General features: G+C 40.3%; 1 protein-coding gene and 1 long non-coding RNA gene across 2 annotated transcripts; one reads left to right on the top strand and one right to left on the bottom strand.

The window, feature by feature from the left end:
- Window positions 1–58,363: 58,363 nt before the first annotated feature.
- On the bottom strand, window positions 58,364–67,673 carry LOC142067780 (uncharacterized). Its single transcript, XR_012664150.1, has 4 exons — window positions 67,374–67,673; window positions 67,040–67,134; window positions 62,679–62,889; window positions 58,364–59,199 (listed from the first exon to the last, which is right to left on the bottom strand). It is a non-coding gene; the product is annotated as an uncharacterized LOC142067780 (long non-coding RNA).
- Window positions 67,674–68,250: 577 nt separating this feature from the next.
- On the top strand, window positions 68,251–111,882 carry PKP2 (plakophilin 2). The gene is made up of 13 exons (XM_075116730.1): window positions 68,251–68,631; window positions 74,643–74,755; window positions 77,393–78,087; window positions 83,782–83,920; window positions 86,086–86,293; window positions 91,492–91,669; window positions 100,648–100,765; window positions 102,240–102,401; window positions 103,239–103,412; window positions 104,027–104,180; window positions 106,467–106,656; window positions 107,636–107,723; window positions 109,263–111,882. Exons 1-13 carry the CDS (start codon window positions 68,418–68,420, stop codon window positions 109,329–109,331), a joined length of 2,502 nt encoding a protein of 833 aa, XP_074972831.1. The 5' UTR covers window positions 68,251–68,417; the 3' UTR covers window positions 109,332–111,882.
- The last annotated feature ends 32,297 nt before the right edge of the window (window positions 111,883–144,179 follow it).

Here is a 144,179-nt window from a genome sequence, read left to right as displayed (position 1 = left end):
TGTTCAAGCTCACTTAAAAAAATTTCCCTAGTCAACTTAAATAAGATTAATATCTAAATTACTTTGGTAAAAACAAGGTTTCCCCTTCTAATATGAGTTCAGATTGTTTACAGTTGGGTCTTCAAAGATAAATATTTTCATTAATAAAATTATCAGATAAAGGTCAGAATAACACCAGAAGAAAATTGATGAGTAAATTAATCAGTTTAATGGAGGAAAAATCCTTTTTTTAATCAAGGCTATAAAAAATTAATTTCACAAATTTATTTGTATGACCTGTCAAGAATAGATCATTACTTTCCTGTTCTATACTATTGCTGTTAAAATGCAGTTACAAGTGCAGTAGCTTATGTTGACAAATTCAGACCATGTGAGTAAACATTTTAACTTCAGAATTGTTGGCCCAGATAATGTCACATAAATGCTGTACCACAAATGCTACTAGTTTACCTAATTCTCCTTGTTTGACTAGACTGCTCATCAACCAAAAAGAAATCAGATCAATTTAGAGGGAATGATTCTTTTTGCTGATTTTGTTCTGTTCATCAGGGAAAAACCCACACGTTCCTGGATAAAAAGCAGAAGATTTTTATATAGATTCTACAAAATTAGAAATTGGTTCTTTACAAAAAGGCTGTAAAAAACACCCCACAAACTGGTTATTAACAAGAAATTGTCAAAAAAAGTATCTTTAAAAAGATTTCATAACAGAATTCTGACACAATGTAGAAGGCTTGATCTTGTGGAACTAAACTGACAAAATAAAAAAATATATTTTGCCTTTACAATGTTTTTTTTTTATTTTCTGGCTTTTCATTAAATACTATTTTTTTGAAGGTCTTAAACTGAAACACTGAATGACAAAAAGACCTTTTCAATTAAATTTTGCCTTACCCATGAAAAGGGATATGAACGTGTTTATGTAGTTATCTGAAGACAAATGTGCATGTTTAGACATGTTCTCTTTTTTCCTGTTGAAAGAAAAATGAGCAAATTAGCTTTTAAGTTTTTTCTTTAGGAAGCAATACTTGATTCTCCGCTTGGAGCTGGCAGTTGCAGAAAAAAAAAAAAAGATCTGTTCCTTAAGCTTTGTGTCTATTTGTTTCAATACAGTGTAGTCAAAGATTGCACTTTTTTAATTGAAGAAAACAGATCCATTCTAAAATCATAGAAGTTAATATCGTAAATGATTTTATTTTTAATCCAAAAAAGCAAGAAAGACTTAAATACAGTCCATTATATCCTTATAACAGTCATTAGCAAAAAAATCTGACTATATTTGCCATGACTCTTAGCCATAGCTAGTCCAGTATGGATGAGTCCTAGACTGTGATCTAGACTGTAACTTGTATTAAAAAAATCTAAAGAAATGAGGGGAAGAGCTGTTTTACTACCAATAATTTTTCCAACCTGGTTCTTTCATGCTATATATACCTAGAGATAGAATTTTCCAGGAAAAACATGTTTTATAATGGACCAGAGTTTTCACCATTCCGTGTCGAGCAAGCTAAAACTGTTAATGAAACCCATGAACAAGGTCTATCTCAAGACAAAATGTCTGCCAAATAGTTATATAATTAGCTGCATTTCAGAACATTTTTGATTCCCAAGCTTCAGCTGTGTACAGAAACAAATCTGTGTGATTCTGAACAAGACTTGAAATGGGTTTGAGAAAGACGGTTCAATTAAAAGCAGATTTTCTTATCTACTCCATCATTATGTCTCATGAATCCTTAAAAGAAATACACAAAAGTCATCCCTGTTTTTTCATAGCAGACTTATAGAAGTACGCTTATAACCCAGTTATATATACCCTTTGCTTGCCTAGGTACAGCTTGATTAGAAAAAACATATTTTTATTTGCTTTATTAATAAACACCTCCGGTTTAACATCATTAATGGGCTGGATGATGGTGCAGAACATACCCTCAACAAGTTTGCAGATGACACAAAACTGGGAGGAGTGGCTGGTATGCCAGATTGTTGTGTTGCCATCCAGAGGGACCTCAACAGACTGGAGAAATGGGCTGACTGGAGCCTCATGAAGTTCAACAAGGGGAGTGCCAGGTCCTGCACCTGGGGAGGAGCAACGCCATGTGCCAATATTTGCTAGGGGTTGACCAGCTGAAAAGCAGCTTGGCAGAAAAGGACCTGGGGGTCCTGGAGGAAATCAAGTTTAACATAAGCCAGTACCCAGTGATAGACAAGAGGCAATGGGCACAAACTGAAACACAGGAGGCTCCTACTGAACATCAAGAAACATTTTTTTACTGTGAGGGTGATTAAGCACTGCCACAGGTTGCCCAGGGAAGTTGTGGAGTCTCCATCCTTGGAGATATTCAAAAGCCATCTGGACATGGTCCTGGACAACCTGGTCTAGGTGGCCCCTGCCTGAGGAGGGGTTTGGAGAAGGTGACCTCCAAAGTTCCCTTCCAACCTCAGCCTTTCTGTGATTCTGTGAAAACTGAGAAAACTGAGGAAATTATTCAAAGGAACAGTACAAGTAAAGGCATTCAAAGAAGTGCAGTCCTGTTAGACACTTTAGAGGGAACGTCTGGAGAAAAACCTGAACAAAGACGGGAGAATGCTGATACACAGCCCCACCTCTGGGTACAGCAGGAAAAGAAAGAAAACCAAGGCTTCTTTCTTCCCACTTCCAATCCCTATCTATAGATCTTGCAACTTCTCACAACTTTTATTCAAATCTGAAGTAAACCTATTGAAGATGAAAGTGGAAAACTCTCACAATCTCTGTAGCATCTGGGTGCTTTTGAATGTGGAAATTTTGAGGAAAATATACTGTATGATCTAATATAGTATCACTTTCAAACTAATGTCTCCCAGGACATTGCCTTGATTTAAATATATTTTTAAAATATTTTCACTGTTTTACTTGCCTGAGGGTTATTAACAATATTAATTCTTTGATATTTCTCAGGTTCCTTGCAAACCTGATCAGTTGATAAAGTTTGGAGTCATGCAGGTGAGTTGGTTCTAACTTTTTAATATTTAAACATATTATATCTTTACTGTATTTATACATGGCACCGCAGGTACCTTGGAAATATAACTTCTCATAATAAAAAGACTGACGTATTGTGACTAGAAAAGCTTTTGATTCAAATTCATAGGTAACTATACTGAAGTTAATGGAAAAATTACATTTCATAGATAAAATTAAATTGTTAGGCTCAATGAGAACATAAGGACTATTTCAGCATATTTTAAGAATTTGAACCTGTAAAATATATCAGACAGAAGGCTTTATTTTTATTTAATTGGTCAGTAAAGCAACTACACTCAGAATTATTCTCTCAGAATCAAGAAATGTATTTAATTAAAATTACTTGCTCATACTTACTGTTTCCTTGCAAAAACTCTTTTTTCCAGAGCAAAAGAGATTCCAAAGAACTTAAAACTAGAAGGTAATTTAGTTGGATATAGGCACACAATGTAACTAATACAAAACTGAGGACACATTCATATAGGCTCTTGCTTTTTTCAGTAGCAAATCCAGCAGGAATATCCTCTGTGGAAGGCAGATCCTGAGCAACTCTCCCAGCTGAGTCAACCTGATTTCACCCAAGGAGAGCAAACTAGAGGACAGAACACTACAGGCAATTATTTTATCTTCTTTTTCAGTGTGAGAAACGTTTCCTCTCTCATGTTTCATTGTGTTAGGAGGCTGAGTCTACGAACTCACAGAAGTCACTGCTCTACTGAAAGCATTCTTCCTACAAATATCCAATGTAAATAACATCAGTATATAACTATGGAGGTAGCCAGTAAAGACTCCACAAACCATAAGCCACGCCGAAGTTGGAAAAGGGACAAGACTCAGCTTGTACTAATCAAGTGAGAGAACTGCCAGGATTCAGGACCTAAGCATTTTCACGGCATAAAATGAGTGATGGAAAGGGTAAGAATATACAGTGTCAGTCACAAGCTGTTCATTTTCACCAAATAAAAGAGCTAATTTTGCCAGGCTGCAGAGTGCTTTCAAGAGGAACTAATGTTTTAAGGATTATTGTTGTTTCTAAGACATTATTTCAGAACTTGACCTCTACCCAGTTACTTCCTCCAGTATTTGCTGGAATCTGGACTTTCACTCCCCATATCAGGACGCAGCCAAAGTGCATATGCAATCAAGACTGATGTTACTGTTGTGGTTTAGCCCCAGTCAGCAACCAAGCACCACACAGCCACTCACTCACTCCCCCCTGGTGGGATGGGGGAAAGAATTGGAAGAGTAAAAGTGAGGAAACTCCTGGGTTGAGATAGACAGGTTAATAGGTAAAGCAAAAGCTGTGTGCACAAGCAAAGCAAAACAAGGAATTTATTCACTATTTCCCACCAGCAGGCAGGTGTTCAGCCATCTCCAGGGCTCCATCATGCATGATGATGGTTACTTGGGAAGACAAACGCCATCACTCCGAACACCCACCCCTTCCTTCTTCTTCCCCCAGCTTTATATACTGAGCATGACGTCATATGGTGTGGAACATCCCTTTGGTCTGTTGGGGTCAGCTGTCCTGACTGTGTCCTCTCCCAGCTTCTTATGCACCTGGCAGACCATGGGAAGCTGGAAAAGTCCTTGACCTGTGTAAGCACTACTTAGCAACAACTAAAACATCTCCACATTATCAACACTGTTTTCAGCACAAATCAAAAATGTAGCCCCATACTAGCTACTAGGAAGAAAATTAACTCTATCCCAGCCAAAACCAGGACAGGTCTTCAGGAGCAAGATTCATGTAAATACTTGATGTTCTTGCTTAAATTGGGCAGGATGCAAATTAAACCCATTGGTTATAAAATGATGCAAGAATGAAATGGAGGTTGGATAGATTTTTAGGTACTGCATGTAACACCTCTTTGGACAAGGACAAGAAAGGCAGATCACTTTTGATGCTGCTTCTACTGCACAGGCTCTATTCCGCAGATTGCCCTTTAGTGCTAACATCTCCTCAAGCCAAGGGTAAGTCTGATGTCCAGTTATCAACTATTCCCTCTCCCCATGGAGAGGGTAATGGAGGAGTGTGGTGTGAGGCCTTTGCCATCTGAGACATTCCCTTCTTCACTGGGTTGATGTTGCCGAGGTCTCTTTCTATCACCAGTGGCAACATAGGCAAGCAGTATAGTGGATAATGAGATCCTTGGACTTTAACTTAATTCTTCTCCATTAGGAATCCATATCCTAATTGCAGACAAATATCCCAACCACCTTTTCACTTTTAAGCCTGCATTCATTCTGTTCATTAATACATGACTACCTTAAAGGAACCAACACTTCAATTGCTCTTAAAAATTCTTCTAAATGGAACTTCTTTGTGCACAGATCTCTTCAGTGCCTGAAATCCTATTTAAAGCATGGATATATTTTCCCAAGTCTTACCTAGTAATTACTGCTGACCATCTCTGTAACCTTTCCAGTGGCATTACTTGTCTCTTCACTAACAGTGACTTCACACAGTTTTAAGTCCCTTCCATTCAGCTGGCAAAATTTCTTTCCTATGGATGTCATATACCCCTCTTCAGGCTGTAACTGATTATAAGGCCTGAAGCATTAACATAGAAAATATTCAAAACTTTCCATCTTCAAAAAGTACTCTGTGTTCAAAGGAAAGACCTACGTAGATGTGCCAGCTCACTACAACCAACTGTGAAACATGGAATTTTGATTTAGTTTTCAAGTGAGATTTCCTCATATCAGCTTCTTGGAACAAATCATATGGAAAAAATTATACAAATAACTTTTAGAAGTTCTATGAAGCAAATTTCTCCTTCTGTATCTAAAGGAAGAATGCAAGTATTTTTCTAATGCTAATAGTCTCTACAAATGGGTACAGTCAGTAAGAACAGTATGATGACAAAGGCAATACAAATATTAGTCTAATACATCTCACGAAGAAGTCCAAAAAGAATAGTCAACATGGAATCTGCTGATGGCATTCTCTACAAAATTTGACTTTTTAGTCAGTGATGCATATCTTCTTGATGTTTTTTTTTTATTTGAAGAAGCAGTTTAATTAAAAAGTTTAAACAAAGATCCTGGCTTTTCAGATCACATGGTAGCCTTTTATTTCTATTACAGTATTATTATGCAAGTTAGCCAAACTGATTTAAAGAAGGCTTTAGTGTTTTGACAACACATTAGGGTGCTTGGACATAATCTGAAGCTCTATGCCAAAATCACAAATCTCAAGCAAAGGAATATAGTGCAGAACTGATTCTTTTTCCTGATGTTCCCAGCATCTTTCTCAGCTGTACCACATAGACATTTTCTTCAGCTTGTGCTATGGATTCCCAGACACAGCTAGCCAGCCTTTGAGAGTCAGTAGTGCCATCTGGAAATTATCAGTGTAAACAAGACGTGCAGATGTGCCTGTTTTTAACAGAAATGGACTTCAGTCTCTGCATTGTCACCTATGACCAAAAAACATTGTGTTTTGGAGGAAGACTTAATTTTCAATGTGTTTCTATGTTCCTTGTCCAAACTGTAAAGCAAAGGAAAAGATTCATACAAAAAGTTGTGTGTACAATTTAAAGGCAATGGAATTTATTTATGTCTAAGGATATCTGAATTAAATGTTGGATTTGAAACATTTTCAGCTCCCCCTTCTTTGTGAAAAAGGAACAAAACTCTAAAAGGAAAACTAACAGTAGATCAGCAAGACTTTCCTCTATAGATCACTAGTTTAAATCCAGTTCAAGTTACTGTAAAGCAGAATTTCATGTCTGATAATTGTTTAGCAACCTTCACAAACTGAGTTTAGCTGAGCTCAGAGCCACAGAGAATGTGGTATTATGTTTTGAAAAAAAGTTTCCACTACAATTGCCACTTCGTAAGTCTTATCAGTGAAGCAAAAAACAAGAGGAGCTTTGAAGAGATCAATTTGATAAATAATTTTCCAGTTATTTTCACTTTTAAGAAGAAACTTCCTGTCCATGTTCTAGGGACTGTTAACGTATTAACTGTGTAAAACAGACACATGTCACTCTGGTTTTTGTCTGGGCACAACTTAGCTAGCAAAAGCACATTGTGCATGCTTCCTGGCTCAAGCACCTTGGGACAGAGAGGGGAACAACTCTGTTGTATGCCAGGGTGGCACAGCCACAAGCTCTGTGCAACAGACTGCTGAGGTACTGAGGTATTTTAGAAACTAAGCAGAAGTTGACCTTTATGTGCATGGGGAATTTTAACATGGAAAGTCACATCCAAGTCAGATTCCAGTTTTGAAATGCAATTCACAAAGCAATTAGCTGGTATCCCAAATAGGGATGTCTTTATGATCTGGAGATGGTATAAGGACATTACTGTTTGCCTTGGGGAGTTCAAGAAAATACCTGAATGGTTTGGAAATGAGATGGCTGATCCTGGAAGTGAGAAGAGCTGGGGAAGCAGCTATCAACAAGTATTTTCTCTGTGACTGACATAAACACCAGGTGGCTTTACTGAGAAGCAAAATTAATTTTTTTCACCATCTCCTTTTTCCTTTCCTCCGATGCCTTTGCAATCAGAAAGAAAACTCCATACATTTTAGCTAGCATTTATTCAATTTGTGATTCATAATCATATTAGGACAGAAGAGATGATTTATTTCCACTCTCTGAGAGAAATACTGATAACAATTTTAAATGGCCTATTTAAAGTGATTTACTCCTTTTCCCCAGGTCATATTATCATCAGTCCACATTCTCTTGGGACTCCAAGGATATAGGTTGTCTTTCCTCTATCCTACTGTTTAAGGCCAAGCTTTCCTAGTCAATGTTGATCACAATGTTGTTATCTTTTATGTTAGCATCTCCTGAGCTATCCTGAGAATCACTGGAAGATGCCTCTTGCTCATCAGATGCCCTAGAGAAATGTGCAGCATCCTGGCCACTGAAAGTCTGGTCCAGGAACCTAGTTTAAAAATGAGATGCCATACAGATGAGCAGATGAACTAGTGGGTTGTTAATCAACTAACTTAAAATTAACATAGCCAAAGCAGAAAAAAGATTAAAGCAAATTAAAGCGGTTAGATTATATAGATTTATATAGATTTATAGAGTCAAGTGAGAAAGGTATAGAAGTAACACTCTATTCAATTTAGTTTAAGACCAATTTTTAACAGTGTCTCCCTCTCTGTGTCCATCCAACAAGCTATTTGGAACATGTGGAGTGAGACATCTGATCTGTGTGCATATACTGTGTCCTCAGATTTAATTCAAAGCAGTAAAGTTCAGTATGGAGAAGCAGACTTGCTTCTGTACCAGATTTCCTATTCAGAATTTCCCTGCTGTGTAATTAAATTGTCAACCAATCATTAGCCCATTGTAAGTAAAAGGCTTTTTTCTTCCTGGCTGGAGAATTTGACAATCCACATTCAGACTTTCACAAAGCATATAACTTGACAGCCAAAGATTTTTCAATCATATAAATTGAATTAATACATTCAGCTCATTGCTGCTTTTTCATTTGTGACCAAACAGAACAGTAGCTTGTGATTTGGGGTTCTAATATAGGGTAAATTGTCTTCCTCTTTCTTCTCTATCACCCAGTCCCTCTGAACCTGAATTATCACTGCTAGAAATTAAGTAAATTATTCCAACTTCTAGAAAATTACCACATCAGAATCTAATGTGTACAATCATAATAAAAGGCTAAAAAGGATTGTTTTCAGAGCTTTTTAATGGAATACCCCAAATATTCTTGCTTTTAAAAAATCAAAATAAAAACATAATAACCCCTAGTTCTGTAACAGTTTTTAAAGATTTCAAAATTATTTCATGACAGGAAGTGGCAAGGATCAATAAGTTCTGAATGCTGCATTGTTTCACATTAAAAGCAGATCATTGTGCTCCTTCATAAAACAATGTGAGTCCACACTGCAAAAGCTCATATTCTTGTCCTCAGACTGACTTCTTTTATCTCTCCTCTAGCATTGGTTTTACCAGATGAGTAACAATGAATCCTCTCTAAGCCTTTTTCGTACATTGTTATTTGTTGTTAGACTGAAAGAGTACCCCGGAGATTATCTTAAGTAACGTCCCCACCAAAACAAGATGATGTAGGCCTTGGCCATCCCTCAGGTCTTCCTGTAGCCTGATCTTAAAAATTTCTGATGGGAGAGGTTTCTCAGTATCTTCAGGTTATCCAGTCTTGTGTTCCACCATCCAACCCAAGTTTTCTAATCTTTTTCACCCAAAATTGCCTATGCTGAAAAATGAATTGATTTATTCTGGCCTTGGAAAAGAACTGGTGATCATCAATATTGTAACTACATAAAATCCAGTCAACCTCGAACACCTCTCAGCAAGCCAGTTCCCTCACTTTCTAAATCCTTCATCATTCACACTGCTGGATTCTCTTTACTTTGTCTTCACCTTAAAAACATAGCTCCCAGAATAGAGATAATGTACCTTCCAAGGCTCCTCTGGAGTTAAGTGAGGAATGTTACTAGATGTTTTGTGTACAAACTTCTTCTTCATGAATCCAAAATAAAAACTACCTTCCTACTACCTCTTTTTCCACTGCACTGCTTTCTTATTTTGTGTAAAAGTATCCAGTTTAAATTTCAGTTTGCTTTCTTTTTTTCTCAGGTACAGAACTTTGGTTCATAAATTACTTAAATGCAACCTTTTGGGTTTCTGACCAACTCTCCAAACTGCTGGTAGCATTTTTCCCAAAATGCTTAAAACTCCTTTCAACTTCATACAAACCACAAATTAAAAGATATAGTCTCCATTCTGTTATGCACATTTTTCATGAAGTTACCAAGTAGAGTTTGACCAAACACAAGTTCTTAAGGGAATTTACTCAGGATGTCCTCCATGTTTGATACGGTTCCATTGGTAATCATATTTTCAACTAGTTTCATAATTACCTGAAGGCAATTACATGCATGCCATTTTTCCTCAAGTTATGAGATTCTAACGTAGGAAAACTTTATGTCTAAAAATGTCTAAAAACTTTGTAAGGGTTAATTTACATCTATATCTTCTGCTTTTCCTTTCTATGCTAGGCTGCCACCCTTCTCAAATAAGGTAATCAGATAAATTTGATCTAATCTGTTCTTGACAGTTCCTTGTTGGCTGTTCTTACAACCTTTATATTTTGCAGGTACTTCCAATTACTTCAATAATTTGTTCCCTATTGTTTCCAGGAACTGAAAACAGACTGCTTGATCTATGATTCCTCAGCTCCTCTTAAAAAAAAAAATTTTAAAAAAGATTTGTTTTTCTCTGGTCTTCTAGGATCTTCCCTGTCTGCAGCTTCCCAGAGATAATCACTAATCATTCAGAGATTACTTGACCTCATTTCTGGGGGTGAATTTCACCAAACCCTGAGAATCTGGATTTACCAATCTTAAATAAATATTCCTCGAACTGTTCTCTTCTCTACTCCAGCCTGCATTCCAAACACCTTGTTAAAATTAATTTATTAAAGGATCCAGCACAAATTACCTTTTCAATGAAGACGAAAGCAAAAAATTCTGCTTTCTCCTATGAAAGTAAACAATTCTTTTTTCTCCATACAACCTCTTGTTCAATCTCTTTTCTCATTTTCCCTCTTATTGTATTCACTGAAACTTTTGTTGCTTGTCATATCCCTTGCTACTTGGAACTCATTTAGCGTTTAAGTTTTCTTATTTTATCCCTATATGCTTGTGTAATTCCTTTGTATTCACCCTTACTTATGAACCAGCTTGACTTTATTAATTGAAATAGCAGGCATTTCCTTACCTAGCTGGCTAGGAATGCTTATTTGAGCAGCGCCATGAACAGGGGCTGGGGAGAGTGGCATTTCTGATGACAAAGTAACAGAGCAACTGGTGAAAGTCCATGAGTAACCTCTTATTCTGAACAGCTATTAGCAGAGCCTGTGCTTCTCCATGTCCTGAGACCCTCATAGAGCAACGTAGGCTGCAGGGCACCCTGACAGTGTGGTGGAAATCGTGGAAATAGAAACAGGGGGCCCAACATGTAGATTTTACTGGTTCCATGCTTTTAAGCTTTTAAGCTATTGTGCACCTGCTATATGCCCTCTGACTTCAACAGGGATTTTTGAGTTTTCTTTCTTCTCTGCCCCCCCTCCACCTCCCATTTCCTTAGTCTCCACAAGGGTTTTCCCATGGCAGTGGCATTCTGGCTATTGCTGGAAGGACCTGGTCACAGAAATCAGCACTGACATCTTCCCACTGTCCTCAGTGGGCAAAGCTTTATGCCTTCAGGTTGTAAAGGGGCAACAGGCCTTCAGGCAGTAGAGGAAGGAAAGCAGGTGCCACATACATGTCAGACATGAACTATTATTCTTGTAATTTGGTTTTACTTTGGAATAGTAATAGTGGGATCTATAAAATCTGGAATTGCTGATATTGATTCAGATGAATAATTGTGTTTGCTTTGCAGTGGGAGATACGCACTCTCCTCTTTCACAGAGTGTAATTCTTAGAAAGAGCCCACTGCCTCCCTTTACTATGGCTATAACTATCTAAATCCACTGATCCATAAATTGACAATATGGGCTTATACTAGACCATTTTTCCTGCAAGTGTTATGAAAAGCTTTGCATTAGACATTGAAAGTTACCAATGGTAAATGGCAGCAATCATGAACAATGTACAATACCATGCTCACTATGTCTTATCAGAGATATCTAGAGTTATATTCAGCTCTTTTTGTAAAGTAACATTAAGTCTTTAACTGATGTCTGTATAATCTTTTCACAAAGACATTTCTTAATTTTTACTTAGCTTTTAGCTTCTGTAAGTTACTTAAACCCACATAGCTGTTATAAAGCTGACTGCCTGAAAAAAACCCCATGTCTTTTAAACCTATACTTTAGAATTTGGGGGAGGGAAAGTCTTTAACAAAAAAAAGCCCCTGAGAAGGTAAAGATGAAATCAAGAATTCAGTTTCATTTTCAGTATTACATTTTTTTCCCTTTCTCCATAAGCAGAACAGCCACATTTTATGCCTCAGAGTGGATTCCAGCAGAGCATGTCTGTACAATGCAGCCAGACAGCATGTCAAAACTAAATTAGCAATAATTATTTGTGCACATTCACTCTTCTGGAGGTGATAGTTAAGGCATCGAACTAAGGTAGGAAGTTTAGGTCCAATTTTTAGCTCTGCTAAAGGTCTGCTTTTTGCATTTTATTAGAAATCACTTTCCCACTTTTATCTTTTGGTTTTGCTTTAGAGTTAAGACTGTGCAGGGAGGCAACTGCCTGGGCATGTGCATAGCAAGGCAGCCTAAGAAAATAGGATCCTGAAACCATCTGGGGCCTTTACTTATTCTTGCAGTATCACACAAAAAAATAATCTGTGATAAATTTCACATACTCTCTACAAAACCTTTGCTGCGACAGATTTTGTTATGTATTATAAATGCAATGCAGGCTTCACCGCAGACTCTGCCAGTAGTTCTTTATTCTTCTGGGGTTTGAATGCCACGCTGAGCTGCCTAGAGTCACTAGCATTGCTTTGTCCGACCGTTAGCTGAAAATACGGCTTCCCGGAGCTGGCTTAATCTAATCTGATCCTGATTATGTACCAAAATAAGAGAGGAAGAATCATAACAAATGTTGGTCACATACTCATTCAAGCCACTTAAGAAAACAGGGAATGATTTATGTGGTCATATACATTCATCCCATCAAGGGGAAGCATTTTCACATCAATTTGACCATCATCTAGCCAAGGAGAACAGGTTGTTCTCAATGCAGTGCTAATTCTGGCAAAAGCCATAAATTCTGAGCAACATTCATGGAAAAACAGTCTCATCAATGAAATGTATGTCTTATGAGAGAAAGAAAGTAATAAACCTTTAAGTCCTGCAAAAACAAGCTTTTAGAAATGGGGAGGGAAGAGAATTTGATGAGTTTTCGCAGTCATCTATCCACATTTTTTTGGAATTGATATACCAGAAAGCTATACAAAAGGAAGGTTTCAGATACACTTATATACATGGAACAGTTTAAAAGTAGAAAGAAAGAGAAAAAGAAAAAGGAGAGGAACTAAAGAGCTAGGGGACCTAAACAGCTATAAAAGCACAGTTGCATCACAGGGGTGGTTCTTCTCAGCAGGGCAGACTCTTCTCCAGGGCAACAACTCAGAAAGCATTTGACTGCTTGGGGAACTAGAAGAGATTATCTTGACAGAGTTTTTTTCCCTTCTATGGCTTTTACCCTAGAGATTTTACCTGAAGATTAGGTGGGTCAGTTAACATTGAAGTTATTCTGTTAAAGGAAAGTAGATTAATGTATATGTTATGTCAAATTCATTCCAAGTGTTCTGATGTTGGGCATAAATTGGGAGGAACTTAATGAAACTAAAAAAATTACTCAGGTTATCTGCCAGGATACAAAGGAGTAGCATCTAGACCAGAGAGTCCGACATGTGCTCCTTTTTTTCTCTATGGCATAAGGGCTGTTTTTGATATAGATGATAATGTTTGTTCTCTTTTATAACTTACTGGGGCTTGATTAAATATTTTTTGCAGGCACCACTTGAAATATGTAAATTACTTTTCTTCTTCGGGAATATTGCTTTAATGGGTACCTGCAAAATCTCTGTCCCCTAGCAACAGCTCTCTGCAAGCTCTACTTATAAATCAATGCCAGATAGGTGGTACACATAGAAGGGACAGAGATATTAAATGGGGTTTATTGGTCAAGGCCACTTCTTTGTCCATGCAAAATCCAACTTGATTCATTAATTGATTCAGAAAAACAAACCAAAGCAAAACAACATTTGCCATCTTCCTTTTGGTCTAATACCTACTGATTATCTACCAGTTGTCTCAGAAGGCCTGCACAGTTTTGTAATAATGAAATGCTATACAATATTATATTAAATGGCTACTTTGAAGACTTAATGAGATCTGTGTGTTTCATTAGCAACAAAAATAATGATAGATGATGCAATAACTGTAAAATTTGCTTATCATAAAGAATTTATGTCTATATGGTTTTCAAGGACTAGTTCTGCCTAGTCTGGCTCATCTGTGTTTAGTTTCCAGAAGCATTTGAGCAAATAATACATTTCAACCTGAACCCCAACTGTAAGTGTAAGGATAGGTACACTTATTGTGCAAAATTTTTACTTAATTTAAATATGACAGATACAAATGTTATATTCATGATGTGAGAATAATACATTTTCTCCTTGTCTTCCACACAATGCTCCTTCCTTAGGGTAAAAATAATTCTGATAAGGAAAAACAGGTAGTGTAAAAGGAAAACCCATTTTGCCATTATTCAGATGAAAGAATTAAAAGATGGTTCAATAGACTAAGCAAGAGCAAGGAATACATATAATACAGTTGTGTTATATCTCTGCAAACAGTGATTATCAACAACTTTGGATGGATTTGCATAGTGAGAATGAAAGAAGCTGCTTAGCTTGACCCTGTTAAATTTCACATTCCTTATCTGAATACCTGAAGCACTACTGCTGTTCAAAATATTTGGGAAAAACAACTACTTTTACTTTTCATTCTTAAAAGCAAACAAATCTTTTTTGATCAAACTCTTCAGAAAACATCTAAGAAACATGCCAAAACCAGAAAGTTTCAGCCCCCAAATGGTTAGAAAAAATTGCTATAAATTCAAAGATGACAGATAGAAAGCATTGAATAATATGCCTCAGTGCAGCACTGGATGTAATTCAACTCAGAATTTGTTTGGCCATCCATAAGTCATTTACACTTTGGAAATGTGAAAGAACACAAAGATGGAAGAAGTCTGCCATGAAGGAAGGCAAAGTCCTGCTTCAGAAAGTGGCAGGAAATTTTCTAGCACCATAAAGTATCCCATTAACATCTCTATAATTTGATCTTGTACCCAATACTGGCAGAAAGCTGATTACCTATTCTGCACTCCCTTCAGCTGCAAATATTTCAAACCTGACTGTTTTATGTCCCTTCCCCATAACAAAGTTACAATCTCTAAAATGTTTGTAACCTATACAGCTTGTTGTAAGGGCTTAATGTCCTTGGCCTGAGAAAGAAATTGTACTCAAGAAATCAGCTTTGCTCCATTTTGGCAGATTAAATTCAAAAGAAATACAGTATGAGTATCCAAGCAAGGCAGTCTCTCAAAATAAAAGGAAGGCAAGAACTATTAGGTCTGAAGTAATGGATAATAAAAGCCAAGGGCCCAACTGGAAAGTAGCTGTGCTTAATATGAACAACTTAGAGTCAGAAATGTCTTTCTGAGCTAGGAAAAGCAAGTCTGAGACGGCCTTCATACTCAGTCAGTGCCAAACAGTCACTTTTATGCCCCATCTTGTTCATGGCACCAGTAACAGGGACATTTTTCTGATGTAAAGTAGAGCAACAATAGTGTTTTTGAGTGTTGTAGAAGCTCTGAACAGCCTCGGTGCTTCCACTCTGACAATCACAAGAAATCTTGTAGCCTTTTCACTGGCATCACACACGATGACACAATCCTTCACAGAGTGCTTTCATCTTGTTACGATAGAAAGTATTTCTCAAGGCATTAAAAAGAATCCAGGAAAGTGTAAATTTGGTGACAGATTCATTCCTATTTCTGATAAATCTGTCTGTGGTTGTGCATATATCATAGAGCTTTCTTATAAACGCAAGGCAAAATCCTGCTCTGTAATATCAACGCAACCAGGCTGGGTTTTCCAACCAAAAACTGGAACAAGAACACAAAAAGCAGACAGGAAATGCAAAAAAAGTGAAGCTAAAGTACAGTTTTCTGCAGAAAGAAGCATTGAACTTCAAGCATAGCCATCAACTACAGTTGTGCAGTGGTATTCTGAAATCCTTCAAGGACAGAGATCCCACAGGCTTCCTGGGCAACCTGTTCCTGTGGTTAACTATCCTCAAGGTGAAAAAATATTTACTTTCAATCTAGCCAGAGCTTCCCCTGCTTCCTCCATTCTCCTGCTGTGCAGCACCGCAAGGAGCCTGGCTTGGTCTTCTCACTAACACCTCGTAGGCATTGGGGGGATCCTGACCTTCTTTTTAAACCTCTTCACTTTGTGTTTGCTTTGTATTCACTTGGAGAACTGGTGAACTATTCAGCTGGTTCAGAGATGGAGCACTTTGTTATACTTTCGAAGAAAGTAGCGGACTACTGTTTGTGGTGAGTACTTACAGCCCTGCTCAGGCCTCTCAGGACTGGGAACTTTACATATCAAAGCTGATTCCTGTCCCTGACAGTCCAAAGTCTACAAAGAAGAGCTGGAGAAAAAGGAACAGTAAACTGCTAAGGAAGCACAAGGTTAGCAGTGATCGGTTCAAATTATCATGAAGGTCTTTCAGCTGTTTTCATTCTGCTCATGGAAGAGTACAAATGTTCTGCTACTGCTTGAGAAACAGTGATATTTCTCCTCATTTTTACCCTTTTAACAGTAAGTAAATTCAGGATGGATGGCTGATAGTTTTCCACATCCTTTCAATATATACAGTAGCAGCAAATCCGAGATAGTCTCCTGCATTTCCCACATTCATGTGCCCTTCCTTTTAGAGATTATTTTTAACCACAAGGAAGGTGATCAGTGCCAAAGTCAATCAATCCCTGCCCTCTCTGTAACAACAACTTTTTCCTTAAGCCACCCAGTTTTCATTTATTCTAGTTTAAGTGACATCCCCATGTCCACTAATAGCCTGCAGTGAGATTTAAAGCATGTTATATAGATTAAGAGATTAAAGTTCAAATAAACCTCTGCCTGCAGGACATTAGCTTTGTCATTTACATTTGCCTAGAACGGTCTCTAAAATGCTGGTATTAAGCAAGTCTTGACTCAAAGAGCAACTAACCTGTTGGACATCTTTTCTTCCACAGTCACCCTGACCTCAGGCAGGGTACAGTCCCCTTCTTGACAGTATGAGTTGAGTAAAGACATCTTAGGTGGGTTGTTTTTCTACTACCTGCCACTAATGCCAGCAAGACTTACCATACACTTCCAGAAAAAAAACAGGCTTTGGAAATTTCTTTTCTGCCCCTAGGCAGGAATCCAGCAGTGATTTTGTGGCAAGACCTATGGGCATCCAGTTAGAAGTGAGCTACAGTTATCACATTCAACTCTGCCCTGTAGTTATAATTTGGTGTAGCTGGGTATCAGGGCTGTGCCTGTGTGTATGTCCAGGGCACTTAATTCATTTATTCCCTGGGTGGTCTAGGAACTCCCAAATAGTCGCCTGCATAGATGAGAAAATGGACTGGTTTGTGACAATGGACCAGGTTAAAACTGGATGAATGACTAAACTCCCAACTACCTTCATAATTCAGTATTTCTTTGTTCCCAGAGCCCTCCAGACACAATTTCAGGCAGTTCTTGTTATTCCCCCAGGCAAGTCCTGCTGTATCAGTTCAAATTTATGCTTGTATGGATCATGAATATGAAAGTAATTGCAATGTAATTTCAATTGCAAGTCAGGAAGTCAAGACAGTTTTCCTAAAAAAACAGAGCACCATTACCTTCTGGAGAAAATGGAGAAGTGGTTTTGCCCAGAGCACTAAATATAGCAAAAATTTTACTATAAGACTATACTGTATGTGAAGAAAGACTTTCAATTCTTGTGAATTGTCAAATGTTAGGTTTCAAACAGAGCATCTCATAAAATAATGTTAACATTACTTCTAGGAACAAAAATCTTAAGATTTCTTTTTGCTATCAAATTTTGACATAAAGAAAATACATTGCCCTCTACATAAGAAAAAAATAGTATATAATCCTTCATATAGGACTCTTTGACAGCAAGTTAAATAGTTCTGTTTTCAGAAATTCACCCTCAGCTGAGATGATACATTCCAGCAAGACAAAACCTTCATGTTTTTCCAATAATACACTAGCTCCTGTTACAAAAAAAAAAAAAAACTTGGATAAAAAGAGCCTTTCTTGTGCCTTCTGATGCTTCAAAGCATAACAATTTCAAAATGTTCCCAAGAATTTTGTTCACTATATAACGCAAGGTAGGAAACCCATTATCTGCTTGATTACCTGTAACATGGGAGTTAATCTGCATTAGGGCTATTTGAAAGTGAAAAAAGTGAAAATGGCTTGAAAATCAACAATTTAGCATCACTTACAGCTGCTAATGTAAATGTTAACATTAAAAAACAGCCATGTGATTTAAAGAAAAAATAAAATTAATATTTTCTTCCTGATAATTGCCAATCTGTTGTGTTACATAAGGTGAAGTGAACTGTAGCTGAATTTCCAGTTTATCCTGAAGACTGTATTTTAAAATTTGCAATAATTTTTCCTCATTTGCCACAAGAAGTTCAGAATGACCAGAAATAATGTTTTCTGCCAGCACTGGTATACGGAATGTAGAGACACATCCTTACAAGTGGGTTATCTCCTTTCCTTGATATTGTAAGTATTTTAAAGTGCTCACTAGTTGCTACAAGTTACTTTCATTTTTAGGGTGAAGATTCCCCAGCTGTAATTTTTCAATTCTCTATGGACAGTCATGATAAGGAAGACAAAAATGTTTTGGGTAACTGAATAGCATTGGAATCAATGAAGATATATTTAAGTAGCTAGAAAATTAAAACAAACATTTTGTGTGTGCTCAGGCTCATGACAATGCATTCACTGGAGGGCTGCTGTTTGACCAGAAGTCTAACTTACACAGAAAACACATAGCCATCCCAGCAGAAGGAAAGGAATTTAATTATCTAGTACATATTACCTCTTAAATGACTTAACATTTTTATTTCAACACATGAAACCCCTTTAACTTGAAATCTCACTAAACTCTTCACTTTCAGTGTCTCAAAAGATACGTTGATTATTCAAGAATGTAAACATCATTAAAAGATTGAAATTAGATAAGCTGGATACAGAATGTTTGTATGAGCAAGAATAGTGTCAGATGAACTGTGTAGTAGTCTCATGCTGTCTTAAAATCCTGATTCTCCCAATTTCTTAAAAAGTGCGACACTTGTTACATCTGACCCCATCTCAACAACAGCAGTTGAAAGAATGTAGTTTGTAATGTAATAGACTTGGCTATGTTGCAGAAACTTCTTAAATATTGTTTCTGTATAGGCAGAATTTTAAATTAAAATTTATTACAATTACACACAATAAAGACTTTATGAATAGGTTTTTTTAAAGAAACATATAGTAAAGTAAAGTAATGCTTTATAACTGAATTGTACGTTAAGGGTAGTAAAAGGATGCATTTAAGAGATAGATATACATATACATATACATATACACATACACATACACACACACACACATACACATACACACATACACATACACATACACATACATATACATATACATATATATGAAATACCAAAGGAAATAGTGCTTCCCCAAAATGTCACTTAAAATTGTGGGGGTTTGTGATTTCAAGAATGATTCTCATTCTAACACTGAACACTGTACGACAGTATTTGCATACTCTTGAAAAGTGATCAAATTCTTGCTACTTTTCCACATACAGTTGGTTTCTGTGGGTTTTCTTCTGACATTTGTGTTGTACTGTTTGTTGTTCTGTGTGCTGTTTTTGATGGACTTTGATTTTCCTTTGTTGGGAATTAGTGTAGGGTTTTCTGAAAGCCTGAGTGGTTTTGGTTTTAATGTCAGTTCAGTTAACTCCACCAGACATTTTCTGCCTTAGATCAATCAGAAACTTTTACTCAACCCCACTTCCTTTTCTCTACCTTATATACGTTCCTTTTCAGTAGAAAGTTCAGAATTCCTCAAATACCTGCATTAAAAGTTCAGTCCTCCACTGATCCAAGTTGACTGAAATCATTCACTAATCTGTTGTTAGAAATTAAACCTCTTCCTAGCACCTATAGCCCACAGAGTGTTTGCCACATTTCCAGAGACTTTTAGCTCCCCTTGAAAGCTGAGTTGTTCCCTTTGCATGCTCAGAACACTATTTCAGTCTCTTTTTAATCTCTCTACTGTGTGGTGTGAAGCAGAGACCACAGTGCTTGGGTGCATAATTAACCTCAGTATTACCTGCTGGTCACTCTGTGCATCAGCAGATGACAGATTGACTCTGCCCTGTAGAATGGCTTTGCCTCAGAAAGCAGGTTCCAAATATTAATTGAGCTGCACAGGATACCCTTGAGCTTAGGAATATTGTATATGGGATTGTGAATAGGACTTCTTTGCAGAAAATATTTGTTGATTCTTTATAGAGATAACAGTTTGAATTCCCCTTGCAGATACATGCACTTAACCTGCTGCAGATGTCAAAAAGGATACACCAAAGAATCACAGAATCACAGGTTGGAAGGGACCTCAGGGATCATCTAGTCCAACCTTTCTAAGAAAAGCACAGTCTAGACAAGATGGCCCAGCACACACACATATATATATATTCACAATATTTCCCTAAAACAGCTGAAAGTAAGATAATACTACTGGCTTCATCTACAGCTCCTTCAGAAGAGCCCTTCTGGAACCATTACTGCATTTGTCCAGCATGCCCCTGATGGCTCCAGAGGGTGTCACGTCCTCACTGGGGTGAGCTGCCAGGTCCACTGGCAGTTACTCCATAAAGCAATATAGTGGAAGGTGCACCTCAGCCCCTTATTCCACCCTTCTGCATCCCAGTATATGAGGATCCCCTTTGAGAACTCATCAGCTGAGTGTACCTAGCCTTCTTGTGTGCTGGGCTATTCTCATGACCTTGACAGCAACTAAGTACCCCATCAGAAAGGGCACTCATGCTGTTCCCTTGCTACATGCGCAACCATAACCAGACGTCAAGCTACATGCTGATGAGTAGAAGTTGCCTGAGCACCCTGCACAGCAAAAGGATCTCCTCAGGCAGAAAAATACCCAACTTTGTGTCCTAGCCCTCAGGAGCCAGAAGCCTGGCACCGTGGCTAAGGTGCAAATCTGCTGAGTGATGGGGCTTCTCAAAGCTGGGTGCTGACAGTGCGTTTGTGTGTCCTGTCACTCAGCTGCTACCAGGCACAGTCACACCTCAGTGGCTGTGCAGGCACCATCACCCCCTCTTCTTCTCCACCAACCAGTTTGGGGTACTTACTGGGAAAGTTACGGGCCATGACAATACTGCCTTACCTCAATGGTTCAGAGCCGTGAAGAAGAGTAGATTCCCAGTAACAAATTCCCAATAACTGGATGAGTAACAAAAAGACTTTGCTAGCAGTGCCCTGAGGGGTTGTTGCTTCTGGTTGTCCACAGGCAGTGTAAGTCAGGGTGATAGGCAGAGAAACCCAGCTGTGTCCTGCGGTATGCTGAGGTCCTTCAGTAAAGATGGAGCCACCCAGCACAGCTGCTATACCCTCAGCCATCTCTCCCTGTTTCTCTAAACAACATTTTCCACTCACTTCTGGTCTCCTGAGCCTTATGGAGGTCTTACTGTACACAGTTCCAGGGCAACCTTACAGAAAAAGGTCAAAAGGGGAGCTATGAAATAGGTCCACAGGTTTATGACCATAGCGGAGATCTACACTGACTTGTCCTGAGATGGAACAGCCTTTCAAAGCCAAGAAAAGGAACAAAACTTCACAATGCAGCAGAGGTACAAGGCATTGGAAAGGTCATTTCCAGCAGCGACTCAGAAAGCCGCAGTGTGGGATTACAAAGTCCTTTGTCTTTTCTAGACATGGGGCAAATGCCACTTCCAATAGGAACACGTTTGATAGGGGGCTGGTTCAGGTTTTTTGTTTGCCTTTTTTTTCAAGTGGCAGTAAACAAACCAAATTAAATGCAGTCCTTAATTAAACTTGGATCCCATTAGCCTTGCCTACAGTAGTAGTGCTAAACTATTGATAAGACCTTTGACTCTCACACAAGTGTAAATAAATCCTTGGGCTGCAGCTTCTGGAGGAAGAGGAAAGAATGATAGATATTTTTTTCCTCTTTACCTTAAATAAACACATCCTTTCACCTTCCCGAGCATGTTGGGGCCAGGAGGGGATTTCTACATGCAAGGATGCCCTCCGCGGGAAGAGGGGTACAGCCAGTCCCCTCGCCCTCCACAGCTGCCGGCCCCACAGGCAGTGGGTGGGCTGGGGCTTCAGGCCTGTGCCCTTACCCAAGTGCCGGCCAGGGACAGAGTTTCTGCCCCTTCCTTGATCTGTGTAAAGCAGAAACTTGTTTGTGAGAATATTGAACAGAGTCACAACAGTGAAGTTGTCTTGCTTTCTTAGTAGCTATACTTTTGTAATTTAAATTATTAGAAAAACATTGACTGGGATTATACTGAGCGCTGATATCGCAGGATATTGGTGCATTATTCAATTACTACATAATTAGGTATTCATCAGTTGTTGAGCTGTCTGTATTGCTAACCTGACCCAGGAATTATACAAATGTCCTGTTTGATTCAATATGCCTAGGGTAACAGAACTCAGGCTGGAAGGAAGAAGGCTGGGTTCACACAGTTGGCAAGACACTTGTGCAAATGTTACTGGCTTTATGCTTTTGACTTTTCTTCTGGGGCTCCTCTCCCACAATGGTGCTCTGTGTTGACACAGATTTACAAATTATATATAGCATGAAAAAGGAGATCCTGAAACGTCACAAAAATCCAGTGTGACGTTCAATAAATGGACTAAATTCTGATAGAAGAGCTGCACTAGAAACTTTTTTTTTTCACTGGTCTGCTTCATGCTTCATTTGATCATCTTGTGGAAGCTTTGGTGTATGTTGTTCAGCATGTTTCAGCAGTAGCTTGACCCATCGTCTGGCAGAGACTGTGCTCCTCAAATACAGGTACACGAAGATCATCATCTCATACCACTTATGGGACTGATTGCTTCCACAAAACTTTTTTCAGATTTTGGTGGCTTATATAAAAATTCTGTCTACATGGATGCCAAGACGCAAATGGCTCCATTATCCTTTATATCTGTAGCCTGTATTACACTACCTTAAGTGGCCAACAAATTGAAAAATAAGCCATAAATCATTTGGGCAGAAGTTTTATTCAGTGTTTATTGACAGAACATTTTAAAATGTGGCATACTACTGATTCGAAACTGAAATTCAAAACAAGAAAATACATTATCAAGCAACACTTTCCATTGTTGCCTTTTTTTTACTTGGATTATTTCCTTTAGAATCCTTTTCTTTGGAAAAGTAATTATAAGGAAATTATATACAAATGTTATCTAGAAAATGTTGGAAGAAGACTTTTTTAAATTATCACAATTTTTCTGTTCCAAAATGAAAATTGGAAAATTTTTACATTTTGGTGGAGCAAACTATTCTGTTAGAATGTAGTTTCTAGGGCCTTTTTTTCAGATTACTGTAATGTCCACCGTGTATCAGGGAATAAGAAATTTTTTTTGGCCGATCTTAAGTCTTTGCCTAAATAATGTAACAGATTCAGTCCCCCTTAATGACATAAAACACTTTCATACCTTTTTGTGTAGTGACATTATTCCCACTGAGACTGCACTGAAATACTGTATTTCAAGTGAGCAGAAATAACTGAATCTGCTCAAAGTGAATGTTTCTTTTAAAAAAGTGCACCAGAATAATCTTTTTACAAAGTGATTAAAACATTAAGGAAATCTTTTGATAGATATATTAACATCTTCTATTACCTTTACATAGGGTAGCACATCTAAAATTTTCATTTAATGTTACTTCTATTTAATGGATGTTTTATGAGCAATCACTAAGCCAAGTCTGTCACAGCTCTTCTAAAGGGCTGCAGCAAAGCACCTTTGATAGCAGAGATTAAATCTAAAAATTAGCTCAATTTTTATCATTATAATCTCAAAATTACAGATGATTTGGACAAAAAAGTCAAACACTTCTACAGTGCACATAGTTTTCTTAAACAGTACTAACTAGACTAATAGCATTTCATACATGGGGAAACTGAGAAAGAGGCAGAGAACCAAAAAAGCATCCTCCAGGTCACCTGGAAGACCAGAGGTAATTTCTGCAGAGTAAAACCCTGATGTGCTTAATCCTACTGAAGTAATCCATCTGTTTGGCCATAATAAAACTTCTTATCTGAAGAAATAAAACAGAAAATTTAAAACACAATCTGGCAATGAAATCTCTGCAGAGAGACCCCAATGCCCCAGAACACACCCACTGGCATAAGTGAATTTGCATATGCATAGAGGAGATCTCATTGCAATACCAGGGCTTAAATCATAAATCACAATCTTAAACCAAGATATTTTAGCATCTTCTCTCATAATCCTGCTACCAGGTAGACATATGGAGAGGACATATCACTTCCTTCTCCTTTTTCAGGTGGGGCTGCAGAACTCTGAAATTCGAAGAGGTCTGTGTCTTATAACTTTGGGTTAGCCTGTAGCCATAAACAGACCATGAGCCTTAGTTCAGTCACCTGTCCTGGTTCAGAACTGCCAAATTCAGTCCAACTGTCAAATATATAATTCTCCAAGCTTGAGCAATGCGTGATAATGAGGAGAAGGTGTATTCAACTTAAGCTGCACTGTTCCAATTTTTCCTTTGAGAATTCACAGCTCATTACAGAATGTCAGAAGTGTCTTGACTGCTTATTTCATCAATCCAGACATTTGTGAATGAGGAAGGTTTTATAGATTATTTATTCAAGGTATGTTCCTCTAATGAGTGGAATCTGTTCTGAGTCAACTAAGAGCCACAGTCCAGAAGAACAAGTGTTCATTAGGATGAACAGCTCCCAGAATGAAGAGAGAAGAATGAGAAGAATGAGAAGAGTGAGAAGAGAAGAATACTGGACTGGTATTTCTTAATGCTTATTTATGTTTTCATGAGATACTCATTAAGAACATCATTTTTTGGAAGAATCTGACAGAAATATTTCTAAAGCTTAAGGCTCTCTTATGCCCACACTTTCCACAAGAGAATATAAGCAAGGTCAACTCTGCTACCTCTGACCAGTTTTCCTGCAATTTCATCTGTGCTTGTTTTGTACTTGTTTTTCCTAATCCACCTACATGATCAGACATATCTTTGCCCTAAGTTCCCAGCATGGTCAGGTCACTCTTCTGTTTAAATTGAATATGTGTGGGCAGGAAAAAGAAAGTAGTGCTGATGTATTGGCTGCCCTGGATCTACTGCAGAAGAAGCAGAGGATGATGAGTTCTTGGGAAGGCAAGGAAAGGTAAAAGGTCCTGTAACATCCCTGTATGCACATAGCTCAGGCCCTAAACTTCCACCTACCCCTCCCTCTGGCACTTGGCAGCACGTGAGTGGATGCAGCAGACATATCTCAACCCTAATATAACCTCTCAGGCAAAGCTGGTAGCAATGACGTTTTTGCCAAAGTATCTTTGAAGGAATATTTTGTAACTTCTAAAAAAATAGTTCTTGCAAAGCATTCTGTAAACATGGTGCCTCTGAAGCTGCACTGGTGCCACATCTGCAGACAGAAACAGTTCTGGAGCACTAACTTCTGGAATCCCTCCTGCCTTGTCTTTCTCCTGGGGAGTTCAGTTCAAAGTAGATGAGATCTGCTTCTGAGAGCCGCTGACAGCACGCTGAGCTCAGGAGGTGAAGATGCTTAATTGTTGTCTGATGACAATCCATTACCCTCTACGATTTCACTCCAAAGAACAAACACTGGTTCTCCCAACCACTTGCTTAAACATTTATCCTTGTAAACCCCTCTCTTTCACTGTAGCTCTAAAACCTGTCTTTTTTCTATGGTGTAGAAGGAAAAAACTGTTGTGTACTTTTGTGAATGTAAACACATCAGTTGCCATGGGAGCAGGTGCTGGAGCTATGATTACTGCCTGCAGCTGCCACATTTGCTGGGTGCCCAATTACCTTACCTGGTTATTCTAACGGAAGGGGGAATGAACAAAATGCACATTATTTAAGCAAAATGCTTCTTGACTGGCAAGTGCAAGATGAGTGGTCCAAAGGGTTCATGATCTGTTGCTTGCAGCAGCCTGTGTCATGTATTTGCATTACAGTATATGTTACGTAAGAGGCAGCTGATTAACAGACATGAGAGCAAAAGGCAAAACAACGAAGAAGAAATGTGTTTATAGAATATGAGGTAGCTTCAAGCTTGAGATAAAAAGCACTGCAAGTGGTAAGTGCAACAGCCAATTATACTTTTGACTGTTAAAAAAAGAAAAAAAAAGTTCTTTTTCTAGAACTAAGTAGCTTCAGAGGCAGTTCAAAACAGGACAAGTAAGCATCAGTGTAGGATGGTTGCAGGTGTTAGACCATCCCCTTCCTTCTTCTAACCCTTCTGCTCACTTTCCTCCTTTTGAAATCCACTTTGTTTCTACTATAAAACTTTTTGCACAAGGCTGAGCCTGCTTTCATTAGCTGAAACAATAACAGCCAAAATCCAAAATAGAGACCTGTGAAGGGTTTATCTGAGTAGAGAGATTTCCCTGTATGTGTCAGTCAGTGCGAGAGCTAAGAGAGACAGCAAAGAGGCAACAAGAAAGCCTGGGCTGTACTTACAGCAAACAAAATAAGAGAGGAATATCTTTTGAACCAAATTGTTGGCAAAGCCTTGAAAGTGTAAGCATGTAAACAGTTTTGTTTTGTCTGAACACAGCAGGAAGCAGGACTCCATGTCTGCTCTTTGTAAAAGTGCAGAGCTGCACACAGTACTTGACTCCACCAAATAATCCCTCTTCTATACAGAATTAATCCCTCTAGACTCCAACTTCTGACTGACAACAGGTCTATAGTGACAGTGTAAATGAATGCTAACTGGATTAGTGTGTAAGGACTGAAAGTCTGGAATTTTTTCCTATTTATCTATGAAAAGCAAAGGACCACTTCTGAGGTGCTGCACTCCAGCTGTCATGCTATTACTCATGGCAGGACACCAGTCCCAGCAAGTCACATCCCAGAGGTTTAGTCCTTTCCAGCACGTCTTGCCCCTGCAGGTTCTTTGCTGACTTGTTATCATAAACACACATGAACAAATTAGATGAGACAGAATGCAGGATGGATGTAAGTGGTCTAGGCTCTTACAGCATGTGCAGCATTGCCCTCAGGGCAGATCTCCTTTCTCTCCTGCCTCAGGAGCAAGCCCAGTGTGCTGGAAAAGCACCTGAGCTGGGAAACCAATGGAGAAGCCCGTGAAGAGAAGATCCTTAGGATATCCTTTGTGGACAATCTCAGGTGGTCCAGGAGACCAGGACCACTGCTTTCAGCTGCCTCAGTCTCCCAAAACCTCTCCCACAAGGCATCCCAGACACGCCCCAGCACCAGACATCCCACATCCTCTCCCCTTGTGTAATGCCATAGGACAGTCAGCTCAGAGGTGGTCTCCTCACAGAGGACCACCAGCCAGGACTCTGATTAGGAAAGACCATATATGCAGTGCCACAGTCATAGCCAGGGCCAGTCCCCACCCTGTTGGTGCCAAGCAGAGTGTCACTGATGTTCCAGCGTGACTTCTCACTCGTGAGCTCAAGCTCCCTTGGGATCCATCAGCTTTGCCCTTGCTCTCCCATGTGGCACCTTATTCCCATGCAGCTGGCCAGATGCTATGGGTAATCTGTGTGGCATTTACCTTTTCCCTTCTTGTGGTGCCGTGGGGAAAATCCTTGCAGGGTCAGTCCTTTTCTCCATCTTGAAACATGAACACAAAAGTCCAGAAAGGAACTAATTTCTGGCCACCTGGTATTTAGCACTTTTGAGTGGTATTTCTTCCAGGTCTGACCTAGGAATAGGTCCTCTAAGAAAGAGGTTGCTCAGCAGGGAGATGGTGGCAGGCATTGCCAGTAAGCCCAGGTCTGGAAGTCTCCTTGAGGAGTAACGAGACTTTGTTACACACTCCAAAGAAGTAGATAGTGCCTGTGGCTTGCCAGATTTGGGAATAAAACAGACTCTAGGGAACACCAAGGTCCCCTAGGCTTATCTTTCCTTCTCCTTGAGCCTTTCTTATCAGTCTAATTATACAGTGTATCTCAGTGTCCTAGGCTGGGTCATTCGCCTGAGTACTGTGGACAAGTTGAAGGGAAGATGCAAGCTAGAAGCATTTTGCCAGATATATCATAAGGGTTAAGTGACAAGGTCAAGGATGTGTTATCCCAAGTTTGATGCAGATGTACGCAAAGTGCCCTGGAATCATTTCAGTGGCCCAACATAGAGATGCTGATAAGGGGTTTTAAACATGCTTAAGTGCTTTGCCAGATTGGGATAGCAGCATCTATATATTTCTGAGGTGCAAGCAAAGTATAAATTAAAATAACAAAAATATGAATGTCATTTTATGGATTTGTCTATTTTAAGATAAATTAGGTAATAAATTATTCCTTCCTGTTCTAGGACACTTCTTTTCCAACTTACTTCTTGTTGTATTTATTGTTTCATAAAAGTCTATAGCATACAAAATTGAACAGGACCAATTGAAGTTAAACTGTGGATATGCATTGCAGAAAAAGTATTTAAATTTTCTAATATTAATATGTACATCTATAAAGCTGCAGTATCCATCAGGATTTTTAAAGAATACTCAGAAAAGTTAGGGAAGTAAAATAACTAAGCACTTTTGTGAAACTCACTGGGTGTGAATCCAACTCTAATACCTAAATATCTCTCAAAGTTTGGCCCCTGGATCTAAGACAATTAATTCTAAATCATAAAGTGCAATACAGCTTCCTAAGGCCAATGTATAAGGACTGTTAGTGATATAATGTGTATCTCTGTGCTAGGAAATAAGGTCTCATATGAATGGAGGTAGAAGCCTTACTACAATTAATCGTCCATGTTTTATGACGATTTGAAGTAAATCAGCTCACAAATAATTTTTTAAAGACAACAATGCATATTTTATTCTTCTTAATAAAATGAAATAGTTACAGTATAGCCAAAACAATACTTCAGAAAAAAAAAAAAGGTAAGAAATTCTCTCATACACTTCCTTCTAATTTAATTAGTTTACCAGGTACAGTACATAAATAATTAATTCAGCAGGGAGCTGTGATAATTTAATCTGAGATGGATCTAATACAATTTAAGTTTTCCCTAATTGCTTTATCAGAGAACTGGAATTAGTTATAAAACAAATCTGAGAAAGTTCTTTGCCAAGAAAATATTTTGAATATGTATAACTTTTAAAGTTGTGCAAACCACATTGCACGACAGTTATAGTGTGGGGTCTATAGTCTTATTCAAACCAAAATTACTCATTTAAAACTAGAACTCTGCTCTGTTTTATCTTCTATCACTAATAAATCATTCAGATATTTTTGTGGGCAAGGGAGAGAGATCTGTGTTCCAAGTTTAGGACTGGACTTTGATGTGTTAGCCATTTATGTTTGTTGTAAATATGAAATAAGGTTGTTATTTTCCATTGTTGTTGCCACAGTTTCCTCCTTGGTCCTCAGTTTTTTCCCTTATTCTTGTGGAATTTTGTAAACTGAAGAGTGTTACTGTGCTTTCCCTGGAATTCAGCTTGTATGCATCTTAAACTAATTTCTATTTTCTATTTTTATTTATATTTTATTTCTGAATCTTTGCATTTAGAAGGTGAGTTATCACAAGGGGAAAAACTCTTCTACTTACATGATTTAATGAAAGAGTTTTTATTTATTGACAACAAAATAATAACCAGCAGTGAGTAATCTATATATTCAATACTAATACCAGCAGTACAACAGATAAACAACAATGCTGGACACTTCAATAATGTCACTAAACGCCTTAAATGTTCTACACAACCTCCTAGAATTAGTCTCAGAAAATTATAAAACCACACACACCCATATTCACACAGCTAAGCTCTCCTGTGGTCCCCAGCCTCCCTCTCAGAACATGTGGTTATGGGCACCCATACCCTTTTCTGTGAGCAGGCCTGCTCAAGTGTTACACATGCCCAAGCTGCTCCCTACAACCTACTCATCCTCACTGCAGCAAGAAAACACCCCACAAGGTCACATACACATACTCCAATTGTGGGTCCCTACCTGCTGCACCCCATACCATCAGTCCAGTAGTTGGGTGCAGGCTACTTGCAGCCCCTGAGAGGGAGGATGCTCCACCAGGTGCAGACAGAAGTCAAGGTGCTGCTGGGGCAATTTCTGACAGTGCCAAACCTGGTTTTGATTTGACTCATGATTTGGTACCACTTCTCACACCAAGGTCTGTCCCACTTAGTACAAATTTCCATGCTTCTGTTCCAATTTAACCTGTCTTCTCAAAAATGTCTCAGCAGTCCCCTCGTCACTGTTTAATCCTACAAAGTGTCATTTTAGGCAAACTTCATCATTGTTGCTTCCTTCTCAGCATTACCAGTTTTGGGGCAGCTGCCCTCCCAGAACAGACAGTGTGGAGTATTGCATTCCCATGCAGGGTTTGTATGCCCTCTGCTTTCCTACCCCGCCTGGTTACCCACAGTGTCTTACCATGAGAAGCTACACACATATTCTCACTGTGGATCATTTCAGGTAGAAAAAGGCTCAATGGGGTTGACATACAGCACTCCACTGACAAGAGTATGACAGTAGGGAAACTAATTTAATTCAATTAGCTACCCAAGGTCAGTTTACAACAGTTGGTTTATAATCTCAACTTCCACAGCCCTGTACCTATATATGGAGCAAATATGCCCTGTTCACAGCAGAACAGCCACTATATCTGTTCATTAACCTCTGGAGATGAGCACACAGCTTGTTTGTTCCCTTTTCTATTACCGAAGGCTTCTGGGTACGTTCGTTGCCTAGATGCTCAGGATCATTTAGACAGTGCAAAGCCTACTGGGGGCAAACTAGCCAGCCTCACATTCGCTGTTTTGTTGCAGGTTAGCTACTGGCTATTTCTTCTTTCTCAGAGAGTTATGCAGATCTAGCAGGTATAGCATTTCATTTTACTGTTGAAATTCAAAAAGAAAACATGAGCAAGATCCCTCCTAATATATCCCCAAATAAACTTGAACTCCAGACATAGCACATAGAGCATTTCTACAGAATATTCAGCAGCTTCTCTTTCCTTCTTGTCACCCAGTGGCAGATTTCATATTGTGCTGATTACAACCAAAGGGAAGATTGTCTCAAATTATTTAATCAGAGGCATACATAGGGTGTCCTTTCGCAGGCTTACATTAAGTGATATCAACTATTTTCACATTCAGCTGTGTAGTCACAAAGCAGATTTTAAATCATACTATCAGCAGCAACCCAGCAATGGGAACAAACTGAAAACTAAGGAGTCTTTTAACTGGCTAAAAGCAACTGAGAGCTACCTGTTACCAAGGCAATGCAAACCCTCCATGCCTGAAAAATTGTATGGTATTGTGATGCTTTGATCACCAATAAACTCTAACATATCTCTTGTCCAACAACAGTGAGGACAGGTTAAATCAATATTTTTTAAAAGTATCTTAAATTCCTGGCTATAACAGTACATATGTACTGCAAATCTGCTTGTATTAAAGGAGAAGAGGTTGTTAGAGCACTAGCCTGTAATAAAAGGAAAGTGAGATTTGGTACCTTATGTTTTTCCCATGTTATCTTGGGCAGTTCACTGACAACCACATTTACAACAGTATCTGACGTTTAAAGATGCAGGTAGATGCATAGTGAGATTTGTAAAAGCTCCTAAATTGGGAGCATAGCTTCCACAGCTTTTTAATTCAACACATGCTGGAATCAATGAGCAGCACACTTCCAACCTCAGTGCATTTTAAGTCTGTGCAGAAAAATAAAGAAGTCTTCATTTGGGCTAGTTTTTCCCACTTCAGTATTACAAATGAACAACCATGATTCACATTAAATGTATTACTTCAGTGATCCCAAACAATTAAAGGCAATTGCAGGCAGTCAGCAAGAGGGAATAGCATGTTATATTATACCCTGTAATTCACAGTGAAGAGAGTGGGCCCCTGATATACTGTGGTTGAAATTACTCATACTTGGCCAGAAGCAGGTATTAAAAATCCTTTGGTACATGTCTCACCATTAAGTGTACACTAGAAGTTACTTATTTAAGTATGTGCGGTCCTGGTAGTTCCTTTTGCCGTATCTTCATTAATTAAATCTCTTTGTACTGTATGTGTTTACTTCTGAATTATACTTTGTTTGACCAGTGTCAGACAGGGGAATTCAAAGTGGAAGGAGTTCACTGCTGGTGGAAAGAGTAACTATGAAAAATATCTTTTACATGCAAGTCCTAACCACAGTGCTTTGGCTCCCAGGCTCTAAACCAGGCACAAAAATCCTTATAAAAGCTATATTTAATTTTGGAAGCCTTCAGTTCTGGATCAATTTATCTTGGTTTAAACCATGCTGGTATAATAAAGATCTGCACACCAAGGTACCCGTTGAATCAAATCCTTCTCCCTTCATAGATTTGGAAATCAGAATCTACTTTTATTTAAAACTGGCCTTATGTTCCCCCACATTTTTTACATTTTTCTCTTCACCTTTTTGTTTCTTCATTCACTAGATATAAAAGGAAGAAATGTGCATTCTTCTCAATTTCCCTGATTTGTTACAGTGTCAGGTCTTGAATTAGGTACTTATACTGAATGTAGGTAAAGCAAATGAAGTTCTGTAATCTGGTTACTAAAAAGAAGCAGAAGCAAGAAAAAGTCACCATAAAATCCTTTTTCTTTTTTTTTTCAAGTATCTACTAAAGTGTATTTTCTCAGTGATCTGGTATGTTCTTGAGTCAAAATCCTGTCTTTTCTATCATCCTCCACAGTCCCCAGGAGATCAGCCAGAAGCGTTCCTTCTAGCACAAGCTCACCTAGACCGTGTCCCATGAAGTAAGAGGAACATAATTTGCTGCCCTGCTTCCTACAGTGTACCCCAGCTGGCTGGGAAAGAAAGAAGCCCGAAGAAGTTACATCCACCTGGTTTCCCTTGGCAATTAAACCAGGTCAGGGGAAGAAGGTGGAAGGATGGTCAAGCACATACCCAAAGAAGGTCCAAGTCTATGGTCCACTGCTTATGCCATGATTTAGACAAAGACACTATGTCCTTCAAGCAAGGTTCTGAAGCTCTCAGTGTTGTTTCTGAACATGGGTCTCCTACACAATAACGCAACTTGCTGCCCCTGCCCCATACTGCAATTTGATGTGCCAGTTCATGTATTTCCAGGGGTTTTATTCCCTAAGAAATTAAGGAAAGAAAAGAGCAGTGGAAGAGCTCTTGTAATGAAGCTGGTGACTTTCCTCCCTTGGGTGAAGTTTTGCTGGTGTATATCTAGCTTTACAACTGGATCATAAGTGAACAAAGGCATTTTTAAATAAAAATATCCTTTTTTGATTTTTTCAGACTTTTTAATAGAAGTTTAAAAATACTTTGTTTGGGATTTAAAATACCTTCCATTTACTGAGCAATCACATCTTCATGGTCCTTTCCTTAGAAAACTAGAAGCATTTTGGTGATTATCTAAGGACAAACTCTGGTAGATGACTCAGCCATCTTCTGCTTTTCCTCATCTGACATCTCGCAACCTGCCTCCTCGTGTTTTTTCCAGACCTATCTATGCAAGACAAAATTTTCTTTAAAATAAAAAAACAACAAACAAAAAGCCTCCTACCATTACTAACACAAGGTCATCTGAAAAATCATAGAAAGTTAAGAGTAAGGGGCTGCCCATTTGATTTTCAGTACTGCTAAGAATTTTTTTTTGCAACTGAAGTTACTTTACATGGTACTACGCAAATGATCTGGGAAACTGAAATCCTCTCTATACCATGGTTTCTAACATAAATAAAATCTTTTCATTTTCAGATATGTTGGTACCACTGTGAAATTCTGCTTCTGTTTCCAGGAATGGACAATGTCTCTGTGTGCCACACTACAGTAAAAGCCACCCAGTATAGCTGATGCTGCCTCCATCCCCTTCAGGTACACAAACTCCCCTGAGTAGCAGCTTCCAAACCAACTCTACATTACTGATCAGCTGTGATGGGCCACAGTTCCCTAGAAACTTTGCATTAGGAGAGCTGTATTAGCAGAAACCCATTTCACCCCATACCAGACTCTGTAGGTCTGGAACAGAAAGCCTTTTTTTCCCTTCTGCTTTCATTTGTCTTAGCCCTCTCAGCCCTCTTGGGGAAACTTTTTTTGAAGATCTTCAAGTGAATCCTTTGTACCACTACATGGACACGATTATTCATGGCAAATGCAAGGATTAAACTTTTCTCTTGCTCTCTTTCTGATTTGAAAGAAGAAAGGGGAATATTTTGAAGGCCTAAATTGCACCTACGTAGGTGGACAAAGCAATTCACAGGGTGAAAGGCATTGAATTAGGAGCTTTCAAGATCCAGCCTGTCAGAAACACTAGATTATAAGGCTAAAGTGGAACTTAGGCTGACTGAATATGGTCAGTAATCTTCAGCAACTCAAAGCAATTCTTGGAAGTTAACTGAGCCCTTAATCACCAGCAGTGTGTTCTCACTGATAAAAGAGTAATATTAAATGTTTCTAGCGTACCAGTAAAATTCAGCTGACTTTTTAAACATAAACTTTAATTGAAGATTAAATCTACAAGACTTGAAAGCCAGATTACCTGTACAGACATATTACTCTATGCACAACCAAAGCTTTGATGATGATTTTTGTACATTGTGACTTTGAATGTCTCGCCTGCGCTCAGTCCATTAATCCAGCTTCATCCAGACTATTTCTAGCACTGCAGCCCCTGAACAGCTTTTAGAAACGGCCTCAAAACAACATCTGACCTCCAGATAAACTCTCCAAAACAAATGTTGGTTTGAGGCATGGGACTGAGTATCGTTTAGTTCTTCTGTAGTTAAACAGGGCTGGAAAGATCTTTAGACTACTGTAAAAGGGGATGAGTCAGCTTTACACTGAGACACAGAGCACTGGAGCTTCTAGTTTGAACAGTTTTAAAATGTGACATAGGGTGACTAAAGAAAGAACAGCTCCTCTGGGGAGTTCCCAAACACCTTGAAAACCTATTTCACGCTTTGTGGTGCCTGTGCAACTATAACGGCGGGACCAACAACAAAGATGCCTTTACCATAAAGATGATTGATAGTACTGTCAAAAAAATGTTTACTGGAAAACATACATCGGGTAGTAAACATATGATGCAATAATATAGCTACCTTCTGGGGTGCCTGATTTTATATTCCTCACTGATAATGAAACTATCCATACATAGGCTAGTTAAACTTTAACAGGACACTGTCATACAATATTAGCAGCAGTGACAGATGAGAGGAACAATCATAAAAGGGCTAACAAGCCATTCATGTTACTTGACTGTTTGAGGTGGGCTTTAAAAGGGAAGAACAAGAAGTGGGATCAAAGTGAAATGAAGAACAAACACACGACCTCTCCCATCTGGGCTGGTTACAGCAGAGAAACAATCCCTTGGTTATTCCAAAGATTTATTTTCTGGATGGTGAACACAAAAATAAGCCCTAATGAAAAGCCTTGAAAATAAATGCCTGAATCTGGATTTTGCTTTGGCAGTTATTTAACCTCTCGCTAGCTTACCGTATGTATTTTCCTTTCCCTGGTAGTGGCGTGAGGCCAAAGTGTTGCTTAGTATCTGCAGCGGGCCCAGGCAAATGGGGCTGCAGGAAAAGGAAAGATAAGAAAAGCTTCACTGACCGACAGCTGACCTGGCTGCCCAGGAGGATGAGCTGCTGGAGGTATTGAGGCTGCTGTCCAGCTATACAGTGTCTCTGGAAAAAAAAAAGAACAAACGCTGAAAGTAATTTAAAACTGGATATTTAAGGCAAGAACCAGGAAGAACATGCCCACCTTTACACTTCAGTAAACACCATCAGACTTGTTTTAAATGATTTTACACATGCTTGCTAGGGTGTATCGTGTATAAAGCAGTGTTTTTGTTCTATTTGCATTGTCATTGCCTGGGTTTAATAGTGTTCACTGTATTTTCTTACACTGAGAGAAAACTCAGTTTAGCTCAGGCACACCCCTTATGACCTTACTTAGAAATTTATGTTTATGGTACCCCTTCAATGTTAATACTGATGGTAATATTGAGAAGGTCAAAACCAACTTTATCACAAAATTGACACAGTAATATGCCTTTTCAGTTAGTCAAAAGTTACCCTCCTTCTTTTCTAACAAATAACACTTACATTACAGAAATTAGTATTTGAGTGGACTAAGTAAGATAGAAAGAAATCTACTTAGTCTCTGATAGAGTTTTTCATTAATCTTCTTGTCATTTATTGCTCAGAAATATTTATGAGATACAACTTTATGCTGTGTTACTGTTGCAGTCATTGACAATCCGCCCATGGGCTTCAGCAAGGTCAATACATCTTCTTTACCATATGATGAATGGTTAACCTAGTGGTAATGGGACAAGAGACAAAAGTCTCATCTATTTAACTAGCTCCTTATGCTTTACTTGCCTTTTAATAACATCTCTTCTCTAACTATACCACCATTTAAAAAGTGGGTGTGACAGTGTCTTACTGTGTCCAACTGTAGGCTACTCATGCACTTCTATATAGCAACCAGACAAAATTGTTACCTGGATTTTCTGTGGGGTTAAGTTTTGGGTTTGTTCTGAAAAGATCTTTTTTCCTGGAAGCAGGGAAACTGATTAGCTGCCCTTTTACAGGAATTCCATTGTGGGATGATATAATACTGCAGCACTAAGTGCTTTGTTATTATTTTTTTTTATTATTTAATTGTCTTTTGTGCCCTTAGAACTCCATTATGGAGGCCAGAAAAGCTATTAGCAGCACAGTATGTAAAGTGGGAATTGCCTCTTGCCCTGTGGCCATGATTTAGAAAAGTACTTAGGCCACTTACCTAACTTCATGTAAATTGTCTTAAAGTGCACTGGCCAGTGCTGATGTTACTGGTAAATGCGTGCGTCGGTATGTTGCTAAAGAGGAATCTAATTATTCATCTATTTAAAACTGAGCACGCCATGAGTTCTTTCAGTGTAACAGGTCCTCCTCTTAACTGTCATAGATGTCTTAGTTATTCTTTTCTTTCTGTTACTGCTTTCTAAGCAGCTACAATCATACTCTCTAAGAAGCCAAATATTTTAACATACCAGGGAGCCTGGGCCTTCAGGGGTTTTGAGTGTGGCTCTCCAGTGTACCTGGTTGCTGGTTGTACTTTGCTATGAAATCACCACCCAGTATAGATTTCATCTTGCTAACTTCAGCCATCTTCAAGGCTTATGTCTTCATTTTTACTGATGTCCCTTATAGTCAGCAAAGAAAAACAGGAACATCTAAACAATGACTCAAGTGCCTCATTTTAGACAGGTACCTGAGAATGTGTGGAAGTATCTGTTTCTTTCCAGTGATCATAAAGTCAGTCTTGGGGATCAGTTCATATGGTAGATACTACAATTCCCATCATGACCACTCTGGCCAAGGAAGCTGTCATATCAGAAGGAACATAACCAGAAATGCAGGCACCCACAAATGTCATAGTTGGGCAGACAATCATTTTAGGAGTCTTAGGCACCTTGAAATGTCCAGAACTCCCACTGTGTTACCATGGATGTTGCCCCACAGTCCATATGCCTACGTTTTGCTCCAGGCAAACAAGTTCCTGCAACCACAAATCCAGAGGGCTTCAGTATACTCTGCATGGAGTCCCTTCCATGGATTGAATCTGAGTGAGCAAGGTAGTTAGAAGAACGTTGGACAGATTAAATCTAGATTCAGCACAGGTACAAGATTTGTGTGTTCAGTCACTGGATCCATAAATAGTAGGTACACAGCCCTAGGCTGCTGCCCTTTTGAAACAAAGACATTTAATGAGTACGTACAGTTAACTTCTGCACCACACATATAAATATCTAAAACGGGAAATAAATCACAGCTACTAAAGATTTCCTTCCTCATAAATCAGTGTATTCCTAGTAAGCAGCTTACACATCATGGGTTCTTCACACCCACCCACTTGTATTTCATTTCTATTTAAGCTGAAATAAGAATCTGAGATCCCAGAATGCTTTCTTCTGCTGTCATATAAATAATGAAACAGAGCCAAAAAGTCTGTTTTTAAAAATTGTTATTAGAGCACAAATCTCCATTCCATTCACATGATGCTCGTAATCCACATTAGAAAGGTCCAGGCCCATGGGTAGCACTGCAAAGATCTCATCACTGTTGGTACTCATCATAACCAAAGTAGGAAGAAAACCAAAATGTTTTGGATTGGACAGATCAACAGTGTTAAGGGGGCACTGGCCAAGGGAGTTGGGCATCTAGATAGCATTTGAGCCTTTAATACTTCTTCTGTAAATGTAACCTATTGTCTTAATATCAGAACATGTGGCTTTATGTATGACTATGTTGTTTGAATGGACTCAGATTACGAAGTGGCTGAAACTGCTTTGTATTGGAGACTTACTTGCTTTATTTTTAAAAAACTCCCTGGAATTTTTAATTGCCAAAGAATAAGGCAACAAAGTTTCCAGATTTCCTTGAAAAAATTGTAATTCCAAGGACTCACTGGAGATGCCTATGAGAGAAAATTCTCCATTAACAATTACAGTTTGGTATCTCTGACTTGGGCAGTCACTTGGTTTGTGCTATACAGATTTTGTATTATTCATGTTCCTGATTTAACCCAGTCAAACAACCCTGCAGAAGCCCAGGTATAGGACACGGACACAGTTATTTCTATGAAATAAGTCATCATAAAAGATACAAAGTTAAATGAGTCACATGAGATCAGTTCATAAATCCATATCGATCGACCTTAATTATACTGCTTTCTCTTAAATTTGTTATGAGACCATTCCCTTACTTTTCACTGACGCTATATCAGATTTACTATAACGAACCACTTATCCCCTTTACTGGTCTTAGATTTTGACATTGGTTTCAAAACCTCTAGAACATCCCCTGTATTTCAATGTAGTTAAACTGGTGCTCTCTGTCATCGTTTAACCCCGGTAGACAGCTAAGGACCACTCTGTTCTTGTGCCTACTCACTGGCGGGGCAGTGTGAGGAGCAAAAAAGGCCTTGATGCCATGCAAGCACTGCTCAGCAATAACTAAAACATAATCAGAAATAGGTTTGTACTTCAGAGCAGCAAGTTTATGTTCCTTTCATAAGTTCTGATCTGTGGTAGACTTTAGTTTCATTTTGATCATTCCATGTGTATTTAGCTTTTGAGAGATAGATGTGGTGACAGTACAGAGACTGAATTTTGTTTATCTTTTGTTATATAGTACACACAGAAAAGCTGAAATTTGAGTTACGGTTGTTGTTATAAAATAGCATACGAAATCAGAACTTGTGTGCGCTTAAGCCTCTGCTTTACAAACACCTCTGCAAGTGAACACATTTAGTTCAAAAGTAAGACTAATAATTGTATCAAGATAATCAGTATGCAAAATATGATTCCATTAAATAAAACGGGAAGTGTGGGGGAAATCACTTTTGCTTTGGTTTTGTTATAATTTTGGAACTAAATATGTTGCAACTAAACTGATTATCTATTCACTTATTAACACATTTCTGTGTTAAAAAAAATCAAATCAACATGAAAACAGAAAGAAGAGTTTCCTATATTGGCTGGCTTCACTGCGTTGCTCTTTACACAGTTAATAATAAAATTTGTTTCAGATCTCTAAATAATTGTGGTTGTTCCCCACATTGGCCTTTCACATTTTCAAAACCACCTATAAATTACAGAAGATGATGTTATCGATTCATCTGACTGATGAATGCGGCCAGCCCATGAATCTGTTAATAACATAATTTATTTCCGTTGAAACCAGGATATAATTACTTCAGTTTCAATAGCAGTAATTTTTTTTTCATTTTTAAAAGTATAACACCTCAGTTTTCCTAATGATCTGTTAAAAATAAAATAGAAATTATCTGGTTTTGAGGTATAAATTGGGCCTTTAAGTACTTCTATTTCAAGCAGATCCTGTTGCTGTTTGCAATAAATCTGTCCCTTTCAGGAGCAATGCTGATCGGTCCCCTGACTTATTCTCATTAACTCATTTTAGGGTCTCTCCTAATGTTATGCGAAATGTTAGAAAACAAATTAAGGGATAATATATGGCACAGGCTTGTTAATAGCAAATGCAAGACTATAAAACAGTCTCATTCAAATTCTTAGTTTGCTATAAATATAACAAATTTGAGCTTAGGTAAGAACAGAGGTCTATGGAAAAGATTCGGTCCGCTTTTACTATTAAGGAAGTATGGGAGGTTATTTTGCAGAATGAAACTAAAAAGGTAAGGAGAAGAGAGGAATAGTCGATGATATCAAATGGAGTTAGAGAAAGAGATAACTTAATCAGAGGTATTTGTATTCTAAAAACTCTGTCCATTGGGTTTTCCCCTGCTCTCTACAACTACCTGAAAGGAGGTTGTAGCGAGGCGGGGGTCCATCTCTTCTCCCTAGTAACAAGTGACAGGACAAAAGGAAATGGCCTCAAGCTGCGCCAGGGGAAGTTTAGGTTGGATATTAGGAAAAACTTCTTCACCGAAAGGGTTGTCAGGCATTGGAACAGGCTGCCCAGGGAGGTGGTTGAGTCTCCATCCCTGGAGGTATTTAAAAGAAGGGTAGATGTGGTGCTGGAGGATATGGTTTAGTGGTGGACTTGGCAGTGATAGGTTAGCGGTTGGACTTGATGATTTTAAGGGTCTTTTCCAACCTTAACGATTCTGTGATTCTATGTAAAGAACTTTTATTTTGATGTATCTCTCACCTTTATTTTCAACTGAGGAAGGTAGGAGCACTTGGCTAAAATATTTCGGTTTGATCCAATCTTTAAAGAATGAAAAGAAAACAATGGAACAGTAAAAATAATAGGTCTTAGTGTGTGCTCAGATATTATTGCCTAATATATATGTTTTAAGCATAAACTGTTAAATTTCTGCCTGGAGTTAACATGCAAAAATATAAAGGGTTAAAACCCTTCTACACATGGCCCTCCTGGGAAATTTCTAATTAGAAGCAAACAGTATTTGGTTGCTTCCCCACATTATTAAAAGTATCCTGAGTCTAAGATTGCTGTAAAACAATTATTGTGTCAGTGATTCTAGGAAAAAAAAGATGAAATAACATTTACAATTTTATTGCTGTGGTTGAAAAACATCTCATCAAATATGCAGCAGCATCTCTGACACTTTCAATATTTAGATGGTTTCTGAAAGACCTTATTAAATCTTTACAAGACTTGTGAGATAGTGACTTTGGCTGAAACAGCTTAGAGGAATGTGCATAATCATCCACATTCCAGCACTGATCTGCCTTACAATCTCTAGTAAGAGAGTGCCAGGGCACTTAACCTCTTTGTGTTACTTCCTCCCCACCCTCGATGCATAGATGACATATGCGAGAAATCCAGAGGAGAAAGGCAGAGTTTTTACCAGACTGTTCCTTATTAAGGTGGAGATCTGCTTCATTCTTGGGGAAATCTGAGTGCTCTGGGGACAAAAGCCATCTACTCCTTATTCTGTAGGGAATGCAGGGAAGTAGCTGAGCTCCACAGCAATTTACAGGCTTTTGTACAACAGGTATTTCACCTCAAACCCACAGCACAGAATTCCATAAAAATGAGCTGACCATGTCGAAGTGAGACAGAGGCAAGCTGTGGTGCTCCTGTATCATTCACGCTGAGAGTTGAGGAACAATCACATCGCCTTCATTAGTACAACAGTGGACTTAGGTCTGTATTTATGTATCAACGGAGACCTTTCTAAAGATAACTCATAAGCATCTTCATATTCTCCAGTTTTTGCCCTGTATGGCTCCACTCTTGTCTCTGTCCCACAGTTTCCATTTTGAGGTGTTGCGTACTGCCACACAGAACAGGCTCTCCACAATCCACCATACCATCTAGCCAAAACATTTGGAACAATTTAGATTGTTTTGGATCTGGTGCTTGATTACTGGTTTGTCTTAAATGGTTTATATATCCCAAAGTTTACTGGAATTAAAAAAAAAATTATTGTAATATACCCAGAAAATAATGTGGCTTTTCACTTATTGTTTATCAGGTGTTAGATTTTCTCCCTTAGGGCTTTCTGCTCCAGTGAGACATTTTAAGTAATCCCTTTAAGGATTATTTTGTGTATTTCAGCCAGAAAGAAACTGTGACCTCATTAAAGTCCACAGACGTCTGAAAATGTGTAAAGTTTCCAAAGTATCATAATTTAATACATGGTATTTGTGTGCACAATATAAAAAGTAAGTATTTTGAGTCTGCAAGAGTTAAATTTATGACAGGATTATCATCACAAAAAGCACTTTTCAACTTCTTCATAGATTGTGAGAGACATTTCCTTTTCAATTCATTTTTTCCTGGGAAATAGCCTTTCAAAGGAAACATGAAACAAATAGTTTCCAAAGTCTTACTATTGTCTTTGTTATGGTTGTTATTACAATAATAATTGTTCTTGTAATCATAATATTATTAGTATGGATAGGAGGGGTAGTAGTGGTAACAATAGCAATAATAAGGATTTACCCTCCCCAATGATTTTTGCTGCCCCATCACGTGAAAAAAGCAACCCTTTACATTTTGGCCAACACTTGTGCTACTGTGAGGATGTGCTTAGCACTGAGAATACCCACGTTATGCAAAAAGTGAGCAGATTTCATTACCTTTCTGTAAGATTTCATATACAATAAACCTACAAAGATACTAGATGACAAGACATTTAAAACAAAGCAGTTTGAGACCTTAAGATGCAGATGTCTAGTCATGTAGACTTCTCTTTCATTGCATAGTGTCTGCATGTGCTAAGAAGGCCTGAGAAAGTTGTCTTTTTCTTTCAGTGGGAACACCTGAGAAGACCTAGAGTCCTCCAGTGCTCCTGGTGGGAACAGAGTTGCACAGCACTGCAACAGGGACTGGGAAGAATTTCTTGAACATAGTTCTGGCGAGAACAGGATCTCAGGTTAAGACAGGCCATGCCACAGAGACACTGGCCATAACTGTATGAAAAGAAGCAAGAAAAGGACTCCTTTGAGAATGGTTTTGGCATCGGTCTCAGATGGTTTTGGTGGTGCTATCAATTAAGTCCCAGCAGACAGAGGAGCAGAGCAGATTACTAAGAAATGGGGCATGCAAGGCAGTACTTATGCAGCTGAGGAACACATTTGTGGCCATGCCGGCACAAGTATTTGGGCATACTGATAAGACAGGCACAGCCCTCATGTTTTACAGGAACAGATGGCTTCCAGACCACTCTTTCTTCTCTAGACCTGAGCCCATGGTCTGTGTCTGTCTCAGGTTACAATAGTGTGGCATGGTTGATCTCCATACTGTTACAGCTGATCTGGGTGGATCAGCTCCCTGATGGGTCCTTGGAGTTTCAGAAAGACTCGGCAAGCTGTGGTTATCCAGACTGCATTTGAAGTACTGATATCAAGTCAATCCTTTAAGGAAGGACGTTTTGCATTTAGCTCAACATCACATTATGCCAGAAACAGAGTACCCAGCTAGGTCAGCCAGTAATCCATAATCGTTCTGGTAAAATACATGACTCAGAACAGCAGGGAATATGTAGCATCCCTCACCATTTAGATTAGCATGATGACACTGATATTCCTGTCAGCTGGAGGAAGGATGTTTGTTGGCTGTGCTTAAACTGTCTAGCATTGCAGAAGATGAGGGCGTCATACATTTGGCTACTGAGGTCAGTGATGGTGTTCATGAACTTGCATTTGTGATCAGCAAAAACTGACATAATCAGAGATTGCTATTTCTTTCACAAATACCTTCTTACATAGCCAAGGACTCGTTCAGGTGGGTACCAGGTAGGGATATGAGTCCTATTTACCATGCTGCTGTGCTGTGCTGAGATCACCTGCAAACAGATAGCAGGTCCCAGAAGCTTCAATATGTAAAAAAGAAAGGGGGAAATGACTGGAGACAACAGCAGTCCAATCTACTCTTAAAAACTCACAAGTCTATCAGAATCCTGAAGCACCTCCAAGGGGTAATCCAAAATATGTTTGCTGCATTCAAATGTCTCTAGACGTTTATTGGTTGAGGAAATGCAAAGCACTGGAGAATGTTCAAATAAATGCCCCTGCACTGGAAATGAAGTGCTCGAGTTGGGGTTGCCAGAACAAGTCATCTGAAGTGTAGTGTCCTGTCTTCTGGGAAGAACTGAGCACAGCTTGCAGTTTGGTGGGGAGGCTGCTGCCACCTGTCTTTATTAAGAATTAATTTAATCTTCTCCCTGTTTCCTGAAAGCCCTAACTAGTTAAGCTCCCTCCTTTGTAAGTTTAATTTCCTGCTTCAGAACAGCCTGCAGGACAAGAAGTCCATTTAGATTCATCCATCTAAATGCACGTGAGCTTTCCAGGGCTGCCACAGTCTCCACCAGTATAATAAACATATCCCATGCACTTGTATAATGCTTAGCTCAGACAGTACTACTTTAATGTGTACAACTCAAAATCTACCCTTTACAGCAAGGTTGGCTAATGAATTTCAAAACTGTTCTATAAATCCACGCATGAAGAATTTTGAAGTCCCTTCCATTTTGCAGGGTTCCAAAACTACTTCTTGTTTCTGAAAATGTGTATTTTAAAATCTATTTCAACTCCTTATCAAACTATTAGTTTATCCAAAAATACCCAGTTTTCAGTCTAAAATTGAGAGGGAGATTAACATTTGGATGGTATCTTTGAAAATTACTTCAGTGTTTTCTTACAGATATCTCAAATATTTCAATGGTATAAGTTTTGATTATCCCAAAGTTTCATTTACAATGAAAAGGGGGCAGGGTCCCTTTTTTTTGTTTTTTGTAGAGTTACTCCAACATGCTTTGACTTTCTGTACAGGGCACTGTCTTTTTATACAGATTTCAAAAGAGAAAAAGATCCTATAATAAAGTCCTGCTCCAAGCTCAGCGGGAGAGAGGCTCCCTCCTGTGGAATGTAAGGTCTCCATAACTTTTCACTTACACATTAAAAATCCCCAACGGAAGTAAGCCATGTTTTATTTAGTTATAAATTAGCTACATTTTTGAGGCAATCAAGAAAATAAGATAGTTAGACAAAAAGCTGTTGTCAATATGTTTGAGATTAAAAAATCTGAGCGTTAAACTCTCAGTGAATTTTCAACAGAACTCCTTGCTGAATTTATTTCCATGGAGCTGAAATTTCTCCCTTTATTTGAAAACATTGGTCTAGAAACTTTACTAAAGGAGACTTTTTTTTCAAATTTTCTAAGAGAAGGTCAAGCAGATTTTAAGAAACTCATGAAAAAACAGAGTGGTGCAGGAATCTTCAGTTCAGAATATTTCCCATTTAAGAAGGGCATCATTCAATAGCTATGAAGTCAAATAGCTCAAGAAGAATAAATCAGAAAGCTCCCCTGATGGCATCCTCTCCTTGTTCTTCCTTCCTGTTTAAAAAAAGCAAACAGACTTTGTGTATTTGGAGATCTGCAAAAAGTATTTGCAAATGGATGATGCTGACTTTAGTTAATTTTTTCCCATTTTTTCTTCAGGGGAAGGAACACAATCCTCTTACTTAAATATCAAATAAGTAGTAGCTCTTAGGTATATATCTAAAGCATGATATTAAAGACTTGTTTACCTTATTATCAAAATTCTATAGATCAAAATGCTTGTTCATCATAGTCTCTCGCTTAATTTTCTCTTTTTGCCCTCACATGTTTTAAAAATACTTGGAGAATCCTTAGGAGTAGTAGAACATTCATTGAAGAAAAGAAAATTCTGTTGGTTTAATACCATTAAAGAAATTTTAAAACAATTCTGCATTTTAAATTACATTTTGCTTTTGGGTCCTTTTTAATGAATGGTATATACGCAATATAATTGCTACATTTCCAATGCTCCACTTCTTGCTGTGCATCACATTTTTAAAGAGTCTAGTTGAACAATATACAATCTAGTTCTGGTTGTATAAGATAATCAGAATATTCAGTCAAGGAGAAGTATTTATCTGAGTTTTTTATTCGTCTTGTTAGATTTTCTTTTTATGTTGCATTGCTACATAAAATATTAAAAAAAAAACAACAAATAAACAATATGGTACATCCATTATATTGTTTCAACTTTTAACAACCTATTTCAGCTTACCTGAGTAAATTGCTGTGCATTTTATCCTAGATATACAGGAGCTACTACAATGAGGGTAAGCAAAACACTCCTTTAACTTTAGCATGCATATGTATTAGGCTTGTAGGAAAATAATTTATAAATAATTATAGACAATGGGTATTTCAGTAACGGAACTCTCGTAAAGAATTGGTTTAGCAATTTGAAACGGATACACTATACTGGATCTCGCTTTTGAAAGTTGATAATTTGCTTTCATTCTCAGGCCAATTGCTGTTTCCGAATACGTTAGTCCTATTCAGAAGTTACTGGTTTATAGAGCCAATACTCCCCCCGATAATAAAGATAGAGTTCAGGTTTTGTTCTCAGTAGCTATGTTCCATTAATTTAATCACTGGTGCACCGTAGACACCAGCCAATTTGTTCTTTAAATTATTGTATTACTTCTTAATATAGTAATCATAGTGTACATTTTGTCTCTTAACTGGAATGAAAAAGAAATATATGGGGAGAAAACGATACCCTCAGCTCTTTTCTTCCCCTGAGCACTGCTGTGCTGCTAGCTGCTGATCAGCTGATCCAACATTTACGTTGTTCTTTTCCTTTTTCCTGGAACAATTTTTAAAAACACAACTCCATCCACCCAGACATCAACTTTGATGTAAGTCTCATATTGCAGGTTGAGGTTGATGTTTATATTAGCAGATATTTTTACAGTTCTTTAGAGCTTTTAATTCCCATGTATCACCTCTGATTGTAAGATGAAAATTTATATTTTACTGAGATAGAAACACCTATTTTTATTTTCTAGATAAAGTGCTGAACCTGTTTCATTTAGGCAAGCCAAACCACGTTTTTAAACAGCTAACATTTTTAATGAAGTATGTAATATGCATTTCTAAAGAGACATAAACAAACAGTTGTATTAATATGAGAGAACATTTTCCTTACATGGAAGCGACTGAACACATGCCTGCTGATTTCAATATGCTTGTACCCTGTTCAAATGATAAATGTCTTATTTCTCAACTGAACAGATATTTCTGTATATGCCCAGCATAAGCCAGTGGTACATACATGTTTATAAAATGATTATTCTAATACTATTCAAAGAAAGGACAGTAACATAAGCTAAGTGTGTATTTACAACACAGCTAGCTCCTTAGCATAAACTCCATCTTGCCATGGTAAAGTTGCAAATTATCTCACTCTTGATCAAAATGGCTCTCAAAAGTCTCAGTAATTACACACAATGTAAGTAATTTCGTTTTAGAAACAATGCAAGAAAGAAGATGAGCATCCACATATTAAAATCCAATAATGCAAAATCAGATGCAGCTGTAAAATTAGAGCTTAAGTAAACAATCTGCTCAGTGTAGCAGCTCTGACTGCAAGCATAATTACTCCTCTTGTAACTAATTTTAATTAGGTGAGAAGAAAGTAGGTAGACGAGTTTAGTAAACAAATCTTAAATATAATCAGGAATGGCGTTGCATAGAAATCACCTGGAAACACTTTCTTTTCTGCTATTAGTTACTTACATTCATCTATTTTATCGTAAAATATGTATATTTAATTGAGTTTTTGCAAGAATAAGAGTGTTTGTGTTATACGGTTTGTGTTACAGGCATAACTTTTTTCCATTATAATTACTTTATGCTTTGCCAATGCCTTGAACAGGTGGGTCAGAAATTAAATTGCAGGCAAATTATATATTGAGATTAGACAATATTATACCAATTACATTTTGGAATGTGATTTGGGCACGCAGGTTCCTGGACTGTCAGAATCACAGACTCACAGAATAGTTGAGGTTGGAAGGGTCCTCGGGAGAATATCTAGTCCAGCCCCCTGCTCAGAGCAAGGTCAGCTGGAGAAGGTTGCTCAGGGCTGTGTCAAGACAGGTTTTGCTTATCTCCAAGGATGACAGCCCCACAACATCTCTGAGCAACCTGTTCCAGCGGACGATCCCCCTCACAGTATTATGAGATACCATTGAGTGATAAAAGTGGCAGCGTCAGCATCTGTATCAGAGACTCTCGGCACAAGCTCAGTGAAAACCATCAGGATCTGTGATGCCACCTTTTCACCACTCATCCAGAGCGCGTGGGGAGGATTTCGCTGCATTTGGGGCTGGAGCAGGGGCGTTGCTCTTTGCCAGTGTCTCTTGGCTTCCAGACCCTCAGCTGTGCTCAAGGCAGGGTGGGTGCCACACATTTTTCCACTCCTTGCTGCACAGTTGAGAAAGGACACCAAAGCTGAAGTCCCTCTAAGCTGTATATGGCAACCTTCATTGAGCAAAGTGATTCTGTCTCCCATGCCCCTTTTGTGGTGCCGAAGGTTACGACCTGGGGCGCAGTCCCAGCCTGTTACTTTAGTATAAAGGACATTTTGGCAAGGTGTGCAACACCTACATGCCTTTGCCACATTACTGTCACGCCTGGGCTCTGGCATCACTGTAGTCTCCTCAGCTCTGGCCACACGTGGAAGCATTGCTTGAACGTAAACACACCCATGCCATATTCCTCTGAGAGCACCTTCCAATACTGTAATGCACTCAGCTGGGGGATATTCCTTCTGTCAAGGGCTGAAGAAGGTATTTCTGCTGCTCCATGGACATCTGAAACCAGCACTTCCAAGTGTGCAGGGTGAGGATGCCCCACCCTCAATACTCCCAGCTGGAGGAGTGTGTTGTGAGGGTGAGCAACCCTTCTTGCCTTACTTTACATTAGTTGGCATCTTATTGACGGAACAGATGGTTACTTGCGCTCTAACAGTAGGTCACTCTTGGAAAATAAAATCCATAGTGAAATGAAGAACAGAAGTAGTTCAGGCATACGCTGAAAGGCCATATTCATACTGACTTGGCACAAACCAAAGGAAGGCTTCATAAAATGAAAATGTCTGTCCCAGACTGTACTTTGTTTGGTAACAAATGTGTACTAGGCCAGTTCACAAGTTGTACTTCTGAACTCCAAGGAGGTTTTTTCACCTCTGTTTTTCTTACTCAGTTGAGGATAAGTGCATTTGAGAAAATTTATCACTCCTGGTATTAGCTAATACTTTGAGGGAACATGAAGCTGGATTTATTTTATCATTGAAATTTTACATTTTGAATTTTTCTAATTACTCAGGACAGTGACACAATTAGGTGCTTTTAAGATCAGGACCCCTGCTTTATCACAGAAATGGTGTGGCAGATGGAACTGAACTGTAAGATAGTCCAACATGAAAATTTTATCATCTGTCTTAACAGAGGTTTAGAGGATTTTGGTTCCAAAGAAAAGAGTGTAAACAAAGCTGTGACGGTCCATTGCATTTTTGGTCTCTGCTGAGGCTGAGAATAAAGGTAACTTACAATGATTTGTGAAAATTACCCTGGCCAATTAAAAATTGGCCTCGTGCCTCATCTTATCTCACACAAACAGCCTAATGCAACAGAGCAATAAATTCCAGTCCCTGAGAGGCCAGTACTGGAATTTGAACTGGTATTATAAATTCCTTAAACTGTCAGCCCTGAACAGTTTTGATTTCACCCTTCTCTTGCCTCACGAATGTCACCACAGCTTGGAGGACACATGAACGAACAGATCTCTGACTCCTCAGTCAGCATCTATAACAACAAAAATGAAAGGCCTTTCCTCATCCTTGGCCATCTCCCCATTTTACCCCAGATACAAGGTGTAGATTCTTTGCAGTGTCCTTTTCTGGAAGCCTATGGTAGATTTGTGGCTGACTTTTGAACCTCAACAATATCTATATCACCTTTCCTAACCGTGCTTTATCTTTTTCACCATACCCTTGGATAGCACATGGCAATATTTAACTGATCTCCAAACTTCCATGGAAAAAAAGACTAAAAATGGTTGTACAGAGGGGTCATGACCCATGACCATAAACCACTTCTCCCAGAGCATTTTTTGTGCCATGCTCACTATACAGACCAGTATTGACCTGAAAAGCTATTTTCCTTTGCTTAGGAGTGCACTGATTTTTCTTCTATATGATGCATGTTGAACTATATTTTTGACATAAGCATTTGCAAGTCTAGTGACGTCAGTTATCCACCCAGCAATCTTAACCTCATCTCTCTCTCGCCACAGGCTCCTCCAGGATCCTCCCTTTGAGTTCCTTCTAATTTTAGTCTTTCATTTTTTAACTACAGTTTTGTTGACAACCATAGCAGTACCCGTGTGAGCCAAAGTCTGTTACAGCTAATTGAGATTTTTCATTGGCATGATTTTGGATTGTACACTTCACATCTTTTTACTTGACAATTACAAAGTTAATTAAATAATGCTGAACACAATTAAAAATTATAACTAGACAACATATGAATTGATATTAGCTTGTACATCCCACATAATACTTGTAAAATGCCTTTTTATTTGTCAGCTGCAGGGCAATTAGTGTATCTGTGATTGTCAGATGATAGTTTAATAATCTTTGAGCATGAGATTAAATTGGTGTTTAAATCAGCCTCATGCTTTGGTTTCTTTTTTTAATACAGCACAATTTAGCTTTCTCAACAGAAATTTTCCTGTGTAGGTTTGAAATACCAAGAACAAGAAACTAAACAAAAAAAAATAATATGAAGATGGCTTCAGAAAGACCTAATTTAACCTAGGAAATGAGATTTAGAGTTAATTCCACCAAAAAAAAAAAAGCATATGGGAGGAAGAGCCTAACTTTATAAGGTATCTGTTTTTCTGCCTTCTCAAATTTCTTTACACTCATCACTTAGGTATGTAACTCAGCACTGGAACAAAAAAACATTCCCTGTTTTATGGATATAATAGCCTTGACAGAGTATGCACCACTGTTCATATTCAAAGCAGCTTTAAAAGAAAAGAAAACAATGCGCTGCTGCAGTCCCTTCGTTTTTTAGTTCATTCCCCGTGAAGAGCCACCTTTCTATGCCTTTATGAGCAAAATGAATTGGAAAGAGAGATAAAGTATTTCTCTTGCTGTCTTTAAAAAACTATAGGATTCAACTATTATTCAAAATGATAGGCCGTCTTGTTGAAAGAGTGAGCAAGCAATTGTTTGTCTGATATCAAAAGAAAGTGCTAAGTAATCAATCTTTTAAGCCCTATGAATCTTCAGAAATTAAATATGCTGATGGCTTCTCTCTCACCAAGTAACTGAAGTACTCTGCCTTCCCTCTTTATCTGCAAAAAATATTGATTCCTTCAGACACTCCTGATGTTACTGTGGGTTACACTACTGAAAAATCAGCTAAAGCAGACATCAGGCAGCAGAGAGTCTAAAGCACTATAAATCAGAACATGAAAGCATAGCTGACAATAGAAGAGTGGCTGGAGATAAGTGTTATTTCAGCTAATATTACTATGCAGCCAAAGTAGAACTATGCAGAACAGCAAAATGAAAAGGTTGTTTTAAGAATGCTGCTAGCATGCATTAAGACAGAAAGAACATAATAAAATGACCTCCTTTTAGCACTGCTTCTTGTAAACGCTACATACAATATCGAGGTTTTTATGCACACTGTTCTGAAATAGCTTCTTTAAGATTTCACACATGTAAGAATACAGAATTGTGTCTCCATTTTATATTTCATTCCCCAAAAATGTTGTGAGATTACAAAGAAATACTACAGGTCAATTATTATCCATAGGAATAAAATCAGTTTTCTGATTCATACTTTCCAGCTGATGGCCAAGGTAAATACTGAGAGCAGCCCCTTGGGCACTCTATTGCCTCCAGGTAACATGGAAAATGCACACAGAACACTCATACATTTTTTGGCAAAGCCATTTTAATTTTTCAATTCCAATTTCTTCATATAGTAATTTCTTTTCCTTCTCTCCTGTTTTATTTGGGAAATAAAGATGTACTTGCAAGATTAATGGCACAGCATTAAAGTCTTACTTCCTAAAGAAGCTGGAGTTTATTGCTGAGATTGGAGAATCCTTCGAGTCTTTTTGAAAATTCAGCTTAATGCAGTCAGGTTCATATAAGGTTCCTTCAGGTATATGTACTGATCAAAATCTAAAGTTCTTATCATATCAACAGACATTTAAGCAACAGATGAGTCATCCTGCAGTATTTTGGAAGAGCCATTCATGGTCCTATGCTGTTTCTCCTTCCATTGTTTGCTCTCTTGCCTCTTACAGCTGAAAAGGACCTCTGCCCTTAAATGTTTACTCTGACTCTTCCCATTGCAAATTTTCCTTTAAATTATCCTTTACCAGATTTGTGTTGGCCAGTCTAGAACTGTACATATTTTACTTGTGTCTTAGTTCTCACCTTTCCTTAACTCAAAATCCTTGAGTTTATAACCTTGGTGTTCCTTTCCTGTATCCCTTTTAATTTAATCTGCAAGCTCTAATTTACACCACCTGACAATGACTTGAGAACTTTTATGCCAGGTACTAATTCCCAAGGCAAAGGACCTTTCAATGATGTTAACTGTCTCCTGTGATTAGATGCAGTGATTTCAGGTCCTCTCTCCTCTGACAGTTTCAGAGAACAGTCTCAAGGAAGGGCAGAAGCAAAATCCAGTGAGTGGTGCCTCCGATCCCAATATTGTGTGCACTCTTGCCTCATTTCAGCAAGCAGTCCTCAGTAACAAAGTCAGAAAAAAACAAACACCAGAAGCTGACAAGTATTTTTGTGTTCACAGAGCCCGGTTGCTGCCTCCTCCTCTCCCTTTGCACTTCCATCCTGATTGTCTCTCTCCTCTTCAGCTGAGCCATCAAGGCCAACCACAGCACTGCTCTCACATCTTTTCCACTCAGCATGCCTGGTCCCCTGTTGCTTCTTTTCCTTCAGCAGATGGCATATGCACGGCTAATAAGCACTAACACATGTGCCCAACCAGCCGTTCCTCACGGTCTCAGTCACTCTGCTGCTCCCTTTGGAGCTTCTCATCCCTGACAGTCGTCTTCTTACAAAATAAACCCACCAAAATTGCTGCTTCCTACCCTTGTGGTTTAATACAGACCTGCAAAAATGAAGGAGTCATGTGCAAACTATGCAATATTCTTGTGACCCATGTTGTACACACAAAGCAGAGGATTGAACACTCAACAATCAGCAAGAACTTGCTTTCCTAAGTTGCTTTTCTGGGAAGCTCAGGGGAATGCCACCCTGTTGTAGATTTTGTACAGACTGGAGAGGGGTAAAATCTGATACAAGCTGGCTAGTCAACAACTCCCAGAGAAGAAATCCCATGTTTCATAAAGACCAAAGAGTGGGGAAAACAGGCGCTGTGCAGCAGCACAGGGAGAGCAAAGAGCAGCAGACCAGAAAGTCCTGAGGGAGAACTGTGTGTACAACGCTACTGGCATGGATTTGAAATCTCTGTGAGATGGCTTAGCCTGATTCTCTTTAAATGTGCTTGACAATAATGAAGTAGTTCCTCTGATTTCAAGGACTACAGTTTCATTTTTACTTCAGTGACTCCTAACCTAAACTGATTTAAAGAAAGAATGAAGCCTGATCCCCCACTCTCTACATTGCTATCACTTTAGCTTGCCTCCAACACTGTAACACAAGCAGTTGGTAATAATAATGTTGCTAATTTCTACATATCTTCTTTACTATCTAGTGGTTGCATCAAATAGAAGCCTACTTGAGGGTTATATTTAAGGATTTTTTCAGTTATTTGAATTGGGGGTTTCCATATTTCCCATCAATATTTCAAGCAAGATAGTACCTTTCAATCTTGAAAGGTACCATTGACTTAGCTCAATTTGGCTTGCTCTGACACAGCACAGTCTATTTCTGTGAACTGAAGCATCTCTGATAGATAAATGACCAAAGTGACCTTTTCATTTTTCTCTGTAGAAGCCACCTACCTTTGTGAGATATTTTTAAACCATTCATGATTACCTCATCTCAGATGCCTCTCATGGAGGCTAAGTTTAAAGGTGAAAGCTCTCCTGATGGTCACAATTAAAGCTCACATCTTTCAACCCATCATTTTGTTTGACATGCAAGAAATGTCTTTATTTCAGCCATGACTCATCACTGCTACTTCAATGTAACAAAAAAAAAAAAGGGTATTGCTGCTTAAAATACATCATGCGGCAATCTTTCCACCTTCAGTGGCCTCCAGATCACACTACCCAGTCATTACTTAATAGCCATCATATTTTATCCTTGTTTTTCCTGAAGTGGTGTGCTTATGCAAAAATCCTTTTCTAGAGCTATAAGCTCCTGGATGGCTTATAATACCTCTGAGTGTAAATGTCTTTTTTTACTTCCATGTCATATTGAAAGGATACTGCGATCTATATGTTCTTCAGGCCTCAACTCCATAGTATATATCAACAGGCAAACCTGCAATTCCTTATCAAAATTGTGTCTGTATCAGCTTGGTCTCAGCAGGAGAGGAGACCCCACAATGTAACCTTCTGTTTCTGGAGAATATAATACAGGGGATATGAAACATATAAATCCATTGGTACTTTATGTATCTCTATTTCAGTTTATAGTGTGATAGCTTCAAACCACCCTTCATTCTTTCTTCTATAAAATAACATCCTTAAAAATTTAGTGGCCTGTGTGACCAACCAGAAATTGTCATTTTTCTTTATTTTTCTCATTACAAAAATATGGAAGTAGAAATCTGAAAATAAAGTATCCAAATTTTTAATGAGACATTTTATGATATCCCAACATATTTCTGCTTTCAGAAACTTATTTTACATTTTCAGATTTATGCTAAGAACAACAATTTAGTATATTTATAGTCTCATTACTATGCTTATTGTAACATGTAACTTGCCTATATTTCCAAACTTCTTTTTTTTTCCATTAAAGAGGTACTAACAATACAGAGGCACAATTCAAAGTTCATTAAAGTTTGGAGCAGACTGACTCAACCCCAAGTTCAAATATTTTCTTGCTATTATTACACAGTATGTGAAGGTTCTGTTTTCAGCACAAATAAAACCTAGCACCCCTTCCCATATCTTTTTATTATTCTTTCTTCTTTCTTTCCTAGCTTCTTTCCTCTTGATGAGAACAGAAAATGTCACTCTTTCCCCTCTATATGCTGGAAGCCAATCCCACCTTGCTCAAGGTAAGCCATAGCTCCTCTTCTCCTTACCTCCTGGTCTTTGGTCCTGCCTAACACTGACTGTTTGAATTCAAGAAGCTGACATGTTTCTCAGCTAAAAAAATGACATTGAAGTAAAACTGTCTGCTTCCAGAACATATGGAACTGCAAAATCCCTTGAACCCTGACCATAACTGATAGTGCCAATGATGCTATCTTTTTTCTTTCTGAGAAAATCTGAGTCCTTTCTGAGGACTACTTCAATAGCTCTTGTCTTTAGTTCTTGGTGGGCATCCCCTAAGACATCCCTAAATATACAGAACCTTTCTTTGTTCCGAATGGCTATTTCTATGTGGGTTCTATCCAGTAGTTTGAAAGCTATCCCTTGCACTTACCTGGCTCTTACTTTTATTCTGGAAGCCCTATAACACCTCCTGCATTTATTTCAGCTGGACTTCAGATGTCATGAAACATACTCCTCACAAGAAAGCAATAAATTCCTATTGACTCATCTCTTGGTGATAACTTTTAACCCTCAACTGTGCTCTTCTCAGTCTGATCCTCTTCTCTTTCATCAAAAGCATGACCGCTGCCATTGATATAAAGAATAGACAGTCCCAACCATGAGTCAGTTCTTCTCATGTCTGCTGTTTCTGACAATTGATTCTGCTGGTGTCCTTCCAGCAGAATTTTACTTTGTCGTCAGCAGAAATTTCACCAGCTATTCAGTCTCCACTTGCATTTTGCTGCTGTTTCTTTTGACAACAGTATTATAGCAGTGCAGCTCCAAATGCCTGAGTGGAATTATATACAAGTGGAGAGGGAGAATAAGGTCTCTAATCTGGATATAAAGAAACATAATGAACTAAAGTGTATAGTGAGTCTCACAGAACCTAATTGCAATGTTTCCATGTGATTTTGAAGTATTACATAAGCACATTTTCTCATAACTCCATCAAAAATGTCATTAGCCATATTCTAAGTAGTCTTTTTCTAAGTTTGTAAAAGCAAAATAAACAATACTTTGAGCAATTGTAACTTTAATTGGAGATTCAATTCAGGGAATAAATCTCAGTGCTTTTTAATTTACTTCTCAGTAGGCTACAAGGTTGTATAATTTCTGAAAAGGAATATGACTGTGTAGTAAAAGTGGCTGACAAGTGCAGTCACACTTTTCTTCTCTGTACAGTAATCACCAGGAAATAATGTCATCAATTATAAACCAGTTTTTGAAAAAGAACACAGACAAGACCTTCTGTTTGACAATTGTAGTTGTGTTTAAGCAAAATACTGTGTTTGATGCATAGATTCTTTCTTTTTGTTAATCACATTTATTTCACACTGAAGCGTCTAATAATATATAGTTACCTTTTATAAAACAGAAGCTACTGTTTATCTTCTCAAGTACTTCTTTTTCTGAAAAAGCCAAAAGTAAGGATAGAAGATTCTCTTATGTAGCTGAACAGCGTTATTGCTACAAGATAAGGAGCCATTTGATGATAAATACAACAGAAGTGGCTCAAAGATTCAAGGAAATTAATAATTATAACAAATTAATTGCTGGCAGAAGAGTAAAAGTCCTGAACTGGAGCTCAGGATTCAAGACTTGTATGACTTTAAGCGAAGTGAAGTAGGAGATCTGGAGATTTCTATTCTCTCCATTTTCTAACTGGCAAGTTTAGAGCTGTCATACGGCTTTTCACTGCCCTGTCTGCTGGACTGAATTGTTGTGGCTATTTCTGAACTGAGGCACTCCAGAGTGTTTCTGGGATGGACACAGACTGTGCCCTGGCCAAATCCCAGCTCATACAAGAATGCAATGCACAGTAACCCCACCTTTTCACTCCCCCTACTCACGCCTTGTCTTTCAGAGGAAGGGAGTCTGTCCACACAGAGCTAAACATTATACTGTGCAGCCATGTTATTTTGTGGCTAAATTCCCTGTCAAAAGATCAGGACACCAGGAGTTCAGGCAGCAACCCAAGACATTTTTGTCCCCCACCCCCAGTGCAAACAGCAGTCCGTGAGAAGATACAACAGTGAGTTCTATACTGCTGCAGTTTTGGGAATATGTTAATAAAAAAGGTTAAATTTCTATGCTGCTTTGGATACAACATGCATTCCTTGGCCCCACATACAACCAATGAATGCATAAATCTATGCTTTTCACCTCATAAATTATTTGCTCTTTGTTCTTTTGTCTATGTCGAATTGCAACTGATTAAAAGCTCAACATCTCTGGAAAACTATTTGCAGACCTGTTCTGTAGCTATCAGTAGACAAGAAATCCAGAGTTTCTTCCTCTCCAGAGAACTGCCCTGGATGGAAGAATGAGAGCATTAGTCTGTGCTTGTCTGTGCATACCTGAGTGTGCCCATACACATAAAAGAAGGGTCACATCACCCGTTACAACATACTGCTATACCTCATAGCAGAACACAGCCCAGCACTGAACAGCAGTTCAAAGACCTCCGAGCAGCTTGCACAATGAGCCAAGAGAGGAAGCAGAGGGAAAAAAAAACAATCCTAGAAAGCTGATATAGCACCAGAGATCTATATAAACAGTATTCAACTTTCTTGATCTGAAATATTGCCAAGATCTTGTTTCAGAGCTGTGGAATATAGTGTATGTCCTGCGAAAACAGAGCCTTTTTTTCAAACATCTCCCTATGATGGAGAAAAGAGGAGCTAAATTAATCAGGGAAGGAGGGAATAAACAAGCTGTGGGTGATGGATCCCGATAGTGAGAGGAAAGCTAATGGAAAGTAACTTATGTATGTTTTCCTACTGTCCGCAGTTTCTACACAGACCACTAGTTTTCATCTTCTTTTTCATCTAAAACGCATACAATTACACGTATGCATTTTACATACATGTATGCCTATACATTTTTGATGAAACTACTTAATTTGCTTCCAATACTGTGTATTCTCTTATGTTTGGCATCTTGCAAGAGAGCAAGGTCCGTCTCATCTGGGTTACTGCACTCAGAGTTATACTGAACTCTTTGGAGAGAGGTAGAAAGGAGAAAAAGGCAAGAAGCAGCAACAGGGACTGAGAAACTCCCAAGAGAAGTGAGGGGCAGCCTGCAAGAGGGAGCAGACCCATAGGCATGCAGTTTCAAGTTACCTGCCTGCTACTGCCAGAAGATTTCATCTTGTTCCTTCATCTGCCAATCTCACAGAAAACCAACCCAACAAAAAAGAAATTTCCAGTTTTTCAGCAGCAGCAAGGTAAGCCTTCTTACCCTGTGGCCAAATTACTGTTACACTCAACACAAAGGAGAAGCATTTAATTCAAAGTGCGAGGGAAGAAGTGGGAACTACCATTTCAGCAACAACCCATATGAGAGGTGGCATGAAAAGGTACGCTGAGACAGACACTTCCTTAGCAACCCAGAAGAGGCTGTATGGTTTTTTTCAATGCCAGTTAATAGACGAAAGGAAACAACCAGACCTGCAAGGATCAGAGTGTGCAGGAGGGAGATTTATATTTCATCTGTTTTAACTATAAAAACATCTTAAATATTTGTCATGCCCTGATTTATTATTTTATCTTCAAAATGAAACATTGATTTAATAACTCCAAGCCTTTAGTGTCATTTCCATGTTAAAAAAAAAATAGAGTTGAGAGAAGAAATTCCAATCCTTGGCTGCACATGATTCCAGGTCTAGTGAGGAAAAACTTCAGCAGGGCTTTTAGAGAGGCTGGCAGGTGGCCCGTCAGTAATAAAAGATGCCCACAGTGATCGTTCCAGTTAAAGTACTGGCCACTGTATTCCCAAAAACTGGCAGGCACAGCTTAACTTTGTGCAGTCCCTTCTTCCAGCTAAGACCTAGACAAAAAAATGTCCTTGTCTACTTAGACTGCTCTTCAGCTGAATATTCCATTTTAAATTGCCTATTGAGATACAGGCTTTTTGCAGCAGCAGGAAATAAGTTATCATCAACAGCACATCTAGGGATCAATTAAGTTTCATCAATGCTGGAAAAAGTACAGCTTCAATAAGAATAGCCAGCCTGGATTCAGATTATGGAGAGACTGACTGATTCATTTTAAAGAAATTCATAAGGGTGTTGCCAAAACCAAATGAAACAGATATAGTGGACATCAAGGCAATATTAATTTTTGCAGTATCTCCATTACCACCAGTGGCTTCACATCAGGGGGATATTTGGCTGGATTTCTTCAGGTTTTCAGGAAGTGCTTTACAAAGCTCCCATATCCCATTCAGAGTTATTGTCTGGAGTTGACGAAGAAGAGTGAAATCCAGTGGCTACCGGCACAGTATGTCAGAATAATCTAAAGTGTACAAGGGAAGGAAATTCCTATAGTTACAATTTTCATTAAGCTAAAAATAAAACAGAGGCAAAAATGGGACCGCATACATTTCTATAATTTATCTAAAAGACTGGCAAAGGAACCAACAACATCCAAATTGCCTGTTAATACTAAAATGATACTTAACTTCAGAGACATAGCACATAGCAAGGAACAGTCCACTGGCACAGAGAACTTGTACTGCTTAGATCTAGCACCTGGATTAACAGATGGCAGATGCTGTGGTACTGATAAATATACATGAATGTATTATGCAACAAAGGAGCAAAGAGTAGGGAGGACATTGAGTATATGGAGTATATTGATCAAGCCACAGCTAGAGCACGTTGGTAGAAAAATCCCCAAAGTTTCATTTCATTTTGCAGATGGCTGTAGGTAGGGAACTATTTGCCAAATATTCTGGTTTTGTGATGTTGTCAAGTTTACTTCATGAATACATGCAAAATATTTTGCAGTCTTTGGAACAAAGCAAACAATTCAGCTTTGGATTTCTTCCATTGTTTACTCTCTTCAGGTAAGGACTAGGTTTCTCTTTAAACATTTTGGTTTAGTTCCTTTTGACCGATGGCTCTTTTTCACAAATGAACTATGTTTAGTGTTTACTAACAGTAACTGTACTTAATGGAGTGTCCTGTCAATAGCGATGTGCATTTACACCCTTGACCTTCCTTTTTAAAGCTGATGTGTATTCTACAGCACCATGAACAACTTGTGAGACCGCAAAAACTACAGTAGTGGTTGGATGTCCAATTGCAAACCTCAGTTCTCATACAGAAGTGTCAGGCAAAATATTTAAAAGCACTCTCAAGGCAAAGTATATACATTACCACCAACAGGGTCAAGATAACGACAGTTAACAATAGTGAAAATCTGGGGGAAAATCAGATTCAGAGAGTCTGCCAGGACTGGAAATGCCATAATGATAGGAGAATCTAATTACTCTTATGTAGACTTAAATGTCACACTGGGGTATTTTTAGACAGTGTACATGAATGTTTCATGGCTAAGCAAGTCAGGTAACTCAAAGGGGAGAGTCCGGTTTTGACTCGCTTCCCAGTGGTATTTTTGGCTTGTGTCACAGTGTTCCTATCAAGGACTAACTCTGTAACAGTAACTAAAATGTTCTTATATTCAACATCTTTGCAGGATGCGTGAAGACCAAACAAAGAAACCTCTGCACTAGCGTTTGACATCAAAATGTCAGCTTAGAAGCAGTCAAAAAAAGCTAACTGAACATAAAGGAAATATGGGGTGCAGAATAAGGAGGAAAACAGGAAATAATGACTATATCACTGTATAAATCCAAAGTGTCCCAGCACCTCAAATATTGCATGCAGTTCTGGTGTCCTGTCTTAAAAATGGTAGAGCTGAGCTAGAAAAGTGAAGGTTGATAAAGATGACCTACAGTCTGAAACAATTTGCAAGCAAAGAGTGATAAAAAGGTTAGGACTTTTCAGCCTAGTAAACCAACTGCAGAGGAACATAATAGTGAACTGTATAAGAGCAGCACGGAGAGGATGAATAAGAAACTCTTACTCACTTTTTTTCATAATACCAAAAATAGATTACATCAAGCAAAATTATCATCTAGCATATTCAAAAAACACAAAAGGGAATCTATATTCTCATACCCTATAATTAAGCTGTATATCCCATTACAAAAGGGCAATAGTGATGCAAAAATACATTGAATCATGGGGAAAATCATTAAAGACAATTAAATACAAAGGTACTACCTCTGACTAAAGATATCCCTGAGCTGCACATTGCTGTAAGCTGCAGAAGTATACTAAGGGAATACTATTACACCTTTGCACTGTTTTTATTCTAGGCATCCAGTGTTGGCCACCATGACAGCATGGTAGGCTACCTAGATCTTTGGTCTGATCCAGGACAGACATCTTTCTGTTCTTATGCCACTCCCTAAACTGTGCTGGAGATGCCTAGAATATGAACTTTCTTCTTTGTATTATACCCACTGCTGTCTATGCTAACAACAAACCGTAAAAAAGAGAAAGAGTTAGAAAAATCAAAAAGTATAGGAAACGAGGCAGCTATTTATTCTGCAGAACTGGTTGCATTTATTTTTGAGCCAAGATCAGGTTGGACTGTACTTTTCCTGACCTGGCTTACCTATGGCAAATTAATACCAAAAAATGTGCCTATAAAAATTTAATCAGTCTGACTTACACCCCCCCCCCCAAAAAAAAAAAAAAAGGAAAGGAAAAAAAAGAGAGAGAAAAAAAAGAAGAGCCCATTGGGAAATCATTGTGTTCATAGAGCAGCTCTCAACAGCAGTTCTTGCTGGCCAGCTGGACCTGCTGGTCTTACACACAGATTGCTTATAAACTATTCTGGCAACTGGAGCCTATCTGAAATTTTGTCTTTCCCAAGGAAACAGGCCAGCCAGCTTTGTGACTGCTTTGTGCACAAAGCTGCTAAAGAAAAGTTAAGGATCCAACCCAAAATGAATATGCACATACACTTCAGGTTTTTTCCAACTTAATCTCTATGTTTTAGTGCATTCTGTAATTTTCTTATAGTGTCTGGTTTGGATGCATTAATCTGGCATTATGTGGATGAGTGTCTATTATAACAGATCTTTCATGTGTGCATCCTCAGGTTGTGGAAAACCAGTATGATATAGAAATAGCCTTCCATCATGTATTAAATAACATATTAGAAGCAGATTAGTTAGATATCGGTGATATTTTAGATATAGGTGATCCTACTTTACAGCAGGAAATGAGTAGATGTCCTCCTCAGGTCCCTTTAGTCCTGTTTTCTACTTCACTAAATATAATAGGAAAAGAAATTAGGACATTTTAATGAAACCAATAATTTTATTTTTGCCTGGAGGAGGAGTGTTGACAGCTCTTATTTAAAAAGAAAAATGTTAGTTTTATCTCAAAAGATGCCTTGATGGGGAAATTATGATCAATAAAAACCTTTCTACTAATACTAGAAAAAAAGTGTTTCAAAATGTTGCTCTACCATTGTCCTCAATAACCACATCTCATATATTTAAAAATTAGGAGCCAAAAAACCAAAAAATGCTTTTCAGTTTCTGGGTTACCACATTTCTTCAGGAATAGCATTTAATTCCTCCAACCCTGACTTTTATATAAAGAGGATACATCAGTCATTTGGATGTATTGGTTACTTGTACCATAAGGCAAAGGCAAAAATCGCTCACGTGCAGCCCCTAACAAAAGAGGGCACTGATAAAATATAGAGCCTCTAGATAACACTGCATGCAGTAACAACTCAATAAACACTGGTGGTGTGCTCCTGTGTCAACAGTTTAAGAGTATTTATACCTCCACCTACATATACAACATGTTCTTTTACTACAGTGACCAAACGCTAATGCATGGCAAAACAACTATGCCTGATACAACTGAACAAGCGTGTTACTCAAAGCAGTGATAACAGCTTACTGAAATTAGCTCTGCTTCATTCCTTTCATTCCAAGCCTTGCAAACAAGTCACATTACATTGTTGCGCTTTTTAGCATAGCATCTGATAAGACCATTCGAATATGTCTTCCTAGATCTTTCTTGGCTGTCTCCTCAGTGCCCAGATGACTCAAGAACTGGCACATGCAGAGCACAACCTTTGTTCCAATAACTGGTTACGGGCACCTCTGAACTAGAAAGAAGAAGAAAGAAAAAAAAAAATCACACTTTTAAAATATTACACTTGATTACCAAAGAGAAAGACTAGGAATGGTAGGATAAAACAGAGCACAGGGGGCTGGAAAGAAAAAAATAAGGACAAGAGAGGTACCTTAGGCACAGGCAATGGCCTAGGGTAGCAGGTACTCAGACAGCAAACAGTCCAATACATGGACAGGCCATGCTGTTACTTTATCAATGCTTAAATGCAGCATTACAAACTTTGCCCATGCTCCCCTGCTGTTCAGTTTTGCCTGCTTTGCTAGCAAGCCTTGAGCCAGCTGTGATAAGCTGCATTAAAAAAGCAGTCAAGGGAATGTTATCCACAAAACACTGACTGGCTAGGACAGAATGGGCTTTACCATCATCCCCCAGAACTTGCTGCCCACCCACCCCCTCCCCCCCCAGTTCACAGTGTGCAGCTGGTCCTGCTGAACACAAAGGATCTGTCGGGAGACGGAAAATCTAGGCTAACCCTGTCTCCTCTGCTCTTGATCACTGAAGAGTATCTTCCTAATGGAGCTGTGCAACCAGGCTCTCCCCTGCTCGCAGGGGAAAGAGGAGCCCACTAACAAGCAAAAGAGACCTGGTACCGGCTGGGGAATCTCCACAAAGGTAGTTCGCAGTCACACCTTTTAAAAACCTTATCTCAATTCTCTCTGTTCCTGCCATCTTGTTCACGGCGTCAAAACCTCTTTGTAGCATCACAAAGGACAGAGGACATCGTACACAAGGGCAGCCACACACACACCCCTTCCTCTTGGAGACTGCTCTACTTCATGTATCAGAGCATGATCCAACCCCACAACTTGTGCTGGAGACAGCATCCAAAAATATCCCCTGGTTGAATGCATCCCTATATCAGTCTCTAGCAGATCTCTAGCAGTAGCACACCATTCCCACCAGATTGAGCTCTGTGTGGCAATGACAGCAAGCAAAACTGCTCAACGGTCTGTGACTCAAGCAGGGATTTTACCTGAGGGCCACAACGTTGGCCAACATCAGCTGCCACCCTGGTACAGGCAGGCTAGATAACCAACACCTCCAGCTGCAGGAAGAAACAAATTGCAGCAAGACTGATGAAATGAACATTGCTTTCTCAACCCAGGTCAGGGTGCAAGTTAGTCCTGTCCTACTACACAACCAAAAAGCTGTATGCCTGAGGAGCCACTGTTATCTGCAGCTTCAGGACCATCCTGAATTCCTGCAGCCCTTGGCTCTCTTTGAGAGATAAAGCAAAGCTCACGGCTATATGGCAGTTTTGATAAGACGTTTCTCAAGTCAGGGTGTTTAGTCAGCTCTAGGCTATGGCCTGGATTTCCAAAGCAGCAGCTGCACACTCTCATCATCAAAGTGAAAGAAGGTTTGTGATGTTCGAATAAGGATCATTGTCATCTTGTGTGTGTGTGTGTGTGTGTGTGTGTGTGTGTGTGTGTGTGTGTGTGTGTGTGTGTGTTTTCTTTCCTTAGGCAATTTGCTGCTCCCTTGAACTCTAAGTCAGGTAGGGAGTCTCAGTCATAGCTCTTACTACTCTTATTGCCACATCTCTGTCAGGCAGAGAACTGCTATCACACCCATTTTACGAATGGAAAAGTAGCACTTTTGCCCTAGTTGTCTTGAAAAAAAATCTATGCTTTAAATTATCCTACAGGACAAAATAGATGATCTTCTATTTCTCTGCTTCCAGAAATGATGCTAGGCTGAAAGAAATGTATATGTTACTGTGGAAAATGCAGATACCAGTTCTTGGTGCAAAAGACAGATGGTTTGAACTTCAGTTCTATCTCCTATGACAAAAAACAGTTGCAATAAAATACCGATTTCAGATTGTTAAGCCTGGAGTTAACTCCTTCCTGGGGGGTACTCTCCAAGTCTGCTTTGCAAGTTTTACCCTCCTCGGAGCCGCGGCAGCGAGCAGGCTTGGTCGTGCCGTTCCAGCAAGGGAACACGCGGTGGCAGTGTGGCCTCTCGCTCCTCGCTGGGGTTTTACTCACGGGGAAGAATTGCTTTCCTTTCCCTCGGCGGGGTGACTCAAACGAAACCAGAAGGAAGAGGACAGATGCAGAAACAGTCCGGCTATTCCTGACTAACCTGCACTTGTATATAACACCTTCAACCATGGGATCAAAAATAAAAAATAAAAAACAAAAAAACAAACCTGAGTGAACGGCACTTCATTTTCATGTGGTCCTAGAGATACACATAGGGATAATTTGTGTGTATTTAAGATTAAGCCCTTGTTGTTGAGCTGTTTCACATTTAAACTTAATGCCTCCATGTTCATGCTTACACCCATTTCCTCCTAAGGTTCCTGCAGCTGAAAATAACCTGTTTCCAGGTTACAAATCCAGCTTGTTCCGTAAGCCCGAACACAGAAAGAGGGGTGGGGGAAAGGAAGGAAGAGTGAAAGGACCAACTACCACAATTTTCATATAAATATTACTTGTGGTGAACTTCTGATGGGGAAAGGTTGCATGATTTAGGCTGAGAATATCTGGCCAAATAAGAAATCAGTCTTATAAAGAAATACCTGATTTACTGATCTGCTTAACTCCATCAGGCACTGGACAGAAAGAAGATTTTTTGCATGTGATTCCTCATCCCTTAGTCACTACATGCATCATAATTAAATCTCTTTTTCAAAAATCTAATGAGCAATCATTCATCGCTAGTTGCAATTCTTTCAGGGATAATCCCAGCTATGTTGCTTTGCATCTGCAAATGGCGCTAGTGAGGTATTTCCCTCTCAAAAGACTCGGGTTGGTTTGTTTTTTGGGGATTTTTTTCTTTGTTTTTTGTGGGTTTTTTTTCAGTTCAGTCGAGAAGAGGTGTTAATCCGACATAAGTCAACTGCAAGGAATTGCTATTGATGGGGCAATCAGTTATATGATATTTTCTTATTTTCTTCAGGTAAGAAAAAGCCTTAATTCATTTCTATTTCAGATCTTGGCTAAGCATTGTCTGAATTGCTGTGCAGGCAAAATTCTTTCTCTCTCCCTTCCCCCCCTCCCCCCCAAACTTTCCAGTCAACATTCCTAGTCACAAGGAGAGAAATCTATCTCAGAAATCTCATTAAAGAATTTAAAGCCCAGAGCAAACTGCCATTTCTTTTGCCACGAATCTCACAAGCACAAATAAATGAACATACTTGCAAAATAAAGTTAATAACAATTCAACAGTTCTTCCAACAGAGACAATGCCAATGTGCCAAGAGCTTGTAAACCTGCATGTGCTGTCAGTGGCATCTGAGGACACCCTCTATGAGAGTATTTTCTAAATGCTGAATCCATTTCAGGTGTATTTTGTGTGTGAAACCAAACTGGTTTCAACTATAAAAGCTATCCAGCATTCATGTTTGTACTGGAGCTCGGGAATGGAGAAGAGGGCAGGGAAAAGGAGGAGGGGAGGAAATGTTTCACATTTTTTTGACTATTTTCTAATCTCCTCAGTAGTCCTCGCTCATACATGCAGAGAATGTAGTATCTATTGTTTACTGGAAATGCTTTTGTGACTGTCTGTATGTCAGCAAAAGGGTCTAACATAGTTTCTAACACTGTTTACATTCCTTCCTAGCTGTGATGTGTCTTCCCCTTTGTTTTGCTGCTTTATCCTGCCAGTTTGGTGTTTGGTTTTTTTTGATCCTTCCACTTTTCTGTTATATTTTTCCCCTGCCCATTGTAGTTCTGCCACATACCTCTAACTTTCTGCTTTCCACAGATTCCTGCTCCTCTTTCCCAGCTGGTACCCCCACAGCTTATCTCCAACCTTTCTGCTCCCATACATAACCTTTCCCCGTGTATAAGGAAGGAGTGTGTCACTCCATTTCTCTTAAGCAGTGAAACTATTCTCACGTATCATTTACGTGACCTCTCCTGTGATATGCCACGTTACAACAAAAGGGGATGACATTAGCCAGACCAAGTGACCAGAAAGGCCAGAGCTCCCTCCCCCTAGTAAAGAAAAAAATAGAAGAGAGACAAAGAGTAAAGCAGGAGCAAAAGGATTCTGGACTCCTCCGCGTGGAGCCCCATTCTTCCCTCACCCTGGGTTTTCTGAGAGTAAAGAAGGTGCCCCAGTTTCTTACGTTACTGTATATATACGGTATACGCTAAGACAAGGATTACCTCAGTTTCTCCCCAGCCAGCCTGTACCCTCACCGTTGTCTGAAGTGTTTGTAAAAAACAAGATACACCAGCTCCTTTTGAGTCCCAGCGTGTCTCTGAAATAGCAATACATGAAGTTAAAAGCCTCGTTAATTTCCATTTGCTTTTAAGAAACATTAGTTTTTCTGTTAAAATACCTACATTTAGTTTGCTGGGGATTTTTTTTTTAATCATGCCACCCTGGATCATCTATTTTTTCTTGTGCCTGCACTCTTCTATCCCCAACACGTTGCATGTTCCTTTTTTTCCTCCTCCTTTCAACCCACCGTGAGTAGAGTGCTTGTTTAAACAGTACCTCCAAGCTGTGTCCTGAGATAGCGTGAGAACTTCAGCCTTCCTCCGGCTCAGCTTCACCGAGCCGTATTTCAGCGTGTGAGAAGCCACTTCGGATCTCAGAAGCAGGCAGGCGGTCGGGGGGCGATTTCAGCCTTTAACCACGCAATTCCCTTGCCACCTCTTTACAACTAAAGGGAGAGAAGGCGGCTTCAATCACCCTTTCTGCAAATCCTCGGGACAGCCTGAAAAACCCCAGAGAGCAGGAAAAGCTCCCAAACCAGCAGCCCTACAGCCCCCTAACACAGTCCTGCTGAGAACCATCTTCACGCACAGGGACCACTACATTTAAAGCAGTTTCACGTCTTACATTTTACGTCGGAACTTACGTACACGTGCACAAAATGCAGCGATGTGCAAATTACAGAAGTACCTTAAATCTATCACCTAATGCAAAGGCTCTGTAAGGGACAATGCAAGAGGACACTATATATTGATGTGTTTAAAACGTGCATGTGTCCGTTCCCGCGGGCGGCAGGGGTGCCGCAGCAACACGGTCTCCTGGCGGGTGCGGGACAAGGCGGCACAGCCCCCCCCCGCCACCCCGCCACCACGGGAGTCCCACCAGCCCCTGCAGCCCCGGGATGCCCCGGCGGGTCAGGCCGGGCGCCGCGGCCGCTCAGGGAGGACCGGGACGGGAGAACGGGGGGGGCGGCGGCTGCCTGCGGCGGCGGCCGCGCCCCGCTGGGGAGGGCCAGGCCGGACCGGGCCGCTGCGCCGGACCCTTCACCCCGCCGGGAGGGGAGCGGAGCGGAGGGGAGGGAAGGGGAAGGGGCGGCCCGGCCCCGGGCGGCGGGGCGGGCCGGGCCGGGCCGGGCTTGGGCGGGGGCTCGGGCCGTGCCTGGCACCTGGGCGGCGGGCGGGGCAGAGCCTGGGGCCGGGCCCGAGGCGGCGCTGGGCGCGGCCCGGCCCAGCCCGGCCCTCGGCGGCTGAGCCCCGGCGCTGGCTCGGCGGCGGCGGCGCAACAGGTTGTCGGCGCTGCGCGGAGCGGCGCCCGGCTGTGCCCATGGCCGTCCGCGGCCCCGCCGCCGAGCAGGGCTACATCCGCACCGTGCTGGGCCAGCAGATCCTGGGGGAGCTGGACAGCTCCAGCCTGGCGCTGCCCTCCGAGGCCCGGCTCAAGCTCTCGGGCGGCCGGGCGGAAGAGGAGAAGGCGCTGCGGATCCACCGGCAGGTCCAGCAGACGCTGTCCAGGAGGAGCCGGGGCTCGCTGCCCAGCGGTGAGTGCCCGCCCCGGCCCGGGGCCTGCGCCCCTCGGTGCCGTCTGGTGGCGGCCGGTGGCCGTTTCGGCGGCGGCGGGAGCACGGGAAGGGGCTCCGGGGCGGCGGCCCCGGGGTGAGGCCCGAGGTGGCCCCGGGGTGAGACCCGAGCCGCCTCGGCGGCTTCCCCGCCCCGGGGTGGTACCGGCTGCTCGGGGCAGCCGCGGTGCCCGGCATTGGCCTGTATCGGGTTTGGCAGAAAATCGTGGCTCTGTCGCGTCTTCTCTTTCTTTTTTCCCGCCCAAGTGAGTCAGAAGTTTCTCCCTCCCAACCGCCGTGACTCGGGCGAGTGGCGGGGGCTGCTCCCCGGCCGCCGCTGCCCGGGGGATGAGCCGAGCCTAAGTTCTCCTAATCCAGCAACCGCTTATTGTGCTTATTTTAATACCTTGGCTTCGCATACCCGCCTGTTTGCGAAATAAAATGGGAAGAAACATAGGAAATGTCTTTCCTTGTTTCACCTGGAAGCAACAAAAAAAAAAAAATTAACCAAAAGGAAGTTTGGAAAAGTAACTGTAGGAAAGGCTTGAATGGGAAACATGGAGCGATAACGCTACCGGACATATTTACCCTGTTGCTTGACGTGCGTGATACAAATTGACATCGACCAATCCTTGCTTCCAAGATCTTGTAGGGCAGATCCATCCGTAAGGTCCGCGCAGCCGTGCCTTCTGCCCCAACGAGGGTCCGGCTGCGGCGTCAGGCACCCACAGAGCGCCTTTGTCAGGTGCCGAGGGGTACAGGCAAGCCGCCCAGTCTTAACTATTAATGGTGAAGAGATGTGTTGTTTTCAAATTAAATTTTAAAAAGAGCAATGCTTACCGTGAAAACTCCAATGTTGTTTTTTAAATAGGAAGATATGACTGACTTACAGGCTATATACCCTGTTGCTCAGTTGTCATTAAAGAAGCTGTTCATTTGCAAAAAGCTGTGAGCCAAAGGGCTGTAAATTTATAACTAGACTTCACTTGTCTATCTTGTCAGGCAGAGGAGTGTTTGCTTGTACTTCATCTGGCTTCTATCTAAAAAATGCCTCATGGCGAACACTGCATACGATGCAGACACAGACATACTCTGCTCAGAAAAATCCGGTACACACACCGCATAAACAGGTACACACAGCTGTGCGATGTACAGCTGCACGTGCAAGTCCTTAGCTTGCTAGTCTAAGTAAGGTTTCTAAACATTTTTAGAGGAACTTAAATTCCTTTTTCTCTCACCTAGAGAGCCCAGGAAAAGCTTTTTAAGCAACAGTTAATAAATTATATGGAGTCATAAACCTGAGATGACATCTCTAAACCATGCATAAAACACCATGAAGACAAAGTTCCCATCCTCCTAACTCAACTTCTCTGGAATACATTAACAGACCCAATGAATTTGGGGATAGTTGTCTTGGTTCACTTTGTTTTTCTAAACGTCAAGTATTTGAGCTCTTTGCATTTCTGAGACACCAAAACTTTTAAGCTTCAGGATCAGGAGTGGCAAATGACATGTCTGTTACATGTATTGTTCATGCATAAAATGAACTTTTCTTCTTTCAAATGTGTCCTTGTGCCCAACTCACCGTACATTTTTAGTCCCACTGCAAAACTCAGAAAAAATAAATGGAACTGGAATGTAATCCATGTAATTATACATACATATATATATATATAAAAAATATAGATGTATATCTATCTATATCTTAAATATATAATGTGAATCAAATGCCAATCACGCATTTAACCTGTTGATTTTCCTGAAAAATATACGTATATATACATGTGTATCCCAACATGCTTTCTATATAGACTTGCTCAAAATTTAGCTATGCTTTGAGAAACACGTAAATTCTTATATGTAGGGTACTTTTTAAAAATATGCACTCTTCTACATGCAAAACATTCACTTTCTCTGAATTGTAACAGTTTTCTAGATACATTCACCACGGGTCCCTTACTGCTTGCAGGTGCGGGGAAGAGGATACAAAAGTTTCGAAGGAGCAGGAGCAGGCCCCTGTGATATAACTGTTCTATCTGTAGGAGTATTTCAGACTCTGTTCAGCAAGGTACTTAGCGCATACCTAACCAGAGTATTCACATACATGCCTAAAATTAGCCAAGCACATAACCACTGGGTATGAAAAATCAGTGGTAGTAAAGGTCTGTCATGGTAACCGTTCAAATACAAATGCAGTGAAAAAGACTCAGGACTGAGGGTTAACACCGTTCATGATTAAAGGGGAATTTGATAAACCTAACTCCTTAATGGAGGATGATTGTCTTTTTCATACATTGTATGTCTTAGAAATGCCTCCTGTTGTTCTCAGTTTTGAAAGCCAAGCAAATAGGAAATTGATCTGCCTGCAGTCATTGGCAGTGATTGCTGGGGAGGAACTTCCAAGGCCTTTGGAGATGTTGGACCTGTCACGTCCAGGGGAGCAAAGGGGCATCTGTGAAGGCAGATGGGATTTTTGCTCAGTCATCTATAGTCTCTCTCCTGATAGTGTAATTATTTTTTCAGGTCTCAAAGTTTTGTTATAACTGATACCAGGTGATTTTTGTACAGCTTTTATTTTAGGCATGGAGAGAGTGAAGGGGTTCAGTTTTCCTCCTCCACTGACCACATCCAAAGCTTTCCTGAGCTGCTTTAGTTCATACTGACAGGGGAGAGGGGAGACTGTGATAAACGGTTCCGCTCAGTTGCCCACACATGGGTGTCTGCTGCTGTGTGAGATGCCTGAGTTTTCCAAAATATCCTCATGGGTTGACAGACAAGACACAGGGCCTGTAGAACACCCATCCTTTTCTTCACTGGCTGCTGGAAATCAAGTGTGGCATCCTAAGGCCTCTCAAATAACATTTGTCCCCTGTGGATAAGTAACTGAATCGTGTGCATACTTTCTGAAAAGAGTTTTTGTGAGACTTAAAACACTGAGTCTCACAGTTAGAAAATATTAATCCTAACAGTAAATGAACCCATAATATATTTAAAGAAAAAATTAATGCCTTTTTTTTTCCTTTCTTTTTTTTAAACCAGTGCACTGAGTGTAGAAGGACTGCCTAATGATTTCTGAATATATGTAATACTGAGCAAATCTGAGAGGTGGGAAAGACATGTAGGTTTTTGTAATATGGTGAAAATAAGCTGAAGAGAGCTTCACGGGCAGAGGCAAGTTTTGATCAGATCACCTATTCTGCATCTCTTAACTAATGGAAAGACACAGCATTTGAGTTACCGCTTTTTCCTTTTAACACTCTGGCTTTTGGCACAAGTAAACAGCACACAGGAAAAGACATATATTTTATGTCTACCTAATAAATCTACAGGTAAATTGCTGACAAAATAATTTACTGATGTGGTAAAAGCAGGCAGGAGATAGTGTAAATGCAAAGTGGAATTCCATAAGCTAACATATACTGTGTTTATCTCAGAAAGAGAAAAATGTTTACTGACAGATAGTTTCACAGGGAGACTGAAGGTTAAAAAAAGAGGACTGCTTGAAGATAACTGAGTGTTACAATTTCTGATTGACTATATTTTGCTTTTGCAGAGAGGGAACTGTTAGATATGTAGTTCATTCTCAACTAGTTCATGGACAGCCTTGTTATTTTTAATTTATCCTCATTTTTAAAAATTTGTTTAGTAAAGGCAGGGAGTTTAGAGTTACCTAAAACATGCACAAAGTACTTGGTCAAAGGAACTTTATGGCCTAGGCAGATAAATAACTGAGAGTAACTTCTCACTAAGTAAATTGGACGAAAAATACTAACTATAAAGAAACAAATGTATATGCATTTGTATTTAAAGACGTTAGATGAAAGTAATATGCAGCAGTGAATAAAGTGAATCTTTAAAAAGCAGGCACAGGCGATAGGCTAAGATAGTCTTATTGGGCACCTGAAATAGTGCACTGATGTGGGAATTATATCACACAAATTAGAGATTTATATGAATTTGTAGATCTTGGATGTTGGCGTACATTGGCAGGAATTTTTTGCAGTACAAAGCAACAGTTTCCTCTTACTGCTTTCTCATGCACTTGGGTGACCCTTGGGCTATGGTAACCTTGTAATGTCACGAAGGAATTATTACAATCCAAATCATGAGTTTGACCAAGCTGCATCATTCCACTCTCATGATGCAAAGTTACCGTGAATGTGTCTTAACAAATCACCTAATAGATGTTTAAATCTGTCTCGCGTGGCCAAAATGAAAGAATTGGGAAGTATGATTAAGTAAGCAAAATAACTGCAAAGTATGATTAAATAGGCCTCAAATTATTGCAGTCCGCTGTTAGATTGTTTTGTATTATACTATATTATATTATACACAAATTTGGACTTATCCAGGTAGCTACGTGCTAGTAAGAATCATTCATAAATTGTTCTTACATGAGTCTTTTGTTTATTTTAATACTTGTCAAGCCCTTTACTAACTACAGACGCTAAGAACCAAGGATACAGGAGTACTGAAGTTCGTAGGGATACCCACATGCACCTGATGAAGCCCAGAGTCTAACTACACGAACTGAAAGCCTCAGCTATTTAGGACACATACACTAGGTGCTTCAAAAATCCCAGCAGGCACTCGCCTGCTTATTTTTGGCACCTGAATTCCCATGGGCATATGACTCCTGCTGTTTTTTAAAAGTGGAGACTTCATGAGCTTGTCCAAGGTAATGATTGATTCTGTAGATTTCTTTTCTATAGTGCCTCAGGTAATGCCTGCTATTTTAAAAATTCATGTCCAATTAACTTCTTTATTGACAACTGTTTTCTGTTCAGCCTAAACTTCTGCAGCACACACTGGCCCCATCTATGACCAATTTGCGGCATATCTTGCTTTCAACTTCTGTTTCACCTCTTTAAACCGGTCTGTGTTATAACCTGTGGTATTTGTATTCCTATATGCAGATTCTTGTAGTAACACAAGAATCTCATGAACAATTATTTCAGCAGTATTTGTTGCTTCAAAAAAATATTAATAGAAGCACTTTTTCTTTGAAAATGCATTGTGTCACTGAAAGAGAAAAAGCCTGAAGTTTTTGGTTGGTTTGTTTGTTTTTAATTAAAAGAAGAATGCAGTTTTAATGAAAGAAGTGATCTATTTTCAAAGCTGGGTTTTTGAAAAAAATTATTAGAACAGATACGCTGTGGATCTTCTGTAGGCTTAGCAAACCTTTCAGGTGCAGATCTGCAGTGTCATTAAACAACCCTGCTTTACAGCATCATATGCCACATGCCTCCAAAACCATGGAATTTGTTTGTGGACTCTTCAAGCTCTTTGGGTGAAGCACTGAGAAGATTAGTGAAGCGTTCCTTGCTCCAATATATTATCATTAAACTAGCACCTAAGGGAGAAGAAACACCAGCAGTTGAGGTAGACAACTATGAAATAAACAGTCTCTACTCAGTGTATGCTATTTATTTACAGTGGTACGTTGTGAAAATTGCATCCGTAGGGTGCACAGTAACAGAGGTATACACATCAACCCATGCTTCTCATCTACAATCTACAGCTGCAATATTTTAATTTCCTGTGTACTGTGCATGTTATATTCAGCCTGTAATGTAAACCATGCATATATACTCAAAGTGGTTACAGTGGAAAATAAGTGTTCTTAAGAGCTGTTCAGTGATACCATTTCTCAATGCTTAAGGATCTGTCATTATCTGGGATATTTAAAATATCAGCTTGCTATGTTAAAATATTTTTCACTAAATAGCTACATGAACAATAAGACTTCTAAAAGTTAAAAATATGTCTTAAGTATAATAAACAGGAAACTGAAAAAATGGCTTGTGTCCTCAGAAAGTTTTGCTTAGCCATGTTTTGAATGCAAACCTCTTTCCATCATTTACCTGTCTGATTTTCAGCTTCTATATATTAGTGGCAGTGCAGACTGGGACATTTCCCTAGTACTGTAAATCATTCTTTATAACAATATCATGTTTTGTTAAAATCTTACTAATATTAGTCTTTGGTTCCAGGCATTTTGCAGCGTGCATCCAGTGTTCCAGAGCGTGTCTATAACATGGGGATTACTGAAAATGATTTTGCACCAAGAACTCCCTATGGTTTCTCATATTATCAGTCAAACCAGGTGAGGAAAAGACAACAAATAGAAATAAATAGAATACTTCATGCATAGTTTATCCATTTTGTTACCACAAATAATATCACGTAGATGATGTTTCAAGGCTTGCTTCCTTGCTTGTTTGCTTTTTAAAGCCTTTTTTAGAAAAAGCGGTTTTTACAGCTGAGATTTGTTAACGTTTTTTCCCCCTTCTGGTGACTTCTGAGCCCAATGGCTAAATTCAGCTTAGTCGTACAGATGGGCTTTCTGCAATCCTATTGATTTTGTGAGAATTGGCGTCAGGGTAGAAACTAAAAAACTGTATTAACACTCCACTAAGGCAAAGGCTGTGACAAGTTAAAGGTTGGACTAGATGTCCCCTGAGGTCCCTTCCAACCTGTGATTCTGTGAAGTCAGGTCTTTATCCATCCCACCAGGCAGCAGGTCAGTCACACATCGGTAGCTCAAAGTGGCCAGAGGCCATGCTGCCACTCTCCCAGCCGAAGAGTTGGAGGTTCCTAGAGGAAGTCCAGCGATCCTGCAGGGTAACGAATGACATGGGTAGGAGCTGGGAATGTAGTGAAAGAGGTTAGGGAATTAAGCATCCAAAACCACAGGAAAGCAGATTGCTTTAGATTCATGATGACAGGTAGAGCATTCCTTATAATTTAAAATAATTCTGTTGTAAGCTGCTTTAGCATTACAAGAATTTCAGCAGTATAGTCTTTGCAATACAATGATGTTTCTAAACTGTCTCATCGTAAATACACTTGTTATTTTGACTATTTTTTCTTGGGTTCATGGCCTGAATGCTAAGATAAATAATCGCTTTTCTGCAGGGTTTGTCACATAGCTCACAACTGGTATGAACCTATTTGAGGGAGCAACCATATGACTTGGAAATCAATGCATAGCTCAATAGCAACACTGCTACATGATCAATATTAGTAAACTGAAACCAATTTAGCTTGGGAACAGAAATGTTTATATAATAAAGAGCTATATACATAGGGGCCAATTCTTCCTTGATTTTAGATTATTCAAGAATGGCTTATTCTCATTAAAGAAAATAGCCCAGCTTCTGGCCAGTTAATGAAGCAGCTCCAGCTCTTTATGGGTAGAGTTAGAGCCATTTACTTAAATACATTTTCTACTCTGTCCTCCTGTCTTCTCGTCTCACCTATCATACAGTCCGTAATATTTGGTGTGAATCTCTTCTTTCTAGAAGAGAACAACAAGATGGAAAACTGGAGAGGACACAGAACCTACAAGAAAATGCTACAGTTTTCCATGCTGGGGGGGGTGGGGGTGGGAAATACTAAAAAAAGAATAATGAGAGAGACTCTTTGTTCTGTGTGAAAGCCAGAAAAAGCCACAAGGTCTAGTATTTCACAAAAGTATTAACTTCCTTAACCCCAAACAAAAGATAAAGATATCCTTGCATAGCTTCTGTAGAACAAACAGATATATCAAATGATCCTTGCCTCAGCAACTTTTACTCCTTTTCTGAGTTGATTATCACCCTCAGTAACGCCTCAACAGTGAAATGAAGAGATTTCAGTCTGGCCACTATCTGCTAAGCTCTGTCCCTTCAATTAATAACTTCTGTAAGCTTCTCAGTTTATCTTAAAAAATGCCTTTAATATTACAAAACTTTAATACAACATGGAAATAGAATACATGGGGCATTGATTTATGGCTGGATGACACTATGCTTACTGGTTTTAAAAAATTGGGCCATGACTCCTTTATTTCAAGGCCAGATAGTCTCCCAAGTTGATTTAGTTCTGGAAGGTCTCAAACAGAGTATGATGTCCAATTTGGAGCATAAGAAAAAGGTAGCAAAATTGGAGAGGCTTTAAATGGCACCTAAGCAGTAAGAATCTTTAAGACATATCCTACAACAACAGGTTGAAGGAAGTGGGTTTGTTGAGTTTAGAAAAGAGAAGCTTATAAAACAAGATGATGATCCATTATTCTCCATGACCATTAGGGACAGGAAAAGAAAAAGCATGTTAAATTGCAACTGTAGAATTAGGGAAACCAGAGACGGTGAAATGGTCATATTGGTTTCCTTGGAATATTATGTAGTCTCCTTCATTTTTAAGAGGTTAGACAAACAGGGAAGGGACTATCTCTTTTTAATAGATCCTACCACAAAGTGAACAGGAGGGCTAAATAACCTTATATTAATAGGGCTAATAGCAATATACAGACACTTTAGTATAATATTTTAATATCTGACTGATTAATTTTCTTCTGTCTATTGGACAGCCTTGAATTTAATTTTAGTAGCAGGTGTGGGAGTTAATCCCCAAGGAGTTTCAAACTGAAACCAACACCTCTGTTAACAAGCAGGCTGTTTGCTACCAGCCATAATTGACTTACGCACCTATTTTGAGTTAATGACAGGACACTAGGTGCTTAGACTTTGTCTCCTGAAGTTTAGACCACACTTCTTCCTGCCTTCGTTAGGCAGATACAAAGAAGTGTTGCAGCCTCCTCTTTAATACATGATTTTGGTGATGTTCACATTTTGTTTTCTGATCCTGATAGCAGACCTTAGCATTTTTATCTTTACTTTTTTGCTTTGGTTTCTTTGCTATTAATCCTAAATGCTGTGATCTTACTGTGACTCCTGTTCTTTAATGCACCCTTGAACAGGTGGCCTCACCATCCTCTTATACAAACGGCTGGGGGACAAGGATTACTTACAAGACACTGGAAGACAGAGCTCAAAGACAGCCTCTGAAAAGACTAGAGGTTTCACCCCAACGGGATCCTGGAAGATTGGCATATGTGTCCAATGATTTTCACTATGACGGAGGGATTTCAACTGGATTCTCCATGAGGCATGAAGATGGCAGGAGATCCAGCGGGACTATCCCACCAAGATACGCTCGGTCTGAGATTGTTGGCTACACTCTTCGTGATTCAGTGAACAGGGGACGCTCTTTTAAGAGACAGTCCCACATGGGGGCTATTAATGATGCCGTCCCTGATGGTGTCTACCCCAGCCGCACTGTACCTCTGTACCATCAAGCAGGCAACAGTCGCAGTATGAACAACCTTTTGGAGAAAGAGAACTACCTGACCTCGGGCAGTGCGATAGGACAAGTGAGATCACCAATTGCTTCCCGTTTGGCTTCTCAAAACAGGCAATCTTTAAGGTCCAGCTGGTACCAAAGTACTTTTAGAAGTACACAGGCCAGGAGGGAAGCTTCCCAGCCAGCTTCAATAACCAGTGTCACTGCAGAAACAGATGGGAAGAGGATGCCATTGACAGCTGCTATGGCAGCAGCAGGGAGAAATGGTTACCTGCAGAGCGAACAAGTCACCATCAATGGATCTCAGCTGGGGTAAGCACAATGCAGGACCTGCTTTGGTTCTGGGGTGTCACAGCTGATAGGAACCTGTTTGTTTAACAAGAGAAAGTAAACAGACAGCTTATGGTTCAGCAGCCAAAACAGTGTATGAAATGTCAGTGCGGGAGGACGCAGAAAGCAGGTTTGCTTTTAAAAGTCCACTTCCAGTGCAACAGAGGAAAGGGAGAAAAAGTGTATGTGTATGTACATACTGCAGAGTCCACACCTCCAGCTCAGGTTCGGGACCCCCTTTTGCCAAGAGTTAAATCAATTTTGTAAGGAGACATGAAGTAGTCATTAAGTAATTTACAACCTAAGTCACAGTACACAGTAATGCATTGGCAGGTTTTGTGCTCATAAAAGACCAGATAATTTCAGCGCTGGTTCTCACAAGAATAAGTCAGACATCTACCAGTGAAGCAGCTTCTGGCAGATTGACAATATCCAGTTAAAAATCCTTCACGGTTTCAAGGAAACTTTTTAGTGTTTATAAACTTCAGTTAAAACACAGGCAGAAATTTCTCTTAGCTCTGTAGCACCATCCATCCCTAGAACAAATACAAACTGCTCTGAATCTCAGGACCCCAGAGCTTCTTACTACCATGAGATTGTACATGCTTTGAGGACTCTATCTTAATTTGAAACCCTGTTAGCCCCATGGCAGAAATTCCCAAAGCTGCCCCCAGACTTCAGGAAAATTGTTTAAAATCTTAGAAATTTATTTTATTTTATTTTTTCCCCTCTGAAATTCCCTTCCAGTGAAAATTTCAGAATGTCTAAAATTCTATTTTCAGAAGAGAAAATTTATCAGTTCTGGAATTCCCCTCAGGAGTGAATATTTTTTTCATTTTAGAATAATTATGAATGTTTCCAGAGCTTTTAAGGTTCAGTGGACAGAACAAACCACTTGGTAAATAGGAGATGGTTACTTGCACTGTTTACTGTGGTTTCTGTTGTTGTTTCGTAATCCAAACAGGATCTCAAGATTTCTTACGTAACTTAATCATGGTGTAATTTACAACAGTGTTATTAAGAAATGTCTCTTTTTCACAACTGTGTAGCTGTTAAGTTCATTTTTCTGAAGGCCACCTTTCTTCTTTTTCTAAATTTGCTACTGTGTGAGATGAGGCATCATCTGGTATCACTGCTACGTACAGATCAGGTATTTTCTGTCATCAACTACATGTCATGTGTTATGCCTAGTTTACAAACATATACGGGCTTGTGTTCACGTCCGATCTGGATCAAAATTTTCACCTCTGGGTGATGCAGGAATTAAGAGATCTGGTATTAATGATGTGACACTTAAGTATTCAGTCTGTACAGCAAGCAAGTCCAGAAAAAACAGCTGAGAGCTCACAACAGCTAAAGAATTGGGACTAGTAATGTTGAAAATAGGTACCTGGAAGGGCTTTTTTTCTCAGTAAGACAACTTACAAACAGGCATATATCCCATTGACTTAATCATTTACTTAACTTTAAGCACATTCTTGAGCACATTTCTGAGCCACAACCAACAATTTTTTATTTAATTTTGTGTAGAAGCAGTTTTGGTTCTTCTTTTGCAGGTGCAGACGCTGGAGTCTGGTTGTCTGCCTGCACAAACATCAACCAAAGTGCTTTTCATACCTGCAGATGCAAACATCTATCTTCAGTCATTGTGCGAGTGGCTTGCCTGAGACCATGCTGAACTCAGGCGGAAGATTTGTGACCTAATGGAAATCTTTTTGACAGCATAATTGCTTAAGTGCTACTTAAGTGCTAGTTTTTAAGTTCAGCTTTTGCTGGAAATTACAGGGGAAAACAGCTGGAAGTTCTGTGAAAGCCTCTAATGTTCCTTTTGCAGATGTTTACAGATTTCATTTATCACAGTACTTCTATTTAATTTATTTACACATATCTTCTTTAGATTTTCAAGTATCCTAGGTTCTACTTTAGTTTCATAGCTTGGTTTTTGGGAGAATAAGGGGCTTTTTATTCTACCCAAAGTTTTAAAAAGTCTCTGTAAAATATAATAGCTTATATTAGTGAAGAAGCTGGTGAAAAGGAGTATGTGAGGTACAATTCCTCAAGAGATTTGCACCACTAGATTCTAAAATTATGATGAAGAAATTAAAGACATTTTAGCTGACCGAAGTCAGTATTTGTTATGCATGCCTATGTAATAACGAATGTATGGTATCCACATATATTATTACTGTTTTCAGACATCTAAAATACACATTTAATAACTCCCCTTGTAATTCTCGCCATGGGAAGGACTTGATGCAGTAAGTCCTCTTTTGGCTGTAGTACATTTTGGTTCATCCACATCTAGTAACTGCACAGTTTAATGTAGGATTAAGTATTTAAAACAAAATAGACAACATTTTGCTTTGGGGTATACACTGCTGTCAAATCAGAGGTATTTCACTTAAGTCCATCATTCCACCAATAGTACAATAATTTCTTCTGACAAGACTTCTCAGCTTAAGAAGTTAGTAGTTCAGTTTTCTTGTCATTTCCCATTCTCTTTGATTTCAAGGTTGTATTATCTGATATATTGCTCCCTTACTTGTTCTTCCCTTCATAATGGAAGGGGGAAGAAAGGATAAGCTTGTTTTCTGAGTAATTTGATTTTTCCAGAAATTTATACTTTTTAAGGCAAATCACAATTTGGGTCTTTCCAAGGTTAATTAATAGGGTATAAAATAGTTGTGTAGGGTTAAAGAGAAGTAGTGGACTAGCTGTATATAGTATTTGAAATGTATATAAAAACATTTTCAAATTTTCTGTAGAAGAATTAGCTCATGCTAAGAAATCAAAGTAGAAAAATCAGAGTATAGAGGTGCTATCTCTGTATCTTCTGGTAAAGTGAAGCAGTTAAAAGCATCCTCATATCGAGGGTTTAGGAAAGAGAGAGATTCAACCTGAAACTGTCTGAGAAACAGCTGCTTACAGAATCTGACCTCTAAATGTGCTGAGAGCTGTCACAAAATTATTAGACAAGACAGTATATATATCTCTCTCAAAAAATGTTATCTTTCTAGCAATTAAGGTGAAGTCAGAACTTGATAAATCATTGTTCAGTTTAACAACGTGAATTAAGAACTTCCGATTAGCAATTGCCTGGATGGCCATTTGTTTGTTGTCATTACACATGCTAATCAGCCACATGGCTATTAAGTTTGCCTGTAAATGTTCTGAGTGTAGGATGGATCATTGCATTAAATTCTGTTTTGACAAAAGTTAAGGTGCTGCAACTTTATGAATACCACTGAGGGCCAAATAAAAGATTAGTGAATGTTCTTTTTACCTAATGAGGAGCAATCCTAGTATGGCAGTGCATAACAGGAGTGAAAGATTTTGGCTACTGCACATGAACAAGTATCAGCCACGAAGGGATAACTGTGGTGAATAGAAGGCTGCTCTCAGTCTCAGTGCAGATCTACACACCCAGCACATAGAAATTTGGTCTCTGGCTGTACATGCATTTATCTCAGCCTGGCAGTGACTGCTGATGGGCTTTTATCACTCTGGGATGTCCTTGGCATCCTGAGGCTGCGAGTTCCCACGTAGATTCTCTGGTGTTACATGAGGGGTCAGCCCATGAGGCAATCTTAACCTTGGAAAGTGCATGGATAGAGTCCCTCTCTGCTGTTAGTCACTGAAATGACTCAGAATTTAATGCATTGGAGATGTCTGCCACTCTGTAGAAGGCGACTAAATTCGGTCAAAGGGCTCCAAAGTTACTGCAGTGACTAAAAGGCAGGTAGGCATGTTCACATGTGCACATATATAACGTGGTCACAAAACCCTTGTTGTTTTAAGAAACCTGACTAAAACCCAAGCTTGAATAGCCTGTTTTTCTCTTCCACTTAGAAAAGAGTAAGAAGAAATATGATCTGGCTTTTTTCCAGGGTTCTGATTAGTACATCTGACTTGCAACTTAGAGTAACTTAGTAGCTACTTTTTTTAAACCTGGGCTGAAGTACACTCTGAAAATCTGGAAGCTGTAAGCATTGCTAGACCAGAGCCCAGGGCACTAGAGATACTAACGATAGTTCGGTCAAATTTCACTTTGATTTAACCTCTCTATTGACATCCTCAACACACCGTCCCCTTCATTTCATCTTTGTCTTGCACAAGCAAGCCTCAGCACCAACAGATGCAGCATATTTGCTCAAAACATTAACTCACTGAGGGGAGAAGACAAGAAATAACATGATTTATACCAAAGGGAAATACAAAGGCAGGTGGAAACCTCAGGGTACAGGAGTATAATTTCATTTGCAACAGGTGCACTGAAATTGTTCTTCACTTCGTTGCTGTCCTTGCAGCCATACTAACTGTCTTTTGCTTTAGCAAAAACAAGCAGCAGATGTTGATTTACAGTGTAGCTAGCAGGAAAAATTCCAGGAAAATCCATTTTTGTCTCAGAGCTCATGAGTTCACCATAAATATTTTGGGGAAAAGAGTCAGACTTCAATGCATTTGTAGAAAGATTCCATGTGAGAAATCTGCCAGATTTCTGCCTGGTTTGTCTACCTTCCTCCTCTGCAGCCCTTTCCGGGCAAGCCTGGACTTCCAGGCTCTTTTCCTCCTGCCAGTCCATTATTGAGACAGTCCCAGAGCTAACAAAATGTTTAATTTTAGCTGCCCTTACTGAGATGATTTTCAAGTAAACCATTCAGATTCTGGTAGCTCTGAAACAAGGAGTTGTTGCCAATGACTACTTGTTTCACTGTGGTTCACAAACTCCTCTCTCATCCCTGTCTGGCCAGCCTGTGATCTGGTTCCACAAAATTATTTGGTTTTAAAAAAGAATAGAATTCTCATGGTTTTGTCCACTTTTGTTTTGTTTTGAGGTTGGGGTTTTTTTTTTGTTTTTTTCCTCTGCGTGGAGACTTTTTGAAACAAAATGTAAATAAAAAGGCTGGGGAACATAACCACCCGTCCCAGAGCTAATGCACCTGATTGTGCCATGAATTGTTTTATGTTCCATTTACTGCTGAAAAAACCAGGTCTAGCGACCTCTCTTTCCAATTTTTCATAGGGTTGTCTAACACAAATATCATTCAAGCAAATATGCTGAACGTTGGGAGGAAAATGGCCATGCATATTTTTAATCCTCCCACAGGCAACGTACATAATCAATTTAATGAGTAGTGTTTTTATTTTATCCCACCTGAAAAAAGGATTTGTCCATCTATTTCAAAGTAGAACAACTTCTATAAGCTTGAAAAAAGCAGATACTGTGTCCTGTATATATGTAGCTGGGGACTGAGAAGCTGAAGTAAGGCATGAAAACAAATGTAAAAAAGCAGTCATCACGTTACTGAGAAAAACATCAAGGTATCTTCATGACCAGTAAAAGACACTCTAATTTGGTTATGACCTTCTTTGGATCTTACTCCTTCATCCACTGATGTTTCCATTTTGTTTTTATAATTTGAAGCATGACTTGCTTTGTCCAACAGCTCTCATTGTTGCAACACTTCCATTTATGGTTGTCTCTTCCCCCAGAATACTAGTATCTCATAAAGCTTTTATAATATTTTCTGCCACTGGAAAGGGAATAGCTTTCTAAGAAAAGCTAAAGTTACTTGAAAAATATGAAAATCTTAGTATTACAAGAAATTTCTCAGGCTAAATGGCTATTTTTCTGCAGTCTTGCTTCATTATATTTCCTCTGCCCATACTTTTAAGGAGCTCAGAAGTGGAGATGACTCTTGAGCATGCAGTGAGCATACTGAAGAGTGAAAATACACAGTCTATACCCAGGATTCTTGCTGCAGTGACCTGCATACAGCATGAGTGCTTCCAGAAAGCAGATGCCAGAAGAAAAGTAAGTAATTATTTTTATGTGAGTTACAATCAGGTAGAGCAAATAACTTTCTATACTGTATGGCACTGTGTGCCAACACACACAAAAAAAAAGCATTCCAAGAAACCTTGTAGGATACTGATGTTGTATATGTTCCCTAAAGTATGCTGATGGATTTTGCTGCAGATTCTTTTAAATCGGTGGAATGGTACTGGTCTACGCTAGCAAAAGTTTGGGTTTTAGGATTTTGTGATAGGAAACACAAAAATGTAGCATAAAGTGCAGTTCAGTGACGCCAAACATCACTCAGTTCTTTGGTGGTTTTAACTTGCTTCACAGTAGATCAAAGTCTGTTTTGGAAAAAAATACCAGTAAAATTAGCAGCCTTAACTTCAGTCTGAGGACAGAGCTTCAGAACTGAATGCTTCAAGGTGGTTTATTATTCAAACCTCTCTCAGGCAGCTTCCTTGAAAATCAAGTGGATGAGCAAAAGTTCAAACTGGAGCAGTTGGCCTGAAGCCTTCTTCTATTTCCCGTCTATGCCACATATCCTAGCTGAGTTTTTCTGTTTGCTCTGCATTGGACTTGTTCACATTAGCATTGTCTTGTTTCCCGTTTTTGCCTTTCAGCCTGCATTCCTTTACTTTGTCTCCCCATGATACCTGACAGTCTGTGGGGCTAGTGGCTTTTCTTTCTCGTGTGAACTTGTGGTCTTACAGTATTTTGGTGAATTTTGTCTACTGATGAAAGTTTAGACAGACCAGTCAATATCTTTTGTAAATTCTCCTCCGCACATTAGGTCAAAATAGCACCACTTCTTTTACAAGAGTCATAAATCACTTAAAATTTCTGACAGAAAGTCTGACAGAAAGTCTGCATAAATGTTTAAAAAACCAACCAGCCACAGTATCAGTGTCAAAAGGGCTTATCTACTGTAATAAAATAGGTCAAAGTGCCTTCAGCATGTTCTGTGCTCTATTTACCTCAAGATATATGTTTCTGTATTTCATTCTGTTAGCATCTAGATGACTGTTGAATCAGGTGGAATCAGGTCAGCAGTGCAGCAGCAAGAAACTGCCTTTTGTACAGCAGAATCAGGCAGGCAGTGTAGTTTGCCAGGGCATGAAGGGCAAAAGGCTTTGTTACATTTCATTTCTTAGTGTTGCCAACACCTGTCGGTCATACTGAATTCCTTTTATCATTAAACTCTGGACTACTCAAAAAAGTTGTATCAGATTTCTAAGTCTTTCACATGGTGGTGATTCTGCACAAGGATGAGTTTGTCCATAAAACCATATGGCATTTTGAGATGCTGGAGGAAACGGTCCTCAATTGTACATGAATGTAAGGTATTTTCCATAGTACACTCATTCCTAAACGAGCCAAGGCTTGCTTGTGTCCCATCACAGCTCATATGGGATTCATCATTTGCCACCACATGTAGAACTTGGAAACTATTTGTTTCCATACAGCTGCTGTAAAATAACATCTTCTTAATTCTTTATTCATTTGGGGCCAAATCCTCATTTTCTAAAGAACTAGACACCGAAGAGTAGTCTTTGTTAAATGTGGGTGGTTCAGTAGTTAACTAGCTGACAATTTTTAAAGGTCTACATTTTCAAGTTTACTGTTTTTTTGGCGGTATGCCACAGATAAGAAGTACTAAGTATAATGTATTCTTATTTAATACACTTTCAATACATTCACAGAAGCTGACAGAGAAAAATATTATCTTTCCATCAAGCTGGCTGCTGAGAAAAAAAAAAAAACAAACTTGGCACATCAGGAATGTTTTACGTCCAGCAATCTCAAAGCAGTTTATAAATGTTCTGGAGTTAAATCTCAACTATTCATTTCACCAACACGGAAGCTAAAATACAGAGCAATTAAACATCTTGTCACAGAGTACAAATCTGCAGTAAAGCTGCAAGAGGTTTAGTTTCATTCTTTTCCATTAATTATTAAAATACGATGCCTCCCTTAGTTGTGGATTTTAACTATGGCTCATATGAAAGCCCAGAAGCTAACAGTCATGTCCAAATGATTAACAATCTATGCTTCAAGTCTTTCAAATAGGAGCAAATGAAAAAAGTCCCTAGGACTATTTAAAGATTTGCTGGGTGGAGGGTGGAGTTTGTCATTTACGGTATCTAACTATTTTCTGCTGTGTTTTGTTTTCCTCACAGGTTTTCTCACTTGGTGGTATCCCCAAACTTTTACAGCTGCTTGACACTCAGAACCAGGACATCCAGCGGGCAGCCTGTGGTGCTCTGAGAAACTTGGTGTTTGAGGACAATGACAACAAACTGGAAGTGTCAGAGCAGAAAGGGATCCCACTCTTGCTCCACCTACTCAGACACACCAGGGATGTAGAGACTAAAAAGCAAATAACAGGTAGTGTTTTCTGTGCAGTCAAGCATGAAGTGCTTCAAGTAGCAAGCTTTCCGTGTGAGCTGCACTACTGTTTACTTAGGTCAAAGTTTAGTGACTAAATACAACAATATTGCCACCTATTCTAAGCTCTTCCCTTAGGGTGAAATTCCAAGGTCCTTACTCAAGAACAGTCTTTAAGACAGTAAGAAGAGACAATGAATTGCAATTTCCCTTCTTAAAGCTTCTTCAGAAATGACATGAGTCTGTTTGCAGGAAGCTTGAAGTCCTAGGTATTCCAGAAAAGAAAGTGAGACTCCAGACAGCAAATTCTGTATAACCATTTTGGCAAGCAGTGATCGGAGCAGTCCCAGAGGTGCGTGGGACCAAAATTAATGCCCACTACTTACACAGCAGCCTAGCCCTCACTTTTTGACACTATGCTGCCAGTGCATACTGGGATCTCCTTGCTGAAGACTGCCCCCGAGAACTGTCAGGTGCTGTGGACAGAAAGTGGTTGTCCTACTCCCCACAGACCCTGCTACCCCAAATTTCTACTCTGAGCTCTCACCCCCATCAGTTTACACCTGAGTCTGTGACAAGCAGAAAACTCTGCCACAGCAACATTGTGCTTCCTTTCTGTGTGAAGGGCAGAGAATTCCTGCAGGACATCCATCTGGCTGTAAAAATTGTATGGCACCATCAGTGGAGTGACCTGCATTCTGGATTCAGTCTTTGCAGGGCTTATGTTGTCATCTTTTATTTCCAGTGTCCTGGAAGAGCTGTTAAACATTAGTAAGGCCCATTGTAATTTTGAAGGAAGAGCCCTTCACATCAGAAACCCCATATTACACCTTTTGTTTTATATCAGTGTAGCAGAAGGAATGGCAGGAGGAAATGTCCACCATTACTCACAAAGAAACCTGTGGTTACTGCCCTATTGGCTTTGCAGCAGCCAGTTAAGAAATGCCCACTGCTTTGTCCCTGCACTCCTGTTTGACCACAGTGTGTCTGTACGAAGTCAACTGCTTCTGACCCACATTCATTCTAGTTAGCATGCAAAGGAAGAGCAGACATGTATCTTATAAATAGAAGAAAGCATTATGAATAAATGAATGGGGATTTATTTCAAGTGATCTTTAAAGATACCAGGAACACAAGCTATTAAAATAACAGTGCTTGAAAAGATACAGAAGGTGTCAAGCAGCCCTGCCTTGAAGCAAAGGCATGTTGAGACCTTCTGTAATTCTGCATTCTTTTAAGTGTTTGAAATACAGCTCCCTAAGCTGGAGAACAAAGCTTTGTATTGTTGGCTCTTTTGGCTCAGTTCTACCGTTCTGCAACATTAAAAAGTTTTAAAGTTTTTCACATTCATCAGATGCAGAATTCATTCACTTAGTGACTTATTGCATAGCGTGCTGTCTCCCAGCACACCAGCGAGGGAAGCAGTGAAAATGGTGGTACAGTGGCCAGAAACCTAATGCTCTTTTCTTGCTAGCAATTTCATAATTTCTGTCAAAATCTTTGACTGTTTGTGCATGATCACTCATACAGATATTGTGAATATTACTGCCTTCCCCTTCACCAGTGTGAAAATGGATGAAGGGGCACCTTCCTCCTGCAATTACTGCTGTTGTTGAACATGAATATTTACTTGTGAAACATACAAGACACCAACAAAATATTTAAGCAATATCAAGCAGGATGTTGTATTTTGTGTAAAGCAAATTATTCTGACATACTTTCATGCCTATCCATTGCAAGGAATGGCTTTAGAAATGCACCAAAAGAGTACTATTTCTCACTTTGTTCAAGACCAAATGTGCAGTCAGGAGGAACTATGCTGGGTCATTTGGTGAAAATGGCACCAGGGCATACTTTTTGCCACCACTTTAGCAATTCTTCCAGCTCCCTAGCAAGCTGGAAGGAGCCTACAGGGCAGAGGGAAGCCTGGTTGAATGAATTCTATGAGAATATTAACTTTGCTTCCAGCCATTTTCTTTCCCAGCCTGCACTTCAAAGGCAGGTAAGGAGTGGGCTGCAGACAGGAGGTAGAGAGTCACTGTTAAGCATATGCTGACTAAGGCCAGTGCTTCCAGATGATCTTGGCATGTACAGCGATATCTAGGAAACACTGGGATTACTGTCCTGTACAGATTGACTATGTAGCCTGAGAAAGGCTGCAACATAAGGCTTTTCCAGGTGCAGTGCAAACCTCTGAGTGCCTTCCTACCAAGATGGTTAAACCCTGCTGAGCAACGGTTTCCCCATCTGACCGATGGCTCACCTCCAAGTTTTGTTGCTCCTCTGGCATTGCCTTTGGCTTCCTACAGGAATAGTGGAATATCACAGCTATGCCTGCAACTGCACTGCAGCACTGTAACACTTCCAGGAAAAGGTTAATGCAGAACTTTTGGGCTTCCGCCTGGTCAGCATGAGAAGCACATTTGTCTTTCCACATCACACTTATTACTTGCCTACTCTGACTGTAAATTAGGGACTTCCAAATGTGTGGTATGATAATTAGCTGAATGTCTTCCCCCATAAGAGATTAGCAAAATAATCTTGGTAACTGATAATACCACACTGAACTCTGGTGAAAGACTCCTGACCAAGGATCGAAAGCATGTGATACTCATTAATAAAGATGTCTAAGTTCAGCAGAGGAAAGTTTTTTTGTTTCTACTGCTGTGTAGGCAGTATGATACCAAAGCACTCCACCTGATAAAAATACACAAAGGAAGTTGTTGGAGAAAAGGAAGTTAAAACTCTAAGACACAGAAGTTTTCTCATACCATACTTGTCATACCTGTCAGAAATATGATCTAATACTTCTGCACATGAGATAGGTACATCTCAGCATTAGAAGTTTATCTTTAAGGTCATTGGCTTATTAGTACCAGCAGTGTTAATACAGACAAATATTTGCCTAATATTAAGCCATATTATACCATATCTTCTCAAAGAATATTTTGGTGGTCTGTATTTTTTTTGAGACCTAGGCTGAGGAATACATTCTGAGTATAGTCATGCAGTGTGCCTTGTATTGTCCTATGAAAAGACTGAAATCAATGGAAGTGTATGGAGATAAATGCTGATTAAGGCAAGTTCTGTGTCCTGCCTCGCAGCCTGTGCATCCCAGGAGAACATACAAAAAGCACCAAACCAGTATCCCCATCAAAGTGGCTTGAAAGCTGCTCTGGACCAGCTTACTTAATGCCCCTGTGCAGAAAACAGCTGTCCGGTCTCCCCGTGCAGTTCCTGTGCCTACATGATGTCTTCTTAGAGGGAATGAGAGCTCCTCAAGATCACATTGTCTGAATTTGCTAGCTTCATAAAATCATCGATACATGTAAAGTAAAGGAACCATAGGCTCTGTCCTTTGACATACAAACTTCTTGCAAATCTCTCAGGAAAGGAATGAGGTTACTCCTGAATAGTAGAAGAGAATGTCACTTGGAGACAATGCAGGAGCCAAGAGAGGAATGGCATTTTGTAGTGTTTGGAGAGCATACTGAAGAACACAAAGTAAAATGGCTGTGGCATGAAAAAAAGACAAAAAAAGATTAGCTTTTGAAGGTAAGCCAGATGAGCCTCCAGGGAGTATCTAACCTCTTGATCTTGTTATCATGCAGCATAAATCTAAGAAATGAAAGAAATTTTTTTCCTGCAGGGAAGATTAGAGCACAAACAGAGCTGTCATTAAAAGAAATATAAATTTAAAAGGGGACCCCACCCATTTTCCCTAATAGCCATTTAAGGGAAAATTATGCCCCTATGAATACGTTATAGGGTAGCTGCAGGGAAAAAGCCCACTCCTAAAGACATTTTCTAACGTGAACAAACTCATCCATACCCAGAATGGTGCATGACACACTCAAAGATTCCTTCTGAGCCCAGTAAGACAGTGCCTATGGGTAAAGGTAGGATGTTTGTTGGAAAATTTACAGTGTGAACAACATCTCAAATTCTGTTCTGACAATTCTATTCTACGTATCTGTCTATAATTCAAAATGCTCTTGTTCCTTTTAATATGATATTCTGTCCTTGTGCCCTTGCATTTGCGCCATTCTGTCTTAACCTGCTTCCCTTACCAATGCCCTTTGGACTGTGGGTCTGATTTCCTATAAGCCTTACTTACCCTTCAGGAAAGTACATTCTTCCTTTTATCCCCTAATTCAGAGGTTGAAGAGCTGATCCCAGGAGAAGGAATGGGCTGCTTCTGGCTGGATTTTGTTTTGATTTTACTACTACTCACAATAGCTGAAGTTAAATTCAGAACATAATGAGATAAAAAAGAAACATTTTTTTGTTATGAACTGATGAAAGGAACATTCACTGATACTCTGCTGGTGTTTGGAGGAGGAGATCTGTGAAACTTAGAGCTGCAAGCTGGGGAAACAATGAATGCCTTTGTAGTGAAAAGCAGAAATATGTGTGTTTTTCCAGGGGAAGAGTACTTTAAAAAGAATTGTCATCTGTTGGAATAGAACATAAGCAAAGCTAATCAGTTATACAAGATTATATTTGAGATTTGTTTTCCTGTTTGGAGATTGTAGTAGACAAGGTGTGTAGCATTACGTAATGATTTGTTTAGTGACAAATGTCTGGACAGTAACGGCCAACCAGTGTTTAACAGCTTTCCATCCTATGAGGAATTTTGCTATCAAGTGCTAGAGAAACTTGGAAATGGGCATGTCCTGTCTTCTAGCAGATTTCCAAATACCTATAAACTCACTCTCTGTACCTCCCATCTACCCCCTTTGCATGTGAGTTTATTCTCCTGCTCATTGGTCTTTACTTGGTACTTGGAAGTGCAACTAGTCCTGCCAGGCATCCAGAAGGGATGAACTCCTCCCTGGAAGCATGGAGAATGATCACTGATGTTGGTGGTGTTAGGTCTGTTTAGCTGTTTTACTTTTTTAATGGAGAAGATGATTGCTACAGATGGGCAATGCACATACAGAGCCACGGAAAACTGCATTCAACTGACTATATAGAGATCTGACTTTAATTACATGGATAATTGTGCCCCTCGTTCGCTTCATTTCCATGTGCTCAGATCAGGGCTAGTGAACTTGAATCACCCCCTTCTGCTCTGCTTCAGGATATCAGGTGCCGGGCAGGCTCCTTCACTCATTAGCTTCATGGAGTTTGAGATTAGGTCTTTTGCACTCTGGGGGAGTCTTTTTGCCATTCTGATTTTATTTTTAATATTACAGGTTTGTTGTGGAATTTGTCCTCCAATGAACAACTGAAGCACCTGTTGATTAAAGAAGCTCTGCAGACGCTGACCGAAGCTGTTCTCATCCCTTACTCAGGCTGGCCAGACCGAGATTACCCTAAATCAAGTGTTTTACCTGACCCTGATATCTTCTACAATGCCACAGGATGCTTGAGGTGAGCACTCAGTCTACAGGTACCCAAAACAACAGTGGTGATAAAACAGGCCTGCACATTTATTTTCTTTCTTGCTTTGAACTTTGATGGCTCCGAGAGAAGAGTTTGCATACAGATCATGTTTTGAAATGCCTCATGTGTATCACACCAGAAGAATTACTGCTCAGTACAATGAAAACGACTTTCTTTTTAAGGCTTCTATATATTTATTTGATGGGTACAGACTAAGTATATCCATAACAGTAGATAGTAATCAGAGGCCTGGTTGCAGTTTATAGTTGCATTGAAGTCAAAGAGATCCTTCACTGAATAACAGTTGTTGGTATGATGTATAGTATTAGCCCCTGACTGATGATGATAGCAGTAAAACCAAAGCTTTTAAAAATGGTTGTAGGAGTGATATTACAAATTAGCACTGGAGAAAAGCTAACAGTAACTTAAAATTTAAAGCTGTGTGAGCCTTTTAAAGTTATTTTAACACTCTAGTGCAGTGGTTTCCAAACTTTTTTGATCATAAACCCCTATCAGTAAAAAACTTTTGAGAACACTCCCTCAGTATATGTATATGTATTTATTTATAAATTATATACATATACTACTTTACTAATATACTATGTACATTATAAAACATACATAAAAACAAAAATTAAGAAGGATGATATAAAGATGAAATAAACACTATTTCAATTTTTTTAAAATTTTATTTATTAACGGTTCAAAAGTACTTCCTTCCCGCACTCCAACAGACCGTCCTGTGCAGCCCTTGGGGAGACGAGTGCTCCAGTTGATCTATAGCATGGTGACCTTTAAAGCCTAGGTCTAAGTTGTATGATCTGCTGATACAAACAAAAGATTGACACTTTAACAGGATGTGACGTTTTTTGACCCATATAAGTATCATTTATAACCACTTGTTAATACCTTTTGTCATAAACAATTCCTGCTTCATTTTAATTTCTAAAATTCATGACGCATAAGAAGCAACTTCTTATTTTTTCTTCTTGCCTACCTGTATGCCTACTCTACAAAGTCAAAATAATTAAGACTCTTATACATAGATTGAGTATGTGTCTATACTTCTGACTGGCAGAACAGATTTATGATTGTGTTTGTTGAAAAGTGACAGTGCAAAACACCATGAAAAGTCCTGGACTATAGCAGGTAAGGTTTATTTCTTTGAAACACAATTTCTTAGTTATGCTGGAGCAAAACACAGTTATAGGCAGTGATAGGATTTTTATTATCACATGCCTCCATTTAGAGAATTTGATTCTATAAAAACAAGAAACTAGTCTTCTATGAAGAGTAAAGAAAACACACTATTCACATACCACTGTTTCAGGGTAGCCTCAACTGAAATTTCTTGTCATGTAAGTTTTATTCAAGCAGTGGTAATGCTGTTTGCAGTGGATAACTCATTGTGGGCAGTTCCTTTGAGCAGTCTCAGGTTCAGACACCCAGGAGTGTCAGCATTTCCCATAAGAACCACAAAGCTAGCAGCTTTCTCTCACAATTTCTTCCCTTTGCACTTACTGTTGTATAGCCCTGTAAGTGCCATTTGGGCTATAGAAAGACTAACATACTTGAAGGATTAGTTCTGGTGTCGTAGGTCCATCAGCGGGAGAATGGAAGTGCTTGTTTACCTGGAATTTTCTTTCAAGAATCTGAGCATGTCATGTTCATCTACACCAGTATTAGGTATTAACAGGATCACAGTGTTTTCTGCCATTTGTGCTGGGTAAGTTCTGCTCACCTGCTGTAATACCTGCTGAGTCCTACCAGCTTTAGTAGGCATGGGAGAAATCCTTTGGGTAGTAAGCAGAACATGCTCAGCAATGGCCAAGTCACTCTTATTTTCTAGTCAGCATATAAACCACAGCTAATAGTTACATTCAGTAGCATCTCCAAGGACTCTTTGGATAAATACATAGAGTTAATCTCAAGCCATAATCACTTCTTGTCTAAATAGACGACTTGGAAAGGGGACGTGGTACCGACAAGCACAGAGAAGTATTCAGTTTTCAGCTGCTGCTAAAGATGCTTACTCTGATGTATCATAAACTATAGCTAAACTGATTAGAAAACAGCCAAACCCAAATTAGGGAAAGACATTTTTTAAATCAAGTAAGCCCTGTCCAACTTTTCGCGCAAGTTCAAGTAAATTGAGGCCAGGCTGCCGCCATGGAGTGGATGAATAGGTTTACAGTTGTGTATTTACTACTGCATTGTCTAATAGCCTCTTGACCACAGTAGCACCTACTAGACAGAAACTGCAAAGGCATCAGTAAACACACCCCTAAATGACTGAAGTACAAAAATCAATCTTAATAAAAACACCTTTAAAAATAACAGACCATAAAGCTGTGGCCCTTTGTGTTTGTGAGTTCAAAGTCATTGTACTTTAAGTAAATGCAAATAGAAGTATCAGAGATGCATGTCTCTTGTTTACACGTTCAAATATGGATGAAAGGACATAGTTTGAAATAATTGAGTAATGTATGAGTGCAAAGGCATGGCCTGAGTTTTAAACTCTTCTTAGTAAAGTACAAGGAATTAAGTTTGAAATTTAGAGGCTGGGAAGCTGCCCAGTTTTGCCTTACCCATACCGGCTTTGCTAACATGCCCTATAGCAGATCAGTTGTATCTCTATTGCATGAATTTTTCCTGTGTAAACAGCTCTGTATCTGGCTCGTGTGATTTCAGGAGACAAATTAATTTTTAGCTATACAAAATACTCAAAAATACTCAATCTTTTTCTGCAGGAACTCCTGTCAGCCCACTAAGTACTAATTAACTTCATCTCTAAGTAATAGTGAACTTTTATTTACTCTGATGGCTCAAAAGCAAATACAGAGGAACCTTAACTACCTATAATAAAATCTCTCTAGCTAATGCTAGTGATGTTGTCTATGAAATGAAGCAGGTTGTCTTTTTTGGTATTAATTAGCCCAAGATGCACTTGTACAGAAACCAGTCTGGCTGTTAGGTGTGCCGCTCTGTGGTCCTCCATTTGGACTCTGGAACCAATGGGGGCTCAGGATCATTCTCAGTTTTAGCATGGTATTACTCTTTCTGAGCTTGTTGCAGCAACTTGACACAACTTGATATGTGACAAATAAGGCATAACAGTAGCCAAGTTGTTTTAAATTAAATAAAAGTAGATTCAGAACATACCTTACTCTGTACAGAAAGTCAGTGAGTGGGGCTGCTCCAGAGCTGCAGTTAGCTCTGCAGCCTTACTGAAAAGTCTGTCAAACTGCCCTTATCTGGATTCTCAAGGATACACCACCTATTTTAAAAATTTGATGTCCATATTCTAGTCCTTCTCAGTTTCATTGAACACTGAAAATTATAATTAGAACAAGAACAGCTTGAAAATTCACAGGTAAAGTTGATCTGCAGGATTTCCAACATACTTTTTAGCAGAGAAGAGTGTTTAACAAGGCTTACCATATTTGTACAGACCAAATATCTGAGATTTTTAAGATTAATCAGTTTTGCATCTCCTTATTGGAAATTAACACACCTCCCAAATGACGTCACTAGAAGTATTCCTTCCTTATGTATTAATTAAAAAAAAAACAAACCTCTGCACAAAAAAATGCTGAAAACTAAAAGGAGAGCACACCACAAAGTAAAAAAACATGCACCGAGGAAATGATGTTACTAATGAAGATGCTTAAAGAGTATATATATATATTTGCCAGAATATAAATCTGTAATTAGTCTTCCCTTTTGTAATACTAATATGTTTGTTGTGCATGTTGATAAAGTCTATAGCCTGCAGCTTCTATTACAGGGTAAAAATAGTACTTTGAAGTACAATATGTTATGCATAGTATGGAACTTAGTCACAGGAGAATGCCAAAACTTCTTTTCAAAAATTTACATATGCCTATTGACTGAAAGGGACACCACAGTCCAAATCTAACACTGTCATTTGACATGGGCATATGCACTGTGCCACACAGTTACCAACTAATAAATTAAAGCTCTCTTCATCCTCTTTGGCAGACTTTCAGGAGGGGAAGCGAATCCACGTCTAGCAGATAGCATTGCAGACAGTAACACTAGAATGAGTGAATGACCAGAACACTCCCTGTTCTGCTAATCAGTTATTTCTGGAAGTATTTTGGAGCCCTGAATCGTGTCTGCCTGTGTCAGTGTATGCAGTCACTGATAAGGTCACTGATAAGGAAGTCTGACATTAGAAGGATTTGTCAATCCCATTCTCTAGGTCTGTAATTTGTCTTAAAGCTTTGCTTCTAACACCGTTTTACAGTAATCGCAGGTCACAAAACTTAACATAATAAAAAGAAGCTCTGTTCACCACAGAATTCTGCATTAGCAGTTAGAATAAGTAATGGTATTGTTCAGTCCTGAAATATGATAAAAAGCACTGTGCCCTGAACAGGCAGAGTAAGCCAAATCAAAAGACTTCACTGGTTGCCTGTCAAGTTGAATAAGTAAAATAGGGGTATTAAACTATCTCGAGGAGTACTGCAGACTTTTGCAGACAAGTTTTGTTGGATTTTAAAGGTAAAGTCACTTTTTCGTGGCCTGAAAGTCCTACACATACTAGTTTTGTCTCCAGTTCCAATACAAATGGGTGGAAATCTTCAGGATACTTAGCCTCCTCCTCCATACTCCTCCGAGTCTGAAAGGGTAAGATGCCAACAGCATGCAGAGTATATGGTTTTGAATATGATTTATATACATAAGTGAATTTCTGGCATGACTCGTCCTCTGATTTAAAGGAAGTCTGTCTGTATTATACCTTGAAAGCTGATAATGATCTTGTTCCATTTTTATCTTGTAATACCTGTTCCCAAAAGTTCTGCAATGCTGAACTTTCCAAAATTTATGTTTAGTGCGGTTACATTTCCTCCTGCAAAACATTTTGTTTAAGTGTTGGAGCTAGCGATTGCAACTGCTGTGTTTCATTACAGGGTCCTCCTTTTTAATTTCTCTGTAACTGGAGCATCTTGTGGCCCTATGTATCCTAATTCTTAAAACTTTCTAGACAACTATCTCCAGAAAAGTCAGCTAACCTCTCTGTTCCTGGTTCCCCAGCCAGTAAAATAGAAATAATACTCCCTTTGTATTATTATTTTTCACACTTTTTCTGTCCCAGCTTGCTTTTAAGCTCTTTGTGAATTACACAGTGACTCACAAGGACAGTGGTAAGCTGTAGTTAGAGGAAGTAGCATTATTGCACTTCAGACCAGGAGACTGTATAAACATGTACTTACATTTGCTCTGAAGAGGAGTGAATCCAAAGCTCTCACTGTGTTAAAAAGCATAATGGCAGCTCAATTTCAAAGGGAAGCTTCTAAGAGAGAACGTAAAACAAATGACTGACAATAACAAGTCTTTGAACCAAGGCCTCTTGCATAGCATTGCCATTCCTTTAAGTTTATTTCCATCCATTCTTATCTTCTCTTGCCTCCTCTTCAGTTCATCAGGTCCCCCAGTTCCTGAAAGGAATTTTGTTATTTCCAGCAAGCAGCTTGCAGCCTAGTGCCTGTAGTTACTAAGTAGATCCTCGGATACCTTTCTCTTCCTGTTGCATTTTTGAACTGTGTAAGGCACGAAGGGAATTGAATTTCCCAGTCTGCTTCAGGAAATTGTTATCATGTAATTGAGTTAAATTCAAATTACCATTTTTAGCAGAATGAGTCCCAGCAGCAAAAGTCCTCTCCTTGTCAGTCATGTGGATTGTTCACAAGAGTGCAAAAACCTTTTCCAACATAGTCTGCCAGTGTGTGACTCACTGATGTCTTAAAGGGAGCATCCCTTTCGTTTGATGCCATTTGCAATCCAGCTGAACATATATTATCATTCTGTTTCTTTCGAAACCACACCGGATTTTACTATGTTACATTTCTGTGTATTTACCTCACATCTCTGGATCAAAAGAATATTTCCCAGTAGGGAATTAGCTGATCCTCCACAAATGCCACAGGAACATGGGCAAACATCTATTTCGGTTACAGATATAGTTACACCGTGCACATGTGCAAGACAGAACAGAAGAAGCAAATATGGGATGAGATAAATGAGGCACGTAGATAGATATAATGCATCCACATTAGCACGTGGTGTAGTTTGGGCGTGTCACCAGGATTACCATATTTAAGCATGCCATAAATCAGAGACTTTTAATAGTTAGATGATGCAAAAATGTAAGTTCTAAGGCATTGAAAGGAGAGCATCCCTACGAGCAGCAATCTCCCTAAGGCTGTGTTCCCCCCATGCCGGTAGAGATATCAGAAACTGTGGAGCAGAAGAGTTTTTCTATGAGAAGACTCTTGATCTTAACTCCAGCTGATCCTTTTTTCCACAGATGTATTTCAGTGTACTTCTGATGAAATACAAGTAAAACAAACTTGCAGAGCAGACTTGAAGATTTCTAGGTAGCCCTGAAGTCTCACCATGGCGGTTGCCGTGAGCCACAATACTGTGCCAGCCTAACCACGGCCACTGCCCAAGCATTGAGTATTTCAAGGCCTCCAGGAGCTCCACTACAAGAAAGTCCAACTCCTGAGCTCAGAGGGAGGCATTCCAGTTGTCAGGAACCTCAGATCTTGGGAAGCCAAGGTGAAATCAGTTTTGCATTTTTCTAAGCAAAGTATTGCCATTGTTTCAAATTTTATTTTTTTTTTTAAATGCTCTTCTCTGCCTTCAAACCAACTCTGACCCTATTCAGAGTAAGGTGCTTACAACTGTAATTGGGCAAGTGGGAGAGCAGAAGCTCTTCCTTTCCCAGTCCGTGGCGTGGTGATAAGGAAACAGGGAAAGGTGGAGAATGGAGTGGCCATATGTGTACAGACGCGCAAACAGACACACACTGACATCCCTGACTGGATGAACAGTTGAGCATCAGCTTCTTAATGAAACAGAGCTCAGTATTTCATTTCCATTGCAGAGCAGGGCAGTGCCTCTGTTTCAGGCTCTTCTCTGCCTTCTGAGCTGTAAAGCTATGTGCCCCACCATATTCATGCCAGCCAGCAAGGGCAAGTGATGGCCTCTCCTCACACAGCCATTCAGCATGATCATAGGTGTCAAAAGTTTAGGGATTTTTAGAATAACTTTGGGACAAAACGAAATACTGTTCAGCTGAAGTGTCTTTGGTGAGGGAGATTCCTCACTTATCTTTTAATAGTATTTTTAGTCTGTGTGCCTCAGAAACTATTTTTGCTATGCACTAGAAGGGCTGTAGCATGTACATTTCTGTCAGTATAACCATAAACATATGAAAGGATGACACCTCGAATGTAGCATACATAAGTAAAATTGAATTCTGAAGTGATGTCTATGGTAGGCCATATGAGGAATCTGAATATTGAGTCTGTGATATCTAATTCCATGAGAGAATAAATGAACTCATAAATAGGGATATTGCTAACAGCGTGACCTAAAGTAAAACTATAATTGCAGTGCATTAGTATTTAATCCTAATATGTACTTCCCAGGGAAAAAAAAAACAACTGCATTGACTGTATATAAAATGCTACATTCATTTTACAGTCATAAGCCACAGAAAAGTTTAAAGCTGTACCTTACTGCCTTTGCTGTTAATAAATTTTAAACCGTTGTAATTTCCAGTGGGTAAAGTAAGCATGCAAAATAAACACCCTGAAACTATCTAAGGGAACATGTCCCTCTCTGTGATGGATGCTAGGATTGGATTATATTTAATGTTATTTCAAGCACAGAAGCTGGAATTTGATGCTGCATGCAGCCTTTTGGCCAGCAGAGCTGCAGGGGTCCAAAATAATGAGGCCTAGGTTTATAATTCCAGCATTCCATAATTCAGAGTTTGTTCAGTTGTAAAAATAATTATACCCCAAAACTGTAAGCGTTGTTACTTCCCTGGAAATCAGTAGCTTATTTAGAGCCAGACTTCAAGCAGCAAGTGTGTGTTTTGCTTTTCAAGAGTTTTTAAATCACTTTCATAATTAATTTTCAAGTTGTACTTCGGTTACCACAAAGCACAGAAAGTTACTTGAAAGCCAGGCAAACAGTTGCTTCCTTTGGGTCTGGAGGAAGCAGAAAGCATGCAGAGCTGTGTCTGAGCCACTGTGGTAGAACGGTAGAAAGCATCTGCATAAGGCATCTAGCATTTCCCTCGCTGACTGAACAGCTTCTGGTGGCTTCAGCTTTTTTCTGCTTAGATGCCAGCAGTTTCTCTAGGAAGTTAGAAATCGGCTGAGCATGGTATATTCTTTCTTCTTCCTTGTCCCCGCATATTTCAAGATGCTCACACTGCTGGTCTGGCAGCGACGGCAGCGGCAGCCGCATCGCAGTTCATCCCCTCAGCCTCTCGCCCAGCGGTGGGGCCAGGCTGCTGCTCTGACCTACTGGCTGGGCTGTGTTTGCATCCCCTCCTGGCCACTAGCACTCCTCGGAGCATTTCCATGAGCACAGGAACTGCCACCTGAATTTGGTCCCGTAACTGACATCAATTATCTTTACCTTTAATGTACAAATGTTGCTAAAACTCTCAGAACATGTAGCTGTTGATGGGTCATCTTGGGTCAAGAACTGGTTTGGTGTAGCTAAATGCTAAAGAACACTTGTATGCATGGATATTTTTACGGGTATCTTTCCTCTGATATTTTGACATAGCTACTGTTCCAAATATTTTAACTACAGATGGAGTAATGGAAAAAAGGTCCAGTTTGACTGTTTAAAAAGGATTAATTCAACTTTGAGATGAAGATTTGAGTCAGGTCTTACCTTATCCATCCAAACACAACAGTTTGTTTTTCTGGAGTGTTTGTTTTTGTCTGGGAGTGCACGGAAGTGAAAGTTTTACCTACCAGAGGCTCAGATTAGCTTACAGCTCTGAAGAAAGGAATCAGTCAGCCTTAAATTCAGTATCTTTAAGATTTAGCTGGGAAAGTTTGTCAGAGGAACACAAGGAAAAATCTTCAACTAAATCTCTTCTCACCAACCTATTCCTTCCTGCACAGAAACATGAGCTCTGCTGGCCCCGAAGGAAGGAAAAAGATGAGAGAATGCGAAGGCTTGATTGATTCTCTTGTGTATTACATTCAAGGAGCTATTGCAGACCACGAGCCTAATGACAAGGTATTGTTTGAGATGAAAAGGTCTTTTCCTAGGAAAATTGCTGGGAGAACATGTTTTTGTTTAGAAACCAATGTTCAGAAACAGCTGTGATGTAATGGCCAAACTTATTTCCAGGGCTTTTAGAACTGTCACCAAAGATGAAAGTCCAGTAAGAAGCTTTCTGAAGTGTTTTTTTAAATCCTGCAATCTAAAAGAATAACATACCTTAGCTTTGGTAAAACATTTTCAGAATCACCACAAAGAGCGAGAAACTTTTTTTCAAATGTGACAAAGTCAGAGCTTTCAGAGATACTGAAAGACCTAAGAGTGAGATATTACAGATTTTCAGTTGTCTCACAAAGCTAAAAGCTTAAAAAATTAATCTGGTTACTTTCCTGTATATTTACTGCCATATACCCCTTAGGAAATGAAGAGCCTAAATGTCTGTGGGCGGCAGTGTAATTAAAGAGTTTGCATCCTTTAGAATGAGAATTATCTTCCTAAGTTTTTTTTAGAAGTTATACATTCTGCCTAAGCCAGTAACTACAAGGACGTAGACACCTCCAGAAGCCAGTTCCTCTCGTTCTCTTCCTCCCACCATTGACTGCAGATGAACCCTGAACAGTGCTTATACTAGAGGCTTGCCTTTCAGCTGGGCAAAGCTGGGTGAGGAGACCAGCTGTCACTTATGAGAAGGTTAGCCATAGCCTGTGAGGCACTTCTAGTGTGCCTGCTACAACTTGTGCTGTGTAGCGGTAATCACTGCACATTTATAGCTCCATTCTAGGATTAGTTACTTGAGCTTCTCCATCTCCATGTATTCAGTGCTGTTAGCTTCAGGGAGAATCCAGCACATTGCACTTGTGCCAATAGTTCCCTGCTGCATTTTGCCTTAAAACCACTCATTCCTTTTTTGTTTTCAAAAAAGGAGGAACTGGTAATAAAGCTATTTGCCACTGGACTCATCACTCAGAAATTGTAGACCTGACCTCAGCCGTGCCCGGAAAGGCACATCTAATTGAACAAAAGCTTCCTACCACCGAGAAGTGCTTCCTGCTTAGGAAAGATACAAAGCTTTCCTTTTGCTGATGTGAGGGTGAGGTGTGTACATGATCATCTTTACTCTTAAGCTCTTAAGCATTCCTTGGCACACTTCTGGACTATGCCAAATAGCACTCACACAAAAAATTCCCAGGCACAATTCAGGAATTAAAATGTCCCAGGACCATTTCCAACAGGCACGCACCCTGCTCCAAATGCAAGCCCCGTGTGCCAGTTGGCTTCAGTGCTCAGGAACATCCCAGGGCATGTTTAATTTATCAGTGTAAATGCAGTCTTGTGGATCACTGGCACAAAGACTAGCTCTTCTGTAAGCCATTAGATGCTCTGCAGTTAGTTGTTGAAGATCCAAAAAATAAAAGCTCTTCCCATGTCTATACATGTCCCCTCAACGCATGCCAAACCTTTCAAGATTTCTATTCTCTTGTTATTTTAGGCCACAGAGAACTGTGTGTGCATTCTTCACAATCTTTCATACCAGCTAGAGATAGAGCTCCCTGAGAGCTATGCCCAGAGCATATATATGCAAAGAAGAAATATTTCTAGCAATGATAAAACACCGGGCTGTTTTGGAACACGGAGCAGAAAAGTAAAAGAGGTAAAGCACATGTTTAGTTATATCTTGTTTTGTTAATCAGTTGTAGCAACTTCTGGAGAATACGGCTGTAAGCTACTTAACAATCTGTTATTGATGTATCTGGTAGCGTGACACTTAACTTGCCCCAAAAATGAAAATTTATTGATTTTCCTAACACCATTATCTTGTTCAGCTGCTGATGGTGAAAATGATATAGCAATTCACTGTTTCATTCCTTGAGGAATACTGCCACCCAGTTTCATCCCCTCTGATGGATCTAAGCGGTATCTGTCCCATGTACAGCAATTGTGCAAGTGCCCTACCGATGAGTGAGCGTTGTGATGGTTTCACCAGTGAAACCAGCACAAGGTGACTTGCCACCTGATGGCTTTTGGGCTACGTCAAGACCTTTTCTTTTCTTGCCATGTGATACGGATCACAAATAGTCTGGCAACTGGGAATTATTGGAGAGAAAATGGGTATCAGGCAAGGGGGAAAGTGAAAGAAAAGCATTAATGACCCTTCCCCATCTATTAATTTTGCTGGAGTGTATTCTGCCTTCCCCATTCCATCCACAGTACAACTCTAGCTGGCCATTTCTGTTTCTCCTTGGCCTCAGCCCTTAATGTCAGTTGCTGACAAATGAGAAGCAGCTTCCACGATACCTATCTCCTCTTTTTGGATGCAGTGGCCAGTATAATTAAATACTGAAATTTTACACATTGTCCTTTGAGTTCAGAACTTGGTAATCTGCAAATAATCTGGTCATAGAGAGTTATAAAATGGCTAGTTTAGCTTGTGATGCATTAAGTCGTATAGGTCACTGTTTCTAAAAGCTTGATCTGTTTACATGTTTAGAAGCAGCAGGACACCCCGCTACCTGAGGAAAAGAGCAATCTCAGAGGTGTTGAATCGCTCTGGCATTCCACACTGATTAGGATATATCTCTCCTTAATAGCAAAGAGTACCAGAAACTATACCCAAGAAGCATCCCTGGGAGCTCTTCAGAACCTCACAGCTGGTACTGGACCGGTAAGTGAGCTTTTTTTCTTTTTCTTTTCATTTAGTTCTTAAAGTGAATGCATAGAGTTTAGGGCTGGAGTGCAACATGCCCACAGCACTGAGATCAGGTAACCACCGATGAGTCACTGTCTCACAGATGCGGTCAAGGAAATCGAAGAACATTGAAGGGAAAATCATAACTCGCAGTGCAGCTATTTCTTGCTTGGCAAATATGGGGATGCTTCTTCTCACTCTCTGTACATCTCCATATGTGGAATTTTGCCTATTTATTGCACAATGAGGGATAAGTAGCTGTTAAAAGCACAAGAAAACAAGTGGTTTTGTGGAACATAATTAGTCCCATGGGGAGAGGAAGGCTCTGACACAGCCACAGATCACTTTCACAGTGAAGAAACTAATGACCTCTGTCATGTTTTGGCTGAGGAACTGGCCAAAGAGCACATGAGAGCAAGAGGGTTCAAAATTTCTTTTATACCACCTTCCTTTTCTGTTGCAGCTGATACGTAGCTCTGGATTTAAACTATTTTAAAGGTACTTAAACTGATGTAAAGAAGCTGCTGCAGCTGTTTCTGAGGCTGTACATTTATGGTAATGACGCGCTATTGCTACATGCCTTGTAACAGATGCCGTTTGCAGTGGCCCAGACTGTGGTTCAGAAGGCAAATGGCCTTCCAATTATTCGAACTATGCTGCATGTAACCCACCCAACAGTAAAGAAGACAGCAGTCTCACTGCTCAGGAACTTGTCTCGCAACGCCTCTCTGCAAAGTGATATAGGTGAGCAAAGACTGATATTGTCTCTCGGGCTTTCTTTCTCTCTTCTCTTTACGTTAAGCTTTCCTTCTTTAAATAAAAATTAAAAAGTGAAAAAAAAAAGAAGTGGATTTTTAGGTCAGACACCTGCAGTCATTTTACAGGGTTGAAAATAGAGTTTTGCCTAAGAAAGACTCTTACCTCAAGTTTTCTCTAAATTGTGTGTTCCTCGTCAGATACTTCCATTGATGTTACTTTCAGTAAATACATAATGGAAGTAAAATCTACATAGATTTGGAGGGGGAGTTTTTCTTCCGCTTGAAGTAGGGTAAAAGAAGGTGAGTGATGAGTGCTGTGCTGCCACAGCTTTGTAATCCTCTGGGAGAAATCATAGAACATCTCCAATTTTCTGGTGAAAATAATATTTTCTTCTTTTAGACACAAAGCTTTGGAAGCTTGCAGATAGCACAGTTTTCCCACCTAAGTTTTCTGAGAATGGAAGCTAGAAGAGGCTATAGAGAAAATAGTTCAAATTTTTTGGAGGACCTTATTCCTAAAACATAATCATTATTTTAACATCAGAAGCCATTTCTATTCCGAGTATTTTTATTACAATTTAATGTATACTTGAAATTTTTTTCCTACTGATAGGATAAAATAAATTCACATAATTTGTTGTCCTTTTCTGTGTTCCTACCAGAGGGGGAAGGGGAAATTACAGGCATATAGCTGGTTCATGGGGCAGACTAGCTTCCAGAATTATGCAGAACAGTCTCCTGGGCACTGTTTAATCCTTAGAGAACATTCCCTGTTAATTAAAAGATTATATGTTGTGGGGCTGATTTCAAAGGGATAATTCATATGGTGTCAAAAATTACAAGTGGTGAATCCCCCAGGAAGAGTAGGAATTAGCCTCAGAAGAAGAACTTGGGATTTTATCAGGAAAATAATTTATGAGAGAATGTGGGAAAGATAGAATAGCATGAATCTTCGGAGAAAGGTGCTTCATCTTGCACATTCACAGTCACTTTCTTGCTTTACCCGTGGTAGGAAGAACTGGGGTTCACCGGAAAGTGAACCTCTCCCCCATGAAAAGGTGTTCTTTTTGGTTGACTAAAAGCACGTGTGAATTCAGGTAAAATTCTCCAAATAATTTTGGCCAAAGGAAAACATTTGGAAGGGCATACAGTTCCCTAGATAAAGTGTTCATCAAGCAAAACGAACCTGTCATATGAAATTGAGATAAATTTAATATAAAACATCTCTAAAAGTTAAGTTATTGAAGAACATCAGAAAATTTCATATTTTACTTGAGAAAACCAACATTTGTTCTGAACAGATGTTTTCAAGGCACTGCCAAATTATAGTTTTTAAAAATCTCCTTCCTTGACTTACCAATAGAAGAAAAAAATGGGCTATCATGTCTGACATAATTGCTTTGACTGATACTTAGCATAGCAGGTGGTTCATCTAGTTTTAAAGGTCCTTTTCTAAATTGCATGTGATTTAATCTCAATATCCATGAACCTCATCACGCACCCAGCTGGAGAAATGAACAGAAACTCACAGAGAGCAAAGCGCTCTGTCCAAGCAAAGCGCTGGTGTTGGAGGCGAGAATGGCCCAAAATGCCCCAAACTAAAGCCCAGTGGTCCTTCTTACAGTGGGAGCAGCTGGCTAAGACCTACTGCTTTGATCTTCTCCGTCAGCTCTGGTCCACACAGCACAGATCTTACAGTACACAGTAGGATGCAGTTGCTGTCCAAAGCTGCTGTTTGCTGTTGGGTTGGCTGGTAGGGTGGCATCCAGCATGGTCAAAGTGATGCGGTGTTTCTTGAGCAGGGACAGACTTCAGAACAGGACTTTCTTCTTAAATAGATAGCTTACACACTGGCTTAGAAGGCTGAGTGTGTGCGTCTGTCCCCTCATAGTCGACCAGTTCAGCAGTAAAAATTGTGCTGTAGCCACCCTTTCTCAGTCTGCTGTATATCACTATACCCATGATTACCTATAGGACACAGGGCTTCTTGGGTAGTGGCAGCCTGCTGCTAGCACATGCCTAGGGACCTCACTAGGGTACACTAGGTATTAATGTATTGTGTACAAGAGGCAAAATACCTACTGTCCGATTTAGTGCGGACACAGCTTAACCTAAATTGTGGGGCTGTAATGCAGGTTTGAAACCGTGACTCTGTTGGGGGAGCAGACAGCACCCTGATAGGTGGTAATGGGAGGAGTAAGGTCTTGTAGGACCCCTAGATAAACCTGCACCTATTAGTAATGGAGTTGCTTGTCTCTCTTCCAACTTGTAGCAAGAGAAGTTTTGCCTGATTTGGTCTCGGTACTTCCTGAGTCTGTCCCGGCATCTGATATTGTCTGTGAAACCACAGCATCCATCTGCTACACTTTGTACAATTTGACACAGAGCAATTCTCACAACGCACGGCTTCTCCTGAGTGCTGATGGCCTACCAAAGATTATTACCATCAGCATGAATGACAGGTAAGATGCCTGAGAAGCCTTCCCTCCATTCCCTGGTGAAAAAAGAAGCTGCAACCTCTGTCACTTGAAGGGAAAAAACACTGCATCTTAAGGTACAGGACAGCTTAAACAAGTGACTGTGATGTGAATAGAATTGCACATATTGGGAAATACAGAAAAATCTCTTAAAACAACTGTTCCATCCACAGCTAAATTTGCCACGTTCCAGCATTTTAAATAGTTCCTCAGAAGATGATGGCACAATATCATTTATATTCTAATATTTATAGTGGCTGACCATCAGATCTGATCAGGCCCCAAAACGTTTCTGTATTTCCTGTTCTCTGTAACACAGCCCTGATAATCTTTAGCAGAAAAGTGCCGAGGTATATTTTATAGCGCTGATAGAACTGTACTTAAAAGTTATTTGTAAAGGGGCATAATAGATGAGGAATTTCCTTTAATCGTTATTTAATATGTAATCACATGCAACCAATGTTTACTCAAATGAGAATAATTAATGCTTCGTGAATGTGAATAATTATTCTGTTTGCCTTCCTCTCTTTTTACAAAATGAAAGAGGAAAATCATCTCAGTAAAGGAGGCCTCATGAGGCTCTGAATGGTTTAAATCCTATCTAACTAACCAGAGATTTTACCTGCTGGAAAGATCCTTTCAAATGCTTGTTATGTTGAGGTGTATTTTCCTCAACTGAATACGAACAGTATGATAGCTGCTCTAAGATGAAGGCCAGAGAGTACTTAATTTGTCTCTAGTTTTGAAGAATGAGTGAAGCAGGGAGGTATGTTGCATTTGTTTCAGTAGTCAGGACAGCGTGAAATGTGCCAGAATACCTAAAGAGCAGTAAACCAGCATTTAGGAGGAGAGAGGGACAGAAAAAAAAATGCTGCAAGGTTCTGTTTGCTGAAGTCTGCACATGCACTGTGATTATGAAGTGGGAATTTAAACATGTTTTATCATTCTTTTCACAACATTGCAGTAATATGTTCAGCAAAGCTAGTAAGGCTGCTTCAGTCCTCCTCTACGCCTTGTGGTCACATACGGACCTCCACAGTGCTTACAAAAAGGTAAGATCTGGGTTAGAGCAAAGACATGTCACCTGTCCTTTCGGACCTAGAACCCTCTCTTTTGTCTCCTGGGGCCCTTAGCACTTCTGCACTGTTAAGGAACAACCTATGATAGGCTGTCAAGTGGTCTCTGAATTTGGTGTTTCTATTACTTGTACATAATCCTGCACAAGCAACGCACGCCCTTAATTTTTGCTCATCTGTGTTCATATTCTCTGCTTCTGTGGTTTTATATCCACTGGCAAAGTTTATGAAAAACATTGCTGCTGCCTGCCAGAAGTCTCAGATGGTGAGAAGTAATGCACAGTAGGTGTCTGTCCACCACCGACTGAACCAACCTGACACAAAGAGCCTGAGGTGCCAGCAAAAGCAAAGGCAGGGTGAGGCAGCTTCCTGCTTTAAAACCAGAACAATTTTGTTCTCCTTGTTGTTTGTACGGTCTGTGAGCCCAGGTGTTAGTTATATTCAGACAAAAAGGTAGGGCCTGGGAAAGGTGTTGGCAAATATTTACTGCCACATTCAAAATCAAACAAAAAATGACCAGCATGAATCAGCCAAAAAACCATTTTATTTCTTGCCTTTTGAAGCTGGGTTGACTTCAACCTACCTACCTGCAACCTGCATTTCAAACTGTTTTCGTTCCTTGTTTCCCTTGCTGGTCAGAATTTCTGTCACCTAAAATTCCTTATACCCTAAAATTATTACATTTTCTCAAGCTCTAGCCTTTAGCGTTTATTTGTCAGCTTATTTCTTCTTGCAGATTTTTTGTTGAAATTTACTCCAAAAAAGTTATGTAGCGTCATATCCTTTAACAGTCTTACATCACACTCAGCAGTATACTGCCCCACAAACCAGAAATCTGCGTTCAAGAGTAAGGGTGTCGTACCCATGTGAACTCTAACTGGATTTTATTGTCTCTGGTTTTTTGCAACTGCATTCCTGACTTTACTGTACAGCAATATCCCCGATGGCATGAATTTTCTGAGGTCACTGGTACTTTGGGTATGCCTATAAGACACATTTGTCAGATGTGAGTTTCAAAAAATGCTGATTACTTGCTGCTCCTGTGCAAACTGGGTCTCCTAGAGATATCGGGTACAGCACTGAATACTGCAGGCTACCTAATGCCTAGACATTTTTGAACAGCCAGTCTAATAAGCAACAGAAATCACTTGATCAAATGAGACTGATAAAATCCTGAGTCATTTTGGCATTGCCCTGTACTCTTTGTTCAGGCCAGTTAATCTCAGCTGACATTAGTCACCTATGAGTTAGGATTCTGTAGAGCTTAGCTAGAAGAATAGGCTCCCCATACAGCCAGTGGAGAGAGTTGAGCAACTCCAGTAATTCATCTCACCTGTCTTAGACTGAACAGAGTCACTCCTGGGAGATGCCTGTCCTGTCTCTGTTGACCATAGAGGATTCTGCCTAGACCCCCTACCATGGCTCCATATCTAGTTTTTAGGCAGCTGAACCCTCCTTTCCCTTGCAGAATCAGCACTGAAGATAATGAGTTATTCTGTTTCTTTCATTCCAAAGGCTGACTTTAAGAAGGCGGATTTCATCAATACCCGGACCACAAAAGCCTATAACTCACTAAAAGATTGAATCAGATCATAACACCACTGAAGACAAATGAGATCATACATCAGTTAATGTAACTATCTTCACACAGTTGGTGTTGCCATCATGAACGAGGAAGTATCAGAAAAAGGAGTCTGATTTTATACGGGACTTGAGTGACCAGAGGATAGCTGTTTTGTGTTTTTAATCCTAATCACCTTGTTGTCACTGTATATATCAATTTAAGAAGCTTTTATCAACATAAGAATAACCAAAGATGAATTCTTCAGGGTGTCTGAGGTGAAGTTTCATCCAGGTTGACCACTAGTCAGAGCTTCAGATGACTGCCTTTAGTCTAACGGGCATTATACAGAGAGGTTTGAAATGCTGATTGGCAGCAAATTCTTTTCAGACTGTTTTATACAGATAGTTTTCTACAGTGGGTAAGCATCAAGTGCACTGCTCAGGGCATAGTAGTTTTTCACGCTTTTGTTTCTTCCCACATGCTAAATAAGAATCTTCAGGTTCCGTGAGTATACACAAGAAGCTGTTTCACTACCTGCGTTAAAAAGCACCAATGAAGTTAAAATTATTATTTTTTTATTGCTTGTATTCATGTGCTCACTGGTTCTTAAGCCTCTTTCCTTCGAGGTTTCACCAACAACAGCAACAAAACTGATTTTACATGGGTCTTGTCATCCCTTGCTCCTCTCATCCTCCCTCATATGGGGCTGCTGGAATTTATAACTGTGTACAGAAAGGGTTTTAACTAGAACCATGATCTTTCAGATGCTTTGGGCTAAACTTAGACCCATCATTTTTGCTAATTGGTGGAACAGTTATTTGCTGGTGATTCAGTGTTTAAGAGAATTGCATTTTCAAAATTATTCTTCTGATAATCTATATGTAGTAAAGGGAGTGGAGTCTTGCCTTTAGTTTTGAAGTAATAGATACACACACACGAGAGGTTAGACGGTGCTGCTCAAAGAATTCATCTGATCCTGCTCCATAGTCTCTTACTCAGAATCATCATCCTCCCTACAGCAATTATGTGCAATGTGATAACTGAAGGACTATGCCTGCACATGTGGGAATAGGTAACAGGAGGAGAAGAATTCCTAAGCACCTAAAGGCTGTTCCCATTTTATGATCCTCAGAGAGGGAAAAGAAGCACTAAAAACCCCCATCTGATACCTTTAGTAAGCAAGGTTATCTCAACAAACCAGTAGTTAAATTGTCCATTAAACCAATAGGAAATTAATATTTAAATATATAAAACTCTGTGGATTGGTTTATCAGCTGATGTGATCTGGCATTACTCTTCTGAAATCAGGGGAGCTAAGCTACATTTAAGGCAACCGAGACTTTGGCATATATATTTACAAGCCTTCCTGCACAAGTGGAGCCTGTCCTGTACCCCCACACTGAACTCCCTGCACAGGAGCTATTACAGCTGTTCTTATCAGAAGGGGATGCATAATCCTTGGTGTAGGGACCTCACAGAGGAGATCATCAGGCCTGTTCGTTTCAACACTCATGGCCAAAGGTCTAGCTCCTACCAGAAACTTGCAACCAGCGGATTGTGATATTGCACTGTGTCCAAACATATTTCTGGATATTGGGGAGCTAAAGGCTGCTGGTATGTGCACATAGTTCTCATAGGGTTCCCAGGAAGTCCCTCAATTGCATGCAGAACCAAACGTGTCCTGGGGAGTTAAGGAAACAACCCAGCTTTCACGTTACAGATCATTTTCACGATCATTTTCATTTCTGTTAGTAATCTGCACTTGCTTTGAATAACTCGAATTAAATGCATTCCAGTAAGAGGTTTTAAAAATACTATTGGTTTTTTAGGAGGTTGTTTTCAAAATACTCCAGGTCCAAAAACAACACAGGGGAAGGGAACTTACAGCACTGCATGTTGAGGAAATTGTTTGTGTAATTTTTTAAAAATATGATACAAAACAGACAATTAAAATCTAATTTTTTCTTCTGACTAACTTGTTAACCCAAGTAACACTGCATATGCCATGAATGACTAAACATCAGGAAACATGGACAAGTCTACTTTTACTGCCCAAAAAGTAGTGGTAGGCAAAATTAATATACAAAGAGTAAACCTAAATACAGAGTAGCATGGGCATGAAGGACTGCAGTCTAAAGATCAGGAAGGGGGCTTTTAGAAATACTCAGATATTGGTTTAGTTCTGTGAAACTCACAGGGTATTTAAAAAAAAAAAAAGAAAAACCAACCAAAACCAACACAAAACCACAAAGACAATGCTGGGCATTTTCAAATGCCCTATTTATTATACCTAACTCCCAGTAAGATGTGCTTAAGAATGGGGTGCAAACTTCTTGGGTTGTTTCTATTCAATGTGTCCCTTTAAAATCAAAGCAGTGTTCAGAAGTCACAAAGACGAAGTATCAGCCCTGGCAGCAACTGAAAGCTATAAACAGGAATGAGAAACAATGACACACCTTATTACAACTGATCTCCTACTTGTATGCAATCAAAAACATTTCAGCAGGACTCCAAAGAAAGCAAAGAATGTTAGTCAGAGAAATAATAAAGTGTTCTCTCTACTGCAAAAAATCTGCCTTTGGTCTTTGTTGTTATTAGTGAACCTACTTGCTGGGATGCAGCAAATGTGCGTTCAAGCCTTGGCCCTTTCTTTAAAAGGGCAAATTAATTTCTACATTAAATCTAAGTACAGAGACTTATACTTTTCTACAACAGGAGAGTGTTACTGAAGGCAAGCTGTGTAATGCTCCTGTTGGCATTGGAGTGCTCCTGCAAATAATTTATTTCAACTTACAGACCTCTTTGTCCAGTATATATGACTGATCAAAGCACCTGACATCCTGTCTTCACCTCTCTTTAATTTGTCTTTGCTAGTAAACTTTACCATGGGGTATGTCACCACTGAAGATCTCAAACGTATTTAGGATCATCCTCATCATAGTCTTGGACTTGGGAAATATAACCTCCTCTCTTGCTCTTTTACAGAGAGGAAATTTGAGACCTTGAATTTAAACATACTGGGTAGTGTCCAAAAAGTCTTTGGCTGAATGAGGAACTGACTCCAGGTCCTCCTATCTTGAGATAGTGTCTTAACCACAACCTAGTAAAATGACTGATTGTTTTAGTAGAAACTCTTAATTAGTATGGATAATGTTGTAGTAGATAACGCAGAACATATAGCCATTAGCTCATTTCCAGAGAATTAGTCATTCTTTTCCCCATTTCATCTTCCTACCTTTTTTCTACTGTCATTGCTCCTAAATATTAATGCTTTTTCTCCTCCGTCTCTTGCTAAATAGAATAAAACTATGTAAAATATTGCATTATATTGTGCACAGGGGTTTAGGTTACTTGGCTTTTTTTGGGGGGGAGTGGGGGGGAGGAGGGGTGTCTTTTGAATAGGAACATGCAGTATATTAAGAAAAGTTCAACCCTCTCTTCTGGAATCATAGAAAACTGCAGGTGAGATGAACCATCATGAGCCATGATACAAGAACCCCAGCCGTTTCACCAGCTACTGCTTTGCCTGGCAGTACATCCTCAAAAGGCAACTCACTAAAGCTGAGGGACTGTATCTCAGGCTGCCCATTTGCTTGTTACTCTGTTTAGCCCTTAGGCTCCAGCTCGCCAGAAGCGTTATGTTTTCCTTTCTTTAGGGTTCAGGACCAAAAAGCCCAACAGTATCACTTCACAGCCTTCTTCGGGGCACAGTTCATGAGATAGACTAATGAGCACGGTCACAGTGTGAATCACACACAAGCTATGCAAAGTGATGAGACTGATGTTTCCTAAGTTATTTCATCTCCAGCAGCTGCTCTTCCATTCTTTTGCTTTAATTGTTACTGATTAAAACCTCAGTTTGCATACCTGACTCATAGTCTAGACCCATCCCATGGGGAAGATAAGAGGACCTTAAGGCATCCTCTAACATGAGACAAAGATTTGGAAACAGCAGCAGAAACCAGGTTGAAGAACATGCACATTTGAGACCAACATCACAGGACATCAAGGACAAGGCTTGAAGAATCAGGTGTTAATATAACCGTGTGAGTCTACACTTAGCATATTGTTTTAGCTGTTGCACAGCATCTGCCCACTGAAAACCCAGAAGGAAGATTTGCTCAAATATACTGAAGACAGAAAGGGGTTTGTAGCAGGTAGTACACAGAGAGCATGGTTTTGCCGCTCTCTACAGTCATACTTTACACATTTTAATACATTTGCATATGATGAGGAAATAAGCCCATTTTATCTTGTTTCACATGTTCAGAGCCAAAACCATCTTTTTACACACAGTAGAGGTATTGTCAGCTCAGGATCAGAGATTAGAGTTTGCTTGCATCCTTTCTCCAGATATCTCTCCCAGTGTTGTGTCCAGTGTGACTGTAAATAATTCAAGTTTAGGAGCTTAACATTTGTTACAGATTTTTCCATCATTCAGCCTAAACTCTCATTCCATTATTGGTATCCTATTATTCTTAGTGACCTCTCAGACCAGTCTAAATATCCACACATGTGAAAAAGAGGAAGCAGGCATTTGCTTTACATGTCCTCAGCAGCTGCAGTTTAGAGCCAATGCTGCAAATCCCAAGGTATCAGAGTCCTCTGCTCGTGCTCTCACCCTTGGTCACAGGGCAGGCGGCAATGTGACCATGGAAAGGAACAGGGATCCCAGCTGCAAATACAGTGCTCGTTGCTAGTCTCTTTTTTCCATGACCACCACATTTCCCTCTGAAATTGCACAAGGCCCTGTCTTACCATTCCTACGTTTTGCAGTCGCTAAGCTGTAATCAGGTGTAGGGCTATGAGCCAAGCTGCCATCACTCACACCTTGAAAGGTGTTGGCCTCGAAAGTCCTCAGCCTGCACTTGCTTTCTGGGGCTCAGAAGGACACCACTTCTACCTTGAATGTAACTTAAATAAGCCTTAAATAAGCCCCTGTAAATTAAATAAGCTATTTCAAGTCTCCCTCAGTTCTAGAGATATTTAAGGGCATTGTTTGACCCTCAAAAATGGGTCAGGAATTGAAATAGCCAAGCCTGAGCCACTGGGTGAACACAGGAAAATGATGAAGAGTGAAAGGAGCGTCTTTGGCTGCTGCCTAAGAGGGTAATATCTTTCAGAAAGTTCAAAAACTTTCTGAAGCCCATGAAGGTCATAAGGTAATGGGCCCCAGCCAGAATAGCCGTGTTTGCCTTGGAATAACAACAAAATAAATCAGTGATGTAGCAGTACCAGTGTTGAACTCTGCCTGGAAAGCAAACCTGCACCTCAGGCTACATGAGCACACTTGAGTTTAACTCAAAACACTGGACATTGGGCATAGCCCTAATATAGAACTGCATGAGTTTAAACCCCCTGCAACTTTGTAGGGCTGGAGAACCTTGGATGTGGAATGCAGGATGAACGATCTGCAACTGAGATTAAAACAGACTTTGCAGAAAAAAAGCTGTTAACTAAAAGTGAGGAAATAATGTAAAGATAAAATATGCTTTTTCACTCTAAAACTTCCCCTTTGTAATAAAAATGTTGCTTGGCGGCATAGTTGGGCCAGGCTGTATGGTGTGTTTGTGCTGAGGTTAGCTTTGTGCTTGCGTTGCAGTTACAACACAGTAACGTGCAGGATGCTGCAGAGAGAACAATGGAGGCTTTCAAAGACAGCCTTTGTCCTTGAGGAGGGACAGGGCGGCCATGTGGGCTGCCAGCTCTCTCTGTTTGCTAGCACGTTGCATTAGGTGTGTTATCTGGATCCTGCTTCGTGCTTGAAATGAAAACTGGGATTACAGGAATTTTAGTCTGTCTTTTTCAAAAGTAAAATAAGGATACTTAAGAAGTTTCTTCTTTCATGATACTAGGAAAATAGCTGCTTTAAACGTATGATACATATAGCCTTGAAATAATATTAATAGGATTGTATTTGTTGTTAAAAGCATACGGACAAAGATTAGAGTTTTTAAAATAAAGGGAGGCTGTGATGAGAAACCCAGGCCTGATATACATGCTGTTGAAAAGGAGAACCTACAAAGTAATATTTGCAAGCAGCATTGTTGTAGTCTTTCCTTTTTTAACGATGCTACTACTCAACATGAAAATAGTTCAAACCTGGAAGTCAATAACTGATGTTTCCCAAAGCAGTAATGCTCCTGCAGGTGTTGCAAAAGTTTGTTTCTTTGTTTGCTTGGTATTGCAAAAGTTTTGGTACATCTTAAATGACTCAAAGAGATGGAGGAAGAATTGTCTTCTGGTGTGAAAGATTGAAGCAGAGGCATTTGAAAGAGCTGTGAGTGCCAGAGCGGTTCATTAAGGAAGGGGTAGGAAAGCTGGAGCGTGGGGAGGTGGGAAGGGAGCTGGCTTCTCTCTGGTGAGAGAGGAGTGGTGCCAAACGTCCAGTGAGAAGTGTTACCAGACAGGGTCAGGCAGAAAATGCTACCTTGGCAAGAAAGTATGAGGTGAATAAACTGAAAGTGAGAAAGGCTAAGCAAGCAGTGTGGAAAAGAAAGGAGAAATTTCAGAAGCTCTGAAATTCACTTGGCAGAAAGCAAGACCATCTGGATATCAGGAAAGAGGCACTTCCAGTGATTCCAGCAAGGGAGGACTTACCTCAGGAGACCCTCACTGCAAACCCTGACAGAGTTACTCACAACTGCCTTACCAACATGTAGATGGAGCAAACAAGAAGCTGAAGTGGATGCTGCCAAGGTTTAAGGGCTGGGCATTGCTAAGAGATTTTGTTTTGCAGGTTTCTGAAGTTCTGCACACTGAGCTAGGGGAAGTCAGCGCTGGTCTGGCATTTGCCTCTTGTACAGTCACATCTGCAGGCCGGCAGCCTGACCAGTGCTGTGCCTTCTGAATACACAGTGCGGATAACCCGTCCACCAAGGCCTTTTTTCCTCATTAGACCAGTTATTTTCTACTGTTAAGAAGACAGACAGATTCACCGTGACCTGGGCTTAGGGTTGTAATTAAGTTATTGTGGGGATAATAATGGATAGTAAATAGGGCACAATGAATTCTGTAGAAACATAGAATCATCAAGGTTGGAAAAGACCTCTAAGATCATCAAGTCCAACCGTCAACCCAACACCCCCATGCCTCCTAAACCATGCCCCGAAGTGCCATGTCTAGTAGACTACTCTCTGTAGTCTATAATATGCTCACCTATGAAAGAAGAGGTATTTAGTGCACCTGAAAAACATGGACCTGAGCTTTACAGGCAACCTCGTGTTCTTCACATCTACTGCAGTGGCTACAGATGTAGATCTGTTACATTGGCATTAAAAAAAAAAAAAAGAGAGAAAAAGCGTAAGAACCCAAAGTGGCCTGATCTGTGAAGGTGTTTCTATGTAGATTTAAAAGTTGGGCCCCACTTGCAATTTTGCATATTTTTCAACAGAGAAGCTCTGACTCAGAGAGAAGAAAAAAAAAAAAGCCCAGCACCCCAAGCCTGATTCACCACAGCGCAGCACTGGGGCAGCTTTGGAAGAACATCTACTGGTCCACATGCAAGCTTCGCTGTGTGACTTCAATGACAATGGCAGGCACGCGTCATCTGCTTCATCACCGCGTATGCCTCCTTTCCCCGCAGGGCCAGAGAGCACCCCAGCTTGTGGCAACCACCCCTGGCCCATCCCCAAGCCCTGTGAGGCTCTACCTATCTGCATATGGTCATGAATCGGTGCCTTGTTTCCCTCCGTTGCCAGAGCAAAAGCAATGCTCTCAGCTAGCCAGATGCTGCCCGTCGGGCTGGCTCCCCTCCAGCACCTGCTGTACCAGTGTGGGGCAGGATGCCACACAGTGGGGATGGCCACGGGTGGGCTTTATAGAACAGACACGTGGCCTGTCGCATGGATGCTTCAGCAAGGATTGCTTGAAGAAATTTGGGGTGAGCACATCACGTCAGCCTGGGAGGACTTTAAGCAGAGGCGAGTGGCCGCTTTCTACCCATCCTGTGGGCCCTCGCTCCCTGGGAAAAATGCACTTAGCAGCCTTGATCAAACAGTCGTGTTAACTGCAGTTGGAAAACCCCTTGGAAAGCACATGTCTGCTCTCAGGTTCTCCATTAAAGTCAGCAAATGCCACTTAGCTGATTCCCAGCCAGAAGAGAAAACAAAGGTAAATAAGGTGTAGCCCTGGACAGTGGTCCCTGATCTCTCATGAGTTTATACCAACCACCTGTGGCAGCTGTATAATTTGCTCTGCCTCTGTTTCTACTCGTGCAGTCTGCTTGTGGGGCCTTGGCTAGTACTTTTTTCTCTGTAGACACAGAGCTAAAAAAAAAAATTAAAAATCAGTGTAACATCTCAAGCCAGAGAAACTTTTAACAAAATTGTTGTTAAACATGAAATTCATGTTAAATGCTCATGACCCTGTGGTTTGGGCAAGAAGACACTCTCCTGACTGCTAACAGCATCACTGGCAAGGTTTCTTCCCTTCACCCCAGGCAGTCCCCAGGATGTTTAGCTCTGGATGCCAGCGAAGCCCCAGCATGACCTGCTGTCTCCACGAAAAGGACAGCAAATAACTCATAGTTTACACTTGACTTGTGCTCCTGTCCATTAAGTAGGAGCATCTGCATTGGAGGGGAACAGTTTAAATTTTACATTCATGCTATTTATTTAACAACAGCTTTTTCAGGATAAGACAAAGGTGAAGAGGAAAAGAAAAGGAGGGTTTCTGTGAAGATCTTCCCAACATTTTTTCTCTTTCTCTGCCATAACAATAACTGTCCTCCTAAAGTAAGCAAAATATTATTCTTCCCCCACCCCCTTCCTTGATAAATCAATTAATGTTTTTTTTGGGAACGTCTTTGTACAACAGGCTTGCTGAAAATGCTATAAAATACACATCATTTTTGCTTTGGCTTAGCTGATAATCTCTGAATGCGACATCTTGCTGACAAAGTTGAGATCAGAAATAATCCAGCAGTCCCATCTCTGCCCCCACATCAAAGTCGGTTCCACCTCCTGTAAATTTAGCAGAGAAGTCAGAGTAACATATTGTTTACCTCTATATAACCCAAAATACATTCCCAGACACAGAAAAGTCAGGGCAGGGTGGAGGGAAGGGAGGTTCCCAAAACAAAGGATGTTGCAAGCGTGGCTCGAGGATTTTCTTGCCAAAACAAAGTGAGAAACATCTGCTTGGTTCCTTCTTCATTACAACAGTAGCTGTGTTAATACAATGGTCGCCCGTGGGTCTGCAAGGTCTCCCCAGGTGGGGAAGGTTAAGGTTACAACAGTGCAGGAAATCCCCATGCACACATGCAGACACACACCCCGGTGTCTTGCAGTACCTCTATATATGAAGAACTGAACCCTCCAGGGGGTTGAGAGGGAATTTAAGAACATGGGCCCTGTAAGGGGTAAGCCTAAAGTAAGGGATAATTCACTGTTGGTGGTAAGAGGTTTCAGAGGCTCTCAGGATTGCTTTCCAGCTGCCATTTCACTGGAAAGGGATATATCAGGAGATGCAGCTTAGCTCACTGAAACTTTGTTCACATGCAAGGTAATTTCTGAAAGGACAAGAGAGCCACGGCAAACATCTCATGGCTATTTATTACTCCACGAAGAGCTTTGATGGGAAGCATCTTCAGTAATATTGTTCTAGTTGTTGGAGTCCCATATTTCCCCAAATGTACTTAACAGAAGCATACCATAAAATCCGAGGTGGTGGCTTGTGGGAATACCCCAGCATTTCTTTATGAAAAGCTATTTAAAAACCCTGCACCCTCATATTCCCTCTTGATGCTACCTTGTTTAACTGTCACTGGCTTTCACCCAAAGCTGAATTTAGCAGACCATCCCACTATTGCGTCACTTGCCATTTTCTTCTTTCTGTGACTTTTTCAAATATGTGAACCCTTCCATGTAGCTCTGACCTTTGTAATTTGCGTTTAAGAAAATAAAAGAGTTTTCTCACACCTGTGCTGTGCAGTACCTAGTTCTTTGCACCTGACTGATAACTGCATCCTCAATAGGGATTTTATAGGATAAAGTCTGTTTGGAATCTTTTTTTAATAGTTCATTATATGAGACACCTGTCCCTATAAACAGCTTTCTCTCTAAGGGCTTTTGGGGGTGCAGGAGGGGTAGTTCCGTGAAAGCCAAGCTTGCAGTTTGATATAAACAGCAGTGTGGTAAAACCTCAGGTTGTAAAAAAAAAAATTAAATCACCACATCTTGGCTTTTCAAGTTCCGTTAAAGGCTTTCTGTAACTGAAGCTATAACTTCCCCCCTGCCCCCCCAGCAATAAAGCAGCATGCAATTTAGACTGTTTAAAAATCCCTCATGTTCATTGGCCTGTAGTTTTTAAATGCTTAGCCTTAAACACAACTAGTTTTAGGGGCTCAGGAGCTTTACCATCCTGTTCTTTCATTGCTGTCCCACAGACAGGCATATTTAGGTACAAGCTTGTATTCCCATTACCACGTACATTATGCATATATCATTACAGGGCTCAGCTCTTCCATGTACACCAAATCAATTTGTCGCTGTGCTGAATAACATTTAATTTCTTTTAATATGTATTCTTGCTGGTCTCTGCAAAAGGCAGCCACACTGCTGATGATGGCACCTGCACTAGGCAGAGGATTTGGTCAGGGCTTACTAGTGGAGATACTAATCAATTTGCCATCCGGGAGTATTACAAATAACTGAAAACTATAAAAATAACTACAGGTTTGGATATTAATAGTTTTCAAGAGAAACAGGCTATACGTTTTGTGAAATGGCTTCCTATGAATACTTTGGCCTTCCTCAGGAGTGGAAACAAGACTAAGTTGTGCTAGGATCTACAACAGGGACACCCTCATCTTGACACACCGACTCAAGCACTGGGCCAACAGAGACTCAATGTTCAAGAAGTGCAAATCTCTGCACCAGGGGTCGAATAACCCCAGATATCAGTGCCAGCTGGGGCTGACCGGCTGAGCAGGTGATCTGCTTAAAAGCGTGTGGGAGTTACAGTGGAAAACAAGTGAAATTTGAACCAACAGCACACTTACGTTGTGAACTGGGGAAATGGCATAACGGGGTATCTTAGGAGAAGCACGGCCAGCAGACCAACAGAGGTTGTTACTCCTGTTTGGCGTGGAGTAACACTGCACTGGAGTGCTGTGACTTGAACCCTCCCGGTTCAAGAAGAGGGATGCCAAGAAGCTGGAGCGGATCCAGCAGAGAGCTACCAAGGCTGTGAGAAACCTACAGCACATAAGCTGTAAGAAGGGGTTGAAGAGCATGGGCTGGTTTGGCCTGGTGAAGAGGGGGCGAAAGAGAGATGTAAAGCAACCTACAGGTACTTGAAAATAAGCCCCAAAGATGACAGAACCAAACTTGTCACAGTAGTGATAAGGGACAACAGGGCAACAGCATCATGCTGAGGTTTGGGAGATTCAGGTTGGGCATTAGGAAAAAATTTCTTACCAGGACTGTGATGCCGTGCTAGAAATGGCTACCCCGAGGGGTCAGAGATGTTGCACCCTTTAACACTTTTGAAGACTTGGCTAGAAAAAACCAGCATGGTAACTTGGTATTTCCTATTCTATGCACAGTGCAAATGGTGCCATCTCCAGTGCATCGAAGACAGTTGCTGACAGCAGATGGCATTTCAATGGTGCTTCTGTGGGTTTTTTCAGTACCATATAATTTTTACAGGATTTTAAAAGCTTCTTGGCATAAAGTGAAAGAATAACAAACCAGTTTAGGTTCATGGGGATAGGAAGATAAATTCTTCAAGCTAACTTTAGCTGAAGACTAGGAAATATTTTCCAGTTGAAAGCAATATCATCTGCTCATTGGGATTCAAACTCCATGTGGCCCAGCCTAACTACAAGAAGCAGACCAGAGCAACATTTGTTCCAACCAGCATTAGCATTAACTTGGTTTGTCCTATGACACTAAAACAAGATGTTTTAACCTTCCAGTAGCATAAAGAAAAATCCCTTCCTTATTCCCTAGCACAAAGCTTAGCTTCACAGCAAAGCAGATAGTTTTTCACAGTTTTTAAATGCCTCTGTACATCTGTGTTGTTCTAATCAAGCCAACAGGGCTGCCTCCATGAAAGTTCATACAACCCTTACCTGAAAGGAAAAATACATGTTGAAAGAAAAATCACAACACTAACTTACAGACTCTCCTGAAGTGGGTCATCACCACCAAAAAAGAGCTTCCCCATATCTATTTTCAGAATCTACTGTGCTTTTGTTTGAGCTTTGATTTTTCACAGCACTGACAGCTTCCTTTACTGTACTTTTATCCTTTTGTCCTCTCCTTTCAGTATAACTCTCCCATTACAGCTGTAATAGTCACCATCAGTCAGACCTGACTGGCTTTGGAAATTCCTTTAATCAACTCACTAATCACGAGCTTTTAAGCAAGCCCCACATCAAGCAGCAGTCTGATCTCTTACAAGACTTTGAGTCTTGCCTAGCTGATGAATGAGCAGTGCAGTCAATTGTGAAAAAGGTCTCAGATAAGGAGGAAACTTAACCTTGTTCATTAGCTGTTTTCACCAGCTGTAATCAATAGATGGCTTCCAGATGGAGTCAAATCTTGGGCCCTCAGTGCAAATGTTTGCATAATGTAGCACTTGTTTTTCTCATTACAGTTACCATGTTAATGTTAATTACCACGTTCAGTAGATAAAAATATTAGGGGTTATCATTAATTAAAGCACTAGACTTGGATGTATAGATTAATTTTGGTTTATGGCCTTCATTTTTCCTTAAAGACAGACATTAAAATCAGGGAGGAAAGGGGAGAAGGATAATAATGTACTGTAGAATTCTTAATTTGAAATTTTGGAGCTTCTTTAGTAATTAATATAACTTAGAGATCAGTTTTATTCTGCTGCCCTTTTTTTTAACAGCTGTGAGTTAGAGATGCTAGCTCACCTGGAAACCTAGGTATAACCAAGTGATGGGTTAAAGAAGAGCCTGTGGAGACTGAGCCTATATTTTTAAACATATTTAGAAACCTAGTTCCTACTTAGGTATGGGGAATGGGAAAAGACCTCAGCCTGTGCATAGCAGGTGATAGATGGGTAAAGTTTGTATTGCATCTGTCATTTGGTAAATGCTGAACAAAGTGAAAGGAAGGAACAGAGATCACAGCTCAGGAGGGAACAGCCCAGTTTTAAGAAATTGTAGGAAAGAACTTCATATGGGAATAATTTACTTGTTGTGCCTCCAAGGCAGAATACTGCAGTAATCTGCTATTCTAACAGCAGTAATGAAGTTGGAGGTAGTTTCTTCACAAGATCAATCCCGTGTTTCTTTCTTAGCTGATGTAAAATTTAAGGAATATCTGCTAAAAGCCCCATGTCTCAGAAATTCCACTGTACTGGCCAGCCTCAGTTAAATTTCTGTGATAATATATGACCTAGTTAGCAGTAATTACTAATAGAGGAGTTAGTTTTCTCCCTACAGAACTGAGATGCCTGCAGAGCCTGAGCACAGAGCCCAGATACAAGGTAATTGAATAGGTGGAGGTGTTTTAGGAATCACCAAAGACCTTGTCACACAGGAAAACTTTACCCTGGAATCTTCTTTTCAGGATGTTAGAGGCCTTAAGAAGCCTAGCTGCCATCATGAGTCGCATATAAAAATTGGGACTTTTATTTCTAAAGCATGTAGACACTTTAAGAAAAAAATCATATAATGCCACTTCAGGACAGAAATACCCTCCAGTACTGCATATCTAAGCCTCTGCATACGCAAAAGTACAGAGGAAATAATTACATCAGCATGTGCTCAAATCTCATTCTCTGTATAAATGTAATGGTTCAGAATGTACTGCAGGAAAAGACCAACAAGTTTTACCTGTTCTTGAAGAGTTTACTGGATTCCTGCACCCAAAGGTAATCTATTTATTGTTGCTCACCTGTCAGATCAATGAAAGGCTCTTGGCATCAGTAAAATCTGTTATGAACTTGGTGCGCTTCAAAACAACCAGTCTTTCCTGGTATCGTCTAGAAGAGCAGTGGGTGAATTAAACTCACCTTTGCCATCTGAAAAACCATAGGGTCATAGATCCATTCTTCCCTAAAATATCCACCTCAAGTTACTCTCCAGTGACAAAAAGCCATGCCACTTTCTCAGCAAAGTACTGGTGTGGTAGTTTGTTGTTTAATACTTTTAAAAAGCTTATTAAAAGGACTATTGTTGCACCAAGTGGAATTTTTTCAGTGTCTGCTAGGAGCCTACATGCACGTGAAATGAATGTACAGGGCTGTATGCCACAATAAAAAAAAAAAAAGGTCAAAGATACCACCAAAACTGTTCTCTAGGGCAATGGGAATATCCATAGCAACTCTGTTTCAGAACAGTGTAACAGTTTAGAAACAAAACAATCACCATTCCTGGCAATACTGACTTATCCCTGCGGAGCTGGAGGCAATAAGAGCAATATCAATCAAATCTTTTCATTAAAAAGTGCACAGTTATATGATCATATACTACTTGAAAATCTGCTGCGTTTTTTGTTGTGTTTTTTTTTTTTTAAATAGTCTTCTCTGGTTTCAGTAGATACATCTCTTTGGAAGGGAGCTGCTCTTTACTAACGTCCTGCAGCAGCAATGGACACTGTGGAACCCTCATGATCATAAAGAACACGTGGATGCGAGGCCGTACATCACCTTCTCATCCTTGCTGAAAGAAATAAGAAAGGGAAGGTCTGCATAACTTCCAGTTATAGAACAGGCATGCATTAGCTAAGACAGAAATGTATTGGTTTAGTGTTATTTCCCATAATATAAAGTTTGTTCTTACTATTAAAAAAATAAATCATACGTTTTTCAAATGTACAGGTAATCTATCCATACTACAGCTCAACATGCCTGAACTCAGCTGTATAAAGCAGCTTGATGAAGACACTCCTGCAGCCCAGACTCAACTTCAGACTGAGAAAATTACACAACTGTACCTCAGCCATGTGACTAAAGACCTGGAGAAATTATTCAAGAGATCAGAAAGGCCACAAGGATATTGATAAATCTGTCATTTAACACCCCTTTTTACAGTTCAGGTGGACTGTAATTTCAGTGATTTCTATCTCCCTGATCTGACTTCGGCCACTGAATACTTGAAGACACCTGCAAGAGAATGAAGCTTAGAAGTGCTGTGCTGCCTTTCAAAGGTGTCAATCGGCAGATGCACAACGCACTAGTCCAGCTTATTTTTTTGAATCATTGGTTATATACATGTAGACATGAATTGAAAGTACCTGCTTCAGATACAGTCCTTTATTTTGCTCTTTCCTCATAAATTCTTTCTGATAGCTATTAAACAAACTTGATATCAAAGAGCATCAATGCTCCAAGTAGCACTGCCTGAATTCATGAGCATTCAGACTCTTACAAGCAGAGCAGGTTAAGGAGTTGGTTGGGTGTTACTCCACATTCAGGGTCAAATAACTATAAACCTATCATCTACATTTTTTTTTTTAATTTATTACTTCTGACAGACAAATATAGATTAAATATATTCAGCAACTCCCACGCATATTTATTGTAGGAACTTCCTCATGCAATATGCTAGCTAGCTCAAGGGCACCCTTTTGCCAAGAGAGCTTTCATATCACCGAGGTTGTTTCTAGGAAGGTGTGAAATCTCTTCAGGCACACTGGATTCCAATGTCTCTCTTTATCTATGTGTGTGTTTGTGTGTGTCTATACAAATTTATGTACATTGGTTATAAAAAGAATGTCTTCAGGACAGGGGGAAAAGTCAAGCATTGAAAGGTGGGAAGGACCAGCAGTAAAGTTACTTTCTTAAGTCCGTCTGCTCATGTTTCCAGCATATGCTCTGCACTGGAGCAGAGAGAGGAAGAGTTTAATCTTTACATTAGATTACAACCTTAACGACAGTCTAATGTCTGTGTCCACAGGAGTTCACAGTACTTTATAGGTCACTCAGCCTGTGTTGGCAATAGCAATTTTTGACCCTGCCTTACTGCTCACAAACACTTCACCTGGTTGAAATGCTTAGGTGCCAGCTGCATATTGGTAGCAGAAGACTGTCATTCTGAAAATTAGCGCACTTTTTTTCTCAGCAATATTAAAAACCACGCAGGCTAATTACAGCAGTTCTGCAACTCCAGCAGAACGCTGAACCTGCCTGAGCCATTCTCTCACTTGAAAGTGACATACCAATTACAAGTTTCATCTGGCTGGAGGCTTTATTACATTTCAACATTATGCTGAAGCTGTAACTTCATTTCACACTGCACGGGCCCATCCCATGCCAACAGAGGGTCAGATGCACAGATAAATGCTGAAGAGAACTTACTCTGGCAACCCATCTCCACAATCCTGGAAGGAGGTGTTTAGGTGCCAAGTTTAGATATAAGCTTCTGCTACATTTTGAATGTTGCCATTAAAGCACGCCTGCAGTGCATTTGCAACCACAAAGTGAAGTCCCATGCCAAAAGTTAACTGCAGAAAAGTGAGAACATGGCATATTTACAATATTACTTTTAAATGCACTCTGCATGGACAAGAGCAGCAGTGACTCACACACCTACCAGCTCTGCAAATTCACCTGGCACCACCTGAAAAAATACAAATATTAAAAACCAACAAGACCCTGTTTCTAGCTCATATTGGAAAGGAGAATTAGAAAGGTAAACAGTCGGATAAAGTAGAACAGCTGGTTTGTCTAGCCCAGTTAGGCCAAAGAACCCCTTGTTAGAAGCAAACCCTTTGTATTTCAGAATACCCTTCTCATAATGATAATAATAAACATACATGAAAGTATAGCCTTCCAAAACTAATTTCTTCCAGAATCAGAAAAACCATACAAGAAAATGGATTCTTTTAACGTGAAATTTTGAAGAAGATACTGGTCATCGAGGCCAGTTTTGAACATTTCCAGAGGGAAAAAAATTTTACGTTGGCTGCACCGGAGATGTGTTGGCATCTCAGAGCAACCCTCTGGCTCTCCAGGCAGGTAGCAACAGTTCCGCAAAAAGGCGTGTGTGTACATGTGTGCACGCACGCGTGTGTGTGTTTGGTGGGGGGATTGCCTAAAAGCAACACTGTCTTTATAGGCAGCCTCAGTACAGAAATCTGCACCCGGGGCCATCACTGAAATGTCAGTGTGGCATTTCACTACCTGCAGGGGTGAGAACCCTCCAGTGCCGCCACTGTGCTGTTCTCCCCTGGGAACACACAGCCAGGCAGGTCTGCCTGCCACAGAGGACAGGACCCAACTCTTTTTTTAAGAACTGTCTGGACACAATACTAAGAAACCTCTTCTAAGCATTCAGGAGAACTACATTTCTAGCTTGGCCAGCATGGAAGAAGACAGCTTAATTAGAATGACCAGAATTCAGAGCATAATATTTTGTATTTCAGCTCTATAGTTTTATAGCTCTGCAGAAATTATTTTGCAGAAGCTGAGATCTGCTCAGATTTCTTCTTAGGATAATATGTTTTTTTTTTTCACAGGGAATTCGCACCTTCATGTTTATGCTAATAAAATAATTCCTCGTACTTGTATTTCACCTGTGCTATATGTTCTTTCCAGTTCTAAACTAAAGAGGCAAATGAAGAAAATTGTTCCAGCAAGGCCTGTAGCATATCCAGCTATGTAGCCATCTAAGAAGTTTGAACTGTATTAATTTCAATGGCCTAACAGCATTCTTGTTAGTCTCAGAGTTGGTAAAGTCAAATGCCTAAGCTCATTTTTGACTTTTCACATAGATCAGGCAATGTTTTAAGTCGACCCTTGAGCCACACACAAAATCTTGCTGAGACGAAGGAGATAGATGAAACGAGGCAGATGAGACAAAAAAGTTAATCACTAGTCTAATAAAATATATATTGCGGTTGTTAGGGTCTAGTAAAACATATACTAGGCTACTTAAACTGAGATAATCTCTGGAGATAACCCATTACCTCCAGCACAATTGGTGAGGTTCAAAAGGACCACAGGATGATAACCATAAGGCTTATTGTTAGAGAGGGTAAAAGACAGGCCAGGAATTTATAGACCAGTCATACCAACTTAATCTCTTATATAATATATGAAGCTCTATTCTGACAATATATAAGGACAGAGTTTGAGAGTGCCTAACACACTGCCTCCCAAGGATTTACTAGGTGATCTCACAACAGCTTCTGTCACCCAAATCTGAAAAATGCTTCTCCCATTGAAAATAAGCTGGAGCAACAGTAAGCAAGTAGACTCCCTCATTTGCCATCACCACTGTATCTTCACACAAGCTCAACAAGAGAAAAGTGACTTCAAGCAAAAGTATGTCCTATCATTTAAGGTGAGATTTAATAGACTTTGAATTGAACTGAAAGAGAAAAAACAAATGGATGAACTTGCCTCAAGGTTTTATGAACCATCAGTTAATTGTACTTTGACTGTCTTTGTAAAGAAAGCCTCCCCCATCTGGTCCGGTTGCTGAGTAGGTTTCAGCTAGCTGTCAATTACAAGTATTTGCAATTCTTCCTTAGGGAGGTTATTCAACACATGATCATTCCGTAGTTTTATGGAGCACTTAGAAGCCCAAACTTGCATTGAAGGATATTTACTGTGGATAACAAAGTAAAGTCAGGGAGCCACAATAGCATCATACAGGACAGGGAAATCCTGTGTTTTGATCTGGATGTCATTGCTGGCTCAGAGTGTGGTTTTGTAATAGTTTAAACGAACTTAAATGGCTGCTCTTTCCTCCCTCATGACTATACTTTTCTTTTGTCTTCTGTTGTATCAATTCTGGCATTTATTTGACACCACCTTCTCTGGTTTTTCACCTTCTTTCCGTGGCTCGTTTGAGCCTGTGTAGGTCTCCATACGGCTTGCCTGGGTGTCAGGCGTGTGGGGCGTTAGGCCAGGGCAGGCATGCATGGCCAGGGGCAGGCTGAGGCTCTGCCTGCAGACGAGCCAGCACAGTTCAGTCTGGCATGTCACCAACCTTGGCTACGGCTCTGACATGCATGGCCTGATGGGCACCTTACTCATCAGAGAAAGACTCTTGCTGTAGTCATCAGGAGAAATCAAGACCACGATGACAGTAACTGGCTATCATCTTTCCTGCTGTTATTTCATGCAACTGATTTCTATGTGCCTTTCAGTGGGATCCCTGAGTCCTGTCACAGGTCTCCAGCCAGTCTCATCACTGGCCAGTTTCTTGTGTTACACCTGCAGGTCAGGGCTTTCAAGGAACAACAGAGTGAGCCAGGTCCCATGAAATGCAGTGTTAGCTGATCAGAAGACAAACACTCCAGGAAAATAATATCTTGATGTTTGCATGCATGCCTGTCATATCACACCATCACGCTCCATTCGTGTGGTGAGCCAGGGAAGTGGGTCATAACCTTATATGTTAAGAGTCTGGAAAGAGCTTCTCCCTTCCTCTTTCCTTCAGAGGACAAGAGGAGTCATTCTTTTCAAATCTCCTCTGGCTTGAAGCTATCTGACTCAGGTCCCAGACCTGTACTTCCTCCCTAGGGAGATGAGAAAAACCAGAAGCCTTGTTACTTGCATTGTTTCATGATCATGGATGATGTTAATTGCTCCAAAAGTAATTAATTTCAGGAAGCATTCTCTTAGATTGCCCACTGAGTCAGGAACACAACGACGAAACAAGTCATAAAGATACATATAATAGCCCATTATATGATTAATCTTGAAAGAGCTGCAGTAGCATGAATTGCATACAACCCACAAATGTAAGCTCTTTGAATATCACCTGGTAACTTAAAGCCTTGGTTCTGAACCACTGGCCAAAGCAAGCTTCTCCTTTGGGATTAGCTGAGGACTTGCATGGCGGGAAGTTGCAGAATCAGACCTCCAAGAGGGTACAGCATCTCAGCCACAGGTGGACCATGCACTGGTAGTCCCTAGTCACAGTAGTCATCTCACAAGAGCTAACAGGATTTAGGCAAGGAGCTAAGTGAGTATTTTAAGGCTTGAGCAAAGTAAAGGTGCCCAAGTGAAAAGCTGACGGCGTCAAGGAGGGACCTCATTAGCTACTGCCAGGACTCACTAAGATAATGTCTGTGGAGAAACAGGGACCAGCATCTGAATCTTTATTAAAAGAAAGGGTCGTGTAACAGGTTGTGTGTTTTCCCCTCACCTATACCTGCCGATCAGGAGAAAAGCTGCAATTCTGGTGCCCAAAGTACTACTAACTAGTCCTGCCACACTTCCCTGGTGTCTCCCCAGTCTTCTTGAACAAGCCATAGAGGAAGAAAACAGAAAAAACTCCCAAGGGGAGCCTGTCCCAGCTGTGCAGGTTTCAGCCATTCCAGATGTGGGATGGGAATAAGGGGTGCAGGTCTCCCACTGCTCAGGAAGGTGCTCTCCTTGCTCCACCATCGCCTGAGTGCAAAGGAGTTAAAAGCTCGGGGGTGTGGTCACATTTACGCATTAGCCCTGTGCCATACGCACCAGGAATTGCCTAACACGGTGTTACTCCCCTAAATCCTTTTTCTATAGCTGAGATTTAGCACTGCAAAGCACAGCATATCTACAATAGATGAGCAATATCTGATTACTTGTAGGAATAAAAGGCTGTTGGAGCTATTTCATTTACAGCTGGCCAGCTGAACTCTACACAGGAAAGCCACACCCATCCTCAGTTTCAGTTTAAATGAGATTACACTGTTTTTTCACATGTAATTTCCGCTGAAGGTCTCTCCTGTGCTTTACTGGCCACAGCTTACATATGGGAAATCAACACATCCCTGAGAATTCGCAGCTGTAAAGTAAATCCTCCGCAGCAGACGGAGAGCATTGCCTCCACCCGCCAGCCCCAGCCCGTACCCTGCACAGCCCTTCATTGCTGCTGGGACTGACCCACTGGGTTTGCTTGAAGCCAGGCCAGCAGAACAGCGAGGAGAAGACATCGGCTGCCACACGGGAAGTGCAGTGACTCACCTGGCACCGTCTCTGCTGCCACGCCTGGCAGGCTGAGGGCTTATCAGGAGGGGCAGTAATTTTTAGTAGAGTCATTGATGAAAGGATACAGCCTCGCCACTGAGACCTTGCACCTGTTGTCACCTTACCTATCATGGTGACAACAGCAACAATAGCATGGCTGCAGCAAAGCCAAGTACATGGACTGAGGATGGAGGAGAAGAAAGAGGACCACACCAGGGCCCCCTGCTCTTCTGCACCCTGACTCCCCAGGAGTCCCATTGCAGAGGAGGCACAGCTCCAAGGGCTGCTCTACTCTCCTGAGACACAGGATTGCCTACAAACCAATGCTGCACACGGCAGGCACTCAAGGGAAGGGGACACCAGAGGCACCCCCAGCCAGCCTCGTGAGCCTGGGCTGCAGCGCCACCTCCCCAGCACACCAGACAGAGGGGGAAGAGAGGTGCCCCTCTGCTCCTACCTGCCAGTTTTAGCACAGATCTGTACCAGCGACTCCACTCAGCCCTGCGTAATCTTCCCTACTTGCTGGGCACGCGCTCCCATACTGCCACTGCAGAGCAGATCCCCAATAATATTAAGCCGTTTTCCATGGAAGGGAAAGCGTGGCAATTTCTCTTATAAACCAAAACTCAGTAGTGTCAGGTAAGAAACCACCATTTCAGAAACCATGAAAAAGATTCCAATTAAGATTTACAAGAAAAGAAAAACCATCACCTTTGGAGGGAAAAAAATAAGTTATATTTTGGACTGAACAAAATATTTTCCTACTTCTAGTTTTTTCTTTTTTTTCCTTTTTTTTCTTTTTTTTTTGTCTTACAAAAAGCAGAGAAGTGGAGGACACAAAAAAATAAAAAGGACCAGAGATGCACAAAAGTCCTCAGTGACCTCAGAAGTAACACACCCAGGTGTGGGAAAGATCACATACCAGCGTGTCCCTCCATGATGCAGCATGATAGGACCAGCCAATCTCTCTTTCACAGAGGGTGCTATAAATATTTAGGCCCAAGGTAACAAAGCAAAACAGGACCAAATGCTTCTAGATTGCTGGCAGGAGAGATGGGGCAATCCAGGTCCTGCTCCAGTGAGCCTTTCTCATGAAGGTGTAACATACACTGCTGAAAGCAATTTGCCAGGAGCAATAAATCAGAATTCCTGTGCCGCTGAATAGCAGATTTCCAGAGGTAACAGCTTTCTTCTCATGAAATTCCTTGGTTAACAAAGTACCACTAACCTCGCCCTTCCTTGAATGAGTCCTAGTTTCTTTGGTAGGGTGGACTCAAGTGTGCTTTCCTCATCGCTGATGTATTCATCACTTTTCCAGGAATTTTGCAAGAGGACATATAGCCATATAAGTCAGTTTTAGTGAATATGAGCTGGACCCAAGAGTGTGTAAACATCAAGGTTATTAGCCTTGACCTAACAGAATCAAACTATTAAAGGTATTTAGGGTGTGAGTGTAACCTGAAACATATTTAGGAAATAAAACCTGACAGGCTACACCGTAGCAAAGTAAGAATATTGTTTTGGGATCTCACAGGGCCTTTGATTCTGATAAGAAGGCATCCAAGTAAAACAAGAGGAATTATGACAATAAAATCAACGTTTACCAATCAAAAGTTAAAAACTATTGTCTGCAGTTTGATGTGTAAGTATGCCTATTCCAACTGTAAAAACTATCATTAAAAAAATAGAAAAAGGAAAAAAAAATGCATTCAGCCTAATGGGGTAAATGCACTTTTAACCAAATACTCTCATTCCTTTTTGTAATACAACACCTCTGATAGGTGAAACTCTTCTCTGACAACTTGACAGTTCTTTCAAATGGCATTGAGCACCTGAGACTTTGTGGGGAATGAGAAAAAATTGTTGGGACTAGAGCTGCTGCTGTTGGCATGTGCTCCTGTTTCCGACAAAAGCATGTACAAATGAGGACATTAAGGAATTAAGCCAGAAAAAGACACTTTTGACCCTGGCATTTTATTCAGCTTGCAACATTACTGCTGAGGAAGTAAAAGCAGTTTAATTGCAAACTCCCTCCCACATTCCAGCAATTAGGCTTTTAAAGGCATGATTTTAGTGCCTTGTAGCAGTTCTGTAAGAGTCACTTTGGCCACAGAAACCAATACAGGGTAAGAAAGAGAGAACAGGATGGGAGAGGTCAGAAAATAAAAGCAGAATGACAAGGAGCAATATAGGACCAGGAAGATGGCAATTCCAGGTTCATGTATCATAGGTGAGTTAGCTGAAGCCAATGGGCCTCTTTGATGGAGGATGCCTTTTAGCTCAAGTGAAGACAACCCAGCTACACTGTGGGAGCCTGAAGACCCAGAAGACACTGGCCTGGCAGCCCCAAACTCCTCAATGACTCCCCAGATGAACTGTAGCTTATGGCCACACACAGCTTATGGAAGTGCTCCAGCCAGAGCACTTCAGTGCTATCAACATCTCTTTCTTTTGCCTTTTTCTGTTGTTTTGGGGGGAGCGTGGTTTTGGTTCGGTTTGGTTCTGGTTCTTTTTAGTTCTCTCTTATGCCAGGTGCCTGGAAAACACCGTCCCTTTGTAATTGCAAATCCAGCAGACCGGCTCAAGCCTGTTGTTGACTCCATTTTTCATGTATTTTTGTGAATGACTGTATGCGAACAGGCTGAGCTGGGCTTGTTCTTAGGCTGAGCTGGACATGTTCTCCAATGTAGACTCGGGCTGCTGGTACCAAGCCAGGTGCCAAACATCCTAGAAGGCATGAAACTGGCTTCTCAAACTTTCTGGCGAGCTCTAGAAAGATAGCAACTCTTTAGGGCAAGACGCCCTTCCCCTGGACTTCTTGTTGAGTGAGGAGATAATAAATGAATGGCCCAGGCCACCTTTCCTGTCAGTTACACAGAATTGGGGGATATTTTGGTTAACGTGGGGTATGTAAACTCTGATTCTGAAGAAAGCAAAATGCCAGTCAAAGGAAACAAATAACTGCAGCCAGCGTGACTTTGGCAGAAGTCCCCTTAGCCAGGCAGACCGTGGCTGGGTACCCCACAACGAGTTTATGGAGAAGGATTCCCATTTTCCATGAGAGAGAGCTTGTGGGAGAAGAGACAGAAGAGGATGGAGGCTGGGGAGGTGGGCTTTCTTCTTTCCTAAGCTGAGGCAAGTTCACTTGGGCTCAAACCATGGAAAGGAGTAACCAAACAGAGAGTTACGGTGAAGGGCATCACTACCCAGCACAAATGCTGTAATGTCTTCAGCTGGATAGAGACATAAGATAAATAAATCACATTTCAGATGCCAGGGATGCTGTAAAAAATATGCAAGCAGGAAACAATGGAAGGCTACTGGGCAGCTGCCTTATTAGCATTTCACAGTTGTGAGAGGGGAGCTTGAGGCTGAGCCCTTCACTAACACACCTGAGGGGAATTCATTTATTGTGCTTAAAGAATATTACTCATGGAGGTCACCTGGACAGATGACCTGGGAAGTGATAAAATGAAAACCTCACATTCCATTAAGAAACCTGCCTCTGCAGCTGTTTTCTTTGTGCCTCAGACTGAACTGCATTTCTGTATTTATGCCAAGTAGCTTTTCCGATATCATGTATCTTTGGGTTTAGCTAGGCAAAGGGGAAGTAATAAATTTGAGCACATAGAACAAGGGAATAAAATGCAGAAGTTTTATGTTGCTGTCCCATCAGCCTGAGAAAACGTATGAGATCTGGGCTCAAGCAATGATCAAGAAACACATTGAACAGCATTAACTCCTCTCAAGTGCTTTCTGGAGAAACAGCTGCTCTTATCTTAGCCCCAAAGTTACCTCTGTTCCTTGCAAATTTCTGCCTTAATCCCAGCAGAGGGATGGCTATGCTTTCAGTAGTGAAAAATTATGAGCAGAGATAACAAACCTATTGTAACTGAAATGATGGATGGAATGGCTAACCTCAAAGGGAGGAAATTCACACAACTCAGAATTCCCCATTTTAATCACTTTTGTGCATCTCTCACTCCAGCAATTCATCCCACATTAGCACCGACAGTGGGGTCACAACAGGTTCAAAGCACGCTCGCACAAATACCCGAACAAGGTTTTTTGCGCTGTAAAATCTTCTTCCTCTCTATATTACAGGAGGAAACACAATCTGCACAACCAATGTTTTTAAAACTGATGGGAGATTAAGACTGGTTTTATATGGAGCCCAATACATATTTATCCAGCTAGCCCCTTCCTTTTCTGGTTGAAACATCTGGGTTATAACATCCTGTGAGGAAGTCTGTGTGTTGGAACCGCAGCCAAAATTTTAGCCAGATAGGCACAAGCAGGTGGTGACTGAGAGTCGCGGATGTGATCTGCGTCAGGTGAGTGTTACTATCACTGTGCCAGAGTTAACTTGATAGAAGCTGGTGTACTGCCCTGGCAATATCAAACAAGAGAGAGATTGCTGCTGGGCAGGACTCCCAGCACACTTCAGCTTCTCATGGCCCAGCATAGGTACTTCAAAAGCCCACAACGAGCAGGATGAGGCCCTTTACAATTCTGTATGCACATACGACCTGTGCTGAAAACCTCTCCACAAAAAATGAGCAAGCCCTTCTCAGCCAGGGGCAACCCATTGGCTCTCCCTGTTTACCTCAATAGGAAATTGTTCCCCAAGTCAGTCTCCAATTGTTGTAAGAAACTGACTTGCAGGTCAGGACTTTCAGTATTGATTCTGCCATCCTGTTAAAGTCGCAGTCCTACACAGCCTATCCAAGGAGATCTATTGTTTTAATACAGAAAAGCTACAATTCCAATTTTCACTCTCCGAAGTATTGTGTGAAGCAAAGCACACAGTAAAATGACTGTGGTTTGCATGGGGCACTGTACATATTTGAAAGCAGACTTTATCTTCAATATTTAAAATTGATATATATTTAATTTGCTATTTTTGCTGTACTTGAGAAACAGTAATGGGACCCCCCTAGGGTTAATTTAATACAGTTTTGTGAACAAAGCATCTGCTCCACATCTCCAAGCAAATGAGTTTAAAGCCTTTTACAGAGTGGATTGCATTAACCTTTCTAATTATTTTTCTCCTGAGAAAGCACTTCCAGATTTCTCCTGACAAACATATTTCACTCCTGAAGCATATTTACTACCAATAATTAAAACCAAAATGGAGCAAACACACACATGCTCCTGTAAAATAAGCAGCCCAATGGCAGAACTGCAAACGCTGAAGAGCCTCACGGCTCCATACGGCCTTGGAGCTGCCTGTAACTCCTGCTGCTAACAAATTCCATCCATCATAATATGTGTGCTAGCTACAGATTAACCAAAATAACCAAAGCTCTTGAAGTTAAGGTCTGACACCAGGAACGTGTTTAGTCCTCTCATTTAAGAAGTCCTATGTTTATGTTAAAAGCAGGTGCTTGATTTGCTCCAGCAGAGCACTGTCTGTGCATTCCAGCGTAGCAGGATCGGTATTTATCACCAAAACAACCCCAGGAACAACCACGGGACCTTTAAATGACTGCAAACAGAGTGTGTGTGTCCTCCCTCTCTCCCCCTACCCCAGATTGTGTACAACTCTGTTTTATGTTACTCCAAAGAGCAGCTAAGACACTGGAGTGGTATCTTCCTATGATAAGTACCAGCACAAATACTGGGAACTCAGCACGTTCACAAAAGCACAATGAACAGAAGCGACAGTGCAGTGAGTCACCTAGCGGCTGCTCTCTTTGAAGGGATATGGAAATCGGAGATGGCAAACCAGAAAGGATCACCTTTCCTCTGCCTCTGTCAATGCCATTCACCTACCACTTGAATTTTTAGTTCAAACTTAAAAAGGAAAATATTCTTTCACAATGGCCACATTGTACTGAGAAACAATGGAAAATTGCTGATTTGGTTCTATTATAAAACACACAGAATTATCTTGGACTAGGCACAACAGTACTAAATTCTGTTTCAGCTTGGTATAACCGGCCACTCATATGCTGAACTTACATCAAAGAGCAATTTATTTTGAGTAATAGCACATAATTTATCCTAACGTATGTAATTAGAAATGAAATGCAACATGTGCCCAGACATCACATCAAGGGATAATGGGAAGTGCAGACTTCTGAATTCATACTTTGTAGGAACTGCTTAATAACACAACTGGTAAAGATTAATCATCCATTACAGTGCAACAGATCAGGTAATATTAAACAACCAAACAAAAATCAAGCTGCTCAGCACAAAGGGAACCCATTATAAACACAGTGGAAATTATACGTGCTAAATTAATTCCTGGTGTAGCTCCACTGTTAAGGGAGGGGAAAAAAATGGAAGAAAAAAAAAAAAAAAACATTAAAAATGCACTCAGGCCTCTGCTTCTGCAGTGCCCGGTATTCCTGAAGACAGACTGAAGTTCTGCCTCGGCCAGAGATGGCCACCCAGCCTCCCAGGACTGTAGCCCTGGAGTAGTACCCCTCTCATCCCCCACATGCAAATCTGGAATGGCAAGAGCAACAGGACATATGGATGGCAAGACCAGGCTGGAGCCCACCACCCACCCCCTCAGCAGGACTGTGGGGGACACCATGGTGGGGAGGGTTAGGGTGGCCACATCCCAACACCGCTGAGCACCCCGCCTGCCTGCAGGAGCCTCCAGCAAGTCCTGAGGGGTCTCAGCTGAAGCAGTGGCAACTGCCTGGGCTACAGTCATCCTCTGACTGTCCACAAGGAGCCTGGGGGCTCTCCAGGGGACCTGGATCTGTACTGCTGCTGCTTTGTGCATGTTATGGCTAGCCAGGTGAAAAGAAATCTTCACTTCTCCAGCAAAACCCTCCACACCTTCAGTCTTTTTCCACCTCAAAGTACTGCTGACTGGCAAGACAGCTTTTTTCCCCCCAGCACTTGCACAGAGTTGCCATGATCTTTTAAGTAAGCGCTAAAAGATACAAGGACCATGCTGCTGTGTACCAGGCAGCAAACAAAATTAATGAATAATCTGAAGGGAACATGCTGACATGGAAACCTCTTTGTAAAATGGAAAGAGTGAGTGGAATGCAAATGAGCAAAACGCAAAAAGGCTTTCAACTGTTGAAGTGCAGTCTTATGAAAAAAATTGCTGCCTGCAAAATACGGTCACTTATTTGCTTCAAATAAAATAAATGAAGTAGAAATGTCACTACGATAAAATGTCTATATCATGTAGCATATGGGGAACAGGCACGATTCTTGGCTAATGACTGCATACTTTTCTAAGTACTTTGTCCCGGTAGCTGCTGCATCGTATCTTGAGCTGGTATATGACCGAAGGTTTTGTAATTGATTTATAGTCTAATAATTCTGATTGTATTTAATGGATTTACCACTTAACTTTGAATGGCTGCATTTAAATCCTTTTTATCCTTATCATTTATCAATGTATTCTTTGATTCTGCTTTGCTATCTGTCATTCAAATCAACACTGAAATTTGGCTTCAAGAAGAAAGCAGGGGCTCTCATTTATGCTGGGACACACACTTTACCTTACCTAGGGAGCCAGTCAAGGGACTACAGTGAACAGAATGGTCTCACTTCAGTTTTCCATGGTTTTTACCCCAGGACAGTAGCCACACAAAGGAAATACAGTTGTGACAAAAGGCTGAAGGTATCCCGGTCAGACAAAGACTGCCTTTCTTAAATCTCTCAGGTAAAAATGTTTCTCTGAAGCATCTTTTTCCCAGATGTTTTGCCCCACCTGGCTTGCCTGTTCTGCACTCTTCCCATTCCCCAGTTCTGGCCTTGTTTGTTCCCAGGACTTGTCATCAGTTTAAGCTGAAACAATACTTTCTGGAGGGCACATGGCTCTGAACATCTTCATCTCTCATAGTTGGGAAGAGAGGGCAAGAGCAGAGAGTTCTTTGGAGGCTGTGGTGACCGGAGATACAGAGTGGAGAGAAACAAAAGCAACTAGTCAGAGTAAGTGAGAGAGTGGAATTACAACATTTGTCAGTCCCCAGTAAATATCTCAACATATTTTGCAGATGACTAAGAGTTGCTCTGGATTACCGAGCTTTCTGTAGCACTTGAGGGACCATCGTAGGAGCTGCCTAAGCTGCCTGTGGTGGGTGCAGGAACCACCTTTCCAGGTTTTTTGGTTTGGTTTGGTTTTTTAGAAGTTGCCTTCTGAAGATACCTGTGCTCTTCCTCTCTCCTTAAATATGTTTGACCAAACAAATGTCAGCAGGCCAAAATTCAGTTCTTTGGAAGACAGCAAAGAGCCAGCTGCATTGGTTTTAGCCAGCTGGGAAAGTCTCCAACAGTGGGGTTAATCTCCCTGTGCTTTGCTCTTCCTTCCTCACATGAGCTTCAGTGTCTTTTATAAGGGCTACAGGGTTGTATTTGTGATGCATATGTGTATTTATGTATATTTATCTTTATCCACACTTTTTAAAAAAAAACACCAACTTTTGTATATATGTGTACAGATATAACCAAAAGGTTATATAGTAGTCATGGTTATTGCTAATAAATGTTTAAAATGACCCACTGGTTGTGTGTAACCACAATATCAAAGCCACGCATGCAAGAAGCTCCTTTACCTACCTCTGTTAATAAAATCGCTATTTATAGAAAACATATTTGTTTATGTGCTCGTGATAAAGATTGAATAATGAACTCCTTGGGGTTGTTTGAGGTTCACACACACAAAAAAGTGCTTACACAGCTGCTCCTGGATTTCTTTCCTTCTATTTGGCAGTCAGTAGTTATCCTGGGCTCTGAAACAACTTGTCTTGCTTAACGTTAAAGTTAAGCAACGTAAACGGCTAACAATACCCTATAGGAGGCCATAATGCTAAGATACACATCGCATTGAAGAACTGTCACTCTTCTTATTTGCAAGGGTAATTAAGCAAATGCAGACAGGGATATACAGGGACTGGTTTTCATGTCACCGGAGTCCCACAGAAGTAAGGAGGATTGTCCATTGCCATGATCTGTTTCAACAGGTTAAGGAAATCATAACTCTGTTACCCAAATCATGACGAAGCAGCTTCAATTTCCATGGACATCTCCCAGCCTGCAGCTGCTGCATAGTGCTGGATTGGCAAAGGGAAGGTAAATAATGGGCCAAACTGCACAACTTTACAGCTATGGGGACATGTGGGACCACAGCCACATTTTCAGCTGATAATGAGGGTGAGCATGAGGATGACCTAATGCTTTTCATCAGCCACCACCTCCAGGAGTTTACTACTAGCACTGATTGGGGGCATTATGGCTTGGATTGAACCACCATGGAAAAGCTGGTATATCTGGCTGCTCTTCAATCTCTGCTGGCTTGGTCTGGTCAACACCATAACTTCACAGCTAAAACAAGGTTTCTGGGCCGACAGATGTTTCACCCAGACACCCACTGCAGCTCACAGCCAGCAAAACACACTGCCTCTTAAAAACACCATGGTTCCCAGCTACTGATTTTTACTAGTATCCCATAGCAGTGCTGACGTGTCCTTGCAGTGTTAATAACTCCACCTGCAGTGAAGCTGACCTTGTGGTTAGCTTTGGGCAGGCGGGAAACGGCTGCAGCTTAAGGGCTAGGAATGAGATTTAGGAATGGGCTCATGCCAAGAGCTGTAGAAGAAGGTAGACACTTTTCAGGCACTCTTCTGAGACACCCAGCATCCCTAGACATCCTGCATTTCACTGACAGACCTGCCTTTCCCATGCATGTCCCATAATGCCACATTCAGCCTGCCCAACTCTCTGGGGAGCCACACACGGGGCTGCCCCAGGAGGGGGGACAAGCATGGGGCTAAGGACAACCCCTCATCTAACAGACTTCATCAAGGGCTCAGCCCCACGGGGGCCATCGAGGGGTGAGCCAGGATCAGGGGGTCCCATCAGGAAAAAAAGAGCTGGGACTGGAGACAGGGCTGGGCAGAGGCACCCCTGTAACATGGTCAGGATGGGCGCCTAGGGCTGAACTAAAATGGGGTTGTAGACCTCGGTTTGGGTGGAGAGGCCCCGGGAGAGGCTGGGCAGAGCAGTGAGGGCTGGTAGTGCCCTCAGGGGCTGGAGGTGCTCCTAAAAGTAGGAGGCACACACAGAATTACCTGCTGTGAGGCCTTAACTCCTGAGTGCCATCTACCTACGTGGGTCTAAATTTTATTTCTGCAAATATACTGCTCGGTTGCTGCCTGCCCTGGACATAGCAAAGTCCTCTGGCTGAACAATGCTCTTTAACCAGTGAAACTTTACAACACAAGAAGATCTTCCCTGACAGATCTAGAAACGTCAAAAGCCATGACAACACAAAAAGTCCCAGTGCTTAACCCAGGAGAGAAAGGCTAGGCATTCCTCCACCCATCATACCAGGAGGCTCCCAGCCCTCACGTTAGATGAGCAGAGCACACCACACTGCATATCCCCATGGCTCATCCACAAGCCCAGTGCTACCAAACTTTCAAAAAATCTGTTTGATCCCTCATTTGAGCAACATGAGCCTCATGTCCACCTCCTAGTTGAGAACTGTAGTTAATGGATTTTTAGGTAAAAGGGAGACAGCCGGTAACTCTGACACTTGCGCTTACAGGGAAAGACCCAGTGCAGGGGCTGATCTCCAGGAGAGAGCAGACCTGTCCATTCCATCTGGTGCTAGATACACCTTCCTCCCACATGCTACCTAAACCCCTCAAGGGTGGGGTTTAAGACGTCCCCGGTTCATACCTTTTGCCATTTTTTTTTTCTGGTGGAGGCTTATGCACTACTGCAGGCCTGTTCATTACATAGGACTTCATTTTACTGGGAGGATAGACAAAAAATTTCACTAGTATCTGTTTTGCCATGCTTGAGCTTTCTGACATAAACACACAGATGTGCAACAAGAATTTAAAGCATTTCTTAAGCCTCAGCTGACAAGAGCAGTTAGACATTGCGTCCACACCCAGAAAAAAACTCCTGCATTGTGTGAAACCCTCATTGACTTTTTGGACCGTTATTGCAAAAAAACTGACATGTCTCTACAAATAAAAATGAAACTGCAAAGATGCACCTATATTAATTAGCCCAAATATATTCCTGCCATGCTGCAATTTAGACTATGGTTGTCCATCGTTTCCCATTGTTTCTTCATATTCTGTGTCTCTTTGTAGCAACTACTGCTTTACTTTGTATTTAAACTATAAATGCATTTGGGCACAGACCACATTTATTTTCCCTGTTTGTAACTGGACCTTGTAACAAAACATTTCTTATTACAGAAAGAACAAGTGGTTTTCCTCTTAGTGGATCCTGCTTTGGAAACAAAGACGTTTTTCTTACAAACCTAGCAGAAACATTAATTTTAAGGTTTCTCCTCCTCCTGAATTCCATTCAGCCCTTGTTCTGATGTCTCTGTGATGTCTGACAAGCCAGATTAGATACAACAGCACCTTGATACACAGCAAATCTTTAAACTTGATTAGATTAGAGCATTCTGAAATGTCTTTGGGAGCAGATATCATCTCATCATCATCAACCATTCACTAACCACCTACTTTTCCACATTGTTTATAGGTATTTAAAACAGGACTGAGCTTAATGTGAATCCATAAGAGATTACAGCTAGTAATTCCCCTCCACTGCAAAAAATGACCATTTTTTCTTTATCTTTCATCAGTATTTGCAGGTTGCCTTATCGTGTGTGTGGAGAAGTCTGCGACATGTTGGGGGAACTCCCACAGGCCTAAAAGATTTCATGTAGAATCCCACTCCAGAATTTCCCCTTGCCATGTAGCAATACACAGGGTATGAACAGCCTGAACAGAGTCCATTGACTAGCAATTCCTGGGAAGAAAAAGCAAGCATCTCCCTTCCAGTAGTGGAGCAGGAATGTAAATCATCAACTTTCAGATGACAAACCCATCAAATTAATAATCCGTGAACACCAAAGACAGCTATGTATATATACCTGATGCATTATAAGGAGAATAACCACCAACTCGGAATGAAAGCTGATACTGTTGTCTACGTCAGGGAACATCATACTTCATCACTTGCTTAAGTGGTCACCAGGTTCCTGCTCTTTAGTTTAAATATATACTGAATACCTTAAATCAGAAAAGGAAGTGTGCAGTACCACAAAGGTTCAGTATCCTTGTCAAGACATGCTCAAGAAAAACCACCTACATAGTAAGAGAAGACACAGCATCATCATGTTACATGCAAATGCTAAGTGCTGTGAAACGTTCCAGGTGTCTCATGGAAATACGGACAATGCTATTAATAGTTAAATTTTACTCAGTTTGAAAACTCTAGTTTGCTTAGAGTTTGAAAACCACATTTTGAGATGTAAAAGAAAGGAAGGGAAAAGGAGGTAGGAGGGAGTAAGGAATACTTTATCATCTATAACATATCTTAGAGAAGACATTCTCACCCCAGCTCACTGAATATTTTAATGTGTTAATTAGGTCAACTAAAACATATCTACTGAGTTCATTGAAAGCTGACTCCCAGCTCCACAAATGCAGAACAGATAGACAGAAGACTGGAGGAACACAGAATTAGATATCCTGCTCTGAATAGAGCCTGGAAAGCACTTCACTGCCACTGCCCAAGCCCCATTCCAAGCCCCACTGAAACACCTTGGTACAGTCCAGGAAGATTTTAGAGATTACAGAAAGATTTGCTGGGTTGTTCCTGGCAAGATAAGCAGAAACATTTCAGTAAAGCTTTCAGTGGCTGCCTCTGAATGCTTAGATCCTTTCCTCTTCTCTGCCTTTTTCATATCCTACCCATGCTAATGGGCACTAAAACTTAGAGAAGAAAAAAAGTGTCTGCTACAGGAAGCAGTACACTAAAAAATGCTCATTCACAGAGGAGAATTTACAGTACAGAACACTGTGCATTTCCAAGAATGGCTTTTATTTTTCTGGAAGAAAATATATCATGTAGTCTCTCGCCTTAGCACTGTACTTTCAGGCTAGCAGTCATATTCTGCTTCTCTCTTTCCTTTTTAATTCTCCCTTCCCAAGCACATTTGCTATTCTGTGCAGTCACAGTCATCAGGGTGAAGCGGAAAATTATCTTCCTCATTTGACACTATAGGACAATTTAGGTGGCTGGAAATACTATTTTATCAATTACAGTTGACACTGAGTCGAGTTAGCCTTCTGCTCATTCAGCCAATTACATGTGATCGCTGAGAAATGGCTCCCTTCAAAGTTTATATCTAACACCTCACCCACAAGCTGGAGAATGTAGTAGGAGAGAGCTGTAAGAGAAAAGCAGTAGCCACCCAGCTCCTCAAACACCATATTCCAAAGTTCACTTTCATTTCTTCAAACACCAGCCAGCCTTTTAAATCTTATTTTATGTAATCTGCCAGGAGCACAGCCTGGGGTTTGTGTGGCTGCAGGCTGTGCAGTATGCAAACAAGAAAGTTGGTATGTGCATGGATACAATCTCCAGAAACAGAAGAGGCTTAAGGCACATTTTCCAGGAAGAAATCTGCCCTTATCAGCTTTGAAGACAAAGTTTGTTTATCAACTGTCTAAGCAGGCAGCTTGATGTTAACAGATAGGATTAGAGATACACCACAGCCCAGGTGTCTTTCAAAAGTATGTGCCCCTGCCAAATACAGGTCCCCATTTGTGTTAACTCTTGAATCCCGTGGTCAGTATCATGCAGAGGGCAGATCAGCCAATTGTTTCCTTCAAGCCTTAGGAATTGTGCATCTCAAATTCTGAGAGGACAAGGGCACGCATGTGCCAATGCCCCTGGCCCACCAAGGTGTTTGAATCAACACGGGGCGTCTATGACCTTGCAGAAGCAGCTATGTGTTATCTGAAATACAGGGCAGTCTCAGCACACGTGCCGACAGCAGCTCCAGCACTCTGAACACCCAGCTCACAGGCAGAATTTCCTCTCAAAACCTTCCAACAGAAGCTCACATCTCAAAAGTTATTTATTTTTTTCAAGGCTTCCTACTGTGTTCCTCTCCTTTACATTGCTATTTATTTACTAAACCACAAACATGTGTGTGTTTGAAAGAGGTATTTGCCAAC

The sequence above is a fragment of the Phalacrocorax aristotelis genome, chromosome 1 (assembly GCF_949628215.1).
Source record: "Phalacrocorax aristotelis chromosome 1, bGulAri2.1, whole genome shotgun sequence".
Taxonomy (NCBI): Eukaryota; Metazoa; Chordata; class Aves; order Suliformes; family Phalacrocoracidae; genus Phalacrocorax; species Phalacrocorax aristotelis.
Note: the sequence above shows the minus strand (reverse complement) of the source record. Positions and strands in the feature narration are given on the sequence as shown.

Excerpts from the sequence above, each read along its gene's own strand:
- PKP2 (XM_075116730.1), top strand. The coding sequence starts at position 68,418 with ATGGCCGTCCGCGGCCCCGCCGCCGAGCAGGGCTACATCCGCACCGTG. Across the intron at positions 68,632-74,642 it reads CCGGGGCTCGCTGCCCAGCG|GCATTTTGCAGCGTGCATCC; the intron begins GTGAGTGCCCGC and ends CTTTGGTTCCAG. Across the intron at positions 78,088-83,781 it reads ATCAATGGATCTCAGCTGGG|GAGCTCAGAAGTGGAGATGA; the intron begins GTAAGCACAATG and ends CATACTTTTAAG.